Source organism: Brassica napus, chromosome A2, assembly GCF_020379485.1.
Source record: "Brassica napus cultivar Da-Ae chromosome A2, Da-Ae, whole genome shotgun sequence".
Classification (NCBI taxonomy): domain Eukaryota; kingdom Viridiplantae; phylum Streptophyta; class Magnoliopsida; order Brassicales; family Brassicaceae; genus Brassica; species Brassica napus.
The window spans coordinates 22,896,259-23,039,936 of NC_063435.1; the positions used below are offsets into that span (position 1 = coordinate 22,896,259).

The 143,678-nt window shown below is 34.7% G+C and overlaps 12 protein-coding genes, 1 long non-coding RNA gene and 1 other non-coding gene across 19 annotated transcripts in view; 7 read left to right on the top strand and 7 right to left on the bottom strand.

Annotated features, from left to right (window-relative positions):
• Window positions 1–9,755: 9,755 nt before the first annotated feature.
• LOC106388749 (uncharacterized protein At1g66480-like) lies at window positions 9,756–11,286 on the top strand. The gene is made up of 3 exons (XM_013828892.3): window positions 9,756–10,109; window positions 10,199–10,633; window positions 10,992–11,286. The coding sequence occupies exons 1-3, from the start codon at window positions 9,795–9,797 to the stop codon at window positions 11,043–11,045; spliced, it is 804 nt and encodes a 267-aa protein (XP_013684346.2). The 5' UTR covers window positions 9,756–9,794; the 3' UTR covers window positions 11,046–11,286.
• LOC106388738 (nicotinate-nucleotide pyrophosphorylase [carboxylating], chloroplastic) lies at window positions 11,052–13,231 on the bottom strand. Its single transcript, XM_013828884.3, has 7 exons — window positions 13,075–13,231; window positions 12,851–12,999; window positions 12,633–12,766; window positions 12,405–12,551; window positions 11,819–12,055; window positions 11,555–11,731; window positions 11,052–11,459 (listed from the first exon to the last, which is right to left on the bottom strand). Exons 1-7 carry the CDS (start codon window positions 13,125–13,127, stop codon window positions 11,295–11,297), a joined length of 1,062 nt encoding a protein of 353 aa, XP_013684338.1. The 5' UTR covers window positions 13,128–13,231; the 3' UTR covers window positions 11,052–11,294.
• A 4-nt stretch (window positions 13,232–13,235) lies between these two features.
• LOC111216237 lies at window positions 13,236–21,980 on the top strand. Its single transcript, XM_048758857.1, has one exon. The coding sequence runs from the start codon at window positions 14,512–14,514 to the stop codon at window positions 14,755–14,757; it is 246 nt and encodes an 81-aa protein (XP_048614814.1). The 5' UTR covers window positions 13,236–14,511; the 3' UTR covers window positions 14,758–21,980.
• Window positions 21,981–22,852: 872 nt separating this feature from the next.
• On the top strand, window positions 22,853–23,834 carry BNAA02G26950D. Of its 2 annotated transcripts, none has more exons than XM_013828903.3 (2): window positions 22,853–23,069; window positions 23,445–23,834. In XM_013828903.3, exons 1-2 carry the CDS (start codon window positions 22,950–22,952, stop codon window positions 23,772–23,774), a joined length of 450 nt encoding a protein of 149 aa, XP_013684357.1. In that variant the 5' UTR covers window positions 22,853–22,949; the 3' UTR covers window positions 23,775–23,834. The 2 variants fall into 2 exon arrangements, with proteins under 2 accessions (XP_013684357.1, XP_013684366.1); XM_013828912.3 differs by having other exon boundaries at window positions 22,891–23,069; window positions 23,469–23,834.
• An 11,411-nt stretch (window positions 23,835–35,245) lies between these two features.
• On the top strand, window positions 35,246–35,352 carry LOC125589472. The gene has a single exon (XR_007325664.1). It is a non-coding gene; the product is annotated as a small nucleolar RNA R71 (small nucleolar RNA).
• Window positions 35,353–49,821: 14,469 nt separating this feature from the next.
• On the bottom strand, window positions 49,822–52,952 carry LOC106388774 (auxin efflux carrier component 4). The gene is made up of 6 exons (XM_013828923.3): window positions 51,722–52,952; window positions 51,381–51,642; window positions 51,185–51,270; window positions 50,589–50,746; window positions 50,382–50,458; window positions 49,822–50,281 (listed from the first exon to the last, which is right to left on the bottom strand). The coding sequence occupies exons 1-6, from the start codon at window positions 52,869–52,871 to the stop codon at window positions 50,215–50,217; spliced, it is 1,800 nt and encodes a 599-aa protein (XP_013684377.1). The 5' UTR covers window positions 52,872–52,952; the 3' UTR covers window positions 49,822–50,214.
• Window positions 52,953–58,687: 5,735 nt separating this feature from the next.
• Window positions 58,688–59,985, bottom strand: LOC106417925. The gene is made up of 4 exons (XR_001283538.3): window positions 59,600–59,985; window positions 59,473–59,505; window positions 59,041–59,136; window positions 58,688–58,926 (listed from the first exon to the last, which is right to left on the bottom strand). It is a non-coding gene; the product is annotated as an uncharacterized LOC106417925 (long non-coding RNA).
• Window positions 59,986–68,952: 8,967 nt separating this feature from the next.
• On the bottom strand, window positions 68,953–71,514 carry LOC106417940 (homeobox-leucine zipper protein ATHB-17). 2 transcript variants are annotated; one of them, XM_013858651.3, is made up of 4 exons: window positions 71,351–71,514; window positions 70,886–71,073; window positions 70,710–70,789; window positions 68,953–69,368 (listed from the first exon to the last, which is right to left on the bottom strand). In XM_013858651.3, the coding sequence occupies exons 1-4, from the start codon at window positions 71,427–71,429 to the stop codon at window positions 69,119–69,121; spliced, it is 597 nt and encodes a 198-aa protein (XP_013714105.1). In that variant the 5' UTR covers window positions 71,430–71,514; the 3' UTR covers window positions 68,953–69,118. The 2 variants fall into 2 exon arrangements, with proteins under 2 accessions (XP_013714105.1, XP_013714110.1); XM_013858656.3 differs by having other exon boundaries at window positions 70,886–71,067; window positions 71,351–71,513.
• A 16,071-nt stretch (window positions 71,515–87,585) lies between these two features.
• On the bottom strand, window positions 87,586–90,762 carry LOC106388805 (mitogen-activated protein kinase 17). Its single transcript, XM_013828958.3, has 9 exons — window positions 90,509–90,762; window positions 89,875–90,301; window positions 89,653–89,780; window positions 89,127–89,186; window positions 88,899–89,048; window positions 88,596–88,751; window positions 88,385–88,522; window positions 88,109–88,296; window positions 87,586–88,018 (listed from the first exon to the last, which is right to left on the bottom strand). Exons 2-9 carry the CDS (start codon window positions 90,278–90,280, stop codon window positions 87,778–87,780), a joined length of 1,467 nt encoding a protein of 488 aa, XP_013684412.1. The 5' UTR covers window positions 90,281–90,301; window positions 90,509–90,762; the 3' UTR covers window positions 87,586–87,777.
• A 10,356-nt stretch (window positions 90,763–101,118) lies between these two features.
• BNAA02G26900D lies at window positions 101,119–107,848 on the top strand. 4 transcript variants are annotated; one of them, XM_013828977.3, is made up of 26 exons: window positions 101,119–101,499; window positions 101,571–101,683; window positions 101,773–101,899; window positions 101,982–102,077; window positions 102,874–102,942; window positions 103,023–103,157; window positions 103,233–103,301; window positions 103,392–103,435; window positions 103,530–103,689; window positions 103,998–104,165; window positions 104,314–104,398; window positions 104,500–104,733; window positions 104,838–104,935; window positions 105,061–105,103; window positions 105,201–105,358; window positions 105,461–105,571; window positions 105,700–105,768; window positions 105,862–106,005; window positions 106,174–106,248; window positions 106,327–106,503; window positions 106,595–106,680; window positions 106,785–106,839; window positions 106,933–107,058; window positions 107,135–107,248; window positions 107,347–107,466; window positions 107,565–107,848. In XM_013828977.3, exons 1-26 carry the CDS (start codon window positions 101,380–101,382, stop codon window positions 107,628–107,630), a joined length of 2,862 nt encoding a protein of 953 aa, XP_013684431.1. In that variant the 5' UTR covers window positions 101,119–101,379; the 3' UTR covers window positions 107,631–107,848. The 4 variants fall into 4 exon arrangements, with proteins under 4 accessions (XP_013684431.1, XP_013684446.1, XP_013684438.1 ...); XM_013828992.3 differs by having other exon boundaries at window positions 101,120–101,499; window positions 104,844–104,935; XM_013828984.3 differs by having other exon boundaries at window positions 101,120–101,499; window positions 104,001–104,165.
• Window positions 107,849–107,880: 32 nt separating this feature from the next.
• LOC106388843 (SEC12-like protein 2) lies at window positions 107,881–110,301 on the bottom strand. The gene is made up of 10 exons (XM_013829013.3): window positions 109,977–110,301; window positions 109,810–109,904; window positions 109,508–109,658; window positions 109,324–109,415; window positions 109,143–109,239; window positions 108,973–109,048; window positions 108,756–108,876; window positions 108,537–108,653; window positions 108,367–108,434; window positions 107,881–108,218 (listed from the first exon to the last, which is right to left on the bottom strand). The coding sequence occupies exons 1-10, from the start codon at window positions 110,253–110,255 to the stop codon at window positions 108,112–108,114; spliced, it is 1,203 nt and encodes a 400-aa protein (XP_013684467.1). The 5' UTR covers window positions 110,256–110,301; the 3' UTR covers window positions 107,881–108,111.
• A 13,329-nt stretch (window positions 110,302–123,630) lies between these two features.
• BNAA02G26850D (protein ESMERALDA 1) lies at window positions 123,631–127,384 on the top strand. The gene is made up of 10 exons (XM_013829024.3): window positions 123,631–124,295; window positions 124,550–124,619; window positions 124,744–124,811; window positions 124,905–124,993; window positions 125,088–125,285; window positions 125,381–125,585; window positions 125,671–125,838; window positions 126,017–126,184; window positions 126,266–126,456; window positions 126,548–127,384. The coding sequence occupies exons 1-10, from the start codon at window positions 123,918–123,920 to the stop codon at window positions 126,717–126,719; spliced, it is 1,707 nt and encodes a 568-aa protein (XP_013684478.1). The 5' UTR covers window positions 123,631–123,917; the 3' UTR covers window positions 126,720–127,384.
• A 1,154-nt stretch (window positions 127,385–128,538) lies between these two features.
• Window positions 128,539–129,719, bottom strand: LOC106408169. Its single transcript, XM_013848989.1, has 6 exons — window positions 129,582–129,719; window positions 129,239–129,503; window positions 129,051–129,144; window positions 128,828–128,952; window positions 128,664–128,751; window positions 128,539–128,560 (listed from the first exon to the last, which is right to left on the bottom strand). The coding sequence occupies exons 1-6, from the start codon at window positions 129,717–129,719 to the stop codon at window positions 128,539–128,541; spliced, it is 732 nt and encodes a 243-aa protein (XP_013704443.1).
• An 11,917-nt stretch (window positions 129,720–141,636) lies between these two features.
• Window positions 141,637–143,678, top strand: part of LOC106388861 (phytanoyl-CoA dioxygenase) — a 2,399-nt gene continuing 357 nt past the window's right edge. Inside the window, exons 1-8 of the mRNA XM_013829036.3 lie at window positions 141,637–141,897; window positions 141,985–142,106; window positions 142,220–142,280; window positions 142,647–142,715; window positions 142,814–142,932; window positions 143,128–143,275; window positions 143,359–143,503; window positions 143,599–143,678. The exon at window positions 143,599–143,678 is cut by the window's right edge and continues 7 nt beyond it. Coding sequence (XP_013684490.2) covers window positions 141,843–141,897; window positions 141,985–142,106; window positions 142,220–142,280; window positions 142,647–142,715; window positions 142,814–142,932; window positions 143,128–143,275; window positions 143,359–143,503; window positions 143,599–143,678 — 799 coding nt within the window. The 5' untranslated portion in view covers window positions 141,637–141,842. The remainder of the gene's footprint in view (window positions 141,898–141,984; window positions 142,107–142,219; window positions 142,281–142,646; window positions 142,716–142,813; window positions 142,933–143,127; window positions 143,276–143,358; window positions 143,504–143,598) is intronic.

A 143,678-nucleotide genomic window follows, 5' to 3' on the forward strand; every position in this document is an offset into this window, starting at 1 on the left:
AGACAATAGAAGTGATTGGTTGAGCTTTATCTTCATACTTTAGTTTTATTTATTTTTAAATCACTAAACTTTACCGATCATGTCGTAATTTTAAAAACCTCCATCAAGTTTTTATTAATTTTTACCAATCATGCTTTAGATTTATTTTTAAAGCTATAACAAAAAAATAAAGCAAATTTTTTTCTTATGTATTTTAGACAAAAAACCTACATTTTCTTTTTATAGGCTGTATAATCTGTAAAATGAAAAAACTATCTATAATATCAAATAAATTATATAATCATAATAATTTTTTTATAAATATTTTATTTTTGGTGTTTTTAAATTATTAAAATATTTAATTAACATAAATATTATTTACATATCACATTTTAAATAACAATAAACTTTGATAATTTATAAAAAAACATATTAATATAAATTATTTTAATTGATAAAAAGAATAATTTTACCTATACATCACATAATTTACATATTTTATTTTAAAATATCTACAGCCCATAGTTTACAACTACAACAAATTCAACTACAGTAAAAATCTCTACAAAAAAAGTCTACAGTAACAACTTTACAGCTATAACCGATTTATCTACATCTAAACATTTACAACTAAATTTTTAAAGCAACAGTCGAACCAATCATCACCAATAAAATATATATATATAATAAAATATATTTATTCATTTCTTTTCTGAATGGTGTATATCGGGACAGAACAATACAGCCGGTACACCGGAGAAACTTCGGTCCTAGGTTACATTCTTACGGGTGATTTAAGCTAGGCTAAAAATCATCAATATATTTGGTCCACAAGAGTTGAAGAGTTGGACCGCATAATGTTTACGAAGACCGTTTTTTTTTTCAACCTAAGATCCATTTCCCAAAAGTTAAAACACTAACAATTAATTATTATTTTCTTTTACTAAGATAAGATCTGCGCCTAGTGCATGGTGAATTTATAGGAAAATTATTTAAAAAATATCGTATGAAAAATTAAAATGTATATTCTTGATCAAATAAATATTTTTGGCCCTTAAACAATTTTTTAAAAAATCTTTTTTGTTAATCATGTAATTTATTTACTGAAATATTTTAGGTCAAAAAATCACTTATCGCATAAAAACATAACGTTTTGGCCAAGAATCTCAAGTCTCCTATTTGGTTACAATTAAACTATGTCAGCTCGGTTTTATATCATGATTTAACAATTTAAAAGTTAATTATGGTTATGAGAAATTTACGTTCATGTGTCAATCCTATCTATCTGTAATATTTTTCTCATTTTCGTGTCGTTTTTTTCATTTTGGTTATTGTTCGACACAAATATTGATTTTTGAGTTTATTTTCATTTTGTTATTTTGTTTTGGCCTGAAATTTAGAAAATATTTAAGATTTAAAATTATTGAAGAGATACATACTTAAGTTAAGATCCGCGTCTTGAGCATTTTATATTTATTACTTATTTTATGTTTTCTACATATTATGAAATAATAAAATAATAATTATATATTAAATAACTAAGAAATCATTTATTATTATGTAATAAATTGGCGTGCACATATAAATCAAACAACCGCTCTTGTTTATTCACAATTATTATAGGGTAAATAAATCAAAACAATCAATATTATCTATTGTATATGATATATAATTAAATTTAAATGATATTAACATAGATATATAGTATACTTTTAATATGGATATTTATTAAATGAGGTTTCTACTCATATGATTTTATGATTATTTGCATATTTGTGTAACAAACTTTTATGCGGACGATTTTTTTTATGTGGAATGTTTAGTGGTTTCAATACTTTATAATTACTTTAAAAAAACAATGAAGATTTAAAAATTAAAATATTAACTTTTCAATATATGTTCAACACATATATCAAATTATAAGTATGTATTTTCATCTGATGTATAGTTTAATTCAAACAATATGATATATATATTTTTAACATAAACACCTATTAAAATAAAATTATTTATTCATATGATTTTATAATAATTGTATCTTATTATAGAAAAAAATTAAACCTTGATAACAAAAGTTTATGTTAGACTTTTAACAGTTTTAGTAATTTATACTCGTTTTGAAAAATTCAAAATACAACATATACAAAAGAAAATCTAAATTTTTATTATATGATTAATGTAATTGTGTAATTTATTTTAATAATAAATAATTAAACAAAAATGATAGAAAGTATACATATTGTTAGTTAATCTTTATTATTTAAAATCATTAGTTGTCATATATATCTTGATCACATTAGGTAATTTTGTATGTTTTATTTAAGGAAATAATATATAATAATTTCAATTTTATAAATGAATGATTTATAATAGACATGCTATATAATATAAACATTCCCTAGCAATTTAATTTTGGACTAACAAAATTCTCAATTGATTCCCAAGCCACCACGTAAGCAAAATTAGCATTCCAATTATGTGACAACTCAACAAGATATTTTGTTAAGTATTACAAACTTAAGGTTACATCTTTTCAAATGTTCCTCAATTAATATATAGGGAATTCCTAGGAAAAATACCGCATGAAGAATATATCATTAGGCTGATTGGCTGGCTTGTAGTTTTAAAGCATGTATTGTAAATTTAGTTTGTAGAATTTTTTGCTGTAAATGTATTCGCTAAATTTTTAAAAAAAATTATATAGAAAAAATAAAGATACTATGAATATATTTCTAGCAGCCATATTTTTTTTTCTACAGTACAAAACTATTGTTTTAGTAAATAAAAGGTTTATAGTTATTTTTAGTTTTTTAGCTGTACTTTTTAAAATTGACTTGAAGTACGATTGATAATTTTTAAAATTGTAGATAAAAGTTAAAGCTAAAAAAAAAAATCTACAGCCAACCAATCAGTTCCATTAAGAGTTTTAAACCTTAATTAGTAATTATATATTTTTAGTTTGGAAGATATTATTTAATATTCTTATCTATGTTTGATGTTTCCATATACTTCTAACGTCTTAAAACATCTCCAACCTAACTCTATATTTTACTCTAAAATAGAGTGTGAAATAAAGTAATGAACAAAAAATAATGTGTATCCTCTTGATATAAACATGTGTCTTGCGAGTTAGTAGTATAATCTGAGGTAGTTTCACGCAAGTAGATTATAAATAACATAATTATTTCGTTGAATAGTTGTACGATTTAACAGAATGGAGATTTTTAAATTAAAATAAGTCATGACTAATCCTAAAATTCTATCAACCTAGTCAATGGGGTTTGTCCCCATGTATACTATATTACTTCAATAGAAAAACGGACTTCTTGTACACGTATCTACAGTCTTCATATATAATTTTATCTATATGACACAAGTATCCTATAGTATTTTTCAAACTGATATAGAACACTTCATAAATATACATCTTTAGTCCTGAAAGACTTTCCCAACCACGTTTTGTTAACCCCGAATATGTTAAGCACAACGGTGGTCGAACTAAACCACATGAAGTAACTTTTCTTTAATGACTAAGTTTTGATGGGTATAAAAAAAGGTTTTAATGGGTATAATGACTACAATCGAAAGATCATACAATTTTGAATAATAATAAAATGTGTTGAAAATAATTCACTTCTATCGGACAAATCAGTGTAGATTGAGATAACTTTGTTGGGGTCAAACTTTGCATGCTGCTTTTATACTTATATACTCTGGTATTTACATAATATTTACACCCAACTCTCAAGAACATGATTTATAAAACATAAATTTATATTCTCACCTAAACAAAAAACATCAATAATGTTGAAAACATTTGATCACTTGCAGAAGCGAGTGAGTTTCATGACGGAAAGAGGAGGAAATGAGATCACCATTGCTTGAAGTTGAACCATTAAAAACATATATGTATATGCATAGACTGTTTCATCCATGTCTTCCCAACGTTTCTGCATTTCGTTGTACATAAAGAGCAAATAAATTTGAGAGAGAGAGAGAGCTCATGAATATATTCATCACTGTCTTGCTAAAATTTATATTATTTATTATTCCTATTGTTTTAATAAGATGTTTTACACATATTAAGAAAACATATATATTTTTGATCACCAATGCATTATTTTTTGTAACTAGTCATTTCTCATAAGTTCTAACTTTTAACCAATAAAATTTTAATATATAATTATAGTTTTGAATTTTACAATTTATCATTAATTAATATGTTGAAAATGTAAAAACAATGTATTTTTTTTGAAATATTTTTTTCTAGAACATGGATTTTTCTTAGAATGAATGGAGTACAAAAGAAAAAAAAAACGGTTTGTTACTTGTAGTCGAATTCATCACTGTCTCTCTTCTCATTTATTGACTTTTATTTCTTGGGAAAAGAAAAGTAAGGATACTAGGATGAAGAATTTTCTTGTTTAGATATTTCTTAAGATATTTTAAAATTGGCAACCGGACTTAGAAATTGAATATTATTTAACTTTCCAGCTACGATTGTTTTGTTTGTTAACCTAGTAATTTTCTGAATCTATAGAGTTATTCAGACTAATCTCAAAAAATGATGTAATTCACAAATAAGTTTTTTTGAAAATATTCAAATGTATTGTAAATAATAAGTTTCTATCTCCGTAGCAGTGGCGAAGCCAGGGCTTAGGGTGTGGGGCACGTGCACCCACGATTATATTAAAATCCGAAATTTTATAAGGTAAAACATCAAATTTTGTTTGCTCTTATGTTAATAAAAAGCTTGTGCACCCTTGATTTCCCGGATTCGATGCTTTTTTATTTCATTTTTTATTTTTTTTACTACCAACAGTGCACCCATTACTTCAATGGTCTGGTTTCGCCCCTGCTTCGTAGTAACATGATAACAATAGTGGAATACTTTCAAACAGATTTGGTTTTTATTAATATCAGTAGAGCATGTAATTTATAACGTTTCCTCCCAAGCTTATGCTAGCTGTCTAATTTGAATCACGGCGTACGTTTTGTATAATCCAGAAGCCAATTACTAATTAATAAATTATGTGCAATATATAGCACTGTATTTATAAATGATATCTAAGTCATTAAATTTCATACGAATAAATTATATATACCGATGAACCACGTATTTGTGGTCGGATGGTCAAGACGTTCTGTGGATCTCTAAGAGATCCGATTTGGAATCTGCACCACACCAAATTTCCAGCTTTCACATTCTCTCTTCGAAAAATGGTTTACCATTTTTTTATATATACCGATACCCTATACAGTGATGTGCCTACACTTTTGGAGGCCTAAGCTAATTTTCAAAACCATGTTTTTTAACAAAAAAAATTATATAAATAACTGAAATTGTAAATACACTAATTAGTGTATTTAAAATTTCAGTTATAAATATGTCTATTAAAAAGGAATCTATTAAGAAGAACCAAACTAAAATGCAATATTGTGATGTTTAAATTCAACTACATGTAATTACTGCATGTGTTGGAATACATGGGGTCCCAAATGTTGATGAAAAATGTGGAGGCCGGAGGCTGTTTCCTTTTCTTTGTATAGTGGTAAGTGGTAAGCACGGCTCTGGACCTATATTGACCCGCAGCAGCAACATTCGATTATGTATTCGTTATAAGTGGACGATGTAGGCAACTTCGCATGAAATGCAATGCGCTTGTAACTTACAAAATATAAAAGGCACATACTTGATTGCACGCATCTATCACACTTAAACATGATTACGTTACGTGCTTGCTAACTTACCTGCATGGTTCTTTGAACATTTCTTATCTCTTGACTTGTAAACTTGTAAACATGTAAACATCATTTAATTAATAGCAAACACGAGTATCATTACTATATATATAGTAACCGCAAGTTCAGGGTAATCTGTTAATTTTGCTATAGTGGAACCTATAAACTTCAGAAGTAAAGTTTCAAGATCCATGTTGCCGGCTGACTTTTTTTTGTTTTAGGCTTTTAGCATAGTAATGTAGGGGTTGGCAACTTGATTTAATCGTGATTAATGATTTGTGGATATATGGATATATTGTGTCAGCTGTTACGTCATTAAAATGAGTTTTCCGTATTGCGAAGCAGACCAACTTGGACTTTTCCCACATTAGTCGATAACTTGCAATTAGGTCCACTGCATTTATATAGTTTTCATCTTTTAGCTATTTTGTTAGTGGGCCGTAGTTAAGAAATTAGACAGGAGTGACCCTAGTATAAGTGTGTTTAAAGATGTACGGCTAGAAGGCAGGGATAGGTCATTTCCTTAATCATACACCTTTTGCTTCCGTGATCAACGTAAAGTATCAATCGAGTAAATAATTAAAAGCAAAATACAATGATTATTGCTAATAATCAACCCTTAACCTTACTAACCCATGTGCATGTGCACATCAAGAGTGTCGTGCGAAGGTTTAGTAGGGTCTGAGGCGAATATAAAAATGGACCCTTCTTATAATGTTTTTTATTAGAGCATAATATATATTTAAAAAAACATTAAGAAGAAAAATAATAATTTAAAAAACTAAGACAAATTTTTCTTCCCTCTTTTTCAATAATTTTTTTAACTAAATTTTCATAATCTAGATTTCTAACTTATTCTTATCTATAATTATAATTACTAAATTATTTAACATTTCTTGTGATATGGTTGATCGCATATAAAATTTTACGAATTTCCACTTGAAAAAACATTTTTCAGCAGTGGCTAACTGGAATCGTCAATAATATTTAATAAGAAATATATGAGTCTAGATAACACTCTTCCCTTTCTTTCAAAAAAATTCAGAACTTCAAGAGGTCTCTTGTAATCTTATGGCAACGTTCCTTTTAGAACCATCAGTTCAAAATACAAACCATTCCCAATAACATCAGAATAATTTACATACTTTAAAGCTGCTTGAAGATTGGTACAAGATGCCATCAAATTATCTTCACTTGCTGATTTTAGTTTATCAAATAAATGGCAAACTTAAACCACTCTACTACTAATTATTTTTTGAAATTTGAAGTCCTAAAAAAGCCATATATTTTGGGGGTCCTAGGCAAAAGTCTTTTTGAATACATTGAAAGCACGGCTCTGTACATCAACCAAATCAAATCATCAATATATTATATATATTGGTCCACAAGAGTTGAAGAGTTGGACCGCATAATGTAGTCAAGTTCAAAATTGTCTACAAAGTCCTGTTTTTTTCAACATAAAAATCCATTTCCCCAAAAGTACACTCGGACGAATAATTATTCTTTCTTTTTCAGAATAATTTATTTTTTAGAAAAAAGTTATTTCAGAAGATACATTTTAAAAATTTTAGTATATTTTTATTTTGTAATAATTGTAAATTATAAACTTCTAAATATTAAATGTGTTTATTGAATCTTGATTAGTCAAAAATTGTGAAAATAGTTAATTACAAAAATAATGTGTAATCAAAAATTAAAATAAAATTTTAGTATGTGTAAAAACATTAAAGCATACTCTTTCTATATTGTTATATGACGTTTTGGAGTTAGATATACAGTTTAATAAAGAATTTAGTTTTATACGTTTTACAGCCAAAATCATAAACTATATAACAAATCACATTTCAACAATAAAAAATATCTGTAGAATATAAAAAATTATATTACAGAAAAACTAAGGCTTTTTAGTAATTAAACGCCTCAACTAAAGATGAATCGTAAAAAAAACCCTTAACTAAAATTTATGTGAAATAAACCCTCGACTTTAATTCTGTTAACATATGTTACCCTCCGTCTAAAAAACTGTGACGGAGGGTGACATACGTTAATGATTTATAAGTTGAAAGTTTATAATGTTAAAAACTTAGTTGAGAGATTTTTTTACGATTCAAAAATAGTTAGAAGGGTTTTATCACTAAAAGTCATTAAATGTTTTAAAATATTTATTATCATTTATAAATTAATTTAGATTGATATAAGCCCTTAAAATAATTTATAAATTTTAATACATTACTTTATAACCGATTTATAAAGCTTCATAAATTTTTTAATACTTTTACATATGATTAATACGGTTTCACAATGATTTTATAATTTATGCTACTTGTTAGGATAAAATAATCTAACATTATTCGTAATACTATTGAAACATAAAGTAATACAACAAATCAAGAACAATATATCAAATGTATTATTGATTAAGAAAAGAAACATATAACGTATTTATTCAGAAATCAATGAGAATAAAAATAATCATGCATTATTTTTGGGGGATAGGGGGAAAGTATGAACCGGAGGACGGAAATCATGAAAATAGGAAAAAGTGCATCATACTCTAAATAGAAAGATGGACTTCATGGATGAATTATCCTCGACATTACTTAAGACTTAATATAACTTAGAAACTCTAAATTATTTGATATTTGACAATGACGATATAAATACACAAATTTTTTTTATATCACTATTTCCAAATATCAAATAATTTAATATTTTGAAGTTATAATAAGTTGTAAATAGTGTTGAAAATTATTAATTTTGGATGTATAAATTAATTTTATAATATATTAAAATTTATAAATTAGTTTTAAAGGCTTATAAGTCAACCTAAAAAAATATATAAATGATAATAAATATTTTAATAACATTTAATAACTTTTAATGATAAAACCCCTCAACTATTTTTGAATCGTAAAAAAACCACTCAACTAAATTTTCAACATTATAAACCCTCAATTTATAAACCGTTAACATATGTCATCCTCCGTCACGGTTTTTTAGACGGAGGGTAACATATGTTAACATAATTAAAGTTGAAGGTTTATTTCACATGATTTTTAGTTGATGGTTTTTTGTACGATTCATCTTTAGTTGAGGGTTTAATTACTAAAAACCCAAAAACTAATAATTTTACATTGAAAAACAAAAATGAGATGTAATTTGAAAAAAAAAAACTCAATACGTCATCTATTAAAAATAGAAAGAATATTATTTTTTGAATTGTCTCGTAGAAAAATATTATCCCATGATTATTACTAAAATATAAGACCTTAATTAATAATTTACATTTTTCTAGTTTGGAAAAAAAGTATCCAATATTTTGTTTCATGTCTTCGAGATATCTGTATACTTCAACGTCTTATGATCTCTGTATACTTCAACATGTTGAACCAAAAATAACAAGTTTAGGAACAATTTGGTTTTTTTTTTATAATGTTTTATTTGATTCATGTACTATTTTGTCTGGCTAACTAAGTTGATCACAGAGAGTAGTTTCATTAATTTCTAAAGAAATCTCAATATATATAAAACCATAAAATATTAATAAATAAAAATAGTATATATACGAATGAATTTTAAACGAAGACTCATAAAATATGAAATATTATGAAAACATATTATCATTTTAAAGTTATTTTGATTTTTAGTTATAAATTTTAATTATAAAACTTAATGATACTAAAATATTTATAAAACCTCATTCACAATATGCAATGGAGATGTTGTTAGTTCCCACAAGATTTCATCAACGTCAACTTATGGACACAAATACAAAATCGAGTAAGAAAATGCCTTCTCTCTTTGATATAAACATGTATTTCACGAGTTATAGTACTATAATCCCTGGTAGTTACAGGCGTTTCACCCCAGTACAATATACTAATACAATTATTTAGTTAAATAGTTGAACAAATTTAACAGAACTGAATATTTCAATTAGAAATAATAAGCTAACGTGATTTAACAACAAAACCTAAAATTCTATAGATATAGTCAAAGGTTTTGTTCCCATGTAAACTGTATTATTGCAATTAAAAAACTGGACTCCTTGTACACGTATCTACAATCTTCACATGAGCACATGTCTTGGCAACCCCATGTCATTTATAACCACAACGACACCACCCTCTACTCACCGCCATCAACTGAAACAAAAATATAATCTAAAAGACCCAATCTTCTTCTTTTTTTCTTGTCCGAGAAAACAATCAAAGATGGGTAACAGTTTAGGCGGCAAGAAAACGACCAAAGTCATGAAAATAGACGGCGAGACTTTTAAACTGAAAACTCCAGTGACGGCGGAGGAAGTCTTGAAAGACTTTCCCGGCCACGTTTTGCTAGAGTGCGAATCCGTCAAGCACTACGGTGCTCGAGCCAAACCACTTGAGGTAACTTTTCTTCAAATGACTACGTTTTGATAGATAGAATAGAAAGATCATACAAAAAACTAAGGCATTTGAGTTTTGTCGGTGTGCAGATGAAGCAGATGTTGGAGGCGAAGCGGCTGTACTTCGTGGTGGAGCCGGTGAAGGAATGTCCACCGAGAAGGGTAAGATCGGGAATACACATGAGTGCCAAGGAGAGGCTTGAGAACCTCATGCTTGCAAGGAGATCATCTTCCGATCTCTCCATACTCAAACCGGCGGGAGAATGGTCGAAGACGGAGGAGAAAGAAGGAGGAGCGGTGAGGGTGAAGCTGAGGATTCCAAAGGCGGAGCTGGAAAGACTCGTTAAGGAAGGTGCCACAGAGGCTGAGGCCACTCAGAAGATTGCTGCTCTCTATATGGCTAAACACAGCCGTAGCGAAGCAACTCAGAACACGCCACAACGTCGTGAGGATGGAGGAGACGAGCCTACCGCCGCCATAGATACAGCCACAGCCGCCGCCACGAGAGGAGTCAAGTCTCGTCTGGTGAGTAATATTGTTTCTTTTTTTTTACATAGTAAAATAGTCAAAAATATACTGTTAATTAAAATCGTCACTTTTAGAAAATGGATAACAGTTTTGAAAACAAAAATATAATCTAAATGTGTTGAAAATAATTTACTTTTTATCGGACAAATCGGAGTAGATTGAGATAACTTTGTTGGAGTCAAACTTTGCATGCCTCTTTTACACTTAGAAATGTTATTATACTCGATGTTATTTAGTATTTACATAATATTTACACTCAACACTGAAGAACATAAGTTTTAAACACATGAATTTTTATTCTTAAACAAAAAAAAACATTGCTTAATAATAATGTTAAAAACATTTTGATATGCAGAAACGAGTGAGTTTCATGGCGGAAAAAGGAGGAAACGAGATCACCGTTGCTTGAAGTTGATGAACCACTAAAACAATATATGTATATGCTTAGACTGCTTCTCAACGTTTCTGCATTTCGTTGTACATAAAGAGCAGAGAGTTTCGAGAGAGAGAGCTAATTAGTAATTCATCCATGTCTCCGCTATGTAGCTAGAGTTTATAGTATTATTTATTACAAAAGAAACAACGGTTTATTGTTTGTAGTCAGATTCATCACTGTCTCTCTTCTCATTTATTGATACTCGCTTTCTCTATAACACTTCTAGGCTCGTTTTGTCCTTCTTCCGACCTCAAGAGCCAACTCTGTATCAATCTTCAGTGAGATATCCAACGCTTTAACCGAATGAGTCAGAGCTCCACTGCTAATGAATGTAACTCCACTTTGTCCAATCTTGTGTACTGTCTCAATTGTAACGTTGCCTGAAGCCTGCATCATGAGATTAGACTTTTTTTCATTAAAAGCCCGCATCATGACATCTTTCTTTCTATCTATCTAACACACACACACACACACACACGTACCTCTGTCTCGACTCTCCCATTGATTAGCTCAACCGCATCTTTAAGCATGGTGACATCAACGTCTCCATTCTCTAACGGTACTACCATATTGTCCAGCATTATTCTCGACACCCTAGTCTTGGACCCACTCACATACTCCAACACTTCCCTCACTTCCTCAAGCGTCCGTGTCTCCACCTTCAAGAAGATATATAGATAGCGTTTAGAATTTGTTTCACCTTAAAACTTTCAGAAGCTAAGCATTTGAAAGGTTTTAAAATTCACCTCAACATCCATTTCGAGATTCTTTAGCGTTAGATACTCGTCAACAGATCTAATAGCGTTTATTATACCTCCTGCAGCTGAGATATGGTTATCTTTTATCATCACCATGTCAAATAGTCCCATCCTATGATTCTTCCCTCCACCAATCAGCACCGCCCATTTGTCTACCAATCGCAAACCAGGAGCAGTTTTTCTTGTCTCCAGTATACGTGCAGGGTATGCCGCATCCGCCATTAACTGCACCAAACAAACTCATCAACTCCCTCACTACAAGCTCATCGCCAACCTCCCCAAAATTAACAAAGAATCAAACAAACTATATTTCACACTAAAATAGAGTAACTCTATTATAGAGCTGAATTTGCTCAAATGGTTCACTATAATAGAGTTACTCTATTTTAGTGTGAAATATAGAGTAAATTTTTGTGTACCATTGGATATGGTCTAACCAATAAGATGAACCGTAGAATCTTCTTACTAATCCAATAAACTTCTTACTGATCATCACTACGTTTATGTGAAAGTAACCACAACAACGATCACTTGACAATACTTGAGAAACTATAGTGGTGAAAAGCAAAAAAACCTTGGTAAGGGTGGCGATACCGCTCATCCTCTGCATAAAGTTGAGCACAACTCGTTCAGCAACAACAATCTTATGAGCATTCCCTGTTACTTTCCCAAACTTTAACCCTTTATGAACATAATCTCCATCCTTCCGCATCCACTCCACCTGAGAGATGATTCAACAAATCACTAAACATCACTCAACCAAACCAAACCAAAACAAAGATACATACAAACAGATCCAAACCTTCAAAGAAGGATCAACTTGCTCAAAGATCATCTCAGCAAGAGCAATTCCAGCAACAATCCCATCTTCCTTAGCTAAGAAACAAGCTTCCACCTCCATATCAAACGGTATCGTAGCCATACACGTTACATCTCCTACACTCAAAATCAAATCCATAGAACCCATCAAATAAAAATCGAAACTTTATGATACTACTTAAAGAAGTGATGAGAGAGAACCTGTGTCACCAGCATCTTCAGCTAGAGCTAGTTCGATGACTGCTTTCAAATCGTAAGTAGGGTGTGAAGGAGGCTTTATCGCCATGGACCCGTGAGAGACTCCTCCTCCGGCCGTTTGAGTCGCAGAAGCAGACATTTTCAAGACGCTCCTGAAACAACGGTTGACGAGAATTGAGATTTAAACCGAAAGAAACAGACTGAGACTGAGTTTTGTCGGATTAAACCTTTGTTGAATAGCGTAGAATTGAGGCGACAGCAACCGGGAGACAGAGATCATTGTAATGACTCTCTCTCTCTCAAGTCTGTTTCTTGGTCCTTCCTGGTGGCAATTCTGTTAATACAAGGGGATGAATGATAATCTTTAGGAATAAGAATACTGGTTGAACAGAAAAACAATTGGGCTTTTATCGGTACTCATGCCAAGCCCATTTTAATTAGGCTGAAATATTTTGAAGGAAATTATTATTGAAACGATAATATTTTAAAGTTTGCAAACATGTGTTAATGTTTTTTTTGTTTTTGCAAACAACATTTGTTAATATTTCTGAAACTGTATGAATTTTTTTTTAAATGCATAGTATCTATTAAAGAAAAGAGGTCCTCTATGATGATGATTTATAAAAGTCTGAAGGTAAACCAATATCTTGTAGATAAAAAAAAAAGAAAAGAAAACCGAAAACGAAGTTAGATCAGATTTGGCTCTTGTCCTAAACTTGTTATTTTTGGTTCAACATGTTTTTCTTGCCTAAAGTCTATATATGATATGAATTCAATAATCTATCTCTTAAGAGTTTTCTGAACAGTCAATAAATTAGATATGCCAGACCGACCAACTTAATTCTTGTACATGCATGCAAATACCAAGTAGCCACGTTTTTTTTTTTTAAATTATGGATGTACCTCTTTTATAATTTAAGCTAATATATTTCCACCTAAGTATTTCATGTAACTTCTATATTTCTAAGCCCTTTCTCAAAAAAAAAAAAACTTCTATATTTCGTATTAGATATACCTCTTTTATAATTCAAGTTAATATATTTCCACCTAATTAAGTATTTCATGTAATTTCTACATTTATTATTGTTGTATTACTTTTCAATTGACTGCTAGTAGATTCATATTATATACTATCTGTCAAAATTGAAAACTAGAGAAACACAATTTATGGTGTCAAAATTGGAAAAAAAAATATTGATGGCATGACATAAAATACTAGCCTCGGTATATATGTTTATATAAATTGTGTGTGTGCTCAGATTTTAAATAAAATAAATTGTTCTAAATAGGCTGCTAAAGTGAAGAAAATACACCAAAATTCAACATGAAACATAAGGCATGAAACAACTAACAAGTAAGGAATAAGTCAACCGTTAAAGAAGCAACCTCTCTACTTCGTTTCATTTGAAAAAAAATCAATAATATCAAGCAACATTCAGATTAAACCGTTGTCTCCCCCCTCTCCGTATGTTATATATATAGATATGTATATGTTGTTCCATCATAGCTATATTCTATCAATTCCATAATTTTCCTCTTAACTCAAAATATCTAATAGCTAACTCAACGTTCCTATAACCAACCACCAACCCAACCATTCTATTTAGATTTATTATTCCACGTTTCTATATATCTGAGCCACAAGACCGAGGTTTTGTATCATCATGAGGATCATGTGGAAGTTCATTATGGTGATGTGTTTTATTGCTTTATTCGGATCAAGAGGAAGCTCTGCGGCGAGGCTGGCGATATGGATGATGGATAAAGAAGATGTAGGAAGAGGGTTTGCTTTGCAAAACAAGCTCCAACGAGGTCCAGTTCCTCCTTCACAACCTTCCCAATGCCACCACAGACTCAGCCCTCTTTCTCGTTCGGAGGTTTATTATCCACAATATGTTACATGTCCTTGACCATCCCTCTTTCATTGACCATGATCAGCCATATTTTTATTCTTTCTATCTTTCGTTTGTATCCGTATAAATTTGATCCGACTCTTTCAAAATCGAAAGAGTCGAATATAAAATATGTTTTGGACATAAATTGATCAATTTTGTGTTGTAGAATTATCGACTTGATATCATTGACGACTAACTAATTAATAGAGATGCAATCAAAAATGTAATCTCTGTTTTGGCCTCATACGATAACGTGGCATTGAAAATGAAAGAATTCAACATTAGCAATATATATTATGTTCATGCGCTTGGAGACTATAGATATTTGGTCGTTATATGACACTATGTGCGTCAGAATATTCTACCGTTAATGATGAAAGTATAATTGACGTAAAAATCTAATGTGATGAAATTGCAAAAAGAATAGTCTATCCATGTTGCTAATCTAATCTCATTGTATTCTTGTTTATTGCGTCAGTCTAATCATTATTTTTCATTGATTATTATATATAATGGAAATTTTTAATGTTTTCATTTTTAATTTGGCAACGGATTTTTGTTATACACATCAACCATAAATATTAGTATCAACAAAGTGTGAAAACGTACGTATGACTTCCAAATAGGTGTGTAAAAGTACGTTAGAAAGCATACGTATGTTGCATGCACGTTACTAAACTCCGTTAAAATGACGACTTATCGTGTCTCATCAATATGTACACTGAAAACTTTCCTTAAAATTTGAGTGTTTTGTTGAAATGATACATCCCTCTCACCTGACCGGCTGACCGCAACACCAAGAACTTATTTTTCAGCATGAAAAATAAAACAAAAACAGTGGGAAAGTAATAAAAAGAAGCGGGTGAAATTCAAAGGTAACTAGGTAAGGTGTTTGACTAATTGAGTACTGCCTTAGTTATTGTGGGTTAAAAACTTGCTTTGTTTGGGCGACTGCATTATTATTATAATCGTGTATACACACATAAATAGTGACAATGTTAACAATGTCTAGGTGCAACATTGATGAGGGTGCCTGCAGCAGTTTCTGCAGTGAGTGCATGTTAATTTTTGTTCTTTTGACACATTTCTTCGAAATAAACTTAGGTTCACCACACCTCTTATCACCAATCAAATTACCACCTAGATAAAAAATGTAATAATAATAATAATAACATCAATTTTAACAACGTTAACGTCGCGCTAAAACCTAAACTCTAAATTCTAAATTCTAAACCCTAAATTTAAACTCTAAAACCTAAATCTAAATCTTATACCCTAAACCCAAACCTTAGATTCTAAATCCTAAACCCAAACTCTAGACTCTACAACCAAACACTATACCCTAAACTCAAACACTGGATCCTAAACTCAAATAGTAAACCCTATACCCTAAAGGTTTCAGTTATTGTTGATGTTGTTCCTTTAGGGTTTTAAGTTTTGGGTTTAGAGTCTAGGATTTGGGTTTAAGTCTAGGGTTTAGGGTTTAGGATTTACGGTTTGAGTTTAGGGTATAGGATTTGGGTTTAGGGTCTAGAGTTTGGGTTTAGGATTTAGGGTATGTGATTTGGGTTTAGGGGTTAGGGGATATGGTTTAGATATAGGGTTTAAGATTTAAAATTTAGGATTTAGGATTTGTTAGTAGTGTTACCGACGCATCATTAAAATTGGTGTCATTTTTTTTATTATTTTAATTTTTTTAAAAAAGTTTAACATTCTTATTATTAATCTATGTGGCATTTTGATTGGTGATAAAAAGTGTGGTAAATTTAAAGGTTTGGGGTGAATCTAAGTTTTATTACATTTCTTTTCTTTTCTGCAATCATTTACTTGGGTAACAAACACATACCCAAACTGATCGGCATAAGACTTTTCTAAACCTATTATACTAACCATTGAGTTTGTTAAAATCATATTCCCTCCATTTTATAATATATGATATTTTAGAAGATTTTATGTGTTCTAAATATTAGATGTTATGAATTCTAACAATGCAATGTAGTTGGGCTTTCATGCTGATTCAAATGAATCTTCTTTTTCGCGAAGTGAAATCTTTGCATGCTAGGTAAGATTATAGGATAGTAAGTTACAAAATTATGTTTCGATATGACATGTATTTCCATTACTATGAAATTCATAAATGACATAGTTAATCGAAAGGTTAACCTGTGGAAATAAAGAATCATGATATATATGTTTGGAATAGATTCCCTTTTTAAAGAGTTGAAAAAGAAATATATTGTTGAATCAATTATACTTTAACAGACATTTTAGTGAATGGTGAATCAGTTTTAATTTATAAGCCACATCGTGGTGGTCTAGTGGTATCCACTAGAAGAGAATTTGCCCTATTGGTTCAGACCATAGATCGAACTTCCCTCGAACTCGAGATTATTAGCCCCGCATATGGCCACTGGCGGATTTACATGAGAGAATTGCCAGCTCTCTTGGATCGCATCAGCGGAGGTGTTATTTGTGGCTAATCAGAACCCTGTATGGTGTCTGGATACATGGGTCATCAAAAAAAATTAATTTATGTTTTTAATGATAATTTTACAGAAATTAATTATACTAGTCTTTATGATTTATGCATAACATCTTACATGATAAAACATCTAATACTATAAAGTTGAGTTTTTTCTTTACATAGGGGCGAAAGAGGAGACATGGTATCTGAAAAATTAAAAGCTAACTCTATTTCTGGTCGTCACTTTCCTTGGCTCCAAATTTAGCTGTCGATTTAATTTGTATGTGTTTCTGTTGAAACCAAAAATGTCCATATGTCTTTAGATATTCTACCCTACAGACTCCGCCACTCTCATCAACACTTCGCGTCGTCGCTGTTCTTCGTCTGTTTAGCTCACCGGCGAAAGAAAATCTTGAGCCGTAACGGACTCAGGCTGAGTCCAAGTGTCGTATTAACGCAAGCATTTTCAATAGCTCTCCACTCCTACCAGGCTACCACGACTTATCATTGAACGCATTTCCCATTAATTCCTTGATGTGGATCTCCTACTATAAAAAGGTATATTATATCATGTGAACTTCATCAGTTCGAGCTTCTCAATCCTAACCTTTCAAAAAATTTCAGCACAAAAATGGCTAACTTCAACAATATGTATGCAAACGTCAGACTCGGGAGCTATATGTATGGATGCTAAACCATATCCATCAGTGTCACCAAAGTACTACCAACTGCCTATTCTCAAGGATAGCCAACATAAGCTCTACGAGGTATACTTTTTAATTATTATTTTTATTTGCGTTTGAAGTCCGCAAAAGGTTCTACGAACCGGTTAATCACATATTATAGGCTGTTTGAGATGTTGCAATGAGCATGTTGAACAAAAGGTTCTAAGGTACTATGTTGCAGTTTTTGTGTTCTCAGTAAAATGCATCTACCTAACATTTAATATCAAATGTTTGGAAAGGGAGAGGGTGTGAGGCTGATATATGTGTATGATTTTCTTAATAATTATAATATCACATGTTGCTTTCTTGGTTTGCAGACAAATAAGCTCTCGAGCTTGAGAAACTAACCAATGAGGAGATCACAGATGGTCCTTCACCACTATCTCTTGCTTGACAGGCAAGGAAGTGAAAAGGGCACCGCAAAAACTTCAAATCCCTTGGTCAAAGGCTTTGTGCATGATAACGATGATGAAATGAAAATCACAAAGGTCTTGAAGAATAAAAGGGGAGGTAACCCTCTATTCCGCGAAATTCATATGTCGCGGTTGGATCAACTGGGGATGACCTACACGCCATGGATGAGCCATTGCCAAGGGCTAACAAGAAGAGTGGTCAGGTCAGTTATCATGATCAAGCCCAGCTTCATGAGCTTCAAGTGTTTGCAGGGGAAGAAACACGTAGAACCCAACACTCTTCACAACTGTTCTCCACTTCTCTCTTACATATTTATATCTTTCTTTCTTTTTAACTTTCCTTGTTGTTTATAGTTAAAATATCCATTCATTGTTCTTTCGTGATTGAAACTTGTAAGATATGTTTAGTTCATTGTTTTTAACTTTCCTTGTTGTTTAGTTAAAATCGTTTTATATATGAATAATTTGATATTTTTATAAAAAATATATTAGTCTTTTGTTATTTAATGTAGGTTATGAACTCAGAGTAATTGAATTTAATATTTTTACATGTGAAATATTTCTAAGATATAAAATCACAAAGATTATAATAACAAATTTAAAATAATAATATTTGTGATGTATAAATTACGCCTAATGTATGAACTAATTTAGAATACACGTGAGTTTGGCAGCAAATCAGCTAAATTTCATAGTCTCTCATTGATTTTTATCCCATACAACTTCACAATATTACTGATAACTAAAAAACTGATAATCCTCTATATACTAAAACACAAGTCACTCTTAAGTTTTGCTACATCACTTAAGAAATAAAAATAATTTAAAATAAGAAAACAAAAAATAAATAGAAAACAAAAAGATATACGTTGCACATTAACAAAAATCAAAAATGTATTTTCACTCCACTTCCCTACGGTTTTCTTTCCCATTTCCACACCTCCACGATCCAACAGTTTCCAGATAACTAAATTTCATTATTTATATTCTCTTCCTCTTATGTGCTTTAAAAAGTTAAATCTCTTCTCTGATTCAGTAATATACATACTTGATGTGGGCATGCAACGCTTTGTCTGCAAGATAAGTTATTAGTTCATTTTTTTTGTTCTATTTTAATCTCTTTGGATCTCACTCTTTCCTCTACTTCTAATATGACTTTTTTTCTACCTCCGTCAAGCCTCGATCGGTGACATGCAATGTTTTTTTTTCTGGAAAACTGAATATTGTTTTTCTTTTCAAACCCAAAAATCCACGACCAAGGTATGACCCATTTTTGTCAGTTATGAGATTTTGCACCCATTAGAAAATTACTCTAACTTTGTCTCTGCTTCCAGATTGATATTTATCTATGTTTTCTGGTAAAAACAAAATAAGTCATGATGATGACACTTATACTATCATCTTTTCGTAGTTTATGCTGAAAGGCTGCTTGAATAGCAAATATATATTTTTGGTTTATTTATCAAATGGTCCAATGAACATATTTTAGAATTGAAAATTCATAATTGCTATTTAACACTCAGTCTGCTCTAATAAAATTGGAATCTGGTTAAATATTTGCAGTCTGATCAGGGTGGGAGCGGAAATGAATTTCCAAAATATGATTTAATGTATACGGGTTGTGTATCTATAAAGCATGTTTTACAACACATAAGATAGTTTCTTTATATTTAATCATAATTATCATGGAAATTGTTGTAGGAGAAACATAACCAGAGCTAAAAAAACTTGCAACCAATATAATTTAAATATATTTTCTTTAAAAACAAATAAACCAGATAAAATGTTCTTAACAAATTAGTCAGTAAAAAAAAAGAATGTTATTATCATTCTAACTGAACTCAAGTATATATGCTGTCTACAAATTTGCAATACATTTGGATATTATCATGAATCCATCAATAAATTTTGTTACAAAACATACTGTTTTAATTGTTTTAAAAACATACTATTTTAACATAACAAACTAATCATCTTCTTTTCCCGTACGCAGTACGGGTATAATACTAGTAAATATATATAACTCTATCAAAATCATTTATTTACACTGTAAATTACATAACCGTCCAAATTAACTTTCTATTGTAAATTATAAAATAAATGTATAGAGTTATAAAAACAAACATCCTTGCATAGCACGGGATCAATACTAGTATATAAAGATTTTTGAAATAGCCGAGAAGCTTAAAATTTTTTTTCTAAACACGGTCAGAAATGAATTGAGATTCTTTTTAATAAAAACATTCCACAAAACATAATTATGCCCCATACAGTGGCGGAGCTAGCATACAATGAGGGTGGTCATATGATCCACATGAACTTTTGCAAAAACAAATTTTCCTTGTATTTTGTAAAGAAAAAAATGTTGAAATTAGATTAATGACCCTTATAAAATATGTGTTATCAAATTGACCCATGTAAATAGATTTACTGCCTCCGCCACTAGCCCCATATATAGTTTATATTTCGCAATGGAGGACTGTTGCTCATAATAACCACATATTCAATATAGACATGACAACATATAATGTTCTAAAAACCCAGATAACTATAATAAATAAAAAGATTGATACAAAACACGCCATAAGATATTTAAATATTGAAAACAATCGTTAAACGTGAATCGTGAATTAGTCAAACAGAACGACAATTATACCCAAATCATGAGTACTTTAAAGACCAAAACTATCCAGCTACTCAAGTATCAGGGAGTTTTACGGCCCGTTTGTTTCTCCATCTGGATGAATCATTTGGATAAAGATGAGAGTTTTGTTTATTTATGCACTAAAAGTGTAACTCATTCAAATGGATCATCCGGATGACTTTTGGAAATTTATGCTTAATTTTTAAATTCATTCAGTTGAACCAATTTGGATCATTTGAATGGAGATGGTTCATTCAAAATGGTATAATGTCTATTATGGCCCTAATGTAATTCACAAATTACAAACCTAAACATAATATCATTTTTGTCACATACGAAAACTGACAAAACTACAAAAACATGTTTTCCCGCAAAAACCTAAAAATTATTTTTTCACGCCAAAACCCCAAAAACGCAATTTCCCGCGAAAATTGCAAAAGCCACGTTTTCCCGCCAAAATTGCAAATACGTATTTTCCGCCAAAACAAAAAAAAACATGTTTTCCCGTCAAAACCGAAAAATCTCGTTTTTCCGCCAAAACCAAAAAAATCTCATTTTTCCGCCAAACCAAAAAATCTCGTTTTCCCGTCAAAACCGCAAAAACGCGTTTTTCCGTCAAACCCGCAAAAAACGCGTTTTCCGCCAAAAACGTATTTTTCCGCCAAAACCGCAAAAACACATTTTTCCGCCAAAACCGCAAAAGCGTGTTTTTCCGTCAAACCCGCAAAAAACGTGTTTTTGGGCCAAAATCGCAAAAACGTGTTTTCCCGCCAAAACCGCAAAAACGCGTTTTCCCGCCAATAACGAAAGATCTTGTTTTCTCGTCAAAATTGAAATATTTTGTTTTCCCGCGAAAATAGCAAAAACGTGTTTCCCTCCAAAACCGCAAAAAACGCGTTTTTCCGTCAAAAACGTGTTTTTGGGCCAAAACCGCAAAACTTGTTTTCTTGCCACCGAAAATTTGTATTTTCCCGCCAAAACCGAAAAATCTTGTTTTCCCGCCAGAACTGAACCGAAAAATGTGTTTTCTCGCTAAAACCGAAAAATCTTTTTTTCTCCCACCCAAACCGCAAAAAGAAAATCGTTAATTTTGAAATAATTCTAATGTAAATATATTAAACTAAATAATTAAATGTAAAATAGTTAAAATTAATATCAAATATATGATTAAACCAACATAAGGGTATTTTGATAATTTGTTTACTAAACTCATTTGAATGGAAATGAAAATAAAGAAACAAACATAAGATCTACTTAGATGATTCATCTAGATGAGTCATGTGGATAGACAAACAAACAATCACAAAAATCTAAATGGATCATCTGAATAGATCATACAAATGATTCATTTGGATGGAGATGACAAATAGTAAAACAAAGAGCCCTTAACCAAACCATTTAGTCTACTGTAAAATCATCCTACACACTACATGCAAAATGAGTACAATATTCCCGCGCGAAGTGTATACCGACTATCAGGATGAAATATTTTTGATCAATTAGCAATCAGTCAAATGTGTACGCGCTTGATGAAACCGAGGCGCGAACTATCTTTTTCTATCACTTCTCTTTACACACCATCCATTTTTTCTTAGAGGTCTCACACAGAGGCTAAAGCAGTAAGTCACACAAGTTTAGGAAGGTAGGATCTTTTAGACGATCATCAAAATGGATAAACTTGAAGTTAATTAGCAAAATATAAATTCCCTTGGTACACAAGTAACACAACAATAAAGTTATTAGAGCTTAATAATATCTACACGCCAACGAAGAAGGAGAAGATGAGTCTTGTTGCTGCTACTGGGAGTTCTGGGGAGAGAGAGTCTTTCAAAGCCCATTAATCTACAAACGTTTAGGCCCAACACTTCCACCACCTCAACAATTAAAAAAACAATAATTAATTTTATATTCAACTTTCACATTTCAGATTATCGACGCCACTGATTTGCCGGAGAAGACAGATGGCGAGATCGTGCTCAATATGGTCACCTGTTTTGATCTCACTTTCTTCGATGACCGGAGAATCAGCTAAAGTTGCCCGGCGACGGGTGATTTTAGCCACAAGTGTAGATTCTCCTCAGGTTCGTACATCTTCTCCAATAATAGATCGAATTAGGTTTTCAATTTTGTTTCTGGAGAAAGATGTGTGCTCTCTATGTGAATGAATCCGAGGCTGTTGAGCAATTAGGGATTGTTTGATCAGGGAGGGACGATGATGGTTCCCAAAAACTCGTCCGGTTATCTCAGTGGCAGATCTTTAGAAAAACAAAATTAACCGGGATATGAGATAACCGGGACATGAAAATTTTAAACTAATTATTTAATAAAGTAGTGATCCATTTCATCATGAACTATGTCCGCCACTGTGGATGAATCTTTTTAACACTTCAACATCAGATGTATTAGCGTTCTTAGTTTGTGCAGAGGTCTCAAGAATCTTTTGCTAATTTTGGTAGCCTTTACTTGAAGCAAACATTAAGGAACCGCAGAAGCTTCAAGTTCTTGATTCCAAAGATGTTTCGAGGAGAAACACGTTGCTGTATCTAACGGCTGGAGTTCTTGGTGGGGTTAACTTGCTCCATGGTGAAGCAGCAGAAGCTCGAGTAGGGAGAAAGGAGAACAGGAGAAAAGCTCTAGAGAAGCTGAGAGGGAAAGCGAAAGAGTCTGAGCCCAAGTCAGGAGATGAGAAGAAGAAAGAGTTAGACACTGAAATATTTCCTCTTCTTCCTCCACCTCTCCAACCACAAGCCCTTGGACCTCTTGTTGAAGCAAACTTGTTGCCATAAAAGCTTTCTCTTGTTACTTTACACAATGTGAGAATCAAAGTAGATTCCATTTCATCATCATCATCATCCAACGAAATGACACAACATAATGGTCTGTCATTCTGTGTTAGGTCTTCTATTACAAATCAAAAAGTGAAGAAATATGTAACCAAGAAAGACTTGAAAATCCGAATGTTCTCTAAATGCCGCGTATAATAACTATCGGGCCAAATCATGGATTTTTCTGCTAGCATATAATAACTAAACATTAGCCCATTATACCAAGGTGTCGGATTTGGAGGCCAATATGGCCTTTTTTATATTTCAAAACATTAAGACTACAGAACTTTGATGCATTTTAAAAATCCAATACCAAATCATGCCTTATGTACAGTAGTATACTATGTCTGTGGCAAGTCTCAACGTCCGGACCACTTTAGCATGAACACATTAGGGATATCCGGAGAAGTCCAACTATTTGTGATATGCTCCATTCTAGTCGAATGATCGTTTTTATTATTTGATTCGATCCGAAACTTTTAAGAAATCCGGATATCTGAAAGTCTTCTAAATATTTATGAACTAGGTGATACATGCGCCCTGCGCGGAGTGAGTGATCTAAAATTAATTTTCATATACTAAATCTATAAATTGTGCATGTATATAATTTGTAAACTTGTTTTCTTTTGATTTTAAAGATTGTTTAAGTGGTTATCTGTAAATTATAAACATTTGAAGGTAACAAAGATATAATAGTGTGCAATAACTTATATTAATTTATTATAAATTTAAGACAAAACATAAAATAAGAAAAAGAATTATTACGATCATAATAAATTATGATTAAAATATTATAAAAAACATAAGCAAAGAAAAGTAAAAGTACTAACGATCCCAAATTATAAAGAAATAAATTAAAATCTGAAAAAACCAAAATGCCGTAAGAAGGATCTTCAAAACTCCTTATTTGCAATTCTATACCAAGAAGAAACTGAAAATTAGTTTAGCAAACTAAACATAACTACTAACCAAATTCACAAAATAAACTCATGGGATATACCTTTTTTTGAACTCATTGATTTTTGGAACATCTTTGAGTTCAAAAATGATTTTGAAAAACCCATCGATGTTGGTGACATGCTTCAGACGACATTAAAAAAGAAAAAAGTTCAGCAATATATGAAAGGAATATCAATTCCATAAATTTGTTTATTCTCAATTAGTACAATATATTACCTAGTTTGTTTGAAAGTTCTTTGTTTCTGAGATTTTTTTTGGTTGAAAAAGAGGTAGCTATGAGTTTAATATGAGTCGATGTTTTATATGTAGCCATATATTTATAGTATTAGACAAATAAAACTACACGGAATAAGTAAATGGAAAGTGTATAAGGTGATTGAGAAATTAATCATTTGTTACCGTATCAGGCATATACGAAGATTTAAGTTTCCTATAAATTTGAATTTCAGTCAATTAAATTCAATCTTGTGACTGTAATATGTATTCAAGCTTTTGAAAATAAATCATATATGCGGATATTAAATAGAGTGAACATATAAGGAAAAATCATATTTAAAATAACAGAAGTTGTTTCCAAAAATTAATCAGGAATATGAATACAAATCAGACATTATTTTGATTGGTTTGTGAGCATAAATGGGATTGATCACGCATATTAACTACACGCAATCTCGCTTTTAGAAATCGGTAAGTACTATATTTTCGAACATAATATGGGGAAAAATATTCAATATGATATTTGACCAAATAGTAAGTGTATCAGTTTTCATATTTGAAATTATACGATATCCCATTTAGAACGTAGGTTTTATGGCGTCATGATACACTAAAAATGAATCTTTGCTACTGTCAAGTTAACAGTGGTAATTATAGTATTTGAGATTCAATCCAGAGGACCAGTTTACTCTTTACTCTTATGAGTTCAATGTCAAGCTGAGAAACAAGTGGGTTTTGAGAATTAATTGCGACAAAAGTAACAAGAATGCCTAGGTAATTTGAATTCAATTTAAATGAAGCTGGCTTAGGGTCAATAATCGGATGTTACTTGCAGAACTGAACAACTATTCAAGTGCGATGAAATGCGATCTAGAACTCAGATCACTCAGCTGGAACAACTCACTATCGTGATCTTGATCCCTATGCGAGTCGGTCTTGAATCCTAAGCTCTCGCTTGGAACAAGACGCGAAAGCAAGCTTTAGATGCGAGATCTGATTAGTTCACTTAATACCCTAATATCTACTCTCGCTGATTAGGGATACTAAGCTCATTCAATATATGTCGACTTATCTCCTAACGGTTAGCTAGAGGATTAAATCATAGATCCGACATTAAGTGATCAGTTCAATGCAGGCAGTAAGATCAATATGAATGAAGATAGTTGAGATCACTTATTTGTGTTCAGTTCATGCGGCTAACACCCTACAACCCTAAGCAAGCTTTGCCTACTACTCAATCATTAAGCAGGATGACACAAACAAGATTTCTGAATAATACTGCATATAGAATAAGTAAAAAGACAAAGGGTTCAGGGAAATCTTCTCGTGAGAATGAGAGATGGAGCCTTCTCCCTTACAAGTTGCGTAGAATCCAAAAAACAATTTAGGTTTCCTTGTAAAAACTAATGTAATCTTAAGAAAACGATAGCCTCCCCTTTTTATAGGGGGGCGCTGGTGATAGGGGAATAAGAGAAAGAGAAAGTCGAAAACTAGGGCAAACTCCAGAATAGGAAGTTTCCTTAACGATCGGGAACAGTCTAATGCTTGATCTCTTCTGGAGCAACCCTTGGGTTGTTCTAAATGACTGTTCCATGTTGAATCCTTCAAAACAGCATCTGACTTCCTGAAACTCTCTCCTTTACTCTTTCACCTGTTCCCAACCTGGAATGATGTAAATTAAACACGAATTAGGACTGAAAATGAGCTCAAAGTGCACATGTATTGGTATTAAAAACACCACATATCAATTCCCCCAGACTTAGATCCTTGTTTGTCCTCGAACAAGACCAAGCCTCAAGAGCAGGGAGAAAGGTTTGAAGGAGCGGGAACTCGCTTTGTCTAAATAACCATGCCCTTACCACACATCTCTGAACCATACAAGCTGTAGAATCAGATCGCACACCCTTACCAGAACACCCCACGATTGCTGTTCGAAGATCAGCTCCGTACTCTATATCTCATACCTGAAAAGGTTGCACTATCGAGACAAAACTCCCTTAAGGATCATTTAAGAACAGCGTGAGCTTCTCATTACAAGCACTATTCAGGGTAGACGGGTTGATAAGGAATAGGCTGTTTTACGGTGGAGTTGAGTGTTTGGTGGTTACCGTGTTTGAGTGCATGCAGGATATCGCGCAAAATAGCAAGAGAGGACGGATCTGTTGAAGCCCACAACCCTTACTCATCTCTGCCTCACGGATTAGGTTGTTCTACAATGTGGATCAATCGTGCCACTGTTCTCCAGCTCTTGACTTCTTTTCATTCCTCCAAAATCTGCACCCACTTCTTGCTCACCCTTTTCCAGCAGCATGCATCTCGAATCTTCCCTCTCCATCATAAATAAATTAAAGCATTTTTTTTTTTTTTTTTTTTTTTTTTGAATAGAGATGGAGAGAGTTATCGGGACGAATGATTTGCAGCCGCTGGGGGTTTATCCTCTGTTTCTCACGGGGTGCCATTGTTCCATGCGCTTTCGACTGTTCCTCTCTTTAAGGATTGATCTTGTCGACTGTTCTCATGCGCTTTTGACTGTTCCTTTCTTTTGGGATTGATCTCGTCGACTGCTCTGAGTGTCAGGCGTTAACGAGTAAGGGGTTGTGTCAATCCTATCCTCTCCGGCCTTTTTGCACATATCTGCACATATGACTTTGAAAAACAGAGTGCATGAGGGTGAAAATAAAGGCTTAGGTAGAAGGTTGGAACTAGCTAAAAATGAGCTAGCCGCTCAGGATCAGCAAGATTGGTAAAAAGAATAAGAAGTCCTGAGCGTTGGTCTCGTTTCCCTGATCTAGTGCCCATAACAAGAAGAATTTCAGTCAAGATTAGGTTCAAGTTAGGAGGAGTTGAGTCTACCCAGTGTAACCTGATCGGATGAGAGCTTCTGGAGAGTCAAATGAGATGGGTCGAAGGGTGTTCCAGGTCCAAGTATGGGCTCTTTCATCACTGCTAAGGTCACTGGATAAGAATGTTAGAGCACGAGGTGGTTAAAAGAATATATCACAAGGTCCTCATTCCCACAAGAGTTTTAACTGACTCGATCCTAAACTGACTCGATAAAACATCCAAATGACGCAAGGACTGACTCAAAAACAAAGAAATAGAGTTTCAGCACACAGTGCTTCCCCCAGACTTAATCGACACCATCCCTGGTGGAAATGAAACTGAGGTCAGCCAAAAAGCAACACAGCATAAAACATTAAAAATAAAAATAACAAGTTCAGATGGATAGAACAATGGATAGAGGATAGTCCTTGCGGACTCAGTCGGACTCGCCGCTCTCGGCTGGGTCAAGGGATCGCCTGTTGCGCGAGCGATGAACCTCTTCTGAAGAAGGACCAGTTCCCATGGGTTCCTTGCCGGGACGGTGAGATCTTGGTGGGCGATCTGTCGTGGACTGGCGCTGGTCGCTCCCTCCAATGCATCCCCCAGTGATGAGGTGGAGTATCCTCCGCATGAGGCTGTTGTTCTTTCGCTGCGAGTCCACCATCCAGCGTCTGTAAGCGTGATCATCGGTTACATCAGCGAGCTCTCCGAGGTCGTACGATGGGTCGGCTTCAGGGGTGACGTCCTCAACATCATCCATGTTTTCATCAGGGACCGCAGCACGTGGATCAGTGCAAAGGAGCTCGGGGGGAGGAAGAAACCGTATGTTCTCAAACACACTGAACCTGGTGATCTCGGGGTGAGGCAGTTTGGTGAATAGTTGAGTACCGGCTTTATCGAAAAAGCTGTAGGTCTCTTCATCTCGCATGATGTGGCACGCCATTAGGTACCTGATGTCGAGGTACTGGACCTCCTTGTTGACGCTGTATTTGGTGAGATCAATGCCGAAATGCTTGAAAAGCGGTGTGAGCAGGCTGCCGCTCCTGTCTTTCTTCTTCGAGCCGTGCATAAGGCACTGTCGCCGCTCGCATATCATGGTGATGAAGTTGAAACCGGGATTCGTCTTAACCCTTTGAATGGGAATTCCGGAACCAGAGGCGCGAATTTCATCCTCAATACCAGTGTACAGGGTTTGCAGCTCCCCGTTGGTGACCTTCGATGTCAGTTCCTTGGCGAACAGGAGGTTCGAGATGATCTTCGCGATGACACGAAGCGCGGGGTTCCGAATCTGCGACTGGTAGACCTTCCCTGCTGTGAAGTTCCCATTTGCAATGCAGTCCCAAAAGGCGTTAGAGGGAGAGAACTTTTTCGCCACCGCTACCCCCTTCGGTTCAGCGGCCATCTCATAGATTTCATTGAGCTTGTCGAGGGACAAGCGACAGTACTCTCCATCCGCCATGAAAGAGAACGAGCAGTTGGCGTAGGAGGGTGCGTCGGAATCCTCGTAGGTGATCGTGGCCGTGGCGAGCATCTGGCGAACAAGGTCTGGATAGAGCTCGTGCGATGTGTAGCACAGAGGAGCAATCCCGATGGCGTGCAGCGTTTCGAATACATCCTCGTCGATCCCAAGATCAGCCAAAGTTTCTGTGTGGCAGAAACGAGTGGGTAGCATGTCAACACGGAGGAGGGCGTTGTAACGAGCTGCTGTCCCCTTATCCCACCCCTCGCAATTGAAGTCCAGGAGCAATGGGCTGTCGAGATCAATCAGTTCACCCTCTTGCTCGCGGGGCCATGGGTAGGAGGCGGACGTTTGTTGCTGCACTTGCGGGGGTGGCGTGCTGCACGTGGCTCTCGTTCGCTTGGCGGATTGCTTAGTTCTTGCCATCGAGGTTGTTGCGATTTGGTTGGGATTGTCGGGTCTCTTACCTGTGGAAACTGGTGAAGTGATCTGCAAAAACAGAGAGAACTCGAGATTCCAAACGAATGAGAAGCAAAACCACTTAAAACGGTTGAGAATCAAATATTTGGTGGTTTGTTTAGAGGAAATCGCAAGTGGGGGATCAGTGTACGGCGGACTGAAAGGGAAAGTGAAGGGTGAAGCCTTAAATAGGCAAAACCCTAACTGTCCCGAAATTATCCTCTTTATATTTTTTTTTTTTTTATTTTTTTTTTTTTTTTTTTGGTCGGAACACTTACCTGGAACAGTCGATGGGTTGTTCTAGCAGAAGAACAGTCCGCTGGTTGTTCTGAGTGAAGAGTCCGATTTTCTTTTTCTGCAAAATAAATTAGAAAAGGAAAAGAACAGACTATGTAGACAATGTATGTACTGACCAGTGGGTTGCCTCCCACCAAGCGCTTGTTTAAAGTCATTAGCTCGACTTGGATCAATCGATCAGGCTGATGGGGGCTCGCTTAGGGGAATCTCTTCTCCCTCTGCGATAGTGGAGTCAGCAAGGTAGTGCTTGACGCGCTGTCCATTCACTACAAACTCGTCCCCTTTTCTGTCTAATAGCACAACTGCTCCGTAGGGTCGAACTTCCTTAACAGTGAAAGGCCCGGACCATCTAGACTTCAACTTCCCTGGGAACAGTCTCAGCCTTGAATTGAAAAGCAAGACCTTATCGTTGGGTTCGAATTGTCTGGCAATGATCCTCTTGTCATGGTAGGCCTTGGTTTTCTCTTTGTAGATTTTGGAGCTTTCATAGGCGAGGTGCCTTATCTCCTCCAGTTCATGAATCTGGATCATGCGTCTCTCGGTCGCTGGCTTGATGTCAAAATTCAGTAGCTTGACTGCCCATGCGGCCTTGTATTCAAGCTCGACGGGGAGGTGACATGCTTTACCATACACAAGGTGGTAGGGGGTCGTTCCTAGCGGCGTCTTGTAGGCTGTTCTGTAGGCCCATAGCGCATCGTCCAGCTTAAGCGACCAGTCCTTTCGTGAAGTGTTGACAGTTTTCTGCAGGATGCTTTTGATTTCCCTGTTGGACACCTCAACTTGTCCGCTCGTCTGTGGATGGTAAGCGGTTGCCACTTTGTGGTTCACTCCATTCTTCCTTAAAAGGCCCTGAAATGCCTTGTTGATGAAGTGTGTTCCACCATCGCTGATTACGACCCTAGGCACTCCGAACCTTGGGAATATGATTGAGCTGAACATCTTAGTCGCCACTTTTGCATCGTTCGTAGGGCTTGCTACTGCTTCTACCCACTTAGACACGTAGTCAACGGCGACAAGGATGTACTCGTTCTTGAAGGACGCAGGGAATGGTCCCATGAAATCGACTCCCCAACAGTCGAATACCTCAACCTCTAGAATGTAATTCTGAGGCATCTCATTCCTTTTGCTGATGTTCCCAAGTCGCTGGCATGCATCGCATCTGGCTACGTAGGCTTGAGCATCCCTGAACATAGTCGGCCACCAGAATCCTGCTTGGAGGACTTTAGAAACCGTTTTGAATGCAGCAAAATGACCTGCGTAAGATGAACCATGGCAGTGGTGCAGAATTCCTGGGATATCTGCCTCTGGAACACACCTTCTGAACAAACCATCCTTGCCTTGTCTGTACAAGAACGGTTCATCCCAAACATAACGCCTAGCTTCTCTCAGGAATTTCCTCTTATCGTTTCCTGTGAACTTAAGTGGTGGCTTTTCAGCAGCTAGATAGTTAGCAATCTCAGCAAACCATGGGAGGTGAGGATATTGCTTTTGGATCAAGGCGACAGGATGTCTCGAGATATGAGAACAATCGGGCGCCTTCCTCGGAGGTTGTTTCGCGATGCTGGAGCAGTCTGATGCGGTTCTTATAGATTGTTCCGCGTAACACAGACCAATCGCGTTGACGTGTTCAACTGGGTGTTCCTCATCAAGAGTTGTGTCGTCCTCAATCTTCATTCTGGATAGATGGTCAGCGACCCCATTCTCGACACCTCTCTTGTCTTTTATCTCTAGATCAAATTCTTGGAGAAGAAGAATCCACCTTAACAACCTCGGTTTCGCATCTTTCTTGGTGAGCAGGTACTTAAGAGCAGCATGGTCTGTGTGCACAATCACTTTAGATCCCACTAGGTAGGACCTAAATTTTTCGAAAGCAAAAACAATAGCCAGAAGCTCTTTCTCAGTTGTAGCGTATCTGCACTGAGCTTCATCCATAGTTTTGCTAGCGTAATAGATCACATGAAGTTTCTTGTCCTTACGCTGCCCAAGTACTGCTCCAACTGCGAAATCGCTTGCATCAGTCATGATTTCAAAGGGTAGGTCCCAGTCTGGTGGCTGCACAACGGGTGCGCTGACTAGAGCTCCCTTGATGGTGTGGAAAGCAGCTAGACACTCACTGTCGAAATCAAATTTGATCTCCTTACAGAGCAGTCTGGTGAGTGGTCTTGCTATCCTCGAGAAATCCTGGATAAACCGTCGGTAAAACCCAGCGTGACCCAAGAAACTCCTGATGGCCTTCACGTTTGCTGGTGGTTGCAAACTCATCATCACTTCGATCTTTGCTTTATCCACCTCAATTCCTTTCTCGGAGATCTTGTGCCCTAGAACAATCCCGTCTGTGACCATGAAGTGGCATTTCTCCCAGTTGAGTACGAGGTGTTTCTCCTCACACCTTTTAAGAACCCTGCACAAGTTTGACAAACAGACATTAAAGGAGCTTCCATAGACGCTGAAATCGTCCATGAAAACTTCCATAATGTCTTCAATCAGGTCAGTAAAGATCGACATCATGCAGCGCTGGAACGTTGCTGGCGCATTGCACAAGCCGAATGGCATTCTCCTGTAAGCGTACGTTCCGTAGGGACATGTGAACGTCGTCTTCTCCTGATCGTCTGGATGGATGGGAATCTGAAAGAAACCTGAATAACCATCTAAAAAGCAGTAATATGGGTGGTTAGCCAATCTCTCAAGCATTTGATCAATAAAAGGGAGTGGGAAGTGATCCTTTCTAGTTGCTGCATTTAATTTCCTGAAATCTATGCACATGCGATGTCCTGTGACTGTCCTAGTAGGGATCAATTCATTCTTTTCATTTGTGATAACAGTGATCCCACCTTTCTTAGGTACAACATGAACAGGACTGACCCATTTACTATCAGAAATCGCATAGATCACACCTGCTTCAAGAAGTTTCATTATCTCTTTCTTAACGACATCTTTTAGATTCGGGTTTAACCTCCTCTGATGTTCAACAGAAGTCATTGATTCATCTTCCAAGTGGATTCTATGCATGCATAAATCAGGCGAAATACCAGGGATGTCAGCTAGCGAATATCCTAATGCCTTACGATATTTTCTAAGCTCGCATAAAAGCAATGCAGTTTCCACATTATTCAGCTCAGCATTCACAATGACAGGATATGTGGAATTCGGACCTAAGAAAGCGTACCTGAGCCCTTTGGGAAGGGGTTTTAGCTCAACTTTGGGAGCCTTGAGCTCGCTCCAGGGATCCTCTGGTTGGTCCGGTTTAGGGGTCGCTCCAGATGGAGTGGTCTCGCGCCTGTTGATATCCTCCCCCAGACTTAGACTTGCTACCATTCTCCCCATACTCCTTGCGGAGTCAAGCATCTTGGCATATCCATCTGCATCAATGTTCACCATACTCTGCTCGGCTTCAGCACGCACCAGTGCAAGTTCCAGTGGGTCTTCGGTAAGAATCTCCTCGATCATTCCTTCTTGTGGTTGGAGCGGATCAACCCCTTCATTGACCTCAAAGGTTTGTCCATCCAACATCGGCTTCTTTAGCAACTCATCCATTTCGAATTGCATAACTATGTCCCCAAGATTCAGATCAATCTTTCCCTGTCGCACATCAATGATAGCTCCGACAGTACATAAGAATGGTCTTCCCAAGATGAGGGGGTCCTTAGACTCTTCTTCCAATTCCAGAACAACGAAGTCTGCTGGAACAGTGGTGTTCCCTACTTTCACTTGGAGATCCTCTAGAATACCAACAGGAGATTTGACTGATCTGTCTGCGAAAACCAAGGACATCTTAGTTGGTTTGAAGTGCGTGTATCCGAGTCGTAAAGCGACAGAGTAGGGCATTAGATTCACGCTAGACCCAAGATCCACCAAGGAGCAGGCGAAAACTGTCTTCCCAATCTGAATAGAGAGGACAAATTTGCCGGGATCTCCTCGTTTTTTTATTTGCCTGTTCTGAAGCACTGCGCTGCATTCCTTGGAAACTGTCATGAACTCGCTCTCGTCTGATATTTTCCCTGAGATCAACCCCTTCATAAAGCTACGCATGGAGGGCATCATCTGAATCGCATCCATCAGGGGAAGTCGGACGGTTAGATCTTCCAGCATCTTCCTGCATTTTATTTCCTCCTTGTCCTTACGAGTGACCTTCGCTGGAACAGGGTAAGGGACTTTTGGAATGTATTCGCGAGGAGGAACAGCCTCTGGAATCGGGCGCACTGCTTCAGCCGGTTGTTCTGAGCGTGGCGAGGCTGTTTCGACTACCGGCTCTGTATTCCCCTCATCTGCTTGGTCGGCTAGCGGTTGCTCTGACTCTTTCTGCTTGCCTTTCTCAGCCGCGGTGAACCTTCTCCTTTCTGGCTCGGAAAGTTGCTTCCCGCTTCTTAGCTGAACCGCATTGCACTCCTTGGGGTTTTTGTCTGTTTTACCAGGTAGAGTACCTTGCTGTCTCTTGACACTCTCGGCAGTCTGAGCTATCTGAATGTCCATCTGTCTCATATGGCTTGCGACATTATCATATTTGGTGCTCAGGTCTCCGAACATATGGTTCATCCTAGTATTGATCTCAGTGGTGACCTGGTTCAGCGCTTTCCCTTGGAGCTGTTGTCCTTGGAGGAGTTGCTGCAGCATGGTTTTAGTTTCATCTTGCGGAACAGCGACAGGGGTGGAGGTAGCGACTTGAGTGTTCTGGTGGTTCTGTATTTGAGGCTGATTGCTCTGCGGTTGGCTTAGAACATATGTTCGGGGCTGATAGTTCTTCTGATATCCCGAATACTGGCCCTGGTTGTTCTGCGCCGGATCAACTTGTTTGTCCTGCTTAGGCCAGAAGAGTTGTGGATTGTTCCTTACGTTAGGGTTTGGGTGATAATTCTTCAGCTGCCACCCTTGTCCATTTACGTAACTCACTTCCTGCTGATCGTCTCCTGCCTGCTCAGCTTCAAACGCCTTATCCCCCGCATTTTTCTCAGGAGTTGCTTCTTCCATTATGAAAACCTGGCTCTGGTTTCCTTTCAGCAGTTGGTCCATCTTCGCCGCTATATCGTCTATGCTGTTCACACTTTTAGAGCGATCATGCTCTTTGTTCTTGTTGAGTGAACTAGAAGCCATGTTCTCAATCAGCGCGAATGCACCAGGAGTGGTCTGAGTCATGAAATCTCCGTTACTAGAGGAATCAAGGGTGTTCCGGTACTCATAGCTCACTCCATCGTAGAACACCTCCAATATGTAATCGTCATCAAACCCGTGGTGTGGACATTCCCTCTGGTACTCTTTATACCTCTCCCAAGCTTCATAAAAGGGTTCATCAGATTTCTGCTTGAAGTTGGAGATTCTATGCCTTAGAGCCGCGGTTTTGGATTTTGTGTAGAAGTGGCTCAGGAATGCTGATCGAACCTGGTCCCATGAGGTTAGAGAACCGGTTGGGAGAGATTGCAGCCAACGTGCGGCTTTCCCTTCGAGAGAAAATGGGAACAGCGTGCACTTGACGTAATCCGGTGGCACTCCATTTGAGCGAGAGAAATTGCAGATCCTCTCAAAGGCCTCTATGTGGTCCATTGGTATGTCTGAAGTGAGGCCACTGAATGTGCTCTTCTGTACCAGACCAATCAGAGCAGGTTTGATCTCATAATCCTGTCGAGTACAGGGTGGAGGGTTGATGGGAGAGCGGTTAGTAGCAAAATTCCTCGGAAGGTTTCGCTCCCCAATAAGAGCACCACGCTCCTCTCGCGCAGCGTTCTCGGCTGCTTGCTCTTGTGCAGCTTGTTGCTGATTCTGGATGGTTTGCTGCATCTGCTGCATCTGCTGTTGCTGATTCTGCATTTGTTGTTGAATGAGTGCCAATGCAGCAGTGAGGTCATCCATATTGCCATGATCACCCATGTTGGTGTCGGTTGTTCTTGGCTGTTGACGGTTCTGTCTTTCTAATCTTGCGAGTTCTTCGTTAGTCAGCTGATGTAGTGGTCCTTGTGCGTTGCTCCGAGTATGTCTACTGGTCATGCACTTGGATCATCTGTTCCAACAAAGAAGTAAAGCAAGTTAGATATCTCAGGCTAAATATTAAACCGAAAAATAAAGGTAAAAGCTTAGTCCCCGTCGCAACGGCGCCAAAACTTGATACACTAAAAATGAATCCTTGCTACTGTCAAGTTAACAGTGGTAATTATAGTATTTGAGATTCAATCCAGAGGACCAGTTTACTCTTTACTCTTATGAGTTCAATGTCAAGCTGAGAAACAAGTGGGTTTTGAGAATTAATTGCGACAAAAGTAACAAGAATGCCTAGGTAATTTGAATTCAATTTAAATGAAGCTGGCTTAGGGTCAATAATCGGATGTTACTTGCAGAACTGAACAACTATTCAAGTGCGATGAAATGCGATCTAGAACTCAGATCACTCAGCTGGAACAACTCACTATCGTGATCTTGATCCCTATGCGAGTCGGTCTTGAATCCTAAGCTCTCGCTTGGAACAAGACGCGAAAGCAAGCTTTAGATGCGAGATCTGATTAGTTCACTTAATACCCTAATATCTACTCTCGCTGATTAGGGATACTAAGCTCATTCAATATATGTCGACTTATCTCCTAACGGTTAGCTAGAGGATTAAATCATAGATCCGACATTAAGTGATCAGTTCAATGCAGGCAGTAAGATCAATATGAATGAAGATAGTTGAGATCACTTATTTGTGTTCAGTTCATGCGGCTAACACCCTACAACCCTAAGCAAGCTTTGCCTACTACTCAATCATTAAGCAGGATGACACAAACAAGATTTCTGAATAATACTGCATATAAAATAAGTAAAAAGACAAAGGGTTCAGGGAAATCTTCTCGTGAGAATGAGAGATGGAGCCTTCTCCCTTACAAGTTGCGTAGAATCCAAAAAACAATTTAGGTTTCCTTGTAAAAACTAATGTAATCTTAAGAAAACGATAGCCTCCCCTTTTTATAGGGGGGCGCTGGTGATAGGGGAATAAGAGAAAGAGAAAGTCGAAAACTAGGGCAAACTCCAGAATAGGAAGTTTCCTTAACGATCGGGAACAGTCTAATGCTTGATCTCTTCTCGAGCAACCCTTGGGTTGTTCTAAATGACTGTTCCATGTTGAATCCTTCAAAACAGCATCTGACTTCCTGAAACTCTCTCCTTTACTCTTTCACCTGTTCCCAACCTGGAATGATGTAAATTAAACACGAATTAGGACTGAAAATGAGCTCAAAGTGCACATGTATTGGTATTAAAAACACCACATATCACGTCACTTTAGATATTTCAAATCCAAGGCAAAATGAAACATAACTATAATAAAGCCAAACCATATACCAATTGAAATCGGTTTAGTGTCAAACATTAGAATATCAATACTCAAATAAAGATTATGAATTGATTAGAATATTAATTCCCATCAATTTTGCCATGTTTTCAAATAATTATTTTATTCACGTTTCGTTATATAAGAAACAAATATTATGATTATATTCTGTTATTCAATCAATCATGACTCAACTAATAATCAATCAAATATTTCAACTCCACAAAACAATAAAAAAAAGAATAGGGTGAATACAATGATATTATGACTATTATTGAAAAGAAATGTGACGTTGACAAAAATGTTGCCTTTTACAAAAGAGTTAATATTGCATTATAATTAACGTTGACAAAAATGTTCATAAAACGTTTGATTATAATACGTGTTCCTAAAATAAGCATAAAATTGTTCATAAAATTATTCTCGTTTCATTATAAAGAAATTTGATATTAGTTTAAAAATGTTCATAAAATGTTGCATAAAAAGGTTTATAAAATGTTGATTCGGTTTCAAAAATATTCATAAAATGTTGCATTATAATACGATTTGATATTAGTTTAAAAATGTTCATAAAATGTTGCATTATAATTAACGTAAACAAAAATGTTCATAAAACGATTTGATAGATGTCGAACTTATTTTGTTGCTTTTTACAAAAGAGTTAATATTCTGCCTGTCATAAATTCCCGTTTTTTTTTCAAATCGGATTGTAATCATATAGTATAATGTATATGACCAATGGCATTTGTTTGTAATTATTCTAGTTCACAAAGGATTTGTTTAAAAAGTTAGTGAGAGTGCATGAGGTGATGACACATAGAAAATGACACTCATGTAATAAACACATGAGGCCAAGGGTTATTTCTATGAATGTTCCTCCTTTAATAAGAAAGGGATTATCCGATTCAGTAATTGACTCGTTAGTATTCGGTAATTATTAATAAAAAAATTATTTATATTAAAATTGAATAACCATATATTATTCTTTGCAACATACCATCAAAATATTTTTCCAAGCTAAAATAAATCAATGTCACTTATCGTAACATCATAGTAAAATAATATGATTAAATTAATAAATTAACATCTTAACGTAAATTATGAAACAAAAATCAAATAATTCAATATTATTGAGTCCAATATAAAACTTATGTAAGCATTTGTGTCAACACAAAAATCATATTGGTATAAAATAGCTCAAAATTGAAAAACTTTAAGACTTCAAGAAAAGACCAAATTTACACTATAAAATATGTAAACTTACAGATCAAAACGAATAACATTTTTATATTTGCTTTGTTCTTAAAATTTATGAATAACTAGATTTTTTGGATTAAATCGAAATGAATAAGATCAATCAAATTTAACGGATAATACATACAGCTCTACATTTTATGGATACCCCAATAAGTAAATACAAATATTATAGTACTTCCTCTGTTCGGTTTTAAATGACGTTTTACAACTTTTCACACAAATTTAGGTAAATATCAGAATACATATTCTAGCCTCTTATCACATTAATTTATCAAATTTACTTCATACGACAGCTCATAATAAGAAGGGTAAAACAAGTCACATTTGGTCAAGTTTTGTCTAAAATTCTGGAAACGACAATTATATAAAAATAAAATAAAGTTTGTAAAACGTCAATTATAAAAGAACAGAAGGAGTAATAAAAATGTAATATGTCATTATTTTTTGTTAGATTTTAATTTAATCTTTATTACTTTTAACACTGGTTTGATTAAGATTCGAAAGACAATCAGTACACAAAGGCAACACGTCAGCTTTTTTACTTCTCAAAATAATACTCCCTCCGTATCACTTTAAGTGATGTTTAAAAAAAAAAAATTTGTTTCAAAATAATTGATGTTTTCACTATTTTAGACAGAATTTAACATTTAATTTTTTTGACCAATTACAAAATACTATATTTTTTCTTATTGGTTATTCTTGTTTCATTTAATCATATTTTTATGTAATCAATGTAAATTGTATAGAAATTTGTAATATCTTAATTCATGTGCAATAATCTTAAAACTCAGTTATATTGATACAGAGGGAGTAATGTTGATTGATATTTTTCAAAGTTTCAAGACACAACATCCACTAGTTACAAACAGATAAATTGCATCAAATTTTAAATTCAGACATAATAATATTCCATGCATTAATGATTTGGCCACTAAAACACTAAAGCTTTTAGTAGTATTTGGTTTCTTGTTGTTTGTATACACACGCATGGCTGCGTTATCCATGAGAAATTAAAGTGGTGAAATGATAGATATGTGAGATGTGAATCTTATGCATGTTATGTAGTTTGGAACGTTGCATCTAAATGTAAGGAGAACGACCCTACAACCGGACCAGTGTTCGTGGTTCCTCCAACATTGCCCATCACCTTTCTCTCTCACTAGCCCCATTAATTAAGACTGTCTATTTTATTCGATTTTTGTTTTTGTATGTGTGGTGCTGCTTTCTCATTTTGTTTCCACTTTATTCAATCCCTTAATTCCAAACAAATATTCAATCCCTTAATTCCAAGCATGTTTCACTCAGTATTACATTACAAGAAAGCATACAACACAACACAGAGAAGAATACATGCAAAGAAATCAATTTATATATTTACTTGATTTGTATTCTTAACCTTCTAAATTACACGTGTAATCTGAACTCTTACAATAACGGCAAGAACAATGGCCAAGCCGTCTATCTTTGATGGTCGACTTTTTGTCGTTTTGTTCATCGAAAGGATATTAGTGTCCTTTCGTTTTTTTACCTTTTGTTATGAAAATAATTTAATTAATCAATTGTTTACGATAAACTTGCTGTTTATAATTACATAAAAATTGGATATATTTACTCCACTAAAACTTCGAAAACAGAGTTTGAGATACTAAAATTAAGAAATCAAATCAATATAAGTATTACATAACAATGAAAGGATTAAAAATTAAAAAATGATTAATTAACAATCCATGAATTACAAAGTAGTTTTATAAATTATGTTATTGAGTTTTGAACTTTCATAATTTACTCAAACATATTCACAGACGTATTAATTTTATATCCATTTAATATTCGGATCACATCGGTTTGTGAAAATCGTCCAGTATCAATATTTATATGCACGATAAAAAACAAATTACAATATTTTGCATCGTGCTAGTCTAATAAAAGAGAAAATAATTAACAAATCATGTCTAGAAGATTTGAGAAAATGGCAAGAACAAAACTTCACATGAATTTAAATACTCATTTAGATTGAAGGCCACTTGAGCATAGCATATAACAAAAATGCCTTTCCAAAACAAGCAAACGTACATTTTATTAAAACCAAACAACCACTTGTATAGTCTTTGTACAAGAAATCCATTTACTGGATTTTACGAGGGCCATACTGTAGTTTGCATACACTCGTCGAGACTCTAATAGTTTTTTTTTTTTTGGGTAAAAGAGACTCTAATAGTTTCTATCTATTAGTAACACATTCTTACATATAAAGTTATAAACTAACTAGTAGATGAGAGGAGATTATAAATAGATTAATAATAAAATGTTGTGAATAAGTACAAAGAAGAACGTAAGAACACATAGAGAAAAAATGTGAATGAAGCAAATACTCATTCTACGATTCTTATATTGATAATGTGAATGCACAATTTACAATTTTTATCATCCGTGTTAGAACATCTCAAAGCCATTGCTATTTTCACTTCTATAATAATATTTAGAGGTAAAATTGCACCAATCCATCTCTATTTCTTCCTCTATAATAGAGATCTATTTTTTTTCTCTATTTATAAAGGAAGAAATAGCATTTCTCTATTTTTTACTCTATATTTTAGAGATTGCTATTTTAAGGGAATACATTGGAGCATATCTCACCTCTATTATAAAGTTTCCCTATTTTAGAAGTAAAAATAGCAAAATACATTAGAGATAGTTATACAGTCTCAAAACTTGATATAATCTTTCTTTCAGAATTTTTTTTCTGTTAGAAAAACGTTTTTTATCAATATACAAATCGATTAAAAATAAACTTTTTATCTAATAAAAATACTTTTCCTAATTTTAAAAGCTAAACCGTATCAACTCGATGACGAGTCAATCTTCCTTGCGTCTACGATGGTCACATTCACCTATGATGACCATATTCATCTACGATGTCCGGTTCAACAAATGTGGTTTTTTTACTAGTACAATTAAATTTCAGTAATTTCTAGAATTAACACAAAGATAAAGATACAAAAATGCTAATTTCAAAGTGGATGCGTAACTGAATTTTTTTTTTTGATAAAAAAAGGTTAAATCCAGATCTATAAAAATACAGAATTAATCCTTGGGTGAAAGGTGCAACTTACGGATGTATCTTCTCTCGGGTATTCAAATGGACAGTAAACATGGACTTATATCCGTGTGGCCACATGTAGAACTAATAATTTCGCACTGGAGAAGAATCGATTTCTAACTTGGATCAACAGGACAACTCCTCCTCTAGTGGAAACCAGTAGACCACCACGATGTGGTTTGAAGTTGTTTAGTTTATTTAGCTTTGAACGGATTAAAAATCTTTTTAGTGATACTACCGATAATATGTGTGGGAATATGATAAACTCAACATTTTGACTGTTGATTAGTTCCACGAAAATGTTGATCTTAGTTAGTGATACAATCGGTATGCGAGTAAAACTGTGGTCCACATTGGTATATTTTGATGCTCGGATCTTGATGTGAGAATTCACACACGTTCTTTCTCATAAAAATTTGAAATATACGTTTAACGAGTTCAGAACTTTTAGATAAAGAAAGATATCGATCGAGGTATGTGACGTAAACGAGAAAAATAAAAAGCTTTAGTTGCAAAAAAGGGTTCATATATAATATATATTAATCAATTATTTTATTTCCAAAAAGGTTTAGTCGCAAGAAATAAAAGAGATACTTTTGTCGTTAAGTGAATTGCTTCGTCGCTTTCGGAAGAAGAATGCATGTTGGTCGATCTTAGATATGCATTCATTGAATTTCCTTCATATCCACTCTCCATTATTCAGTTTTGATTTAGTTTTGGAATATTTGCTTCCTTTTCCAAATAATATTCTGATGCCTAGTTATTTGAACAATATTGTGCAAATATATTAACGTTACTAGTGATCAATCACATACGAAAATCAGAAATACTGAGATTTACACTACCTTGATTGTTTCACATAACATTACACTTGGTATTTTCCAAAAACATGTTCTGCATTATATTTGGGAGAAAGCAAAGAAATAGAGTTGTTTTATGTTTTCTTTTTAAAAAAAAAAAAAATATATATATTAGAAATCAACCCGAGAACCGGAAATTCAAGTTTCGGTTACAAGCTCGAATTGAAAAAAAACTCCCAAGTTAATCTATTACATTCTAATTTCATCCACCCACTAAATCCAGCACGTTTCACTAGTCCGATTTTTGAAATCCTTAAGCTTCCAAGTTTTGTTTAATGCGTATTTGTATGCTCTGATGAGTATAAACTTAAGAGTACTACGCCAACTTTTAAAAGTTTAGATGTTCTTTTTTTTTGTCTCTATCTGTATATATAGTTTAGAGTCATGATATTACTTTTGGGTTCGGATATTTGATCTTTGGATTATAAGGCCGTTAGATATGTGGAGTATTGTCACATTAGGCGTTGGGCCGCTAACGGGCCTAGAATAAAAACGCAATGAGACCGCACGGCCCAAGTTTATAGATAACGGGAGAAGGTAAGGTTGTTACGCCTAACGGCCATAACAACTTGTTCATCGTCTATCTCGAAACAGAGGAGAGAAGGGAGAGAGAACAGAGAGCAGAGTTACATAGATCGAGAGAAGAGAGATAAGGGAGAGAGTACGAGAGCGGAAGGAGAAACTGATTAAGAACAGAGAGATCCAGTAGTGATCACAGCTCTTGCGATCGAGGCGTTTAGTCACTCTCGTAATCTTCTCCGAAGAGTTCTCGGTACATTCTTTTGTAGTACCTGCACATAAACAAGATCAGGTGAGATCTTGAGCTGTTGTATCACCATTGATCAATAGTGAAGTGCATGAGAGTTTTGTTCTCTCCCCAGTCAGTAGGAAACGAAGACTGGGTAAACAATTGCTTGTGTTGTTTGCGTTGATTCGATTAACAGGTTCATCACTAGTTAAGGTCAAGGTTGAATTGATAATCAACTAGGTGAACTGGATCAAGATCGAAATCGAACCTAGTCTGATACCTTAACAAGTGGTATTAGAGCCAGGTTCTCTGGTAAAGAGAACTAGGTTCACGCAGCGGTGAAGCTGTGATTCAAGCGAAGGTTAGTTGCTGTGGGATTTGGTGTGTGTGGGAAGTGTGATTGTTTGCAGAGGCTATCATGGAATCGGTCCACGGGAAGTTTGAGATGGAGAAGTTTGATGGATCTGGTGACTTCGGTATGTGGAAGTTTAAGATGCAAATGCAGCTGGAGCTGCAAGGGCTGGGACACATCTTGACTGAAGCAGCTAGTTCTATGAAAGTAGAAACTACAGATGATAGTGACGATGTCACTGATAAGGAAGTTAAAGTAGATCCTCTGGCTAAAGAAAAGGATACTCGAGCCAGAAACCTTATCTGCTCAAGCCTCACCAACATGGTACTAAGAAAAGTAATGAGAGAAGCAACCGTCATGGGGCTTTGGAGAGCACTTGAAGCAGATTATCAGACAAAGACCTTGCCTAACAGGATCTACTTGAAGCAAAGTTTTGCGAGCTACAGGATGATTGAAAGTAAAAGCATTGAAGAGAATCTCGATGTTTTCTTGAAACTGGTGGATGATCTTGCGAGCCTAAACATTCAAGTCTCTGACGAAGATCAAGCCATACAGATTCTGACTAGTCTGCCACCACAGTATGACTCTCTTGTTCACACTCTAAAGTATGGGAATGGCAAAGAAACATTGACGATAAAAGAAGTTACTACGTCAGCTTATGCAAAGGAAGCAGAGCTAAAAGAGAAAGGCTTGTTAAAACGCTCCAAGACTGATGCAGAAGGACTTGTAGTTTCCAGAGGAAGAACCGACAAGAGATCAGGAAAAGCTGGGAGGTTTAGATCGAAAAGCAAAGATTTTAGATCAAAGTCTAAAGGCAAAGGCCAACAGAAGACTAGAGAGTGTTGGATCTGTGGCAAAGAAGGTCATTTCAAAAGAGAATGCCCTGAGAGAAAAGATCAGAGATCTCAGAATGCGGCAAATGTGGCTCAGGACAAAGAGTATCCTATGGTTCTAACTGCAAGTGTCCATGACACTAAGTCTGAGTGGATTTTAGACTCGGGATGCACATTTCACATCACACCGAATCGAGAAGTATTATTTGACTTTGTAGAAGAAAATGGAGGCAGAGTGTTAATGGGTAACAATACGTTCAGTGAAGTTCATGGGTATGGAAAGCTGAAGATTGTAAACCCAGACAAGTCTACGGTGATTCTAACTGAAGTTAGGTACATGCCTACCATGGGGCGAAACCTCATATCTTACGGCCAGCTTGAGAAGTGTGGCTGTACTTATAGGGGAGAAGGCTTTAAAGTCGTGTTCTTTAAAGATGGAAAACGAGTTCTTTCAGGGAGCTACAAAGACGGACTCTATTATCTTGATGGTACAGTTGATAAGGCTGAAGCTAATGTAGCAAGAACCGAAGAGAATCTGACAAATCTTTGGCACTCAAGATTGGGACATATGAGCTTAAAGAATATGAATTTTCTGGTGAAGAATGGGTATTTGAAAGAGAAGGAGGTTCACACATTGAATTTCTGTGAGAACTGTGTTCTTGGAAAAACTCATAAGTTACCCTTCCCTACAGCTAAACACGCTACAACAGAGACGCTTGCTTATGTTCATAGTGATCTGTGGGGTTCAGTGTCTAATACAGAAAGCTTATTAGGTTGTAAGTACTTCCTAACGTTGATAGATGATTTCTCAAAGAAATTTTGGATCAGGTTCTTAAGGACCAAGGATGAAACATATGAGAACATTTCTGAATGGAAGAAGCTTGTTGAGACTCAGACAGAAAAGAAAGTTAAGTGTTTACGCACAGACAATGGTCTGGAGTTCTGCAACAACCTGATGGATACTATGTGTAAGGAAGCTGGAATCAAGAGACATCGAACGTGCGCTTACACTCCACAGCAAAATGGAGTAGCAGAAAGAATGAACAGGACGATAGCAGATAAGATTCGTTGTATGCTAGCAGAATCAGGGCTTGAGAAGAAGTTTTGGGCAGAAGCAGCTGCTACAGCAGTCTACTTGATAAACCGTACTCCTAGTGCTTCAATTGAATTTAAAATTCCCGAAGAAGTGTGGTCTGGAGTTAAAGTGGAGTTTAGTCATCTCAAGAGGTTTGGTTGCGTGGCTTACGTTCATACTGTACAAGATAAGATGAGTCCAAGAGCGTTGAAAGGCATTTTCATGGGATACCCTCAAGGCACGAAAGGATATCGTGTGTGGTTAATAGAGGAGGGAAAATCTACAATCAGTAGAAATGTTGTGTTTGATGAGAAAACACTGTATAAAGAATATAAAGGAAAAGGAGAGGCGAGCGACCCCAAGGCAAGAAAAGTTACGTTTAAAGCTGATTTGATTCAAGGTCCTACTCAGAAAAGTTCTACCTTTGAAGTGGGATCATCTTCAGAATCAGGAAACACCGGTGAAGGTGGAGTTACTTCAGGTCAGAGAAGAAACTCAGATTCAGATGAAAGTGAAGATGAATCAGAAGGTCAGGAGGAATCTCTAGATGACTATCTACTTGCAAGAGACCGTGTAAGAAGACAGACTAAGCCTCCAGCTATGTTTGAGAGTGGAGACTTCGTGGCTTATGCGTTAACATGCGCTTATGACATTATAACAAATGAGCCTAAGTCATTAGCTGAAGCGAAACAAAGCAAAGACTGGGATAAGTGGAATGCTTCTATGAAAGAAGAAAAGGCTTCTTTAGACAAGAATCACACTTGGGATATCGTTGACAGACCTCTTAGACAAAGAGTCATTGGGTGCAAGTGGATTCACAAACTAAAGGAAGGTATTCCAGGGGTTGAAGATCCTAGATACAAGTCTAGATTGGTTGCGAAAGGTTTCACTCAGGTAGAAGGGGTTGACTACAATGAGATTTTTGCGCCTGTGGTCAAGCATGTGTCTATAAGGATCGTCCTATCCTATGTGGTAAACGTTGATGCTGAGCTAGAGAAAATGGATGTCAAAACGGCATTTCTCCATGGAAACCTAGATGAAACAATCTACATGGAACAACCAGAAGGGTTTATTAAGAAGGGGGATGAAGGAAAAGTGTGCCTTCTAAGAAAGTCCCTATACGGGTTAAAGCAATCTCCCAGACAGTGGAACTTAAGGTTTGACTCGTTCATCAAGACGCTTGGGTTTATAAGGTGTGTTAAAGACCATTGCGTGTACATGAAGAAGTTGAAAACAGGAGATTGCATCTATCTACTGTTATACGTGGATGATATGTTGATTGCTGCAAAGAACATGAAGGACATTCAGGTTTTGAAGAAGAGTTTGAGCACTGAATTTGAAATGAAAGATCTTGGAGCAGCTTCAAGGATTCTTGGAATGGATATTGTAAGGGACAGAGAGAAGGGACTACTGAAACTGACACAGAATAGATACATTGGTCAAGTGCTTAAAACGTTCGGAATGGAGTTCTGCAAGCCGGTGATCACTCCCACAAACTCTCAGTTTAAACTGAAGAGTTTAACAGATAAGGAGTGGCTTATTGAGTCGAAGACTATGGATTTTGTTCCCTATGCGAGTGCAGTTGGGAGTCTAATGTATGCTATGGTTGGTTCTAAGCCTGATCTTGCTTTCGCAGTTGGTTTAGTCAGCAGGTTTATGTCCAAACCAAGCAGAGAGCATTGGGAAGCCGTGAAGTGGATACTAAGATATCTACAAGGAGCTAAAGATGTTTGTCTAACATTTAAAAGGGCAGGGAGTTTTGATGTTGAAGGCTTCTGTGATTCGGATTACTCTACTGATCTCGATAAGCGAAGATCAGTCACTGGTTACGTGTTTAAAGTGGGTGGCAACACTGTGAGTTGGAGATCTACGCTACAGCATGTAGTGGCTTTGTCAACTACAGAGGCTGAGTATATGGCTCTGTCAGAGGCTACAAAGGAGGGTTTGTGGTTAAGGGAATTCTGCGATGAGTTAGGATTTGATTCAGAGTTTTTCAACCTACATTGTGATTCTCAAAGTGCAATTTGCCTAGCTAAAAACCCGGTTCATCATGATCGAACTAAACACATTGCCAGGAAAATTCACTTTATCAGAGATATCATTGAGATGGGTCTAGTAAAGGTCCTAAAGATTCACACTAGTCTAAATCCTGCAGATATGTTGACAAAGACGTTACCTGGAAGTGCGTTCGAGAAGTGCCTCGAAACGCTGGGGGTCGTTGCCTGAGCGACTCGAAATGTACTCTGAGATGGCACTGTTGTTTGGTCATCTCAACAAGGTGGAGTACATGTTACAACAGAAGGCAAACTTTGTTAGTGGTTTGTTTTCGGTCAAACAACGGAGTTAACTAACGGGAAAGTTTTAAAGGGAATACTGAGGTACTTACGCAGGAGTTGCGGGTTTGTCGCCGAAGACATTCAGGTGCTGGTTAACTGTAAAAGGTAGTTCAGTTGGTGTTTCTGAGACTAAAGATATGTACTTGAAGTGTCAGAGGCTTACAGTATTCGAGATTTGACAGTCTTCGTGGTTGAAGATCAGCTGGCTCAGTTGGAGTTGAAGTCGGTTCAGGCTCAGGGTCTTGTGGTATTGGAACAGGAACAGAGTCGGGGATTTTGAAGTCAGCTGGGAGAGTAAGCGTTGGAGAGCTTACGAGTTCAGGGTTGTAAAACAGAGGGTCAGGACTGTTTACAGGTTCCACGAGGATGTGGAAAGGGTCTTCTTTGGTTTTGGGGTAGCTGTTTGAACCTGATTGACTGGATTGAGAATTCTCGGTCATGGCTAGGTTTTGGTCTCGGCGTAGTGAGGGTTGCGTTACGGCGGAGGAATGGTGTTGTGCCCTAATCGACAAAGGTGGAGATTTGTGGAGTATTGTCACATTAGGCGTTGGGCCGCTAACGGGCCTAGAATAAAAACGCAATGAGACCGCACGGCCCAAGTTTATAGATAACGGGAGAAGGTAAGGTTGTTACGCCTAACGGCCATAACAACTTGTTCATCGTCTATCTCGAAACAGAGGAGATAAGGGAGAGAGAACATAGAGCAGAGTTACAGAGATCGAGAGAAGAGAGATAAGGGAGAGAGTACGAGAGCGGAAGGAGAAACTGATCAAGAACAGAGAGATCCAGTAGTGATCACAGCTCTTGCGATCGAGGCGCTTCTCCGGTTCATTCTACGCGTCTTCGTCATCGGAGGTGTCGGAGGTTGATAGCGAGTCATCTCCATCGTAGTCACTCTCGTAATCTTCTCCGAAGAGTTCTCGGTACATTCTTTTGTAGTACCTGCACATAAACAAGATCAGGTGAGATCTTGAGCTGTTGTATCACCATTGATCAATAGTGAAGTGCATGAGAGTTTTGTTCTCTCCCCAGTCAGTAGGAAACGAAGACTGGGTAAACAATTGCTTGTGTTGTTTGCGTTGATTCGATTAACAGGTTCATCACTAGTTAAGGTCAAGGTTGAATTGATAATCAACTAGGTGAACTGGATCAAGATCGAAATCGAACCTAGTCTGATACCTTAACAAGATAGACCATTTGTTGGTTTTCCGCAGGTGCCACACAGCTTATAACGTTGATGCAACTACCATCCCTAAAACACGCCAGATGAACCGTGTTTGATGAGTCAGGGCAATTATAACACAGGTACCGTATTGGAAAGTGCTTAGATTGTGTCACATGTGCATTAGCCTTCCGCTAGGTGTTGTGGAACGTTAGCTGCTCCTATCAATGTTGGCTTGCTGGCTTTCCGGGTAAGATTGACGCGAAAGTTAGTCACTGGTGAAGTTGATACCTACGTGCACGTGCCATTATATGACTAATCAAATAAATTTCTTTTCATCACTGCACAATCATCAAAAAAAAAACTTGCAGAATGGGTTACGGGTGGAGCATATATATTTCAAGTCTTTTGCTAAACCTGAAAGTGGGTGGGTAGACCGAAGCAACGAGCCAGCGTAAGTCGACGATCGCCGGGAGGTTACAATTCTTCAAAAATATCAACAGTTTCTCTCGCAAAGCAATGTTTATTGTAAGAAATTCAAATGCATAACTAATTAATATAAATCACTACCACGACGGTCGTACATATGTATATTGTATATTATTCAAGACTATAACTCCTTTTTTAACATAATTTACTATCTAATTTTAATTTTGTTGTCATTACAAGTTTACAACTCACGCAAGACATCATCACCAAACACATCAGTTGATTATAAGTCTTAAGTAAGCTAGTTTTAGGTAAATGCATAACAGTGATATCATATAAATGAAGGATTGATAAAAGGTGCAAACACTCGGTTAATAAAAGGTATACACACGGGTGTATAATAGTGCATTACATTTGCTTAACGAAAATCTACAAATAATTAACAAAAAGAAAAACAGAAAACAAATAACGAAGATCGATGCAAGATAGGGTTTTTGGCGTGTAATGAAGACAAGATCCTTAATCCCTGCAATCTTGTTCACTAAATCCTAAGTACTTTTGTTGTGTTCCACAAATATTGGAAACAAAACCAAAACCAAAAGCATATCTTCTTCTTGTTCACTACTTTCCACTCTTTCCCACGAAATCAAAGCCTTTGTTTAGTTCCTGGTTTCTGATGAACAAAATAACCAATCTCCGAGGCGTTCTCAAAAGCCAGTTGAAGTTGAAGGCATAGGAAGCGATTCAAAGGCCAAGAAAGATATAGTACACCAAAGTTATTGGTAAGGCTATTAGCATTCCAAAAATAACCCTGCATCCATTTCACCACCACAACATGTGTTATTTTGGGTCCTCTATATGTAACATATTTGACCAAAAATTAATATAAAGGAATAGGTTTTGGAACTTACGCAGTGCTGAGAATCGTGGGATGCACATTGTACTCTTTTGCAAACACAAACGGAACTATTCCTTGAGGTAACGCAGCCTATATATACTCAACATCATCACCATGATTTAGGGGAAAAAAAAATATCATCGCCATGATGTATCATATTATAAACCTTAAACATATCATGGATCATACAACTGAACAACAACAAAATCTTTGTTTATACCTGAACGATGGCTATACGGAGGAGGTCGCCGTGTAGCCCAATGATGAGCGAAGCAACAGCCATGATGGCAGGTCCGGTTAGAAACCTGACGGCCATGGCGAACGTAGCGACTGAATTCCCACAAGCAATGATTTTGGGTTGAAGGGCCATGAACAAACCTTAATCATTACACCCAAAAAGTAAATCAATCAAAGGAATAAAAGAGATTGACAGCAGAAGCTAGGTCAGCTTCTTGGTGAGCCCACAAATAAGTACACAAACAGTGATTACCAAAAAAAAAGAGTACACAAACAGCCACTAGCTCGGTGTGGGGACCGGACCCACCAACATGTCTGTGTCACAAAGATCAGAGGGTCCGGACTCTCTTTTGGTAAATGCGTTGTACAGTTCATATACATATGACTTTTACCAATTACAAGCTGGACAAATCAACTAATTAAAATGCCCAGACCCACCATTTGCATTTAATGACACTTTACAGATAAGATAGGAAGCAACTGGACTCAAAGCTATGTTTAAAATCTTAAGATTACATCATTAAAGCTTGATCTGCATAATCATTTTCCTTTAAGAAAAGATGAAACAAGTTTTATTACCTAAGCTGAACATAGCCATTCCAAGACCAGCATCTGAGAGTATGGAGATAGATTGTTGTAGTATTTTGGGCATAGCCACATGCCACCTGCTTCCATAAAAACCCATACCCAATTAGTCCATATCACAATTATTCCATATCTAAAATATTTACTTCCTTATCCACAATCAGTTTGAGAAAAAAATGATTGGACTGACCGGTAAGCAACAAGAGCCCAGATGAGACCGATAAGACTCGAGTAAGTGTTTGGGTTTCTGATGAGCTTTCGCCACACCATTATCAGAATGAGACGCGTCACCACACTTGCCGGTGGCATATGAGTTCCCTTCCCACGGCCACCGCCAGCATCTCCACCGGCTGCCTCTAGCTCAGCCGTGGAATTGGACCCCACCTTGTTCAGCCCTGCCGTTGCTTTCTCTATCTCTCTTTGAACCTCCCCAGCGTCCATATCATCACCACCTGTCAAAACCAGAACCATGGTTAAAACACACAAAAATTATAATTGAACAGTTGAACTCAGTTTGGTATTAATCCAAACCTCTAACATCACTCTTCCGAGGTGGATCAGACACAACCATCCGGATCTCCTTTGCGCCTTGTTCAGATTGCTCAGCTGCCACGTGTTCCGGCGAAGCGCTGGAGCTCCAGACAAACATGTGAAGCTCCTTAGCGTCATGGCTCCCTTTAGTTTCCAGCTCTTGGTTTTCTTTAGTGATCTTGTTCGGTTTAGTTGAACCCGCCGTACCGGAAGAAAACTCCGGGTTGGGAGCCGGGTACGACCCGGCTGGTCCTGGAACAGAACTGTTAGGGTAAAACCCGTACTTCACGGCGTTGTTCTCTTCGAAGTTGGACGGTCGTGGAGTCGGGCCACGGGAAGACTGAACGGAGTACATATCCGCCGGACCAAAATTAGACAGCCTCCCGCCGGGAAACCCCATCACCGAGTAAAAATCAGAGTGGTTAAAATTCGAACCTCTCGGAGTCGAACTCATACTATAAATCTCAGCTCCGGTAAGATTCGAAGGCCGAGGCGTCATCATCAACGACCGCCTCGACGCGTTCGACTTCCTCACCGTCACATGAAGCTTCCCGTCGTTACCGATCTCAGCATCCGTCTCAAGAAAATCATGCCCGTCTAGAGAAACCACGTCGGACTCCACCTTAAAGGAGACAATAGAGGCACCCGTCTCCGGGAACTGCTCCATGATCAGGAGCTTCGCGCCACGGTACTCGAAGAGGAAGAGAAGGAGAGTGTACCAAATGATACACTGAAGCACAACGACCTGGACCATGAGAGATCCCGCTTCGACTCCGTACATGGCGATCAAGAGAGGGATCCCCATGACGAGAGTGTTGGGAAGCGTGCTGAGAGAGAAGATGGTGATCATCCACTCCAAGCTTCCTTTCTTCGTCAGGCTCGCCCATAGGCCAAGCAAGACGAGCATGATGACCTTCTGAAGCGTGTCGGCGGCGATGAAGCGGAGGTTCATGGCGTATGGGTTGTTGGTGGAGATGAAGTGGAAGGAGAGGAGAGGCACGGCGAAGATGGCCACGAAGCGGTTGATGCCGGAGCACTGGTCTGGGGAGAATATTTTCCACCACCGGACGGAACCGTAGGCTAGTATCATGGCGACGTAAAGCGGAACAACCGCCGTGAGGACGGTGTACAAGTCGTGCCACGTAATCATTTTTCCGGTGAGTAGGTTGGTTTTAGTGAGAAATAAACCGTTATAGAAGAAGAAAGTACTAGTTTTAGAAGAAGGGAGGCCCTCTTATATAGACGTATAGAGAGGCTAGTGATAGTGTCATCACTCATCATCAGCGCACGATTACGTTTTAAGTGTAATTAATTTATTAATTGTTTATTAGTAGTTTATTAGTTAAATGGCTGTGTAGTTTAAGTGGGGACACGTGGTAAAACGCAAGTGGGTGAGTTTCTGGCGGGACGTGGACAGTTTTTATTGAATAGACGTGTTATGACTGCTTTCGTTAGCATTTGATTACGAGCCATCATACATAAAAAGGTGGTGAAGTTTCCAAACTTTTAAAAGTTGCGAGAAAAAACTTGTCGAATATTTATTGTTTTCTTGACAAATAGCTATCACGAAACACGAATAATACTGTGTTTCAGTATCTTTGTAAGTCGTTTTCCTTTTTGTAAATATAAATTAATTTTAGATTCCAAATAAATTAAAACGTGTATTCGTTGTTACACAACAGCGACAAAAAATTACAAGAAGGAGAAACTTAGTTAGGTCAAAAGTACTGTTGGATCGTTGAATTAAAAACACAAACTTATTCACTTGCGATGACATTGCTGTTTTTCTTCTTATTTCCAAATCGTAGAACTGAGACTTCACCCCCCCCCCCCCCCCCAAAAAAAAAATTTTCAAATTCTTTGTAAGTACTCAACCCAAAATTTAAGCTATTTTCCCTATTAAACTTCATATATTAGTCTTCTGTTTATATTTATACATGATTTGCCCCCCATTAAAAAATACTACATCCGCCCCTGACTGTTCCCGGAAGTGATATAGAAAATAGTCTTAAGAGGTTAATAAATCTACAATTATACTATTTATTAGAGGTAGGCTAGTGGCTAAACGAGAGGTTGGTTTTGTTGCGTTTCTGATTTGAACTCTGATGAAAATGATGTTTTGGGCATGTCAAAAATTATCAGCAAAAACTGGTCTTTGGCCAGGAGGGATCAGAAATCAAACCGAACCCCCTTTCTCTTGAGTCTTGACCATTAAATGATATTCTGAAAAAAATGTTGAAAACGATGATCATATGTTAAAAGTTTTACTTCTATTAAAATCTGTGATTTAAATGATCTTGCTAAGATAACAAAAAAAAAAATCGCAATGATTAAGAATTAATATTTTCACTATATCATTTTCAGAGCTCAAATTTGTATTATTCAAACCGCACAAGAGAGACCTCAATTATACCCAACCCAACAACATAGATATCTTATCCTTATTTTATTTTCTAGACGAATATATAGAGTTTGAACTTTGACCTAATATACTTGTTACGACCCAATCATGGGACGCTGCAAATTGTTTAAGATAGTATTTGAGGAGGCATAGTTTGTTAACGACATATTTTCTAACACACACCTACTCACATGGTGCAACCGAAGAAACGAGAGCACGAGTCACATCACCAATCATCCATTATGTTGGTTCTTCACATTATATAACTAAATTACATTAAATTAAAATACAAACTAAGTCTATAATATCACGATTACTATTACAAAACTAGATTATATATCGTTGGATCGAAACGTATCGAGAGTTTGGCGTACCGACAACATCAATGTCTTTTTGGTTTGCGATATAATAACATTTACATATACATGTTCTGATGTTCGTTATGCAATATTTCACCATTTATCAAAACGTATGGTACATATTATGATCTGGATTCTGGACCCACCAAAAAAAAAAGATCACAGCTGTAATTTTCTCAAAAGAGCTAATGCGTCCTTAAGCAGATGTTGATGGATTCTGTTAACCAGTAATAGTGGTCCACGTGTCTTAATCAAATAGTAAAGACACTATAATTATACCACGTGACACGCACATGGTACAGTTCCATGCATGCCTTTCCACCTCGCGCCGGGTCGTCCCCGTCGCTACCAAACCAAGGGCTCAAAAAGTTTTTGTATACAGGTCCCAAATTTTATTTTAAAAGACTATATTTTGGTACTTTTTGGGGGCTAGCATTATAATGTGAACTTCGCATTGGCACATGAAATAGCGATGTTCTTTATATATTTCAAGTGTGGATTATCCGGTTAGTCTTTTAATGGTTTACTATGTTTAAAACTCTCGTATGACCATTGATATTTTTGTAACATTCCGAATTGTGATATATGGAAATCAGTGCCAGTTCTGCATGTGTGCGAGCGGTACATTTGCACCGAGTCTACTTTTTCTGTAGGTTTTTTCTTTTGTAATTTAGGATCTTAATTTTTTGATTATTTGTGAAACATGGCCCAATTTACATATTCATATATATAGCCTTGCATTTGATAAAGAAAATTTAATTATGCATAGGGTCCAAAAAGTTATTGGGCCGGACTTGATGAAAATGCTTAATATATAGAACTGATTTGGTTAACTATGTCACTAAAGTTGACTTACATTTTCTTCATACATTTGTTTAGAACTTCAGGGTTAAACATGTTTGAGCTGGGGTAGTAAAATGATAGATGACCTATCGGAAAGTGATTTGTGATACCATGCGAGTGAGACTAAATCACGAGAAAAAGTTAGATGATAATTGTAGGGTCAATAAACAATGATTTTAAATTTTGGAAAAATTAACACACTGTCCGTCAGACGGGATGGGCCCCACGGATTTAATCTCAATTCCCGAAGAAATTAAAAGTGGTAGTGGGGAGAATAAATAACATAAAAACAATTCCTCCTGATGCGCCTCGGATCATAGACCCAGGCCCGGATGATGCGACCATGGCTGAACCAGATGATTCGTCAACAAAGAACAAACCATGATGGATTAATGGTGAGCATACTGATCTAAAACCAGCTGGTGAGACTGAGGACGAGCTGAAACAGAGTGTGGACGAGCTGGAACCAGCTGAAGAGAGTATGCATGAGCTGAAACCAGCTGAAGTGAGAGTAGATGATCTGGATGAGCTGAGTGAGCTAAGTGACACTACGTTGGAGCTGGATGAGCTAAGTTACACTACTTTGGAGCTGAGTGAGCTAAGTAACACTGAAGATGGAACTAGTTTAGCTGATGGGCGAAATTGATCTTGTTCAGCCCAAGGAAAAGTTCATAAAAAGTGCAATACGGGTTTGTTTTTTGCCAAATTCGACCAGCCCTTTTTTCAGTCCATTTCAAACCCATTCTTATCAAGAAATGTCTGAACAGAGTCAACAAAGAAGTCCTGGTCGTGGGTTGCATTGATTTCTTCAAAGTCAAGTCAAAAATTCAACATCTCGGTTCTACAAAAGTCTTTAATCTTAGTCTTTGTTTGTGTTTTCTAAGTTTCTAGTTTTCTACAATTTCCTTATGTCTTTCTTTGACCATTTCTGCTATAAATATGTAATCTCATTCCTTGAATAAGACAATGATTTTTCTCTTTTATTTTGTGAGTTTGTCTCCTTTGTTCTTTTTTTTTAACACTGAAGAAATTCAATAACAGAGCCAGTAAATGGCAACGTATAGGAGTACACAAGCAACAAACGAAAAACAACTAGGTACCAGTAGGTACTAATCCAGCAAAAATTCAAAAGCAGAAAAAAGATCAACCACATAAGTGATTTCTTGAGATGCAAGAATCCCCTAGCAGCCGCACTTATAGCTAAATCACATAGCTTGTGCTTCGGAGAGAATGGTATGTGAGAGCCAACTTGGGCCTCCAGTAGCAACATACGATTATGTGCGTAAGTCAGCAGTGACGCTTACCGCGATAGCAGTAGACACTCTGTTCCTTGACTTTTGAACATGCAAGAGAGACCAAGAGTCTAGTCTAGAAAGGAGGAGCATGGTGTTCTCTATTAGGGATTGTAACTCTGGAAAGCGGTGAGGCTCAAGGAGAGATTCTCTTAACTCAATGGAAGAGGCTTCAAGGATCACGTTGTTAAGTCTCATGTTAACCATGCTTTCTACCGCCCAATGTAGAGACCTTAAGTCCGCCTCTCTCCTTGACATAGAGCCTACAAAAGCACGTCTACTGTGATTCCTAGCCACCCTGCTCCACTCAGACCAGACATGTGATCCTAAGCTGATTCAATATTGCATTTCAGGAAGTCTTGAGGCTCGGTCTTTCCCAATGATGGCGCGTCGGTGGGGGCTGAGCAGGAGTTTGGACAGGATTGCTTGAATCACCGTTCACTTGGAACCATATGTTAGCTTCTTCCACTGACTTAGTAACACATGATAATGGCGAGGTCCTACTGTTCTCAAACACAAGTTCATTCCATGATTTTCATAAATTCCAGAGAATCCAAGGAAAGGTCTTGAAGTTACCTAACTCGGAGTTCCTCTTCTTTGTGCAGCAACCAGGTAGTGCAAGTTCAAGAACGTAGAGTCAGGCGATAAGCCACCTCTTGGCGGAGGTATTTGAGCTAACTTCCAAGCCTTAACCGCAGCAGGGCAGGTAAAGAATCTCCTTTGTTCTTTGTAGAACACTTCTTGTTTCTTGGTGAGGTTATCTCCAAGTAAACATTTTCTATTTCGTTGGACCTGTGTGTCATATCAAGCAACGTTTAGAAACCCTTCTTTTGTTAGATTTGTACGTCATATCAAGCAACAACTGAAATTTGGTAGTATCAAGAGACTTTCCGCCCCTCTTGTGTCACCATTCAATCTATCAGTTCTCCCTTTTGACAAATCATATCCTTTTAGTCTGGCTGAATGATCCTTTTCCTATCACCTCTTCCGCTAATTTTCCGTTAATTTTGTATCTTTTGATGTTTTAGTTAGGTTTGTGTGCATAAATTAAACTGTTTAATATAAAAAAAATTTAGTCATTTTCTCGAAAAAAAAAAGAAAATTATAAACATTACATAAAAGCTGAAAATATCATGTAATAACAAAAAATTCTAAAGAATCACGTATCTATCTATCTATCTATATAAAGTAGAACGTGCTCTCTTCTTCAGCAAAAAAAAAGTCACGGTTTCGTTTGCAGATTAGTTCGAATGGGCCATAAAAAGCTTTCGTAATATATGTGGCCTCACATATCATAAGTATTATTTAGCCCACTAACACCCATTTGTCTTTTTTTTTTTCTGGCTTAATATCTATCACTGACGCCATCTCATCTCCCCTGATTCTCACCACCGTTTCGGAGCCGTTTGTGGAAGTGTAACGCTTCTGTTTAACTTTAAAACCATGTGATTAAGATTCACCATTAAGTTCCCCAGTCCACCTCTCTCCCACTATGCCCAATTCAATTTTCAATTCACGTAAACGATAAATTTTGATCTTATAAAAAGGGATGATGTCCTCTCCAAATCTCATTGCTTCCCCCAAATCATGTATATTTCTTCTTTACTAGCATAACCTGCAACAATGGTGACTACCATCTTCAAATATCAACCGGCCGGGTTCTTGGCAGCCCGATGTCACGCTTCTCCTTCGTTTTCCGGAGGCACCGATTTTATACTAAAAAGAAGGGAGCTAATTGGTTGACAACCTCCTCAATGATTAAAAGTTCGATTTTCCGGAGGCACCGATTCCCTCGCCTTCCTTTTCCAATTTAAACTGCCATCACCGATTATGTTCACCATCATATAGTTAATTAGATTGAGTGTTTTTTTTTTTTGGTTATTTAGAAGGTTTCAAAAATCATCGATCAATGTTTCGTTTTTCTCATTTTTGTAACTACTTTATGATTATCCCAAAAACCCATTTAAGGGTTCTTATTTTTTTGAATAATATTTTTAAATAGTAAAAATGAGTTAAGAGACAATATTAAAAAAAATCCAAACATTTTTATGCTCCATTGTAAGACTCTTAATTAAAGGTTTTAAAAACAAAATTCTTAAACATTTTAATTGCATGAATGTACCAGTTTTAATTGCATGAATGAAATATGATTCACAAAAAAGAAAATATCATGATGTTTCTGAATCATGAAATAACATAACAAATGTTTCTTTCTAATGAAACCGATAAACCAAGCAACCCTTTGGTCATGAGAGCTTTGATTACGTTACACCTAGGCACAATCCTCTTCCCCATGCTGTATCCAAGTAGCTGAGGAAACAAAGCCACAGCCTTTAGTGGCCAATTCATCTGATTCACATCAAACTCAATCTTCTCCTTCACCAACCTCAATCAATACATCAAGATGAAACATCAAAGACGTACCCTTTTCTTAAGTAAGCTTTGGCCAATGCAGGATCCAACTCAATAGCTTTCTTTGTATCTGACACAACTTCTGCTCATCATCACGAACTTGTGACACTACCAAAAGAGATTTCAGACAGAAGGACATTATTTTGAAAATCAATATTCAAAAATCTAAACTTTACTCCGCCTTCAAGGAGAGCTCAGAGAAACAGAGCACAAGAAAGAAAACTCAAACAAAAAAAAAAGCAAAGACTTTCAAGGAAATCAATCCCACAAACAAAAAACAAAACTTTACTCCTTTATTGCTCATAATTCAGAGAAACTATCAAAACCCCTAATGCATCATTCAACACTCAGCAAAACAGAGCCAACAAAGACAATTCAAACACACACACTATAAAAATAGTGACTTTCATCAATCCCACAAACAAATCTCTGAAGGGCACTCACCTGGATTGCAAAGTCGGTAAAACTCCTGAACATCTGCCGAATAAAAGGCAAATCAAAAAGTTGAGATTTTTAACGACAATGAAAGAAGAAGAAAAAACAAAACGAAGAGCGAGTGACCAAATATTACCAGTGGTTAGAGCCTTAATCATGCCATTCCTACGACCCTTAAAATCCCTAAAAACCTCCTCCACCGTGTGTGGTTGTACGCGGCACCACCACCGTCGCCACCTCCTCCGTCTATAATCTAACACACAGAAGAGTTATATTTGACTTGCCCTGAAGAATTGGGGAGGAATCGTCGCCATCGAGTATTGTCTGAGAGATTTTGGAGAATGGTCGACGAGAGGGAGAGAGAAAGAGATGAACGCTCTTTAGCCAACACGTGTCTCAAAAGACCGTCCCTATGTAACTCTTAATTAAGCAACGTTTCTTCTTATTTAACCTAACTTTTTTTAATTGCTATTAATACTAAGAGACGGGAGTTGCATACCCCGTTAATGATGATCTTAGGTGAAAATTAGAAACGAAGGATATTGGAGACCATAATTAATATAGAATCTGCATCTCTATAATGTAATCTTTTTTCTATAAATTATCGAACTTTCCTGGGTTATGGAAAGTAAGTTTGATGGAAGACATACTTCATATGTGTGATCTAAACAAGAAGTAACTTATGTTCATAAGTTAGATCTAAACAAGAACAAGTTGCTGAGGGGAAAGTGATTTTGATGTTATCAACATGAAAAACATTTAGTGATAAAGTTAGTGAACCACTGGCTGGCTGGGCTTTTGTATTCTTATTGTAAACAAGTTTTTTTTAACACAATTGTAAACAAGCTTGAAACTAAAAATCAAAAGCAGATATGGAATCAGAAAGGTGAGCAACGAACTGATAGTGACGTCTCCGTCAAGTCCTAGAAACATCATGTCCATTTCTTTCTTCTTTTTTTGGACAAAGCATCATGTCCATTTCATTTTTAGATCTTTTGACATATGTAAAAGGCTTTGGAGGAGGTATTTTTGTTCCTACATGTATTGATGTTGTAACCTTTTATAAGGATTTCAAGCCTTTTGAAATTTATTTTTAAAACAGTTCCATTAAAATAATTATGTCGATTAAGAAATGTAGCCAATCTCAACAAAACTGTGTCTCAATTTCTTACAACAAACCAAGTTAAAGGACTTTGACCAAAATAGAAGAGCAACCACATACTGACATACATAAAAAAAAGAGCAACCACATAAATAACGATTTACGGATAGTAGAAAATCAAAATTTTGAAGATAAAAACAAATATTACTAAAATCTCTAAAGAATTCTGATGTAAATCAAAATTTTGAAGATAAAAACAAATATTAATAAAATCTCGAAAGAATTCTGATGTTATGCAAAAGAGAATATAGAGACAATAACTAGACGAAATATTTACGAGGTAAGCTTTTTAATCACTTCATGGAATTATAGTTACAGGGCTACGGGCTGAAAACTATATAAGAATACAAAAAATATATATCTAAAACTGAAATCACATGTTTCTACTACAAATATGTTAGATAATTTGTATTCATGATTTGAACAAGAACCTTCAGTTTTTATTGTCAGAACTAAACTGAAATTCTTTCTGATAAAGCAATTCTATTTAGTAATACTCTGACACATAAATTTAATCTCACAATGGAACCTCAAGACAATTTAGCAAAAAGGCAAAAAAAACTTCAAGACAATGATCGTTAAGTTAAAAAATCGCTCATTCATAAAAGAACTCAACGATGACAAACTTAATGCACATATGACCACATATTACATTTCAAATCAACATAATTCTAAATGGAAGATAGATACAAATTAAAAATAAAAATATTCAAAATCAATGTTCTAAAAATCGTTAGACGGTAACTAAGCAGTTTATAAAGGACTAACGATTAGGCGGATTATTCGAGGCCTAGGCGAGGCCTAGACATTAACAAATTATTGATTTATTTTATATATTTTATACATTATATGACATATTTTAGTTTTTAAGTTTAATTATAAAATTATTGTGATGAATTATCAAAATTAGATATACAAAGCATAAGAAAGTAGACAAATTTGTAGATTTGAAATAATATTATTGCTTCATTTAACATATAAAGACAAATTTAGATCGATTTTAACCAATTTTAATCTATTTAGAACAGTTTAAAGTCTAATTTGAATCATATAAATCGGTATAAATTGGATTTTAAGAAAATCGTTTTGGATAAGACCGAGTTGTCGCCTAGGCGCTGGCTAGGTCGATTTTTAGAACCTAATTCAAAACAGTTGTTATATGAGCACATATTACATTTAATGCACATATGACACATATTACATTTCAAATCATCATAATTCTAAATGGAAGATATAAACTAAAAAGAAAAATATTCAAAACAGTTGTTATATGCAAATTAGTCAAAATGAAGGAACATAATACCCTAGCCATCAGACACCCTAAACACGAGATCCGACATAGCTATAAATGATCTCCCAACATATTTTTATACCTACAAATTAACAAAAAAAATTACATTCACGAAAATAATCATTTTAAACAAAACAAATTAACCCCTATTTACATTCACGAAATTAAGCTCTACAATTTTTTTTCATAAACAGTAAAATTTTACAGAAAATCATAACCAGTTAACCCCTGTTATTTAATACATAGACAACCCTCGAACAAATGACCTCATAAATAATAAACGTCCTGTAACAGCAATAAATATTAACAATCTGTTTCAAAATTATACATAATGAATCTCTAGAATTAGTTCTCCTTTAAATTATTTACTCACCCGTCTGTAGATACTATTTGGTACTTAAATAAAATAAAATTTCAAAATTCTTTCTATATATTGTCTACATGATACTTAAAAGTATAAGCATCTGAATAAAATATCAAGCATTATTAATCCGAAAAGATCAATATTTTCGGATGATATCTTTGATGGTGAGGATGTACCTTGTTTATGATCGGATTTGCTGACACTAACAAATGTTTTGCATCTACAAAATAAATAATTTGAATTTCTAGAGAAAAAAATCAAACAAAACAATATATTTTTTGATAATCATGGTATGATCTCAAAGGTTTTCTAGGTTCAATAACTAATCACCACGACACCTATAAAATTTACGTTTTCTTACCACTTAAAGTGTTCCAGGTGACCGGATTCGAACTCAGGTGGCGGTACTCAGAGAATCCAGGTGGCGGTACTCAGAGAACAAAATATTAAATTTGTTTTTTTTTAAATATAATAGACATGTTTGATAATTTCACCAATATATTGTCACCAAGGTGTTGATAGTATGATTAGTTTCTTTGTGTTTCACGTTCATATTATTGTGGTACGAAGTATTACTTTTAAATTCAGAATTTTAAAATATGGATTTCAAAAACCTGAGAGAGTATGAATATAAGATCCAAAATTTCGAGTAATACAAAATGTTTGATAATCTATTTACGTATGAGATAAACTTAATTTTTCCATACACTAGTAAAAAACTCAAATAGGAATGACAAATAATCATGGCTATAGGAAAATTTTCGTAGCTATATGGGGGTTTTGCTACGAAAGACGTTTATGTTTTTGTAGCTATACGATCGTAGCCATTTTCGCATCGTAGCAAAATCGTAGCAAATTGATACGACGTTGCTACGAAAAGAAACGTGGCAACTTGCTACGTTTTGTTACGAAAAGAAACGTGGCAATTTGCTACGTTTTGCTACGTTATAAATCGTGGCATCTTACTACGTTTTGAGACGACCGTTTCGTGGCAAATTTACTACACGATGTTGCTACGTCCTTTTCGTGGTAACTTACCACAACTTTGCTACGATAATTTCGTCGCATATTGCAACAAAATGGAAACAAATTTTTCATTTCATTTGTTTCCTTTTGGTCCGATTTTCCTGGGTTTTCGTTTTGATTATGAACAATTTAAAAAAGAAGCTAGAACAGAAAAGGAATTTATATTACATTAGCTTCCTAAAAGTTCAAAAGATCCACAAAACATTCAAAAGATAAACATTCAAACATTCAAAAGGTTCAAAACATGAAACCATAATACATAAACAGCCACATCTAAACCTACAATCCAAGTTCATTACACAACCTATCTAAAGCAGAATTGTTAGTGGTGATGAGATGTTGAGGTTGTGCATCACCTGGATCTTGAGGCTGATCGTGAGGTGGAGTTGGATCTTGACCGTGACCTTTAGGTTGAGCTTGACCTTGAGGTGGAGCTGCAGAATGAGAGGGAGAGTGATGCTGAGACTGACTTGCTTGTGCAGCAGAAGCTTGAGGCTAAATAAGTTGCAGAATCATGTTGAGAGTTAATTGAGTTCTAGCTGTGCCTTCATCAAAGTCAGTCTTCAAAGCATGAACATCAAACTTGATTTCCTGTGTGAGAGTCTCCAGGCGAGAAACCCGCATCTCCATGTTTATCTCTCGCTTGAGTGCAGCAGGGACAGACTCAGAAGGACGCTTGTTCTTGCACTGAAGATTGCCAAGACCATATATGGTGCCCGTGTCTGTCCACGCTGAAAAATACAAACGCAAGACATCATTACCACAGAGAACAATCAGTCATAAATATACAGTGACAATCAGTCATAAAAATACAGTGATTGTTATAAATTCAATACTAAGAGTGGAGAAACATTAAGCTAAAAACAGTAAGAAGGAACAAAGACAATGAGCAGGAGAGATTATTACCTTGATGTATTCTTTGTTTAGGAGAAGGCGCTTTGAAGTTCTTGTGGCAGCCGTTGAGTCAGTTTGGCTATCTCCAAGAGGAGATCCATCTTGTAGCATCTCTTTAACCGCTTGCTCAACCTCCAGAACCAGTGCCTCTGCTCGTTCGTCGAGGAAGGTCCCATCTTTACGGCAGTGAGTCTTCCTCACAAGATCAGGATATGAAACTGGTCCCTCCATACCTTCCTCAACAACCTACAACAAAGGGAAGAAGAGAATAAATGTAAGTAAAAAGAGATGGTAAGTTGACCATGTTATACGCAATATTTGCAAAGGTGTGTGGTCCTGCACCATGGACGTGCATCTTCAGCCTTGGAAGAGCAGCAAAACGAGATTCAGCTGCTGATTGGCTCTTGGCTTTTGCTTCAGCTGTGGACCAATTCGCAAGGATCGTTTCCCAGTCAGTCGCACTGATGTAACTTGGCTGCTTGTTCTTTTGTCTTTTTTGGCTGATGCGTCTGCATATAGTCACTCGAGTCTGAAGCTTCCATTTGAAGTAGCTTTCTTCATGAAATTGGTCTTCCCAGTAGTATTGTTGCTACAAAAGAAGAGAAGTAATTAGAAGCAAAATATTAAGGAGTAATTAATAATGGAAATGGGAATGGGAATTGAAGTTTCCGATCACTTACAATGAATGAGTGCCACCAACTTGTTCTCTTCTCCACTGGAACCTTTAACCAGCTTTGCCACGGCCCCCTGAAGTTTCCCTGCCATGTTGCTCTTATAAACTCATGGACTTCAGGATCAACTCCGATCCTGCAAAGACAATGCATAAAACATCCGATAAGAACATGTAACAACACCCATTTACTACAACAGTATACCTAACACTTAGCTACTAAGTTCATTAACTACATGGTAAATGATATCACTTACCACAATGCTCCATTGATCTTATCAGGATGGAGGTGTGACTGATTAATTCGGGTTGGAGCACGTAGCAGAGCCTCTTCTGTTCTCGTCGCATAGGTTGGAGGAGGAGGAGGAGGAGCCGCATATGAAGTTGAAGAGCCGACCACTCCAGGAGGTCTTGTTGGTTGAGAAGAAGCAGGAGTCCTACCATGAGGCATTGAAGCGGCTCTCAATTAGGGTCTCACGTTTCTGACATCTGCAGAAAGAGAAACAAAAGAAGCGTTAAGATTGAAAAACACAAAACCCTAAATTGAAACCGAAATGAAAACACAAAATCAAACCCCTACTCGAAACCAACAGCAACACCGAACCCCAAATCGAAACTCTAATCAAAACCCAAATTGAATCAAATACTATGTATGTGAGGATTCCACTTGCATTTGGATTTCAGAGCTAAGTTTCAGTTCATTTCCTCGAGAAGAGACTTCAAAACTTTTCCCCTTAGCTTGTGACTTTGAGCTTTACCCAAACTCTTTAATCCATGAATAAAGTTTCACATTTTATTTAGGCAAGCGAGATGAGTGAGTTAGCTTAGATAGGCAAAACATTGAAGTATAAACGGCCTTCTGTTTATATGCGCAACCATTACATGGCCAATATCACCGTTCGGAAACTAACTTCAAGGGGCATATTATAGTTCAAATATCTACGAACCAATATTTATGGACCATATCACTGTAACGTAATTTTGTGAAAGCACCGTGGCTTAGTGGTCAAGGTTTAAAGGCTTCTACACCCATGTGTGGGGTTCGAATCCCAGACAACGCAATTTCTACAGAAAAAAGCTTGGGTTTCAATTCCCGGAGAAGGCGAATTATGCAGAAAATTAAAAAAAAATGCTTACAAGAAATCTTCAGCATGGCGCAAAGAGTATCGTCAGGAATGGATCTCATAGAGATACTCAGAATGATGCAGTCAGACGTGAATCCTCGGCTGTAATATTGTATATATAATTTTCTCATTATTTGTAATAACATAATTAACCAGACAAAAAACAAATTGAACATTAATGCACCTATATTGAGGTATTCGAATTAGTGCATTTCAACTTAGCCCAACTAAGTCAGAATTGGCCTTTTACTATATATATCATCCCCTTTTCTTTATCAACCTATATCATCCCCTTAATCGGCCGAATTAGGAAGTTAAAATTTTAAATACATAAGTATAAAATTTGTATTATCTTTCTGAGACAAAAAAGTTATTTAGTTTCATGATTCTAAATTTAACATTTTAAGATAAAATAAACAGCCAACAGATCCATATAAGAAACCTAATATATTTATCATGATTTACTGATAAGTATTTCTAAGTTGAACTAGATCTTGATCTGCGCAATCGCGCGGGTGTTTGATTTCATTTTTATATACGTAAAAAAAATTGCATCGTTAATGGTAAATATTTTTAACATTAACCATATTTTGAAACGTTTATAGATTTTTCAAACAAAATAATGTTATAGTCAACATGCATGGTCTTCTTCTTCCTTTACTTCTTCAACTATTTTTGTAAATAACTTCATGATTTAAAATCATATATTTGTTTGCTATTACTCCATAAAGCGTCGTAGTATATATTTTAAATTATTTTTCACAAAAAAATGTATATCACAACATAAAGTTGTACTTTTTATTCATAAATTTAGATCGAAAACTAAACTATGCAGTTATAACACAAACGTATATCACAAAATAATGCTGCACCTTCTATTTATAAATTAAATTTTAATAAAATATTTTGATATAAATTTCAATTATCCTAATTAAAATAGTATAGGGGTGGGTCATAATTATTTCTAATTCCAAAATTTTAGCACCCCTTAAAAAAAAATAAAATAAATTTTATAAATTAGCAAAATATATAAAATATTTGGGATTATAATTTCTATTAGAATAAATTTGCTAAATAAAATTGTTCCACACTGTTATTATTTATTCTTAGAGCTTGACATGTTACCATCTGAATATTTTTTTTAACTTAAATTCTTTTTTGTACTAAATGGTATGATATATATTTTATAATTTAAATGTATTACATAATTGATCATATAACATTTATAAAACATTACAATTTTATTTAGTACTTTGAATAGTTATATTTTTTATTTTAATATTCTATTATATCACATTGTATCATATAAGCAAATAGAATATTTATAATGAACTGGACTTATATATATGAAAACATTATACCAATAATTTATCAATAGTTTATTTTATATTTTATTTATATATTATATAAATTGATTATGATGTGTGATTTTTTACTTTATAGTTTATTACTAATGAATAGAAACATATTTAATATGTTAATACAAAATCTATTGGGAAATCTATCTTGGTTAAGATTCAATTTAAAAAATCTATTATTCAAATTAGGAAAGACAATAGATGATTAAATATATTATTTAAATTAGAAAAAGATAATCAAATTTAAATATAGGTTCAATAAATATGTCATTGGCATTCTAGTGTAAATAAATGGTAAAATTAAGGGACATTTATATTTTGTACTTCTTTTTTAATAATATGGATAGATTACAAATGAAAATGATATGGCAATACAATTATTAACCTCCACAAAATTCGTTGTCAAAAAAAAAACCTCCACAAAATTAACGTGGGCTATAAGATTGTGATCTTAATTTAAACTAGATTTTGACCCGCACATCCGTGCGGATGTATTTTCTTTAACAAATATGATGCTATTTGCTTTTTATATTACTATTTAGGGTTGGGCAAAAAACTCGAACTCGAAGAATCGAACCGATCACAATCTGAATAAGTAGTACTAAATCCGAACCGGAATTGATTAAATATCTGAATTATTCAAAAATTTAGAATTTGAAGAACTGAAACCTAATCCGATCTGAACCGAAATATTTTGGGTATCCAAAAATATGTAAATAATTATTAATTCTCTATCCAAATATTTAAACTAAACCTATTTAAATTGGTTATCTAATTCCGAATCAAATACTCAAAGATCTGAACTGGATATGAAATCTCAAAAAGACCTGAAAACGAACCCGAACGCCCACCCTTAATCACTATTATATAAATATCATATATGTGTCATCATAGGTTACAAAATATGTGTTATCATATAATTAATCGTATTTTATATGTACCATCAAATAAGTTTTCTTATAATTAATAATATTTTATACATATAAATAATCACATATATTATTTTATACATATTGTGATCTTAATTTAAATGATTTGTGTTTGTCTTAACTAAATTTTGTCCCGGGAGGAACTAATTAATATACCAGTTTTCAATTGGAGTTCTTAATCCGGTTTAGCATTGGATATATTGGACGGTAAAATAAAGTTTCGGATTATTTATCAATATGTTTATATTTACTGATTTTAAATATAGATTGGGTTGATTTCTGCAATTATTTATCAATATGGTTGTATTTACTGGTTTGTATGATTCGATAACACATAATAGTTGATTTATAAATTACTGGATGTTGAGCTACCAGATAGTATTACAGAGTCAGTTTGAATCTGTAAAGTCGATCACAAAAAGAAAAATTTGAACCAATTCTTATGATAACAGATTAATTGCAACGGAGTCAACCACATTTGTCGTGGTCAAGTTTTAAAGTAATTTACTTTTATTTAAAATAAAAAATATCAACTCAATGGCAAAGACTGGTAAATATTAAGGAATAGATTAGATGTTATCGTAAGGATTTTTTTGGTTAAGAATGTTCTGGTACGGGCTTGAAAATATTGACTTCTAAAACGTTATATTATTATATTTCCAATCCAAAAATAAGGAAATTAGATTTTTTGATTAAAATAAAAATATTTACAAGGATTTGTTGTGCGCGCATAGAATATAATCCATAAGAAATATTTACACGCAATCATGTGATAATTTGTGTCCTTGGCAGACCCTCGTTAATTAACTTCTAAACCATAAGCAATAAATATGTAAATCAATGTTCACGCTCTTTCAGGGGAAGCGCTTTCTTGGCCGGAGCCGCCATGGAGGGACTCGCTGCAGTGGTTACTCGCTCGCAGCGAGGACACATAGTGAGGCTCGAGGTGGAGGTCACCGTGGATGGGGCCACCTTCATGGCTCTAAGCTCTTCTACTTCTCTGTGGAGCCTGTGGTTTTGCTCGGTTAAAGAACCAAACCACCTTTTAAGATACTCGCATTCCATCTCAGTTTGTTTTAATTTGCTCCTAAACAAAACAAAGCCAAAATAGTACGGTACGAGTTAATTATTTGTTTATGCACATAGATTAAACTGAAAACAAGGATTAAATATGCTTGTCGACGATGCAAATATATATATATATATATTAAAAGTATATATAACATAGAAATTAAAAACGCATGAAGGGCCAAATGAGTTATGAGTCAAAGGGCATTGATGAGAAAATAAGTACACGAGGCAGCACAGAAGGAAGAAAACACATTGATTGATATACTGTATTTATTAACAAATAATGATATAAATTGAAAGAACAAAGAGGCTATAAAATAAGTATTTGTAACAAAAGTGTGGCTATGATTATAGTTATATTTTGGGAAACCGTCATAATAGTTATACCACCAGTATTGAAACTCTTCTTATTTATTGCACCATAGATACCTTTCACATCTGTTCACAATTATTGAGATATCTAAATTTAATAGTAATTTATTTATATTAAAATAGGTAACATTTTCCTTTTTAAGAATGAAAATTTATATATTGATCAAGACTCTATATGTTATACACCTGAACAAATGAGATTCATGCAGAAACTGAAGAACTATACGCTACCAATAAAATATGTAATAAGATTAGTGTGAAACGTTGAGACCTTGACACAATGACACGTGAATATATAGGTAGGTATATGTTCTTATGTATACACGTATATATTGACATACACGAGCCAAAATGTTTCAAACATTACTTACCCCAAGTTACATCACACACTAAAAAAACGTGTTAATGGATCTGATATCATTACTGGCGGCTTCGAAATGCCGTCGTCACTTGTGAAAATAACCATGCAACAACATACTTATACGTGATGGGACATATATAACTACTTCCACATTAATATAGTTTTTTTATCAATGTGTGTTTGATTGAGTGGCTGTTAACTTTTTTGTGTAAATGGTTTGACTTGGAGAAGTTCAGGTAAATTGAAATTTTGTATATGTTGGTGTAGCAAGTTGTCATTCATGTATACTACTTTTCGAGGACTTAAGAAAGACCTCGAAGGAAAGCATTATAAATAAATATTTGATAGAGGAATGAGATATATGTATGAAAAAGACAACATTAACTTTTTATTATATAAGGGTACGACTTGTATGTTAACGGGGTAGGTCGAATCCGATTCAGATTTCGTTTTTTTTTTGTTTGCTTTATATATATATTCCGTCAACGTTTAACGCTTATGTAATACTCCTATCTCAGACTAATCATCGAGCACTCGCTTATTGTATTAACATTATTATAGTCAGATATTTTTATTCACCAATGATGTAAAAAGGTAAAAAAATAAATGAAAAAGAAACCGTACCTTGCTCTACGGTTTTGGAACCAAACTTCAATTTGTCTTGGCCGTAGCATCAAATGCTTTGCAAGTGCTTCCTTTTGTTTCTACATTTTACACAAAAAAAAAATAGAGAAACATAAGTATAAAACAGTTATTGTTGAAGAAAACTATTGATATTATTGGTAGAGAATAATAATTACGGGATTAAGGGTATGATTCTGTCTGAAACTATCTTCAAGAAGACGAGATTGTTCTCTTGTTAGACGGAGTTTCTTTCGCGGAGGAGCAGAGCCACCGTGGCTGAGTTCTTCATCGTCTTCAGACGACGGCAATCGATTCATGTCTAGCTTTAGCTGCTCCCTTCCTCCGCCACTTCCTTCATCTGAAACTTATTTTGCGTGTAACATTAATAATAACGACAAACGATATCTCAGGATCAAAGAAGTAAGACGATGATGACATAATTATTATCTTTTTAATTATAAAAACATGGCGATGTAAAACTAGTTACGCATACACGAGATCTTGTTTTTATTATGAATTAATAAAAATAGATCATCAACCAGAAGAATCTGAACACAAGAGCTCATATAGTAGTTAATTACTTATGATCATATTATTTACATAGTATGTTAGATTATGTATAAGTTGTATTTATGGCTTACCGGAAGGAGGAGAGGAAGAAAAGCCTGGAACGGAGATAGTAAGATCCAAGTTTGAAGAGTTTTCTGGTAAAATAGCCATTAATTTATCTAGGGTTCTTCAAGGGGAAGAAAGAAGAAAAGGTAAAGTTAGAGAGGGAGACTAATAATAAAGAGACAAACTTGAAGCTGGCGATGCCTTTATATTTATATTCACATTCACATACACAAACATAATTATATATGTATGTAGATGTGTATATGCGCACGCACGCATGCGTAATCCATATCATAGAGTACTAGTATATGCTAATGCGTACGTATATTATTGCCGCATGTACATAAATAGTAGTTTTATCATTATAGGATAAGCAATGTACATGTAAGGAGAATATAATAAGATGCCTAATGTATATGTGTCCACTAAACCAATTTTATATTATTAGTATTAAACTGTATTAACGTATGCAACATTTAAGTAGTTTTAATTTGAAAAAATGTTTATAAATAAAAATTTAATTTAGTCATCGATTAATAAATACAAGAGCGCGGGGCTTTTGACTGATGTTCGCCGGTCAAAGGCAGATGAGAAGAGTATAAGTGGCACGTGTCGAACAGTAAATCGATGGCGGAGTAAATGCTGACTCCGTGTGTGAGACTAACCAGCAGGTTTTCTGTTTGTTTATGTTAGTATTAATTAATTAGCATTTACTATTATCCCCTCTTTGTTTTTTTTTTGAGAACGTACCTCCTCTCTTTTATTGTTCTTTTAAATAAAACAAATTGCTGTTTCTATTTTTTAAATCAAACATTTGACGTCTGTTTCTTATAAAAAAACTAAGTTTTTTCCCCCTGAGGAACCTGAGCCGGCTCAAATTTTAGCTTTGTGAAAATGATTGAGACCCTGAACACTTCTTACTCTATACGCATTATCTCGCATATTATTTAGTATTTATTTGCTTTACTTTTTGTTTCATTTTATACATATGCAGATGATGACGTTTGTTATTTTAAAAGAGAGTGAAAACATAACTGGTTTGAAAATTATTGAAATAGAAACGTCTATTTAATAATCATAACTACTACATTAATTTGGGTTTGTTGATTTTCTTTGTACCGATTATAGACGAGGCATTTAATAAAAGATAAGAAAGTAAGATGTTTCCAGATTCAATAATAGTACTAGTTTATATAATTGTGGTCAATGTCCATCGACTAACCATGAACGTTTCACTACTCGATTACAAAGATACTTTCAAGTTTTGTTTGTTTTCTCAAAAACTAAGACTAAAATAACGCCTAGTTAAAAACACTTTTTGTTTTGTATGCATGCCTTCTCAATAATTCAAATGCATTTTATTATATTTCAATACAAATTATGATTTTGCAATAAATTATTACAAATCTGGTAATTTATATGTATGTGTAAAGCATGTAATTTATAATGATGTGGTGCATTCTAGGTCACCTGCATGAGTTATATATTTGTTTCTGCATATAATAATCCACTGGATTTAATCACACTCATTTCTTCAACTAGTACTGCTTAATTATTTGGTTGTATCCAATTTTATATTAGTATATCCAGATATCGTGATTATGACAATCATATAGTATCTGCCTATACATATTTCATGTTCTAAAAGGATATTAGTAAGAGAATTTGTAATAAAAGTAATAATTGGAAAATAGCAACCCTTTATTATTATTATTTAAAAATACTGTGAACAACAATATATATGGATGTGATTGTATAGTCATTAAAGAGTAAACGTTCATTCTAAATTTTACTTTACTCTAATTTTCACTTATTCTCACCCATTTATTCTAGTAACTATTCTCTTTATTTGAGCAACACTGAAATTTTTCATTAAGACGATTAGAGAGTAGTCAGAGCATCTCCAATCCATTGCTTTTTTCATCTTTATAATAGCATTTAGAGGTGAAATTGCTCCAACCCACCTCTATTTCTTCTTCTATAATAGAGATTTCTATTTTTTCCTCTATTTATAGAGGAAGAAATAGCATTCCTCTATTTTTTACTCTATATTTTAGAGATTGCTATTTTAGGGGAATACATTGGAGCATATCTCACCTCTATTATAGAGTTCCCCTATTTTAGAGGTGAAAATAGCAAAATACATTGGAGATGGTCTTAGGTCCGAGCTAAATAGATCGAAAGACAAGCGTTTACAAGTCCATCAGCTAAGTCATTACATGAGCCTAGAGTAAAACCAAAATAACACGAAAGACATGCAGATATAGAAGAGAGAGATAAATCGTCGATGTTGGTGAGAATTCCATAGAGCTCCGTCAATCGCCGGCGAGAAGATATTGCTATAACAAGCACTTGAAAATCTGTTTGGGTACATATGTGAAGGAGGTTGACAGGAGCTGTGTGGAGCAGGACTTCTAGGATGGCTAGGGATTCTCCCATACATGGTGATTAGACAAACTTTTGGAAGCTTGATCCTCGATGCAATTCTGTCGATATGTTATCAGTGAAAATCCAGGCTAACGCAACAACTCTTCGTCCAATTTTCATGAGTCATCGGTGTTACATAAAGTTTCCGATGGAGAAAGAGTGGTCATGATGAGGACAAGGAGATTTACGTGTCAATACATGTCTATCTGGTTGAGCAGACTACAATTCTTTAGGGGCCAGTCCCGCTTTTAAAAAAGTCTCTACCGGTGATTGAAAAGGGCGATTCTAGTTAGTATTACAATTTTACCCTTGATTTAGGGTACGAATGTTACAAATCGCACTGCAATACATTTAATAGTAACAAAAATATCTACATATACTTATGTATCTAATACTTAGCGTAAAATAATTTACTTCATTTTATTTTCTATTATATTTTTTTTTTCAGCTCTTTTCTATTTTTTACTCTATATTACTCTCAATAATACCAATCAAACCCTATATATTTCCCTATCATGTTGATCTATTAAGATATAATCATTATATGTGTTAATCTTGTGTTTACGTTACATATTACGAACAATTCTTCAAAATGTATGTTAACTATTACTTAAATATTTTATTATTTAAATATAATAAAATATATCAATGATATTTCTCTATCATTAAATGATATTCTTTAATATAATATTTTATATTTTACTATAAAAATTGCAAAGTGTTTTATGATTAAATAAAGAAGTTTTGAAAAAATAATATAAAATTTGAAGTCAACTACAAACATAACATTTTTTTCTTCTATATATTGACATTTTCTCTCTATACAATCATTAACTTTTCCAAATATATAAAAATATCATTATTGTTTATTTTTCAAAAATTGCCAAAAACGAGAGTTACCCTAACAATTTCTTCTTATTTTCAACAATGTCACACTCATTAATTTCTCAAACCATAATGAACAACCAATTTTAAACTCTTAAAGCTTAGATATTGAACTTTAGTATCTTTTTTTTCACTTCACCAATAAAACTTCATTACCTCTCATTTTCTCCCACTTTCATCTAAAACCTATCATAATTTTCATTCCTAAAATCACAACTTTCATATTTTGATATAAGGCCATTAGTTATTTATTTATTTTTATTTTCGAAATATGATGAGTTTACTCAAACATCTTTATCACTTATTTACGAAAAATGTTATTGTCGTCAATTTCGCCGACCCTCATTAACAACCAAAAGCAAACTCTACTATGAATTGATTTATAATTATTACATTCTCATTTCTTACATATATAAATCATTGATCTTGCATATCCTCTTTCATTTCATCATTTAATTCAAAATTTTGAAATTCAAGATTATATATTCATTAAAGATACTCAAGTTTACTGATTTTGGTTAATAGCGAGTGGATATCTTTCATTAACAAGTTATGGGGGCTTGGAGAATCTAATCACGAACTCTCACTGGATCTAGGTATAATATTCAAAAAAATTCAGTTTTTTTTTTTGCGTAGAAGACTTTCCGAGAAATTTTCCAAAAAGTGAGAATTAATAGTTTTGTAATTGACTAAATTTTCAAGAAAGATGACTTTTTCATAGAAGACTTTTGGAGAGATCTGATGTGAATAGACTTCTGGAGAGGTTTCCTTACTCTCATAGGAAGTCTGAAGTGTCGCACAAAGTCTTATAAAGTCAGTCTTCAAGTGAAAGTAAGAAGACTCAATAGACTTCTCCAAAAGCCTTCTATGAAAATGTCAAAAAAAATTCAAAATTTTAGTCAACGGCAAAACTAACTTCACTTTTTGTAGATTTTTCGGAAAGACTACTCAAATAATTTTAGGTTACAAAGAAGTCTTCTACGGAAAACTAAAAAAATTGTAAATTGCAAAACTAACCTATGCATTGACCAGAAGACTTTCCGAGAAGTTTTCGACACTAAACATATCTGATTTTTTGAATATCATATTTAAATCCAGTGAGGGTTTGTGCTTAACTTCTCCAAACACCCATAAATTCTTAATAACAAATACCCACTCATTATTGTACAAAAATCCTCAAAGAGTAACTTTAATGAAAATACAATCTTGAAATAAAATTTTGAGCTTTATTGATGGTATGAAATAGGATATGCAAGATAAATGATTTATATATGTAAGAAATTAGATTCGAAGAAGTATAGATTGATTTCTAAAATATTTTGAGCTTGGCTTTGGTTTTTAATGATTGTTGGTGATCTTGAAGACAAATAATTTTTTTTTGTAAATAAGTGATGACAATAATAATGTTTGAGTAAAATCATTTTATTTCAAAATAAAAATAAATAAGTAATAGTAGCATTTTCGTAAATTAGTTAAGCTCTTAGGGTGAATAAGGAGAAACTAATTTAAAATAAAAAAATCGGAGTTAGTTTTGTGTTTGAAAGAAGCCCTTAATTTTAAAATTCAAAAATAAAAAGTTGGTAATATTCTATATAAAATTACATAATTTTAAAATAATTAATTATTATCTTTCGTCGTAATGGATTATAAATTAGTAAGTGATATATTATACAAAACTTAAAATGGAAAACATATTTTATACTTTTACATATTCAAAAACTAATATTTGAAAATATCACGAAAATAATTTTACCGTTTTGAAGTGTAGATCAGAATTTAGCTCATAAGTTACAAATGATATCTTGACAATAAGGTATCAGTTATATATTTCCATACAAAATTGATGACGACATTTGAACGGCCTATAACACATATATTTGAAACAAAGCTTCTCGATTAAAATATATCAATACTATTAAAACAGAAACATGACCTATTGATATAGATATAGTCCAACTATTTTAATACAATTATTAAAACTTCTTATTAATCATTTAAGATAAATATTATACAAAGAAAAACATATATATGACTAAAAAGACAAATATAAAAATTAAATTTCAACAAAAATGTAAAACAAAAAAAATACTCGCCCTTTTAAGGACGGATCAAAATCTAGTATTCTATTAAAACATGAACATGACCTATTGATATAGGTGTGGTCCAACTATTTTAATACAATTATTAAAATCTTTTATTAATCATTTAAGAGAAACATTATACAAAAAAATACAAATATTACTAAAAACATAAATATAAAAGTTAAATTTTTTAAAAAAATGTAAAACAAAAGAAATACCCACCCTTTTAAGGGCGGGTCAGAATCTAGTATATATTATTAATACATCAGCAATTTATGGGATTAAATATGGATTAGCATAAGAAACAAAAATAAACTGGTATCGCTTTATATTATATTGTGTAAAGAAAAACTGGTTATCTTTGTTGGTGCATGCTGATTTGCGTTCATTACGATTCAGAAATAAATAAAAACATTAAAGTCAAATTGTTAATATCAGACCGGATTTGGGTAGTCACTAGTCACCACCACCATATTCTTTGTGCGGTTGATCGCACACAAAAACTACAATCATTCTGTAGTTCCTTTGTTGAAGTATTTCTGTAAACATTAACATGATCTATAAAATACTAATATTGGAAAATGGTTAACGGCTTTAAACACAATAGTAAAGTTGGTTAACCTATCATGCCATGTTTTTCTTTCAAAATCGTAGTGACCCCTGGCCACTCTCTTCCACCAAGATCCAAGGGTTGTACAAATGAATTTGTGTGGATGTTAAAGCTTCAATTATTACTGTCATGGAAGGAGCATATCCCCAATTTGAACAAACAGCTTTTGTAGCTTCCGATGAGCAAATCATTCGTCTCGGGACGTACACAGATTATATCTTCCGACATCACTATCTTCTAAAGTCAAAAAAGTTTTTGTCTTGTCTCATAATCATTTTCTTCTACTCCTTTGGATCCAAAACCCATTCTATTTTACTTTTTTTGCTACTCATAATAAGGTTTCAATTTCAGTTCGCACATAATAGACAATCATCTGTAACATTAATTTAAAAATACATTAGAGAAAGGGCAATTGTCAATAATAGCACCTTTGAAGTTTATGTCTCAAAAATAGCACTAGAAAGAGAAAGTCACAAAAATGACATTCATTAAAGGGTAAAATATCCCTAATACCCTTGGTTTAAAATTAAATAAACAAACAAAAATAAATAAAATAAAAATAAAAAAAATGAAAAAAAGATTTTTTTTTATAGTTTCAGATTATATGTTTTCAGATTCGAAATTTTTATAATTTTTTTTTCTCGAAATTTTTTTTTTTTTTTTTTTCAAATTTTCTTTTTATAATTTAAAAATACTTTTTGAAACTTTTTTAAAAATTTTTATTTTTTATTTTAGTATTTTTTTTTTATAAAATTTTAAACCCTAATTCCAAAACCCCACCCCTTAACTCTAAACCCTAAGGTTTGGATTAATTAATCCAAGGGGTATAAGTGTATATTTACCTCTTTAATGAAACCTATTTTTGTGACTTTGAACCTTGAGTGCTACTTTGGGAACATAAACTTGGTTTGGTGCTATCCTAGTCTTTTTCTCTTAGAGAAATAAAGGATTGTGTTATTATTTACTGTAAGGATTAAAAAGCCGGGATAGTTATGTGTGAAAGAGAGCTTTTGGTCTTGTAGTGTTTTAATATATAAGATGAGAATTGTCTTATCATGATTGTCTTTATCAACCCCCACTTCCCATGCTAATTTCTCATAAAATGGAAAATACCAAATGTAAAATCCCATAATTCATACCGATTTTTACACCAAATTATAGCTCATAACACAAAAACAAATGTGAATATAGATATGTGGATCCATCTTTAACTCAAAACGATGATCTCTTGATGTTTCGTTTCTCAAAACATGTCTGATATTCTTTAATAACGATCCATTCAATCCATAGATCTAGCTGTAGAGAAGCTAAGCTATAATCATACGATGGACAGATTTGCTAGTGACAAGAAGACGCAGCATGATGAAGGACACCGATTCGCGCACAACAAATGTCCATTGGAAGTGAAACAACTTCACAACACTTCAAGTTTCAATGTGGAAGGGAAGGTCTTTTTGTTTGCTGCAAAAGACAAGGAGGAGACAAGGAGGTTAGTGGGACCCACTCTTTGATGATTGGGTAGGAAACATTTTGAGGGCCACCACTTGTCTCATTGTCCCTCCCCGTGAATCTTCTCATTGGTTGGCTACATCAGAAAAACTCCTGTGGGGTCCCATCACCATTCATTTTACCACTTTCTATATTAATTCACACTCCACAAAACTCTCGTATAAACTAGTTAGTAGTGTATAAAGCAACCACTAGTTTATACTTTTATAGATCCCATTAGTTTCAAGTCACATTCAAGTGATACCACAAAGCTCTCCAAGTATCCTTCTTTTAGAATGCAAAAATTAAAGTTAGATGATATCAATGGTTGATCCATATTTTTTAACTGGTGTCAATGCATAGATAAAAAATATTAATATTAAAATGTTTTATAAATATAATAAAGATCTACAAAATTATTCTACGATCTTTCATATTTTAAAATCTTATAATTTTGTACCACAGTTTCATTTGTAAATTTTAAAATACATCTTTTTGATAAAATAATTTAAACATTCATTCAAAAATTGATTCTGATCCAGTTGATCTATTTTCACGATCTTCATGTTGAAAAGCATATCTCACTTAGTATATAGAGTTTAGATTAAAAATATTTCAGTGATACTCTATTTTTCACTCTATAATAGAGTAAAAATGAGTAATATATATAGTGTAAGTTGTTGTTTTTTTGCTCATTCTATTTTTTACTCTAAAATAAAGTACTATTGCAGTATATCACAATTCTATTATAGAGTTACTCTATTTTAGAGTGAAAAATAAGATGAACTATTGGATATGGTCTTAGTAGTCACATGTAAAATTAGAATATTTTATGACTACCTTGATTCTTTGATTTTCATGATACTCTAATATTATTTTCCGGTCAGCAGGATCCAATGGTAAATCATCTAAATCAGTTAAATCAATTTGAGAAGAAAATAAAGCTTTTCTTTTCAAATTGTTCAAAAAATTTCTCCATAAGTATGTCGGCAACCAAAAAGTAAGAAAAATGTTTAAATATATACAGCAGGAAAAACAAATTAGATAATCTCACAAGACACTAAAATTCAGAAAATTACGTACGAAGAATATTGTATCAAAAGAATATTCAAAGCTTTTTATAACGTTGAGAAAGACTGTTACTCTTGACAAAAAAAAAAAAGAGAGAAAGACTCCTACCAAAATAAGATGGAACTAGATAGGAATCACTAAACGCATTAATTTATAAATATATATAGACTTACAAGTACTAGTGGAGACAGAGAAAAAAGTCTGTTACTCCCTCTGTTTCATTTAATAAGTGTTTTTCTATTATTTTTTTGTTACATAAAAAGTGCTAATTTACAATTTTAATGTAAATAATATTAATTTTCAGTTGAAAATTAATTGCAAACTACATTAGTTTTACAAATAATTTTATTCAAGTGGTCAGAAAAATGTAATTAATAACAACTTACATATATTTTTGCTACTTTCTTAGTTTATGTGAATACTGTCAAAGTGACATTTATTCAGAAACATAGTAAATATTTAATATTTTGATAAGCTGCCAAGATGACGAAATTTTGGAAATGAGAAGATCTCAATTCTTTCGATGTCAAAAAAAAAAGACGATCTCAATTCTATTTAAAAGCTATTTGGGCTTTAAGTTTGATGTATAGTTAGTTAAGCATGTTTTCTATATATATATATATATTTTTTTTTTGTGCAAAAGAACTATTGCTTATTTATGCTGGACAATCTAGTGGATTTTTAATATTTTATCCATACAAAATGATTAGACTTTAATTAATAGGGTGTCAACAATTAAAATTAAGAGGGTTCAGTTTTATTTTTTATTAGTGGTTTGGTTCACGCGAGATATTTGTTAATTGTATGCCACAATGTTTTAAATTTAAGTACTTACTAGATTTTGATCCGCGCTTTCAAAGCGCGGATTTATTTTCTTTTTTTCATTCAATTGACAAATATTTAGTAAATATCATATTTTATATATTTGTGTTTTATTTTATAAAAGACTTAGACTTTTTATCTTTATTTATCGTGTTTCATTTTAAATGACTATTTATGTTAAAAAATTAAACTTTATTTTTTTAATAAATTAAGTTGGTATAATTCTGATGAATTAATTTTATTATGTGGTTAACATTTTTAATAAAAAAATTATATACTTTTTAATAAAGATTTATACTTTTCAATGAAAAAAAATAATTTTTTTTATTAATGCTTAAATTATATTGAGAAAAAAAAAATTAAGAATGGCTGAAAAAAAAATATTTGAACTTGGACTCAATGACCCAAAGGAAAAAAAAAGTAAGAATTGGATCTAATTTCTTAATCGGCCCAAATGGCCCAAGAGAGATCTGATGTGGACAGTGGGCTGGATCTGGAAAAAATGACCCAATATAAATGTGTTATTAATATTATTTGATTGCTATTAATAAAACATGCAATGTTAGTAAAGAAATTGCAGGTTAAGGTAAAAAATACAATATAATCATGCTTTAATAGTATAGATATTGTAAATTAATATTTGCATGTATGATTTACCAAATTCTGTTTCAAATATTTTAATTCTTTTGAGATTATTTCCACTGATGTCAAAGAGGGTACTGTGAGGTGCACAAGTAATTTATGCTTTTAAAATTTAGTTATATTTATTTACTAATATGTAAATAGTTTTGTTTTTTTTTTCTTGTTTCGTAGTTTTTTGCCCAGTTTTAATTTAACATTTCAATTTTTTTTATTATTTTGTAAGCAAATAATATTATTTTAGTGTATTCTGTTTAGTGACAAAAAAAATTTTATGTTTAAAAATAGGTTTAATTTTAATGAAACCAGAAAATACTCAACTAACAGTAAATGCATAATCAAATCGTTTAACTTAACTAATGTGTAATTAGGGATGACTTAATTTTTTGTATTCTAATATTTTCTTTAATTTCATTTCAAAACTTAATAATATTTTTAAATTTTAGTTTTTTTGCATGAAAATATGTTTTTTTTACTAAAGGCTTATGAAAATATGATCTTACAATAATGTTTGTAATTCTTATAGGTTCACCTATTTGTTAGTGTTTTTACTTTAAGGATTAGAATTATGAAATCTAGAAAATGTTTATATAAACATTCCAAGACAAAATTTATTTTATTGTAACATATATTTCAAAAAGCTAATTTTATATAATTCTTTCAATACTTCAAAAAATACATAATATGTTTTCCAGATTTATTTGTATGTTATGTTTAATTCATTTTTTGAATCATCAATTTATTTTGTGGTAAATTCAGTTTAAAACCTTCATATATTTTATTTGAATATTTTTATTTAGTGTGTTTTAATTTAAATAATTTTAAGAGAATTCCATAGTAGAATCATATTCTTTAAATGTTGATGGAAAAAGTCAGTTTTCCGAACAGAATTTTAAAACATTTGTTTTTAAAAAAAATTCTCCTCGTTGATGTTTTCTCTATTTTATTAATTTGTATCAAACAACTAATGTTCAAAAGGCTCATGTTTCTATCATTTCAATCACTTCAATCACTATGTCAAAATATATATGAAAATAGGAATGATAACATTTCCGGGAAAATGATCATTTACTTATTTTATTTAATGTGTCATTTTATTCGGTGATATTTTATAAAAATCATATTTATCTAGCAATGTAAGAATTTTATTTCTTTTACGACTGTTTTTAATTTAGAAATTACATCTTTGGTGTACAATAACAATTATCATTATATATAAACCTAGGACCAAATCTTAGTTATCTCATAATTCTTTGTCTTCTTACTCAGTAATCAATATCATGTTTTGAAGCATTACTACATGATATTGATTACTATCTAAATTGTTTTGAAACACTATCTAATAGTTTGATGCTTGGGGGTGATGGGATCATGGGAAGGTATTATAATAGTTTGATGCTTGGGACTCTGCCAGGTTGATTTCAATGAGTTATATTTGGTGTTCGGTGCTTAGGGCATCTCCAACCCCACCCCTTATTTTACTCCAAAATTGAGAAAATAGATTGGGAAATGGAGTAATGAACAAAAAATAAATGGATTACTCCATTTATAGAGTAATGCTTTTATTTTTTGTTCATCACTCCATTTCTCACTCCATTTTTTTCCATTTTGGATTAAAATATGGAGTGGGGTTGGAGATGCTCTTATCATGATCATTTCACATAATCAAACGTGTCATATTAAGCGCTGGTTTGTTTTAGCTCCAAATTTGTCAAAATTAAGAAGTTGTGACTATATCAATTTGACCAATCAGATGTATATTGATCGTAAAGATAGCACTCGAAGTTGGTAAGGTGTAATTTTTAATCCTAAATTGTGTTAATAAGGATTTAGAACTTAGGGGACTCTATATATCAAAGATTGGAATAATGTTTTATAAATTGTTAGCGTTATAATTTACTGTATTATGTACGACAACCATAAACTTTAAGAGTAATCCGTTTGTTTCCTTTCGCGTTGACGTCTACAGTTTTGCCCGAGGGAATGGTTAAATAAACAAATGTAAGTCTGCCGTTTAAAAACTGTAGAACAGATGCATGTTTGGTGGTTTGAAGTTTCTATAATAACACGTCCTACGACAGTCAGAGGTTTGAAGCTAGAACTAACATTTATTTGTAAAAACGTTCCTTAAGTCCAAAATTAAGGAAAAATTAAGTAACAAACCATAACAAACGATTACTAATAAGAAAAGGTGGTCTCTTACAACATTTTCGAATTAAAATAAATATATTATATGTTTGAATGGCATAAGCTACATGGGAACAACATCTAAAGACTTTTTTTTTGCTAAAATTTGGTGCATTATATTTAAAAGTGGCAAGAGTTATTTTACAAAGAACTCTAGTAAGAGCCAAAACATTCTCAAACATTAATCCCATGTTAGAAATCTGATAGCTAAAAGTGCCGTAACTTGAAGATAGCCTTGAAAGGCTTAATGAGATTGTCTTGGAAGGCAACGAAGAGAAGCCCAACCACTACAAGAAAATACAATATTAACAACGGCCAAATTCGTAGTAACTTCCTCGTAAAAGAAGTTTTACGAAAAATTAGCGAGGAAACACATTTCGTCGTTATTTTTTCGTCGTAACGCATATTTCCTCGCCAATTCGTCGTAAAAACGAAGAACAGTATTCGTCGTAAAAACCACATAAACTTTCCACGTAAGGAGGACGCTACATTTCCTCGTAAATACCTCGCAAGCATTTCTTCGTAAATTACACGTAAATCTTTCCATGTCAAATACTCGTTAAACTTTCCTCGCAGTGTTGACGTAAACATTTTGCTCGTTACTTCCTCGTAACTTTTCGACGTAAAGTAGTCGTAATTTAACTACGAATTTATTTCGATTTTGATATTTTCAGAACTAAAAAAATATAATAAAAATTATTTAATTTTTTTAATAAAAATCTAATTTAAAAATAAAAATAAAAACAAAAATATTTTATCCATAAATAAGTTTTGAATATAATACATTCAACAAAAAGTAAAAAAAAAAGAACTAAGAGTCGTTCATTGCCCGGTATAATTCTCACTCCTTCTCTCTACATCCGCGTCGGTATGTGTGTCGGATGATGACTCGCCTGGAATGGGATTTTTTCGTCGCATGTTCCTCAACAAGGATTCCAGTTCCGGATTTGTGGCCGCTATAACGTCCAAGAAGCCCTCGACTCCACCCACACGAGCAGTGAACGCAGTTCGCGTCGAGTCCAACTCGTTACGCAGCTGAGTGACTTCATCTTCCCGTCTCTAAACATAAGACGATGTCGCTCTCGGAACATCGTTGACGGAATCAATCCTCAACGTACGTCGACCCTTTTTCTTAGGGACAACCTTAAAAACAAAAAAAAAATTATTACTAAGAAGTTAAAGTTAAATTAAATGAATAATAAAAAATTTAAAATTTCAAAAAGGTTGCCTCCTCGTAAATTTTATCCACTTCAAGTATGAATAAGGTGACGGGTAATCCGTCAGTGGACTGGTCCAACCAGATTTTAAATCTAAATTCTAGCATGTGGGAGAAAGGCAGATCAAGTAGATCAAAAGTTGGACTAGTCCAACCAGATTTTTAATTTAAATTTTATATTAAATTAAGTAATTATATATATAAGTATAGCTACAAATTATTGTGATGCAATGTTATCATTGTTAGAATCTAAAATGATATCAAAATAAAATAAAATGATATAAAATATGACAAAATCAATTTATTTAAATGGTTATTAGAAAACATATGAAATTTTTATGATTTTTATAAAATTACAATTTTGAACTTAATTAAAAACCAGCTTTTAATATCGAACCATATCATGATTTTAGCATGTCTGACCAGTTTTTGATTGGATTTACCGGTATAACTCAAATCCGGTTCTTAACACAACCAGAAACAAGTCAAAAAAATGAGTCACAATCTGACCAGTTTGATCTACCGTTCCACCGCTCTGGTCTGATTTTCAAAACATTATTTACAGTTTATAATGATAAAAGCAATTTAAAAATATATTATATATTTAAATAATAAAAATAACAATAATATACATAATATACAAATACAATACGTAAATAACAATAAATATTTCACTAAAGTTATGTTACTAAATTTTTAAAATTAAAAAATGAAAATATTAGTAATTAACCAAATATTTCGATTTTCCATTAACAAAAAATCTCATTGTCTACTTATCTCTTTTTATATGATATGTGAATTTTTAATTATGTAAATGTATAATTTTGTAGTTTAAATATGGTTAGTATTAAATATAAAAGATTATGGAAAATTATTAAATATATTAATAATTGGTAATAAAATCATTTATTGGTCAAAAAAAAAGTGGGAGAACATCACCAAATAGTGGTGGATAGAACTGTATGTAGGGGATTTGTTTTTTTTCAAAAAATGACCAAAAATTCTGAACTGCTTGCAGTTTTCCTACCAAATAAATTTTTAAAACAAAAAATGGTGAATTGATGATTCAAGTGCAATTCTCCTGCAACAGCATTTCTCATACCTCTCATTCATAACCATAATCTAATGGATCTCTTACAAGAATTAAAAATACTATTTAATTATGAATTGTAATGAATTTTTTATATATTATTTTTCCACTAAAATTTGGACACGTGGACTGTGTTTTCTTTAAACTCCTAGAAACGATTCTTTACAAGGAAGCGTCTCTTGCTTCTCTCTATCATAATTACCTTTTCTCTCTCTTTATTTTTTGTTTTTATGTCAATATTTTATTCAACTTAAGAGGCTTGTTAACATACTCTCACTGCGGATGCTTTTGGTATTGATAAACTCCCACCACGGCTCTTAAGATTAAGAAAATTAAAAATAACCAGAAAGAAAAAAGAAAAAAGAACAATTTCTCGTGGGAGAACACAAAAAAGAGCAGCTCTTTCACATGCCGTAATATCAATGGTTTTTACTAATATTACGATACACATGTCATGCTATTAATAATCTCTATTTTTTTTTAACACTGGTTATATTTTCTGAGATCATCAATTGGTGTTCTCACCGTTAATGACGTTCTAATGGTTTAACTTTTTGGAAATAAATAAAAACAATGAGAGACATAACTTATTTCTTCCACTAATGAAGTTCTTACCGTCAAATCTCTAGCCTAGCGACTGGGAACTCGGGAAGTGCCCAGACTATTTCTTCCAAGAAAATCACGCAGAAGAAGGCCTATGTTTGCCAAGTAGAGCCCATCCCATGACTTCGCCAAAAACGTTTTAGGCTACTGGCAGTTTGAATACATGGAACATGTGAGTTTCTACCTGATGAACTAGAATGGAAACAGTCTACGTACTTGAGTCGGATAAATATCATCCTATATAAGGCTAAGCAAGTGACCTCGGAATTGGGGTGGCTGGCATTGCGAGAACATGAGGAGCCATATTGAGATCAGCTTTGGAAGTATCATCAGAGTTAGATGAGACGGTTTTCAATAATACAGATACCCCATATAATTGCAGCAGTCACGCAACAATAAACTTATACCAATTATATGCTTGAACCGACCATATGATATATCAACTAGAATTTGATTTGGGTATACTACCTATCTCCCAACCCAAGCAAGGCATAAACAAAAGTTTAGGGAAGCAAAGGACCAAACCACCTGGTAAGGACAAAAGGGTCACCAGGTCTATGTTTCGTTTCTCTTGTATACTATTGAGAAATGGTTGCCATGTTCAAGAGTGATTGCAGGGAACCTCTTACACGCAGATTCAAGCCCTTGCTTAAAACAAATACATCATCAGCATTACTATACTCTACCAAAGCTTCAACCTAAGAAATTGAACACACAAACAACAGGTGCCATGACACATGGTTGCAGCAAGGATAGTCACTGCCGCCACAAGATTTCTTGCATGAATAAACCTGAGGTTATGAAGATAACAACCCTTAAAAGTCTCTTAAATAGGTTATGAATATAATATTTTAATAACATACATAAAATTATGAAATTCATACAATATACTCTTTCAGTTTCACTAGGTTATATGTTTAAAAAAATTATTTCATAAAAATAGATTTTTTGTATTTTCTATAAAAAAAATGTAATTTTTAAAAAAATTAATTGACTTTAATGAATTACTATTGATTAAAAATTATTAAAATTAAAAATTACAAAAAAAATATTTATTATAATAATTTAATGTGTTTTCTTAATATGTGTAAAAACACTAAAAATTCTATAAATGGAAGGAGTATAAAAAAAGAAGCATAACATAGTTCTAAAAGGATGAGATATTATGAATTCAAGTTCCAAGAGAAACCATTACACACAACATGACACCAGAGCAATATCAATGAATAAGAGAGCGAGAGAGAGAACGGTCAAGTGAAAACTCATACAATACGCACAACAATCAATGGTTTGCTGCTAAACAACTTGAAAATCATTTTTTATTTGTTTGTTGACTAAGAGACTGCAGAGGAGACGCCGATACATCTGGAAGCACAGATACTATCACTCCTCACTAGACAAGCAGACCGTTTTACCGGAGTTGCTGCTGCTGCTTTGTCTACTTGTGTTGTCTTCTGTGATGATAACCCAGTATCCTTGTTTGGAGTCTGTGGAGGTGTAAACACCACTGAGGACGAAGACGGTTGGGCGTGAACCGAATCAGCACCTTCGTCCTCTGATGAACACACCCGTTCTCTGCAACACCAACACCGAACCTGGTTATAGTCTGATCCGCTAAAACTCATGTCTGGTTCTGTCTCAAGAAGTAGTAACTAACTAACTAACCTGGGGAGTGAAGTGTACTTTCTCTGGACTGGTGGGGAGTTACGTTCCTCTTCATCTTCCTTGTGATCTTCGAGCCTGGCAAACTCTTGTTTGAACTGATCAACTCCGCTTGGGTATAGAAAATGAGAGTTGGTGTTCTCTTCTCCTTGCAGATACTCTTGCAGCATCTGTGGATGGTACTCTAAAATCTATTTTTATATCCAAAAATAGAAACAAATCAGTTCAAGACATTCCCTAGAAACTCAAACCACATTTCTTAGAGAGACTTTTACTTACCTCTCTATACATGAGCTCCCTCACATCATCCCTAGTCAACTTCCTCCTTTCAAACTCAAACTCAAGCTTCGAGATAGGTTGCCTCGAAGGTTCGTAGTCTACATTTGCCAATCCTTGAAAATATGGATCAGCTAATGCCTAAAGAAGGAAGCAAAACAAAAGCATCAAGAATCATGAACATGAAGCTGAGTTTCAGTTTTGTTACTCTAACCTCCTCAGCAGAGGGACGGTCCTTTGGATCAAAAGCAACTAAACGCTGAAGCAACTTCAGCGCCACAGGATCGATATTTGGGAACTTATGGGTGAAAGGAACAGGATCCTTTCTCCTCATGTTACTCAAATACTTTCTAGCCTTCTCATTCCGAATCTACATTTTCCATCATAAACAGAGAGCCTCATGACACACAAAACTTTAAGAAACTTGCATCTCAATAAAAAGATAGCAAGTTTATTCTGGTGAGAGAAGCCTCTGTATTGCGATTTAGCTTCCAGGAAATATAAAGACAAAACAAACCCTGGAGAGAGTCACTGGCGAGGGAGTTCCAAGCAGATCCGTGACGAGTTCTAGCTGATGCACAACGTTTTTGCCAGGGAACAAGGGCTTTCCGGTTAGCATCTCTGCAAATATGCAGCCAACGCTCCACATGTCAATCGCTGGTGTGTACTGCACAAACATAACAACTCCGTAAGCTCACACATCTTAACGCCTGAGGCCTAAGATAGAAAGGAAACTAGAATTTACGTTGGAGTAGAAGGAACCACATAGCTCTGGAGCACGGTACCATCTTGTAGCAACGTAGTCCTTGCAAAAGAACATTACACGAATTGGTTACTTAGCAGAAGTACAAGCAGTGACTAAGCATTTTGTAGAGGATTAGCTGCATTATTCGTAGCTACTTATTAATTTACTTTATATATTTTACATTTATATAAGATATTTTAGTTTTTGAATCTAACTATAAAATTATTTTGATAAATTATAAAAATTAAATATACAAAGCAAAAGAAATTATACAAATTTAAACTAATTTAGAACGGTTTAAATTGATTTAGAATGGCTTAAACCAATTTAAGTCGCATAAACCCAATTTTAAAAAAAATTGTTTCGGATATGACCAATTTGCAGCCTAAACCGATTTTAAGAACCACAACTTAATCCATTTGAAATCAAGACATACCTCTTTGTTACAGAACAATCACAACTCTCTGCATACTACAGTAACTTGGTGAATCGAGAACTATAAGAGAGATGGATATAGATAACATACAGTCCAGAAAACGGCAGAAGGAGAATCAGTGAAGGAGACACGAGCGAGTCCTAAATCACAAATCTTGATTTTGCAATCAGCATTAGCGAGGATGTTCTTAGGCTTCAGATCTCTATGGAAAACATGAGCTACACACACAAACAAACAAGGAGCCAAGAGATGATAAGAACACCGTGATGGACACAAATCACAAGAGCTATAAAGGGGACCAAGAAACCTTACCTGAGTGCATGAATTTTAAGCCACGAAGAAGTTGGTACAAGAAGAATTGATGATGCTGAGGAGTGAGGTCATCATTTACCTTTAAGACATGGTGAAGATCTGACTCCATCAACTCAAACACTACATATATATCTTTGAACTCCTTCCGACAAGGAGGCAGCATTATATGTTTGATCTCCACGATGTCCGGATGTTTCAGAAGCCTCAGAAGCTTGATCTCCCTGAGTATCCGAATCGCATCCGAGACGTGTTCAAAGACATTAGTCATCTTCTTGATGGCTACTTTGCCACCAGTGTGGGGACATTCAGCAGATGCAACAACTCCGTAGCTTCCTTTTCCGACAACTTCTTGGATCTGATATTGGCTTGCTTCACCATACTCGGTGAAAAACTCTTTCTCCAACATGATGTTGATGATTTCTTCTCACTGTTTTGAACAAGATTTAATCATTAAGACAAAGAACCAAAACACAGAAGGTTGGTGTCGGCTAAATGTATAGATCTTTGTTCACCAAATGTGTCTGATCCAATTTACATACTCAGAAACATCCGATCTATTGCTCTATCGACAAGGAAGAACCCTAAATTAAAAATTAAAAGAGGAAAAATAAAGAAAAAAGCAAAAAAGACATACCTTTTGATTAATCGATGGAACAAGGAGAAGCTGCAACGAAGGTTGATGAATGTCTGAGATTCAGAGAAGGGGCACACGCGATTATATATATAAATAAATTATATGAATCGAACAGCTCAATGTTGGTTTCGTAATTACTTTATTTTTAACACACATTTTAAATACCGACAATTTAATACCTTTTTAAACTATTTTGTTATGAACGCGTTTTTATTATTAAAAAAAGTTATAAAAAGACAAAACAAAATCCTGAAAGTGATTTTTTCTTTTGCTGCCTGACAGAGAATATATGGAGGATTACAGAAAAGAAAACTCATAAACAAGCTGAAGTCACTGTACAAAAGGTAAAAACAATTAAATAAAAATAGGAGGAAAAAGTTTATAAAAATGTGAGCCCATACCTTATCTTATCTTTGATTCCCAAATTTCACGGAATAATTCAATAGTAATGAGTGTTACAAAAAAAAAAAAAAAAAAAAAATTCAATAGTAATGGAAGAAACATATGAGAGAGAGGAGATAAGATGCTGAGTCATGGAAGACACGGCTCGTCGCCGATCTGTCTTTCTTTTTTTTTTTCATTATTTAATTTCATCTGACCCGCAACGACGACGTTTATAGCGATTAAAAAAAGTCGTGAGGAAGTCTCTCCCTTGTACAGCGGTTCCCAGTTTTCCCACCATCGTTGACCATCCTTGAACTGGTGTCGTTTCAAGACGGTGCTTGACAAGTTGACATGGAACAAAGCGAGGTCGTTTTTGTATTGCTTACCTTTGTCTCTTGATTACCCTAATGGGCCAGTAATCCATAATTGGGGTTTTTATTATAGTCAACTTTATAGACTTGGATAGTTTATTTATTTATTATTAGCCTAACTCTTAAAAATAATGAAATAGAATTCTTGTAGTTCAAATAACGACTGGAAGTTGATAGGGAAAAATTCAATGACATGATTAATTATTTTCTAACCTATTTAAAATAAAGTTGACTAAAAGGCAAAAATGTGCATATTTAAAAGATGACCTATATAAACAATATTTTTCGAGCCACATAAAAGTTATAGAATAATGCTCGTTGTTACCCTGTTATTTTCTTATTATTTAGGAGATTAACTATATTGTACAAAAAGTCAATTCATAGTTATTTTCGCAAGTGGCAAGCTTTCTTAATCAAATAATCAATGAATGAAAGCCTATCTGCCCTTTCTTACGCCATACAATATAATTACAAAAGCAAGTTACATAAACCAAGTTGACCTCACTTGACAATGACGATTTATGAAAGAGCAGCTGTCTTAAAGACTTCCTAATCTATACTATACTAAAAGCCAAATATATTCACCATTTAGCATGTCCACGTAGGACTAAAAATTAAGGCCAATCAGATTGTTTCATCTCTCCACATCACCACCGCACGTTTGGATCATAGAAGATAATTTTCGTTTAGTTTTTGGGCTTTTGTTTTAATCTGACCAAGCCCAGTTGAGACTAGGGATTTATTCTATTTTGCATTATTGAAAGTTTTTTTTTTCTTTGTTGAATGTGGGAAATCAAACGCCATAGTTCTTCACAACTCACCGATTCCGGCTGATGTCTATGTAACGCCTTCATTTATGTCACTTAATCAAAGCATCTATACTATAAGTTATTTTCAATCCAATCAAAATGTTGACATCAATTATTGTCCACAAATGATGATTTAATAAAATACATAATAATTTATTTACTTAATTATTTTTGGGAAATTATCATAAATAGCACATTTATAGTACCACTTTTCAGGTTTACACTAACCACTTTTACCCTAAGAATGAAGTGGAATAACATGAAATTAATAATATTTGATCATTAATCTCCCAATTTTTTTAAAAAAATATTAGGGCAAAATAACAACCCAAAAATGAGATACATTGCATGGAGTACGAGTTCGAAAACTTGAGTGTTACTCATCCGTTTTACAAGCAAGTAAAGCTATAATATTATGCCATCCAAACAATATAAACAATTAATAAGATCATCATCAAGCTACAATTAATTAAAAAATTATAAGAAGAAATTAATTAAAAATTATAAAAAGAAATAAGATCATCATCAAGCTAAAATTAATTAAAAATTATAAGAAGAAATTTATCCGGGCGTAGCCCGGACAAAGACCCTAGTTTGACAGAAGAGGATGTACTGAACATAACAAGGACATCAAATCATATACATTCATAAAGTTTTATTTATTTAAGTTGACATAAAGTTTTTAAGCATTTATCCAGATGACATAAGTTATACAGATGTCTTGAAGACATTTGATATTTGGGGAATTAATGGTCAGAGACCACAGTTATTGAGGCATCCATGTACTGTATTCGACAATACGCTGACGTTGAAAAACGGTATACTTAAAGGAGGAGTAACTAATGAACAAAATAATTGTGAGTGTGAATGTGAGTAGGGTTGAGCCTACATGTATTCGGATTGATTCCCGGTAGGATCCCAACGGATTCGGATCTCTCATGTTCATGTAAATGAATTTTATACCTATATATAGGTACCGATTGTACTTTGGTTCAGATACAATCGATTCCAGTTCGGTGCCGCATAACCATTTAATATTTGTAGCATATATATAGTTAAGGATGAAAGAGTTTTTAAGGTATGAAAGAGTTCACATGCAAGTTGAAATGGTACAATGATAATGTGGTGGTTGCCTATTCAACCCAAATTCGAATTGCATCAGTGTCAATTTTAAAATCGTTTAATATCGGAATCTCTTGTATTTTAATTTTCAAGAGTCTGAATGTAAGTTGAAGTGATCTAGCGGTAACATGGTTACTTATTCACCTACTTCCTCCATATCACTTTAAGTGTGTTTAAAAAGAAAAAAATTGTTTCATTTTAAGTGATGTTTTCAAGTTTCCAAGTTTCCAAGTAGAAAGTAAATGCAGTTTTATGTTTTTGACTATTTGTATTGTGTAGTATGATTTTTAATCGGTTGAATTATCTGTACTTATTATTGTTTTTATACAAACGAAAAAAATTGAATGAAATCTTGTACTCTCTCCGTTCCACAAAGATATATTTTTTAGTATTTTCACACATATTAAGAAAACATATAACTACCATAATAAATATATTTTTTTCTGTAATTTTCAATAACTTTTAACCAATAGTAATTCAATAAAGTCAATTAATTTTTTTGAAGTTTACAATTTTTTCATAGAAAACACAAAAAGTACAGCTTTGTGAAACAAATTTTTTTTCTAAAAATTCTATCATTAAAAAACGGAGGGAATAATTCCTTAATCGATGTACAAAAATCTTAAAACCAACTTATTTTGATACATAGGGACTATTAAACTCGAGTTTTAGTAGCAATGGTGTCATTTTACTAATATTGTGAGTCCCGGTCCGTGATAATTGGTCCGGTTTTAGTGTCTAGTCCTAAATGCGAGGTGTCGACGGAGGGCTTCTATTCTTAAAAAGAAGTTTATGGAAGGCTTGGTAACGTCTTAGTACGTAAACGTAATAAAATATTGTCATATTTTACGGGTTCAGACATAAAATATTGGGTTGTGGATATCTAGCTGGGTGTTTCGCTTGGTTGGTGGGACAATGACATCATTTTTCAGCTTGTAGGTGAACCTGAACGAGGCTGACTTCGACAAACATACCAATTCACCACCAATAACATGGCCTCGAGGCCAAAAAGAGAGATACTCAAATGGGTTCATACCCAGGGCCGGGCCTGAATAGAAGCCCATCAAGCATGTGCTTGGGGCCTGACAAAAATATATATATTTTAGGGGCCAAGTATAATCATAAAAAGCATGTAGCTCTATTGGTAACATTGTTATATTTGTGGGAATGGACCCGAGTTCAAGTCTTCTCAGCCACAACTTTTAATATTTTTACTGTTTTTAGAAACAAAAAGGCCAAAAATATCCTTTTGCTTGTGGACCAATATTTTTCAGGCCCGGTCCTGTCCATACTTTCGTCGTTCACCACATAAGATCCACCTAAACTTATAATCTCAAAACGTCCCTACAAAAACACAAAAGAATCTTTAGTTTTTCAGGTTTTAAAGCCTCGTATGTTAAAGAAGGCGCTGTTGTAGAGGGTTGATATAACAGAAGAAATTAATTTTGTTTGGGTAAAAAACTGAAGAAATTGTTTCTGTGCATCAATTTGAGATTTATAACGTTTAAAATAATGATAGACTCATTAAATGTTAAATATATTGGTCCCTTAAATGTATTATCATTGTTAAAGAGTTAACGTATTACAACTCATTTTACTTATTTTTAATACTTCATATGCACAAAATAAAATTAAGTATTACGGCTGACACAAATCACCAAGACCAGATAGGCAACATCGATTATAAAATGACGAAAGTGATTAGGTTTTCTCCTCTCAATTTGTTTACTATTGACTCTCCATAAGTGATTTCATTTTTTACCTCTATAAAAGTGTGCTTTCGTTCTCGTTCTATTTCACTGATATGAGTTTTATTTCTTTTTATTTTTTTCGGTGAATTCAGTGAATTATATAAGTGTCAATTTAAAAAGATGAACATCTGTAAAAATTAGTTTCACTACAGATACATATCTAATAATCAAATTTTTGAAAAAATCATCGGCAAATTCTATTCATAGGTTAGTGTTCAAATCTAATATATAAAGCTGTTATATAATGTAAGTACATACCCGAAATATAAATGTATGCCTAGTATATATTCACCAATTCGGTGTAAAAATCATCTAATTCTAGAACAATAAAAACAATTACTTATTTTATTAACCTATTGAGGTTTATTTACTTCATAGTTTACCGATAAAAATATATTATACTTTACCATTCTAGTATATGTAAACTATGTATAAACTAAGAACTGTTTGATTTATCAAATGATAAACCAGAAAATTTATAATAAATAGTTCAAATATCTCATTCTTACAATGTTAATAGCTAGATAGGGTATTAGAGAGAAAAGATATTAGACGAATGATCAAATCTCTCATTCTTCGAATAAACTCAAATAGAGGTGATAGGATACTTGTCATGATATTTAATTAAAAGGTTATTAAGAATAAAAATCAAGACTAAATTATTTAATCCGAATAAAATATATATATATAGTGCTTCCAATATTAAAAATCACTTCAATTTGAAGAAGTATATTTCTCGGATTGTCAGGATCAAATAACATATTAGAAATCACCTATTTAAAAAATAACTAGATGATAAACCCCGCATATGCGCGGGTGAGTTTTTTATACTAGAGTTTATTTATTAAATGGTTTTAACATTTTGCAACACTAAAATCTTTATCGATTGTAAAATGATGAATACAAGTGTTGGTCTCTTAAATGTATCATCGTTGTTGAAGAGTTAATGTATTACAGTTCATTTTTTTAAGACTTCATATGCACGAAAGGAAATTAAGTTTTGCGGCTGAAAAAAATCACAAAAACCAGATAGGCAACATCGATTATAAAATGACGAAAGATGATTAGGTCTTCTGCTCTCGATTTGTTTACTATTGACTCTCCACAAGTGACTTCATTTTCTAGCCTTATAAATATATGCTTTTATTCTCATTTCTATTTCACTGATATGAATTTTGTTTTTTTAACCCTTTTTATGAATTCAATGAATTACATAAGTGTCAATTTAAAAAGATGGAGATCTGTAAAAATTAGTTTCACTCCATATACATATCTAAGAATCAGATTTTTTTAAGAAAATCACCAGCAAACTCTATTCACATTTTAGTATTCAAATCTAATAAATCAAGCTGTTATAGAATATAAGTGCATACTTGGAATATAAATGTTTGTCCAGTATATATTCATTGTTCGGTCTGAAAATCATTTAATTCTAGAACAACAAAATATTACTTATTTTATTAACCTGCGCTTTTGAGATTTAGTTACTTCAAAATATACCAATAAAAAAATATAATAATTAACCATTCTATTATATGTAAACTATGTATAAACTAAGAAATGTTTGATTTATTAAATGATAAATCAGAAAACATGTTATAAATAGTTCAAATCTCTCAATCTTCCAATAAAAATAGCTAGATAGGGTATTAAGTAGAAACAAATATTAGACGAATGATCAAATCTCTCATTCTTAGAACAAACTCAAAAAGTGGTGATTGGAAACTTGTCATGACATATCATTAAAAGATTTTTAGGAATAAAAACCAAGACTAAATTATTTTATCTGAATGAAATAATATATATATATGTATAATATATATATATATATATATATATAGTACTTCCAATATTAAAATCACTGCGATTTGAAAAAAAAATATTTCTAGGATTGTCAGGATTAAATAACATATTAAAACCACATATTAAGAAATAATTTCTATACATAAATGTGTATACATTAGAGTAAACACATAAATCAAAACCAATACCGTTTGTTTAATTAAAAATCATGTTTTGGTAAATAAATAAAAAAAATATTCATTTTATTTACATTATATGGTATATAATTAAACTTTAGTGATATTGGCATAGATATATATATATATATAGTATTTTTTAATATAAATATTTATTATTTTCATTTCCTACTCATATGATTTTATTAACATTTGTATATTTGCTGTAACAAAAATTTTAAACCGTTAATCACAAAACTTTTACTGTGATATTATTCAATACAAATTTCAAAATTAATAATAAAATCTCAATAATTTTCAGTAAAATTTTTGAATTTAATATATTTTATATAGTATATTACTTAATTTAAATGATATATATATATATAATATGAATACTTATTAATGAGACTTCATATTCGTACGATTTATGATCATTTGTATCTTGTTTGAACAAAAAATTGTTAAACCATTAATCACAAAATTTTCGATGTGAGACTTTTACCATTTTTAGTAATTTATAGTCATTTAAAAAAAAATTCAAAATATAACATATGAGAAACAATCTCAATTTTTTATTATATGCTTAATGCAATTGTTTAATTTTTTAATAATATAATAATATAATTTTTTTTTTAAAAAAGAGGGTACAAAAATTGTTATCAATTATGTATTATTTATAATTATTAATTGACATATATATGTTAATTATATTAATTAATTCCATAGTTCTTATTTAAGGAAATAATTAAGAATATTTTTGTGTATACCACTAATCAATTTGATAGTTAGTTTAATAAAATAGATAATATATATTTATGTGGACTAACTTATTTTTCTAAGGATTTTATGAATCATCCTAGTGGTGAAATGTGGCTACAAAGACATGTTGTAATGCTCTATAATTAATATATAGGGGACTTGTATACGTTAAAGTATATACCTTAGAGTAAGCACACAAATCAAAACCAATATATTTTGTTTATTTACAATCATGTTTTTGCTAAATAAATCAAAACAATCATTTTATTTACTTTATATAGTATATAATTAAATTTTAATGATATTGACATAGATATATATAGTATATTTTAGCAAAAATATTTTTTTATTGACACTTTCTATTCATATGATTTTATTAACATTTATATATTTGATGTAACAAAAATTTAAACTGTTAATCACAAATTTTAATGTGAGATTTTTCAATACAAATTTGAAAATTAAAATATTAAGATCTCAATAAATCATCAAACATTTTCAAAAAACATGTTATAATCTTCCTTGATTAATATATAGAGGATTGAACCAAATGATCTATGAAAATAAGATTTTTAATTAATTTGGAGAGTAAAATATCTATACATATTAATCAGTTAAATTTTGGAGGTTAAAAACTAATGTCTCTTGCATGCTAATGATTAACCCCGACAATGTAAAAAGAATTCCAAGTATTTGCTGTAAAAAAATAAAAATTCGAAACAATATTATGCGAGAAAATAAAGAGAAATAGATACGGACATTTTGAAACAATTTCATGATTGACAAAACAAAATCATTAGACCATCGTTATTGAGGATCTATCAACTAGATAGATTTGACATGAATCTCTAAACTTATAAGAAACTCATATTAAAACATTATTATTTTTGATTAAATACATTAGTTGAGAAACGTTTGATCCAGATGACCTGACCTTAGATTGAAAAGAGTTTACGAAACTTCACTTCTCCTCCTCACTAATGGCATGAGATGCAAAAGCGAATCCAGCTGAAGTGTTCATCCACTCGCCTAATTTAATCAACCGAGTTACAAGATTTCTCATAATCAGAATTTATGTCAACTATTCTGTACATCTCTAATCCAACTCTATTTTCATCTATATGTTTTTAAATAAAAAACACCATTATATATATATGTGAATTTGTTTAGTATATATTTTTATAATAGAAACTTTCTATTTTTAAAAAAATATAAATATATAAAAAATGTTATTTTGAGACGAAAACAGTATTTCTATATTTTTCGTCTGAATATATAATCTGACATTGGAACAAAATCATTTCTACAATAAAAATATATATTTTTAAAAAAATATAATAGTAGTTGTACACATTGGAGATGCTCACAGATTCTAATGACCAAGACTGGTACTTATCTAAACACAGATAATATCACACATAAATTAGCACAATCTAACTAAAACATACAATCATCTATAGCTCGTAGCATCTAAACATGTGACCTACGAATAATATGCTCATGCTCGGAGATAAAATTGTACATGTTTTCTTGCTGTGCATATTCAACACCGTTTAAGAATGAGAACCAATTGTTGTCTCCTAAAAGCTAGGCCGGAGATTATTATCCGGGATCCAGATTCGATCTAAGATCCGTTCCGGATCCTCTCCAAAAATAGGATATCTGGAGTGTCCAGATCCGAATCCAAATAATAAAATCTTGGATCCGTCAAAACTAAATCCGGATATCTTAATTTTTAGATTCGGATATCCGGATCGATATTTTTAAAATATATTAAATCTTTAAATTTCATTGATATTTATATTTGATATATTATTATTTATACATAATTTAGTCTTATAATATTATATTTTAATTTTTAAAATATTACACACACACACACATATATATATCTTAAATTAATATTTGATTTAAGTATTATTTAATAATTTATAAAAAAATTATTTTTTAATTATTTTTACGGTTCCGAATATCTTCGGGTAATGTAATATCTAGACGGATATCCAGAAGCCACGAATCCAGATTCAGATATTAAATTAACGAATTCGACGGATTCATATCCGGATCCGGATACCCTAGATTTCTCGATATCCGGATCCGTTCCACGCCTACTAAAAGCAACATAAAACACAAATTTAATTTTTTTGCTACTATCTAGCAATTTTTTTTCTTAACTAGCTATCAATAGTTAGATTTATACTGTCGAAGTATTCGACAAAATACCTATTTTTACGTAATATATTTGACATATAATATCAATTTTCGTTTAATATACTTATTTATGTTCTTTAATAAATGATTTAAGAGGTGTATTGGTTTATATATTTTGATTGATTTAGAAATTCATATAGTATTTACAAATCTAAGTAAAATATACAGATTTTCAAATTTTTTCGGATTAGTATTTACAAATCCGGAGGTTTTTCCTCGGATTTGAATCTTTGTATTTTTAACAAAAAAAATCTATACAAATCCATTCAAATACATTATAAAATCAATTACATTCATAAATCATATGATTGAAAAGCACTTGATTTATATTAGAATTTATAAATCATAAAACCAATAACACTTGATGTAGTTTAGATTTTCCAATACAAATTTTAAAATAATAGATACAATAACACTATATTTAGTTTAGATTTTCAAATCTATTAAAATATTCACCAACCAATAACTTCAGCTTAAACTTAAGTTATAGCATCTTACTTTAAAACCAAAACTTAAATTTAAATATAAATATACGAATAGTAGTTATCTGGGATCCGGATTCGATCTACCTCCAAATATACGATATCTGGAGTGTCCGGATTCGAATCAGAATAGTAAAATCTTAGATCCGTCAAAACCAAATCCGGATATCTTAATTTTTTGATCTGGATATCCGGATCGGTATTTTTAAAATATATTAAATCTTTAAATTTCATTGATATTTATATTTGATATATTAATATTAATACATAAATTAGTCTTATAATATTATATTTTAATTTTTAAAATATTATACGCATATATATATAAATATTAAATTAATATTTGAATTAAGTATTATTTAGTAATTTATAAAAAATATTTTTTAATTATTTTTACGGATCCAGATATCTTCGGGTAATGTAATATCTAGACGGATATCCGGAATCCACAAATCCGGATTCAGATATTAAATTAACGAATCCGACGGATCTTACTTTAAAACCAAAACTTAAATATAAATATACGAATAGTAGTAAAAATTTATTAAAACAAATAAAACATTTATCTAATTAAAACTAAAAATAATAGATAGAGGTTTGTATTTAATTTAATCAATAAATAGTTATTTACAGAGTATATAATTTCCTTTCGTCAACCATCTAAAAACCAGACAAAATGAAATATTTAATTTTGAAAATAATAAAACCTACATTAAATTCAGTTATAATTTTTCTGGGGGCACTCGAGTCCTCGTAGAGTCGAAGCCCAGACGGGGAAGGAAGAACAAAGCGGGAGACTTCATGCTTGCAAGCAAAGTGTTCCTCAAAAACACAAAAGCAAAGGATAAAAACCAACAAAATTAATAAACAAATAAATAAATAAATAAATAAAAAAAGCAAAAGAGAAGTTGAATTCATTCTGATTTTTTGTTTTTCCCTTTTAATTGTTTACCGTTTACTCGATCTCACCCCCTTTCGATCCGACTCGACTCTCTTCCTCGATTGCTCCGATCATCGCCCTATGGACGACGAGGTTGTTCAGCGAGTCTTCCAAGAGGGAGGACGCGATTTCTTCCAGCAGCAGCCTTCTACTTCATCCTCATCCTCTTCTTCGATTCTCCAATCTCTTCCTCTTCATGTGGTACGCTTCGATTCTTCAATCTCCTCCTAGTTTTCGAATAGTCATCGGAGGTTGATAACTGCTTTTGTTAGGCCTTCGATCATGGCTATTACCTGTTGGTTAAGTCGATTCAAGAACTCAGAGAGAAGAAGGACGGCATTGTTACGGTTGGTATAGGTGGACCTAGCGGCTCCGGTAAAACTAGGTAGCGATCCTCTTTAGGTTGGAAGGTGTTATATAGTAGTAGTCAAGCTTGATTTCAGTTTTATTTTTGTGTGTGTGTGTGTATGAAAGCTTGGCAGAGAAAGTTGCATCTGTGATTGGATGTCCTGTGATTGCCATGGAGGATTACCGTGACAGTGTGGACGATGGAAATGAATTGGAAACGTTAGATTTTGATGCGTTAGTTCAGAATCTGGAGGTATTTTGATTCTTAACTTTGATTAAAACTCTGTAGATTGACTTAGGTTGAGTAATTTTTCTCTTACTGACACTGTGAATAGGATTTGATCAAAGGGAAAGATACTCTTGTTCCGGTGTTTGATTTCCAGCAGAAGAGGCGTGTTGACACGAAGATGGTGAAGGCATCATCTGGAGTGGTAAGTCAGAAAATGTTATTTTTGGGTATGGACCCTGTGTTTTAAAAGGCGATCGCCTTTTGCGCCAAGGCGCAAGGCGCACCGGGGCGATGGTCCTAAGGCCTCAGTCCTCTAAGGCGAGCCCTAGTTCCTCAAGGCGCTCGCCATGGTGCGCCATTGGCTTAAATATAAGCGCCTTTGAACCCCTTAAGGCGCGCCTTGTAGTTTCCTAAAACACTACTTTGACGGAACCCTTAAAACATCTTGGAACTCTATCACTACTCTGTCGACCATTTAAATATCCTTAAAACATAATGCTTAGATCTTCAGAGTTACAGGTTTTGTTGGATTTGAGCAATTGAATTTAGTTTTCTAGTTTCAAGTTCTTTGTTTTGGTGTTTTGGGGTTTATATATGTGTACATAGCTGACTATATTAGTGTGCATGACTAACTCGTTGCTGACTATATTAGTGTGTATAAATAAGACAGTTTGGTATAGCTGACTGTACTAGTTTTATATACGAGTCTACTCTATAACTATCTTTTGTACGTAACCATAGAAATAGTTACACGTCTATAGCTAACACATACACTTCTAACCTAAGAACATCTATCAATGCATATCTAAGTTCCTCTAAAGCTGTATATAACTAAACCACGTTTGAATGCATCCTAACCATAAGGCGAGCGCCTTGGAGCGCCATGGCGCAAGGCGCATGGCTCCAACCTCCTCGCCTTAGAGCGCCATGCGCCATTTAAAACACAGGGTATGGTTTAGGTATGGCTGTTATGTTCTTTTGGCTGTGGTTTATTGTAGGTTATTGTTGATGGGACGTATGCCCTTCATGCTAGATTGCGCTCCTTGTTGGATATTCGGGTTGCAGTGGTAAGATTCTCACATTCACTGATATGCTAAACTATAAGGAAATGAGCATATTCTTTTTCTTTACTCTCTCTGTTGATTAGGTTGGTGGCGTTCACTTTAGCCTCCTCTCTAAAGTCCGTTATGATATTGGGGATTCGTGTTCGCTTGATTATCTTATCGACAGCATCTTCCCATTGTTTAGAAAGCATATTGAGCCAGACCTTCATCATGCGCAGGTTGTTTTTTCTTCTTCTTTTCCTTCTCTTTATGTGTTCAGAAGTTTGACTTATTTGTTTGTTGCGAGTGTGCAGATCAGAATCAACAACAGTTTTGTTTCATCATTTCGGGAAGCCATATACAAACTGAAATGCAAAAGTGAGGTCTGTAGTTTCTTTCGATTGCTAAATTTTCCAGCTTCACTCTAGATTTATATAATAATGTCAACCACTTAACTACAGTTCATGTAACAGATAGTAACTTCTTTTGCTCAAGGAAGTGAAGTCCAGAAGGATAAGTAAGAAGGATTCTTCTAGCATGTAGGAATGGTTTAAGCTTTTTACTGGATCTTCATATGCATGCTAACATGGTTTCCCTGGTGCTACTTTCAGTTTTATTGAGATGTACCTCAGACCGCCTTCTGCAAACGAAGAGGCGCGTATAAATGACTGGATAAAAGTTCGTCAAGCTGGTATACGGTACTATCTCTCGCTTGGGGACCAAAGAATTGTCGACAAGCATTTCATCATCCGGCCGAAAGCTGAGTTTGAGGTAAGTTAATACATGCAACTACTGTGTTTGGTGTTTCCTTCTTTCTAATTCTATAAATCACTATGGAAAAGTTATGTTTAGCTCTTATTCTTGGTGGAAAGGATAACAGTAGGGATTGAGTGATGTAGAATTACGATGTTTATGGTTTCTGGTACAGTATTTTCCTAGGTTTTGTTAATTTCTGATAGTCTCTCCTTAAAAGCATGGCTATATTTAAGGAATCTGGTTCTGATAGCAAGCTTGAACATATCCTTTTCAAAGATACTCCTCGCAACTTTTCTCTATGTGACTTGGTTGCTATTGTCTAGCAGGTTGGACGGATGACACTTGGAGGGTTGCTAGCTTTAGGCTACAATGTTGTAGTGAGTTATAAGCGAGCTTCAACTGCTGTGAGCTATGGTAATTTATCCCTGTCACGTGAAACGATTGATACTCTTGGAGAGACTTTTCTGGTACTGAGAGGGACAGATAGGAAGGTAATAACCGTCTATTCTTTCTTAAAACAATACATCAATCTTCAATGCAGAAAAGTTCTTAGAAAGCATTATTGTCACTAGCAATTGAATCTCGCTTTTCATCAGTCTCCATTTTGCTATATATGTTTAATAGATGTTTCCCATGTAGAGTGTGGGAGCTGAAGCTCTGAGAATGGGTATTAGTGGGCCCTGGATCACCAAATCATACCTGGAATTGATCCTTGAAAGTAAAGGTCAGTGAATATCGATAAAGCATGCTTGTTCCACTATGTTTCATTTCTTATGTTTTTCAGTGTAACATAATATTAATTCTGCAAGCTAACCCTTGTTGTAGGTGTCCCACGCTTGAATACACCTCCACTTTTGCAGCAGTCTCCTGTAACCGTTAACCAGGAGAAGCAAATTGTTGCACCAAAACCGATCCGAACTACCCCAAACATTGTCACCCGCCTTGAGGATTTATCGCAGCCTTGGACCCGATCTCCGACCAAATCTCAAATGGAACCAATGGTTGCAACTTGGCATTTCACCTCTTTTGATGCACCTCATTCAGTAAGCTCTGGTGTAGGTATGTTCGTCTTTCTTTTAAGATGGATATTAGTGTTGTGTCTTATATAATGTGTACCAGTAGCATTATCGTTGCATTTATGCTTAGACTTTCTCATCAAGCAGCCACAGATTCCTCTTTCAGGGAAAATATACGACTTGTTCCTATGCCTGATTCATACGACTTGGACAGAGGGTTGCTTCTTTCCGTTCAAGCAATACAGGTAAGAGATAGGAGGAATCTCTATCTTTTAAGTAGAATAGCTGCTTCCTCTTGCAGATATTATTTCCACCGCAAAGACTGCGCTCTTTCTAGTAAGGGCTGTTTTGCTTGTGATTATTGTTTCAGGCGCTGTTGGAAAATAAAGGACCACCTGTTATTGTGGGAATAGGTAACATTTCTTGTTCGCTGTTTATATCGTTTTACTTTTAAGGTTGAGCCGAAAATCTATTTCTTACACTATGTTTGTCACAATGCTTTCATTGAAGGCGGTCCTAGTGGGTCTGGTAAGACTAGCTTGGCTCATAAAATGGCAAATATAGTTGGATGTGAAGTGGTTTCCCTTGAAAGTTACTTCAAGTCTGAGCAAGTCAAAGATTTCAAGCATGATGACTTTAGTTCCCTTGACCTGCCTTTGCTCTCAAAGGTAACGCTTTGGTTTGGGAATATTAAAGTATAAGGTAATATCCTCGTTAGCGTTTGGGTTAGTTTTATTGGATTTAAAAATCTCTCTCTACTTCATTTGCAGAACATTGCTGACATAACGAACAGTCGAAGAACAAAATTGCCTGTATTTGACCTGGAGACTGGTACCAGATGTGGCTTTAAGGAACTTGAAGTTTCTGAAGAGTGTGGTGTGGTTAGTGATCCTACTCTTCTCATATGATATTTTGATCATGTGATATTTTCTCTTTCAAAATGGTTGTTACCTTTGTTTTCATTTCAACCGTAGTTATTAGATTATTTTGACATATCATTGCTGTTTAGATCATCTTCGAGGGGGTTTATGCGCTGCATCCAGAAATCAGACAATCTTTGGACCTTTGGGTTGCTGTTGTAAGATTCTTTTCTGCTTCATTGTTCCTTTTCTTCCATTCGTCTTGTTTTCTTATCAAGAACCGAGTAATTTTCTTACGATACATGAAACAGGTGGGAGGTGTTCATTCACATCTTATTTCCAGAGTCCAAAGGGATAAGAGCCGAGTCGGGTGTTTCATGTCTCAAAATGAAATAATGATGACCGTATTTCCAATGTTCCAGCAACATATTGAGCCACACCTAGTGCATGCACACGTGAGTACACTTGAGACTCTAGATTTCACCTACCTAAATTGTGCTCTACTCTTTGTTTGTAGTCTTTTTTTTTTTGTGATTGCGATTAGCTTATGAAAAGAAAAAGAAAACACTCTCGGTTCTATAGAAGTGATGATCTCTGCCTCCTTACATTTCCCAATAATGCAGGTCAAGATTCGAAATGATTTTGATCCAGTTTTCTCTCCCGAGAGCTCTTTGTTTGTTTTGAAAAGCAATAAACAGGTAAGGGATAAATATAACACATTCTGAGTTTGCATAGACCTAGCTTACTCACTCACGACTCGTCATGTCATTGATAAGGTTCCATATCAGGATATTCTCAGTATCCTTGATTCCACAAAATTCTGCAGCTCCGTTCAGAATTTTATCGATATATATTTCAGGCTATCTGGGCTTCCCGCCAATGGGCAGCTGTCAGATAGTGACTGCATACGCGTTAGAATCTGCGAGGGCAGGTTTGCTGTGCTTATACGTGAGGTATGCTATTAATCTCTAGTTTCATGATTATGTTTTGTTCATCAGTGAGTTTATTAATTATGTCTCATGACTCTCTTTTACTATGTGACAGCCAATTAGGGAAGGGAACTTCATCGTCCAGCCCAAAGTAGATTTTGACATTAGCGTAAGTACTGTGGCTGGTCTTCTTAATCTCGGGTGAGCAAGACATCAAACAAGTGTTTTATATCAGTCATCCTCAATAGTTTTTCTGTTATCACATTCCATGAGATGATCTATATATGCTCTATTTTTCGTTTCAGGTATCAAGCAGTGGCGTATATCGAAGCCTCTGCCTTTATTTACCAAGACGGAAAGGTAAGTATCTTGTTTGAAAGTGCGAAACAAGCTTTTGGAGATGAATATGGTCCAAATAAGTCACCCTCTCTTAATTGTTTTTGGCTATTGAAGATTCTGATTGAGGTTGATCATCTCCAAGATGTGCCAAGTCCATACATACAGATCAAAGGCGTAAACAAAAAAGCTGTGACTGCTGCTGGTTCAGCTCTCAAACTGGATGGTTCATACACAACAAAGGTTCCATTTCTTTCTTCATTTACTTGCATGTTACGCATAATTAGTCTCTTATTCCCTCTTGTTTTCTTGAATGAAGAGTTACCTTCAAATAGTTTTGGAAAGACTACCACCAGTTCAGAGAAGTTCAAGTGGAATCCATACACAACAAGCAGCGCGGTTGCAAGAACTTGTGGAATTCATACAGTCTCAGGTAATCAAATAGTCTCTGCTTTATCTCCTCTCCTCTCCTCCCATTATTCTGGGTTCTCTGTCTCTAAAATGGGGTTCTTCTCATTGCCATTTTTGAAGGGAAGTAGTAACAGTGCGTCGGAAGCGTCACCAAGAAGAGATGGTTCTTCCATAGACAACGTTTTGGACGATATGCAGTCAAGAATAAAACGACTCGAACGTTGGCACACCATCAATACGGTATGGCATCAAAAGTTAATCGTGTTTAAAAGACTAAATACAATCTTTTTGGTTTATTAAATGTATGATTAGAAGTAACACATATGGTGGAAACACAGGTACTATGGACATTCTTGATGTCTGCGCTCGTTGGTTATTCTCTCTACCAAAGGAAGCGCCAGTAATCTTAAATCCGTTCTTATTTAATTTGCTTTTTCCAATAATCTAATCACAGAAAAAAGAAGAAAGGTTACATGCTAACCTGTGTGAATTGTCAATATATATACAAGCTCCCACTTTTATTTTATTTTTCTCTTTGTGGTTTATTCAGTCTTCGAACATTGTAATAATTATTGTTATGCTATTAAATCAAAGAAAAAAGATGGAAGTTTTTTCCCCAAAAGTAATGTTTGCTTAATGTTTAAGATCAGTGAGAAACATAAAAGAGCCTTGTTGACGGATATGATATCGTAGTTTACTGCTTACAATGATAGTTTACATTATTTGGATGTATAAAAGCATTCAAGTTTCTCTTAAAGGTGAAGAAAAAGAACTCCTTCGAATTTTCTCACAACACAAACGCAAAAAAGCTATGGCTGAAAAAAAAAGAGTGCATATGATATGTTGGGGTTCAAGCCATTCGGATGTATCGTCTTGTGGGGTCACTTAGAGGCTATTTTCTTTACCTATGATCCCCTTTGCCATCAAGAAATAATAGGAAACCACGTATAGCAACACGCACAACAACAACATCACCAGCCAGTTTACTCCCTCTGCAATTTCATTCACAAACACAAAGCGTTAGGTTTCTAGAAATATCTTTATAACTTAGTCTGTGAATTGTATTCTTGGTACAGTTTTGGTTAAGTTTGGGTAAAGTAGTACGATGGAGAGAAGAAGATTAATCATAAATATACTTACGTTTTTCAGCCGTTTTTTCAATGACAGTTAGCTTTGCCCTTGAGTCAAAAGATACTGACACTAAGCACCTGCAAGACCAAGTCCAGATAGTGAGTTCATTTCTTCAGCATGATCATTGAATCCGTAGCTGTGCAGTGAAAGATAGATACTTAGTGAGTATAGAAAGACACCTTGAATCAGGGGAGAAAGTCAGTGCGGTGACCAAACCGAGATGAGCTTTCTTGACCAATTGGTGAGTCTTCATTTTAGTTGAATCAATTATCAAAACATCTCCTTCCATGTTTCCACTGGCATTAAAGAGAAAAGTTATGACAACCACAACTAGAATAAGTATTAGTATTAGTTCTATCGGTTTGGTCACAACAGTGCGTAGAAAAGATAAGACTTACAGTGCAAGAAGCTTCCCATCAGCTGACACATTAAAGGCGGATATAGAGTAGTTTTTCATAAGCTTTGAACGTCTTCTTTTCCATGTTGCTGTATCCCATGTTATTACACTCCCACCACGTTCTACGCAACAAAACAGATCAGTTGTGATCGCTAGCTCTGACATATAAAAATGTATCAAGGATCATATGTTCTTGCACTGTCAGGATGTAAGTTTACCAGTGTTTGCAGCAATGTAAAGAACTTCATTGCCTGCATTGTCGACGGAGAATCTGCAGTAGGCAAACATCTCATCCTGCATACAATATAAAACTCATTACATTTGATACAAATAATGTTGGAAGTTTGTACACAAAGTTAAGAGATACAAATAGCAAAACCCCACTCACCTTCTCTTTTGATAGACTGGCAATGGCAGCAGAAGCCTTTACGTCCCAAACCCGACAAAGTGGACCTCCAAGCGATACAAGAAACTTACCACTTTCACTGCAAAACGAAAAAATATCAGAAGCAGGCAACTTGTTCTACAATTATTGTTCGAGTGGCCTTATCTGATAGTAGAAAGCACACCTGAAAGTTAAGTTTTTCACTGATGCATGTGCCTTAGACTCATCAAGTATCGTTTTCATACTAGGCCATTCAAAAATCCTCAAAGTCCCATCCTGTACTGCACCAAAACAAAAATTGCATAAGAACCACTAACGTCTCTTCCCTCCGTTACATAAAAAGAGACAGAATCTAAGAGCTTTCCTACCTCCCCACCAGCAGCAAGCACAGACCCTTCCTGACTAAACGCCAAAGCTAACTGTTGTCCAACGTCTTTCAACTCCTTAATCACTTCCTCTCCCTCTTCACCACCCTGATCACCCTCTCTTGGACTCATAATGTTCTCCCAATCAAACCGTCTGTATATCAACAAGTACAATCACATCTCTTGAGACTTCCCTCTACTAACCAAACCATAAATGACACATGCTTTCCAAACTCATCACCCAGATTCTAATAGCAAAACCTAATAAAGTTCCAAGCTTTAACATTGGATATGAGATGACTCACTTGCAACTGTTAGGCAATGCGCAAACAAGACCACCTCCACGAGGATGAACAGCCATCCTGTAAGGTAGATCAGTACCAAGCACAATCCTACCAAGCTGCAACAAATGATCCTTAAGTATACAAATTTGTTGAAAAATGTATAGATCTGATACACATGCATTACTTACAGGTTGTTCAGAGAGAGATTTGGTGTCGAGATCAACACGACAGATTACGATGACATTCTTGATCCCGCTTCTTCCCTCTCCACCTCCTCCGGCCAGAACGATGCAGCTCCGGGAGGTCGACGACGACGAAGACTCGTCGCCGCCGTCTTCGGAATTGTCCTGATCCTTGTCGATTTTCGATCTGACGGTTTCTTCAGGGATCCAGTCGGCGGCGTAGATCGGGAAGCCGTAGGTCTGCGTATTCGACAGTTGATTGCTCTCTGTGGTTTGATTCGCCATTTCTCTTCTCGAGCTCAATGCGAAGTCTTCTTGTCTGATTCGTAGACACGAGAGTTACATACAGAAAGGAACTTTAGTGGGCCAGGCCCATTATAGCATTTAACAGACCCGGTTCACGGGACAGAGACGGGTAATTATTATCGGACTCGGTTAAAGATGGCGCTACAGAGAATGTATGTAACTTTGACTCCAGAAAAAAAAAAACATTTGTAACTTTCTTATTTCTGATATACATATGTGCGGAAGAAATTAAAATAATTTAATATGTATATGTTTTAAAATCCATTTAATTTTTCATCATTTATAAACAAATTTTCCTATAGTTAATTTTACTTCAACCAAAGCAATAGATGTTAATAAACAGAATAAGTAGAATTAAAGGAATGATAATTAATGGAATGAAATTAGTATTTTTTTTTTTAGTATTGATTAGTTTCAAACCATAAAAATGTAAAGTTCAAACAACCGGTAACCAAGAATCTTCATTCACGAGGGAGAAAATGTGATGTGAAATGTCAAATATGTGGTGCAGAGGAAGAATCTATTAATCATGTTCTGTTCGAGTGTCCATTAGCACTACAAACGTGGGCTTTATCTAATATTCCTTCATGCCCAGGTGTCTTTCCCACCCCGTCACTTTTCACAAATATGGACTATCTTTTCTGGCGGTTACCTAAGGAACCAGATTTGAATTATTTTCCATGGATATTGTGGTATATTTGGAAGAATAGAAACGCTAAAGTTTTTAAGAATCAGATAAAAACCCCTTTTGATATTCTTCGAATGGCGAAAATAGAAGGTGTTTTGTGGGCTGAAGCCCAGACAAAAGAACCTATAAACCGTGAATCTCTACATATTGCAGAGACCCATTTTCCACGTGGAGTTAACAAGTGTTATATAGATGGAGCATGGAAGGAACATGATCTTTATACAGGGCAGGGATGGGTCTACAGAAAAGATGGATCAAATGATACTATGATGGGTGCAATGTCTATTCGCAGGAGTCTATCACCTTTACATGCTGAATGTGAAGCGTTGATATGGGCGATGGAGTGCATGAAGACCCTACAAATCTCAGAGGTGGTGTTTGCAACAGACTGTTCTCAATTGGTGAAGATGGTGTCTACACCGACAGAATGGCCGGCGTTCACTACACACATGGAGGAGTTTCTGCGATGTAAGGAATTCTTTCTCAACTTTACTATCCAGCATATACCAAGGGCGCAAAATACTCTGGCGGACAAGCTGGCACGAGGTGCTAGAACTTCGCCATCTGCTATGGTTTATGTTGACTCAGTTCCTCCGAGGTGGCTCTCGGATCAGAAATCTTCTTAGTTTCTTAGCCTTTTGTCGTAAAAAAAAAAAAAACAACCAGTTAAAAAAAAGCTAAATAAATCTTTTTAAAAAATCACCATTACGTGACATAAAGAGCTCAAAAGAGCATATAGATAGAATCCGCCAAAGATTGAGACAGTATCAACCAAAATACTGGTTTTTGAACTAAATCTCAAGGCGTAAGCTGTACTGACTAGCCTCTTCATTGAGTAGTTGTTACAGCCAAAGAGAACATGACGACCCAAGGAGGACTATGATCTCTTCTTGTCGATTCTGATCTATTTTGCAAGTGAGAGTAATATGACGTGTACAAAATATCATCAAAAGCATGAACAAATGGGTACATAAAGATGACATGGCTATGTCGCATGTTTGCCAACGATATGGAAGATCCAAAATCAGGGACTAAATTGTTAAAACAAAAGCTCATATCCTTGAAACTGGCTCCTCTTTTATCCACAGTAGCGGTTTGAGAAGAACTTAGATTTTGGGGATCCGTCTCTATAAGATAAGTTCCCACCAATTCTGACATATGATAGCCTAACATTGATCATTAACTTATTAAAGAAAAAAATGAAACAACCTGCCATCGAAACGTCGAGGAGGTTAAGCAAATCAACAAAACACAAAAAGCCGTCGCTCCACAAGGATCCTAAACTTACGACAAAACTGTAACTCCACAAGGAGCCAACAACTCTCAGAAAATCATCGGATCTGCTCGTCAGATATCAGATCTGACCCAAGAAAAACCAAACTCAACTCACCACAACCACAAAACACAAAACACAGACAAAGAATACAAGCGGGTAGCAGAAATGAACATGAGAAAAATGGAGAAGAAGAAACGGTCGCCTCTCCGCAGAAAACACTAGTGTATATGATTAGCATTAAAATAATGAAGGGATGAAACACTTAATTGAACTCATCTTACAAGAAGATGATAGGTAGATGGTCTTCTACCTCTTTGTATCCGAATTATTCTCTACTAAGAAATTGGAGCTTGAGTAGAGAATAGAGAGAAGTATACCTTATGAGTTATGAGAATGGAATTAAAATCTATACTATTATTTGAGAAGTGAATTTTCTTACATGTCATACTCTCCATGATTTTAGGATAAATCATTAATTTAATTATTATTATCTAAATTTTATTTTAATATATATATCATGATATTTAAAATAATTAATAAACATTAACTTATTCAACTGATATATACTATTATTTTTGAAAATATATTTTAATATATACACTTATTATTATGATACTTAGGTTATAAGTGAATTTGCTTACTTGTTATATTCTTCATAATTTTAGGTAATTTTGTTTATTTGTCATGCTTTCCATAATCTTAATAAATAATTCTAATGATTTAGCTGATAATTTATTTAGAATCATAGTTAAATTTATATTATATTTACTTTACTAATATTATTATATATATGTTAATATTATATTTGGTTTAGTCATATAAAATCATCTCTATTTTAATATATATATCACATAAGATAGAATGAATCATCTATTTTTTAAGATAATTTTTTTGGACAGTCAAAATCACTATTAATTTCCGAAAAGAGTTGCCAAAGATTTCTAAAATATTAATAATATTATTTGCGAATGAATTTTTTTGCTCTCGAGTTTAAATGTTAGAGCGTTTAAAATATTTATTACCTTTAATAAATGATTTAATTTATTAATATATATAATTACCCATAGTTAAAAAAAAATCATTAGTTTGATATCAATCATTATCTAAAAAGATTCTATATAATGTTATCCAAGAATATTTTACACTATAATTTTTTTAAAATAAATATAAATCCATGTATATTACGTAGTAAAATTTATTTTATTAAAAGAAAAAAAAGTTATCATATATAAAAATTGTAATAATTAATTAATTATCAAATATTTCAAAAGCATGAAAATAATTTATTTTAATGGTTTTGAATTGATAATAAATCTATTAATTTTTTTTGTAAAATTATTAAGCCAACAAGTGCGGGCAAAACATCTAGTTCTATTTATCCTATAACTATTTTAACATGGAATGATTTTCAAATGAATTTTGTTTTATTTTGGAATGACAAGGAATAATATGAAATGAGATGGAATACTCATTTCTTCTTGTGGAATGAGAAGGAATTAAGCATTCATAAAGTTTTTATTTCAAAAAATGCATTCGAGTTGTCCCCTTAATAATGAGTGGTCCATCGAAAATTATTTTTGAAATTATACAGAAAAAATATAAAACATAGAAAAAGTTTACGTAGTGATTGAAAAGTTCATAAACAAGTTTTCTAAAATTTCCATAATAAATGCAGTGACGATTTTTTCAAACCCATAAATTGAAAGAAAAGATGTGAAAAATCTAGATGATGGTATGTGAAAATTCAAACAATAGTACTGGGTTTATTGGTTATATGATCCGTATATTAGATTTTTTTTTTGAATTAATGCTAAATTGATTTAAAAACACCTGTTTTACAGAAAAAAAAACTAGCATAATGAACTAAATGAGTCTCATCTTGTGACAAGCCACAATTGAAACATTCATCATACTTCCCATCCCCCATATGTCGAATTGTAGAGATTCGGTTTCGCACTACCTTGTCAATTTCCTCTTTTAATACTTGAAGAGCTCTCCGGTACTTTGCCATGTCGTCTTCCATTTTTTTTCCTTTTATATTGTTGTGTATAGCCAACCAAAACACATATCTTGTGAAGAATTTATGCATTGTTTGTTGACTTGTATATTAGATTATGTCTTTTCAACAATATCCCAAACTCTTTGTGACAACCCGCCCCGTGGGAACTATCTGCCCCTTGGGCCCCAGGCTCACAGCGCTGCAGCGCACCGCCCCAACTCCTCCCTTATGAGTTCTCACTAACTCCATAATTAGGTTGTTGGTGGGCCTCGAACCCAGGACCTCACCCTTTATAGCATTCCCACATGACAAACTGTCACCAATTGATCTGCAGTTCAATTGGTGACAGCTTATCCTGTGGGAATGCTGTTAAAGGGTGAGGTCCTGGGTTCAAGGCCCACCAACAACCTAATTATAGAGTTAGTGAGAACTCATAAGGGAGGGGTTGGGGTCGGTGCGCTGCAGCGCTGTTACCAATTGATTGTAACGGCCCGGTTCCTGGCCCATAAATTTTTCTAAGAATATGAGCTTCTCTACGGCCCATTTGGCAAAGACCAAGGGTTTTTCTTTCCCCTTTCCTATAAAAAGGAGATGCAGCCTCCCTTTTTGTCTCATTCAGAAACTGAAGCGAAGCTCTGCAGAGAATTCCCGGAGACCAGAAACCCTAGCCGTCGAGCTCTCTCCCCTTCTCTCTTGCGCCGCCTCTCTCTCTTCTCTCACTCTCTCCCGCGCGTCGCTCTCTCTCTCTCCTCGCCATCACTCTCTCTCTCCTCGCCGCCGCACTCTCTTTCTCTCCTCGCCGGCGCCGTGTGGTGGTGGTGGTGACCAGAGCTCAACCTTCTCTCATCCTTGTATCCAGATCCAGATCTAGACTAAGGTGGAGTGTCTTGAACCCAACTTTTTCTCATGATTCTGTATACTCCTTTATGTTGGAGTTAGGTTTGATTAGACCATGTTTGAGAGCTATGATGATAGAACATGATTATTACTAGGTTGATAGATGAATGGATCATGATGCATAAGAACACTCATACTGTAAATGGGACTTAATGAACTAAATTGAGTTGTTGTGGTGATGATTGATTGGTAATTGATACTTGTATAATTAGCTTGTGTAGTCCCATAGTTTGATTGTAAATGAAAGCTACGAAGGTTAGTAAGAAATGAATGCTAAGGTAATAGATGACTATTGATTGATAGTGATACTGTAAGTGAAACCTGAGTGTGATGTGTATTGTGTGTGACACCGATAACGGGTGACGTCTAGTGAATAAGTTCAAGTACGAGTCTAAGTGAAAAGGAAAGTGAATGAGAATGAGAATGGATAAGTGAAAGTGATAAGGATGTGAAAGGATAAGTGAAAGTATAAAAGAATAATGTTAAGGTAAGCATGGGTGGGGAAAGCATATAAAGTCTAAGGAAAGTATGTGTGGCAGTAGTTCACGCTAGGTATCCATAGGAGATGTGGCGAATCCACAAGAATATGGAAGCACCCATAGGAGATATGGCGAATCCACAAGAATATGGGGTAGAAGCCTAGTGGGAGCTACCCACTGTGATAAGAAAGGAGTGCCAACCGCGAGAGGCGGGATATAAAAACGTGCATTGTAGAGTTCTTAGTTCATGGTTGGGTAAGGGGTGTTAAGGATGTCATAGGATCGAGTCGGTCTGGTAAGATGAGTCGGCTAAGTCTAGGGTTTAACGCGTGTGGCAATGAGTGAGATCATTGTATTGATTGATCACTAGGTTGCTATAAATGTATGGAATTGAATGTGGAATTATTGATGACGTTATGAAATGATAAAATACATTACCTGATTGTAGTGGCTAGTCAGTCCTAGTTCCCGCATAGAGTAGTATAGAGTGTCATGCGGGCAGGCTGGTCTAGAACCACTTCACTGAGTAACTTGTTGCTCACTCCTCCATTTCCATTTCCCTGTGCGCAGGACTGTAAGTAGAAGTATATGGATGTGGGTGTGACGGTATTTCAAAGAAGGTTATGCGCCGTCGACTCTCGGGACCAGTAACGGGACACGTAGGGTTGTCTAAATGAGTAGACATGTGTCCATAACGCCCCTTCGATAACTCCGGTGGGACGCCGGGGGATCGGGCCGTTACAATTGGTATCAGAGCGGGTTAAGATCCCTTAGTTCTGTCCTAAGGAATCAGCATTTCCGACGTTTTCAAAAAAAAAAAAAAAAAAAAGAAAACTCTTTTTCGGAAAAAAAAAAATATTTTGATTGCGAATATTACTAAGTATTTTCGGATTGTGAAAAGATTATTTGAAAATCCCACTATATCCATACTTCTATTATGGTTCTGATTGAAATTTCATTGCAGGATGTTTTCGCTTGACCACTATGAGTGGAGGATGCCGCGTATGCACTACGGACGGAGGAACACCAGGGAGTATGCCCGTAGGCGTCACCGTGACATGGAGGGTAACTTGGTGCTACCCATGTTCCCGGATCCTGAAGAGCAGTACATGGAGTTTCCATTCAGGTACCCGAACAAGCAGACTGTGAGGCGTAAAGTGTTGATGCCACATTTCCAGAGGATGGCTATGGAGGAACGCATACTACAGGGCAATGCGAGGTTCCAGCTTGCAACCGAAGAGGAGCCCCCGAGGAAGCGTGGCCGTCCATGCAAGCCGCCAAGTGCAGCGGGGGGACCCCCAAAGGTGTTCACCGGGAAGTGCCAGTGTGGAGTGCTGATCAAGAATGCTTTGGAGGACCGATCAGTCGCTGGATACACCGAGGACTTCATCAATCAAGCCAAGCTGTGCAAGCCAAAGAATGCAGAGACATGGTGCTTATGGTATAAGAACGGGCTTCGCAAGGAAATCTAGGCGCAGTTAAGGGGTGTTTTGGAGCCCCTGGAGTTCGCGCTAGTGAGGCGGATGGCAGGTTTCGCCATGGAGGCAGATGAGAAGATTGCAGCCAATGTGGCCGCTCTCTCGAGCATGGAAGGAGGGAACCCGGGTAGGGACGCCAAAGGCCAGGAGGTGCCGGTCGGGGAACTCGCTAAGGGAAAGCGGGGACGTCCGCGGAAACCTCCTACAGTGACATGTGATTGTGATGTACTGGTCCAGATGGTTCAGAAGCCGCGCAAGGTGAGAGATTACCTGGAGGAGTTCTTGGATACGGCAAGAGGTGCCAACCGAAGCCAGCAGAGGAGTGGTGTCATCTGTTTAGGGCTGGGCTACATAGAGATATTCGTGAAGAGCTCGTGGGGGTTCTGGAGCCTCTGGAATTTGCACTGGTGAGAAGAATAGCCAACCAAGCACTGCATGCAGAGGAGTGGTTGGCGGAAGGTGAGGCGGAGGCCGAGTATGATCGCGTCGCGGAGGGCGATGAAGACCTTGGATCCGAGACCCGTTGTGCCTCGCCATGTCAATGTGGCTAGACGAGATCATAGGGACAATTAGTAGGAGTAGGACATGTGTTTCGCTATTGGTTTTATTTCATTTATTGGTTATTGGAGTTGGTGTTCTTTTCATTCTTTACGGCATTCTGTGTTTTGTGCAGATGCGCCGAGTTTTCTTTTTACAAACTATTGTGGTCCTACTCCTTTTAAGATTCCAGTAGAGTTATCATGCCTTGTATGTCTCCCTTGATTGTTGTGTGAATGTGTGAGTCCATTTCGGTAACGAACGATTAGTCCGAAAGATGGGGGCCTTTGGAATTCGGGGACGAATTCCGATTAACGGGGGAGGATTGTAACGGTCCGGTTCCTGGTCCATAAATTTTCCTAAGAATATGGGCTTCTCTACGGACCATTTGGCAAAGACCTAGGGTTTTTCTTTCCCCTTTTCCTATAAAAAAGAGATGCAGCCTCCCTTTTTGCCTCATTCAGAAACTGAAGCGAAGCTCTGCAGAGAATTCCCGGAGACCAGAAACCCTAGCCGTCGAGCTCTCTCCCCTTCTCTCTTGCGCCGCCTCTCTCTCTTCTCTCTCTCTCTCTCCCGCGCGTTGCTCTCTCTCTCCTCGCCGTCACTCTCTCTCTCCTCGCCGCCGCACTCTTTCTCTCTCCTCGCCGACGCCGTGTGGTGGTGGTGGTGACCAGATCTCAACCTTCTCTCATCCTTGTATCCAGATCCAGATCTAGACTAAGGTGGAGTGTCTTGAACCCAATTTTTTCTCATGATTCTGTATACTCCATTATGTTGGATTTAGGTTTGATTAGACCATGTTTGAGAGCTATGATGATAGAACATGATTATTACTAGGTTGATAGATGAATGGATCATGATGCATAAGAACACTTATACTGTAAATGGGACTTAATGAACTGAATTGAGTTGTTGTGGTGATGATTGATTGGTAATTGATACTTGTATGATTGGCTTGTGTAGTCCCATAGTTTGATTGTAAATGAAAGCTACGAAGGTTAGTAAGAAATGAATGCTAAGGTAATGATGACTATTGATTGATAGTGATACTGTAAGTGAAACCTGAGTGTGATGTGGTATTGTGTGTGACACAATACGATAGTTGACGGTCTAGTGAATAAGTTCAAGTAACTATCTAAGTGAAAAGGAAAGTGAATGAGAATGAGAAGGATAAGTGAAAGTGATAAGGATGTGAAAGGATAGTGAAAGTATAAAAGAATAAGTTAAGGTAAGCGTGGGTGGGGAAAGCATATAAAAGTCTAAGGAAAGTATGTTGGCAGTAGTTCACGCTAGGTATCCCTAGGAGATGTGGCGAATCCACAGAAGTATGGAAGCACCCATAGGAGATGGGCGAATCCACAGAATATGGGGTATAAGCCTAGTGGGAGCACCCCACTGATAAGAAACGAGTGCCAACCGCATAGTGTGGGATATAAAAACGTGCAATTCTTAGCCATGTCGGGTAAGGAGGTTTAAAGGGTGTCATAAGATCGAGTCGGTCTGTTAAGTCATGAGTCGGTTTAATGTCCGGGTTTAACCGTGTGGCAATGAGTGAGATCATTGTAGATTGACACTAGTGCTATACCTGTATGAGAATGTATAATTATTGATGACTTAGATGAAATGATAAAATCCCTGCCATATGATTGTAGTCCTTTCCTCATAATAGTCCATAGGTCATCGGAGTAACTCCCTGAATGCTGTTTCCACAGAGCATTTAGTATAATTCTAAGGTGCTGTGTCTATCTTCTAAGCTATGCGGTCGATTTCAGTAACGGTGTCGCACCTGAAGTGATAGCTGACCCGTATGAATGGTACCAATTGTCATGCCTAATCATCCAGAAAACGGCTGTGAGTGTAATCATGCTCCATTAGTTGGTTTTGTGCTTCGATTTTAGTCTAATGGTCATGGATTATGTGTGAGTTGTGGATTAGTGGAAGACTTTAATGAACGAACGAGTGTTGGGGATATGTCTTTGAGGTTTTATGAGGCATTTGCATGAATATGAAAGTTCAAGAAGTTTAGTCAAGATGATTGCATTAATTCAGATCTTGTTAATTTTCTGTAAGTGAGGGTGCGAGTGCTAAGGAATTGTTGAAAGATATTGACACTTGTATTCGTTCCCGTTTTAAATGATAAGGATAATCGGTGTGTTGGGTTGGTTTGTGATGGCTTGCGCAACTCAAAGTATTTGAACTATAGGTTGCTCGTAGTTCCAAGGCTAGAATCAGCTTGAATTTAGGAGATGTTCAAACCAGACATATGTCTGTGCAGCCTACCATTTTATGCTCGTAGTGCCTTTATCATTCCTCTCCCTCATGTGCACCCCCCGCATGTCATATAAAAAGCGCATTGTTCGTTTCATGGTCGCGCACAGATCCACCGGTGTATCGCTTTTCTTACTTTATTCTGTGAGAGAGTACATGAGGTGGATGTGGAGAATGTGGAGTACGGTGTTATGTCACAAATTGAAGGTATATCCCAAGCACCGGTAGGTCATGAGGGCAGCGGTTAGCACATGGTCGTGAGCATCCAATCGGGACTAGTAACGGGACGTGAGATCCCCCTGGACTAAAGGGAGTAGGGTTGTCTAAATGAGTAGACACGTGTCTATAACGCCCCTTCGATAACTCCGATGGGACGCCGGGGGATCGGGCCGTTACACTTTTGATCCATCAGAAACAACCCCAAGTTTTAGAAATATTATAAATGTGTGTTGGTTGTACATTGGTACATCTGTTCCCGGATGAAGACATCCTTGGTACATTGCACGGGTGATGAAAAGGCTGAGTGGGTTTCTTGTTGGCGTTTGTGTTCTTGTGGAAGAATATTTTTTCTGATAAATGTGGTTTAAAGATTCAAACCTTTTGTTACTTCTCATCATTGTCTTCATTTGAAGTTTGGCTTTATGACTTGTCTTTAATCTATTGTCTAATCGTTCTTGTGGCCATCAAAGTACAAATATATGGCGGACAATGAGGATTCGTGTCCTTGTCTTGTATTTAGTGCATATATTAGCTATAAAAAACTCCACACACGGCCGTTTCCTAAACGCTAAAACTGATTGAAATAAAACATGATAAATTGGAACATCGTCGAGTAACTTGTAAACTACGACCAAAGATACGAGACCCAACTTGCGGTGTCACTAGCTGTTAATGACCTATAGACACTGAACACGCGGGCTTGTGGTTAGAATATTGACGTGCCACGTCATATTTTTCAATTGAAAATCTCATTAAAATATTAGAAAATGGCATAAACTAAATTTGGAATCTTTTCATATTTCCTGCACACAAAAATGTCGCTGTTGCCAACCTCTCTCCCTCCATCTCAGTTGCACATGTGCAACAGAGCCACACGCTAGTATTTTCTAGTACTCAACATCACATAATCACATTATTAATTAATTCGCTCATATATTCAAAACCATGATAACTGTAGTTTTTATTGTTACTTTTAAATATACATACTGAAAAATTTATTCTTCGAGGTATTTAAAATTGCAACTTTTGTATAGTTTTCTGGTGATTATGTCATCCCCAAGTGGAGATCTAAACTAACTCACAAGTCAACTATTATAATCGGTAGAATTTAAAATTGTTTTGCTCATAAAATATACGAATTTTGTTGTGGCTACATTGTATTAATAAGCAATCATGCTTGGAAAATTATAATATTGTCATCAAAATAATTACACCATATATGACTCCAATTCCTTGCCAAAGCACGTGCCATTTAGGGATGAAATATTAGGTCAACAAAGTATGGGATCAACATTGCTTGTCGTGTTAGCCTTGCCTTCTGAGTTGTTTAGTTTTGAATTAAATACTTTTACTACTGTTTCATTACACTACAGGTTTTTAATACAGATGCTTTTGTTTTCATGGCTAAGCAAGCATATAGGTCTTTTCGACTAAAAGGTATACTTTTTATCTTTGTAAATATATTTGTTTTCAGTGATATATTATGTTATGTTGATAATCTCACACCAAAAATATAAGAATACTAGGTGTTTTGCCCGCACATGCGGACATGATTGTTTTACTAATAATTAGTAATATATGTATTGATGACAAAAGAAGTAATAAATGTATTATGATTTAAACATCATGATAACTTATTCTTTATATTCTTAATCATTTTAGTTCTCTTCAATTTTTATTTCGATCTACGTCTTTAACACAAAGGAAAGCTATAAAACTATGAGACTATAAGAGCATAATTATATATCAAATATTCCACACAATGTAAAGTAAGAATGTGAACTTTTGGTCTCTCATAATCTACTTTGTATTTTTTAACCATAAACATGAATTAACTTACCAAAAAACATTAAAACACACAAAATCCAAATAACAACAAAATAAATAAAAATTAAATAGAAACTAAAGTTCGATGATAATTTTGAACTTAACAAAAAAACGAATTGAGATAATGACAATATTTCATTGGTTTACTTGATCAATATATACATTGACTTATCTTAATATTTCATAAGTTTACTTTTAATAAATGAAACAATGGATAATGATAGTTTTATTATTAAAGTTAATTTATGGTTAATTATATAATGATAAATCTAATTATTCATTAGAGTTATATTTACTTTTATCTGTTTTAGAAACTAAACCATTAAAGACATGTTCATAACATGATTACATAGGCAATTCTCTAAATTTAATATCAAAGCATATTTTTTTATAGATTAAACAATAATAAAACATACACGTGAAATAACTACTGAAGTAATTCAGAATACTTAATTCATAGTTCTCAATTCCATGTAACAAAACCGATTTGCTCCTATTATTTCAGGCTAAAAAAAAGAAGAAAAACATAGAACTCCAACTATAAAAAACAAATATCAAAAGTACATAAATATAGATGTCAAAAACTATAATCGAGACAACTTGGAATGAATGAGAAAATTGAAACTATAGAGTTTAAAACATCTTACATCATATGAAAATAAGAATTGGTCCTAACTTTTTTAAACTAATTATAATTGTAATTCCAATTAGAAAGTTTGAAATAGTTATGTTATTTAAATTAATAAATTAATTATTTAAGCTAAAAACTAATAAAAATCTTGTGAAAGTTAAAATAATTATAATCATAATTCCAATTAGAAATTTCAAAATATTTAAATTAATAAATTAATTAGAAATCGAAATATTTATATTATTTAAATAATAAATTGATGATTTAATCTAAAAACTAATAAGAATATGAAAAAGAAACGAAATTAACTAAAATCATGAAAAATATGACAAATCAGCAAAATTACTTCATAAATAATAGTATAGATCATTGAGTAAACAAAAAAAAAAACAAATGTCAGGATATCCTGCGGATTATTCTAGATATTGTCGTCATTCATATATATTTTTGTTTTAAAGGGGATAATTTTAATTTATAATTGTAGATTAACAAAACTTTATTTGTACAATAAAGCATATTACTAATATACGAATTTATATATTTTATTGTATTTTCCATAACCCAAAAGTGAAAAAAGAAATGTGTTGAAGTCTTCTTGGATGTTTTTCCATATCTTGTACGAATAATCAAAAGTAGAAAGAACACAACGCACAACATCCTAAAGACTGAATAAATTATTCTTATTAAAAAAAACGAATTACTTTTCAGTATATAATAAAATAAGGGAACCTAGATAAAATACTAAAATTATTCCTTAAAAGTATTTTATATACATCTTACAACAATAAAATATATTACTTGACTAAATGTTTACTAATCTTTATGTATTTAAATTATATTATAATTATATTCATAAAAATTAATACATTTCATTAATAATTATTTAAATTAATGATTTTTTTATAAGATATCTTCACAGTGGGACTCAGAACAAATAGAATCGTTAGACATGCATCATTCATTTATCAATTATTTATTTTAATAGAAATAAATCAGTATTAAAAGCATTTAAATGGAGTTTCCAGTTCTATAAAAAAATGTTCATAATAAATTTTGAAATCTAAGGGAAAAAAAAGAAAGACAGAAAGGAAGAGAAGGAAAGGAGAGGGTACGCATGTGACTGATCACGCCTCCCTCCACCTCAAAAGACACTCTCTCTCTCTCTCTCTCTCTCCCGGCGATTCTCTTCAAATCTCTCAACCGCGCTCCTCCGCCGTGGCGAGAGAGACAAAACACATCCACCGCATCTCTATGACTCAATCACACAATCTCTTAACCACATAGGCGAGAGAGAGAGAGAGACAACATTAAAGAAGAATCGAGATCCAATCCCTTCCCTCAAATGCTCGCGAAGAACCATCGGCTGCCTGGAAGCGGCCACACCACTCCATCCCCTCCCGGCTCCCCCCGCCGCTCTCCTCGGTACCGTCACTCCCGTTCAAAACCCTCCGCTCGGTTCCCCGCCGCCGTCCAGCCGAGCCGGACCCTCGCGCATCGCGTCTCGTGGATCATCCTATCGGCTCTCCTCCGGCGCCAGGGAGTCTTCCTCTTCGCGCCTCTGATATACATCTCGTGTATGCTGCTGTACATGGGCACCGTCTCCTTCGACGTTGGCCCCATCATTAGGCATCGATCTCCTCCCGGATCTGTTTACAAAAGCCCCCAGCTTTACGCCAAGCTTAGGCATGATATGGACGCTGATAACTCCTCCGCTGATGCGGTTAGCCTTTTTTTTTGGTTGTTAACTTGTAAAGGCTGTTCCTTTATTGACTCTAGCTCGAATGTACATTGAGAGAAGGACTATTAGCTCAGATCTTAGCAAGTTAATTGTAACTACTACTGTAGGATTAGAATGTTACTTTGGTTCTGTGGCTGTTTTGCGAGCGTGTTATATGGTTTGAGAATTGTAATGTTGATTGGTTTGCTACAATCTCTTTCACGTGTCATCATCAATGTTACTCTATTTCATATCAGATATCAACCATTTGGAAACATTCGTATAAAGGTGGGGAGTGGAAGCCCTACGTCAACAAGTCCACTGGAGGTACTCTATTGCATGCATTACTTGTCACATTGATTAAAGTGTTCCGTGCATTCTACAAAGTTAATTGGATCATAATTTGATTTAAGTAAACATTGGCTTCTTCTTCTTTTTTTGTTAATTGTAGCGTTGCCAGAGTCAAATGGTTATATATATGTTGAAGCAAACGGAGGCTTGAATCAGCAACGGACATCGGTAGGTTTGTTGATCTTTTCATGATTCAATGCATTTCTCTCGATTTTGCTTATGTCAAATATGTTGACTTTGTCTCTACTATGTTATGCTTAGATATGCAATGCGGTTGCTGTGGCAGGATATCTCAACGCAACTCTAGTAATTCCCAACTTTCACTTTCACAGCATATGGAGAGATCCAAGGTTTATATACATTTGCTTTATTTTAAAAAATCTTGTCTGGGCATTGTTCATTCAAGCAAAGGCGTCTTTTTAACATAGTTTTTTTTTTTTGCAGTAAATTTGGGGACATTTACGATGAAGAGTTCTTTGTCAATACCTTAGCAAACGATGTACGGGTGGTTGACACGATTCCTGAATATCTAATGGAGCGGTATGACTTTAACATGACAAATGTCTACAACTTCAGAGTTAAAGCATGGTCACCTATTCAATATTATCGAGACTCGATCTTGCCGAAGCTACTTGAGGAGAAGTAAGTTACAACTTTGCACATACTAGAGTTGGTTTACGCATTGTTCTTAATAGGACAGTTTGTCAATGAAAATTGGTATCTTTTAAATGGCACAGGGTTATACGAATATCCCCATTTGCAAATAGACTTTCGTTTGATGCTCCTCAACCTGTCCAGAGACTTAGATGTTTGGCGAATTACGAAGCCCTGAGGTTCTCGGAACCTATACTGACACTAGGGGAAACACTGGTGAAGAGAATGAAAGAGCAGAGTGCAAACCACGGAGGAAAGTACGTATCTGTACATCTGCGCTTTGAAGAGGTTTGTTCCATGTGAAGAAGAGACACTTTTGTCTTTATTATGGGATGGAGAAAGAGATATAATAAGCTATTTATTCATGTTGCAGGACATGGTAGCGTTCTCCTGTTGTGTATTTGATGGTGGCAACCAAGAAAAGCAAGATATGGTTGCAGCAAGAGAGCGAGGATGGAAAGGAAAATTTACAAAACCAGGCCGTGTTATTAGACCTGGTGCTATCAGGCAAAATGGGAAATGCCCTTTAACTCCTTTAGAGGTACTCATCAGTTCCTTTGATTCTGGACACTGCTACTATCTACAATATATTTGCATTCTCAGATCTTTAAAAGTTAATCATCAATCAGAATAGCTCCACCAAACCCTTGTGAGCAACAATGTGACTTGTTCTCTTTAGTTGTTTCTGTTTGGTTTATACTTTTCTTGTAACCTTTCAGGTAGGCTTAATGCTAAGAGGAATGGGTTTCAACAAAAGCACATATATTTTCCTTGCATCTGGTCAGATATATAACGCTAACAGAACTATGGCCCCGCTACTAGAGATGTTCCCTAATCTACAAACTAAGGAGATGATTGCATCAGAGGAGGAGCTTGCTCCATACAAGGTCTGCTTCTTTTCCCTCTGTTTGCTCCATTGTACAGTTCGTATCTTAAATCATTTTTTCTGGCTTGGAATCTGTGTTTAGAACTTCTCTTCAAGAATGGCTGCCATAGATTACACAGTCTGTCTCCACAGCGAAGTGTTTGTGACCACACAAGGTGGAAACTTTCCTCACTTCCTCATGGGCCACCGGAGATATTTGTACGGAGGACACTCCAAAACTATTAGACCGGACAAGCGAAAGTTAGCAATACTCTTTGACAATCCCAACATCGGGTACTCACTTCTACTCCTTGACAAGTTCCAAGTTTAAAACGTTCTAGATAAATGATATTTGTACGCTGTTATGTGTTTTGTTGCCTGGCAGATGGAGGAGTTTTAAACGTCATATGCTAAACATGAGGTCTCATAGTGACTCAAAGGGGTTTGAGCTAAAAAGACCTAATGACTCCATTTACACATTCCCTTGTCCTGACTGTATGTCACGTAAGAACAGAACAACGACCCCAGATTCTAAACCACCACCCCCTGCCACCTGAAAACACACAAACGCACTCGCTTCATTGCCGGCCAAAAGGCTGTGTTCATTCCTTTGTAATTCTAATTCTTTCATATCAGAGTGGATCTTGACGACTTTGGGGCCTCTCTCGAGAGTTTTAGGGAGACAGCGTTTGGAGGGGTCGCAAAATTGTCTATTTATATCCGGGGAAGGGTCTCACCAGAGGAGGAGTAGTAGCCACAAACATTGTTTGATACGTTTTGACACATTGAAGCTGATGCATCTAACATGGGAAGAAATTGAGGGTTTAGTTCAAATCCTTGACTGCTGCTGGTGGTCAAAGAGTAGGACAGCGTTTGGATGTTCACTTCTTCTTTTTGTTTGGGTTTATTTTGCGGTTTGAAGCGTTTGCGTTTTGTACATTTATGTAAACGCAGACGTTAGAGTCGACTTTTGTGTTAGGAGATATGTAGAGACTGACTAACAGGGGGGAGAGAAGAAGCTGCCCGAAAAGTTTTGTACATTGGTTTGGTTTAGAGGCGATGATGGTGTCTCTTTTGGTTTTGGTTTATTTAAATTCTTTCTTGTAGTAGGGTCTTTTAATTGTGTTTCACATCATATTCTTCTGATTCTTTCGGAGGTGGTAGAATGTTATGTTTGTTTCAGCAAACAACTCTCTCAATATTGATTTGATTCTTTCATTTATTTGCCTCTTTGTGCCATGCCATCTCTATAGTTTAATATATTATTTAACTTAAAAGACTATTGAGTTGTTACAGCTAACTGATCTGTGAAGCTAATATGTAATGTATACACTATATTAACAAACTAGGTAGTAACCCGCGCCTTGTGCGGGATGAGATATTTAATTTAATCATGTTTAAATTATATATATGCGTGAGTTAGTATATAAGATTAAACCATACTTATCGGTGTTGAATGTATTATTAGTTTATTGTGTGAAAATATTATAATTTGGCTTCTGGAATATTGAAAAGATAAACTAAGTTGGCCCAACATAAGTGGGTTTTGGCGTTTTATGTTTAATTGTTCCCAGTGGGCTGCGTTTAACTTCAGTCACATTGGTTTGGATTTTATGTTTCTTTTTGAAATAATTTTGCTCAACTTAAGAGTTAAAACGAAAAAGAAATACGACTAAAGGTGGATAAAGTTTACGGAGCGAACGAAATCGATCCGCTTTACTTTTTGTCCCGATTTCGATTCAACTCATAAACAAAGCTAAACAGAGTCAAGTCGTTTGTTGACTTACTTTCCTTTCTCTGAATTAAAATCTCCTTCAAACAGATCTTCGATTTATGTATTTGGGCAGACCGTCTTCGCGAACGAACTGTTATACCGGATTTACTCCAAACAAAGGCGATTCATTTAATTGAAGGTGCAAACCCAGAAATAAACTGTTCAGATCTTAGGTATGCTGATCTATTTATTCTTCAAATATTATAGATTAAATTGATTTTCCAAGTTTTTTTATGTGCTTAATTAGATTCAGATTGCCCTAGGAACTCATCAAGTGCATGCACGGTAGTCTCTTGAAAAGAAGGAGATTCATCAAAATTGTTTTTGGACATCGGGAATTCAATAATTGAAGGTAAGAGTAGATTCAAGTATAATATAAGGATTGTAACACTTGAAAAAAAAACACAGTTGCAGAGTATAGCAATTGAAGGTTCTTTAATCTTCTAAAACATATACGTTGTAATATAAAAAAATCCAAACCTAAAACCTTTATATAATAAAATCCAAAACTAAAATCTTAATATAAAAAAACCCATACTAAAAGCAGACATAGAACTTCCATAAGATAGTAAATCAAAGTCTTCAGCTCTCTTGCTTTAGACTCAAAGTGTAGTGAATGGAATCCTGAAAAATTGGAATTAACATTACCAATGAAAACTGTTTTTAAACCCTGTATACATAATATTCACATATAAAATAAAGGTTTCCTCAATAATATTAAACTTACATTGATTGAAAGTAATTTATTTCAGGAATTTCAGGATCAAATAAAATATCCGAACAGCCTTCAATGTTTGTAAGACATCTGAATCGACCTATAAAACGCAACAACTCAGTTTAGCTAAGAAAGTAAATAATTATTTTCATCTAATTAGTCTAAATATAACTTACCATTACCCCACTCAATTCTCCATAGCTTTAGTACACAGACGACAACATTTGCAGTTGTAGAAGACCAGTATTCATATAACTTCTCAGCAAGATCTCCATAAACAACACACTTAACTTGCGTGAAACTGCAAAGAATTTACAAAATTAAGTTATCTAATCTGAATTGCTGTAAACAGATAACATTAAAATCTATAGCTCACACTCAATATTTATTACGGAGAACCGAATGCGGGGTTGAAATCCTTGATTAAACTGGTTTGCTTGCGCTACGGAGAAATCTTGGATATCACCTACTTCAACCAAAGCTCCACATAGGCCTACATTGTACATATGAAAAAAAAATAAACATAAGGAAACCATACTATAATGTTAATGATAAGAAAACTTGTCTTAAATGAAGGATAGAATTACCAATACAGAACTTAGGATGGGATAGACCACGGAGGAGGGTTTTGTAACTCGCACAAAAGAGAAAGTTACACTCGGTGATAGGCTGAATCTTCGTTACCACCGAGTCATGAGTGAGGTTGATATGGTATTTGCTCCTTGTTGTTCGAATCAATCCAGAAGCATGAATTAGTTTAAAATCTAAGATTTCAAACCAATCACCTTCGTCAAGATTGATTTCATACGGCAATACCACACCCCAAGGCAAAGTTGTTTCAATCATTGAACCCTATTAAAATACGTTAAACAATACATCAGAACATTGTATGATAAAACAATAAAATTAATTAGTAAATAGAGTACTTACTTTTTCATCTCCAAAAACCATACATGTATTGGGTCGAATTGAACCAAAAGGTGACATCCATGTTCTGACTATCTTCACACGAATTGCAGGCTGCTTTTTGCCTGGAACCAAGGCGGTCAAACATGCGTAGGTCAACATCTAGAAGCAAAGGTAAGCTGTTTTGTTCTTTGCTATTGTATGAGTTAAAGAATTAGTTTGAAAGACCTAATATACTACCGAGGCTACCATATATTGATATAATTGACTTGGGACCCAAATTTCATTAATATAAACATGCATAACAATATAGACACACTATATATTATACCTTCCTATAGTAAGAATACATATACTCTTTCTGTATATGTATCTATGAAGTATATATGCTAAGATCTTCTCATTACTGTATTTACTTTGCGGCACTTAGGTGACAATGATTTGAAAAATTAATTCCAATATTATTAATGATTATCTTATGCATATTATAGGAAAGACCAATTATGAGAAGATCTAAGGCATATAAGAATATTTATGATAACAAATAAGGATGGATAAGTAAGAATAAGGCAAAAAATATCATTGCATACATAATCTGCATTAACTGTTATGATTACTTAGTTTCAGTGATCTTTTTTTTTTCGGGAAATGGCAAGCAAAATTGCAGTATTTTCTTAATGGACCTCTACAAATTGAAGCCCACATGTTAGAACACCGCAAGCCATTCGGTCTGCCCGTCGACATAAGGTTAGTATGAAGAGAAATGAAAATTCTGAATAATCCAATAAATAGGTTTGTCTGATAGAATCTGATTATAAAAAAAAATAGATATTCTCGTAGCCAATGTTTGAACTGAATAAGAAAAGTTGCTAGCATGTGTAGACTTGGCCATGTATTGTAGTTCTGGTGCTTTAGGTATACATTGTCATTTCTTGCAAATTGTGTGTTTTGATATGTCGACAATGTCCTGAAAAGATTAAATGAGATTGCAAAATTAGACACATATACAAATCATCTGTGTAATATAATAGTTGTAATACAAAATATATAACCGATTAAGAGATTCAGCAGAAAAATTATATCTATACACTTACATTTATGAGATGATCATAGCTTCATTACAGCGCATCCTTATCAAAACAAACTGAAGTAGCTCCACTGGAAAAAAAAATTATAATAGGTTATAACAAAATTCACACTTTATTAGACACGCTTTGTAAAGACTCGCCATCATACGACTGAATTAAAAAATCAAACACATACTCACCTATTCTTCCTTATCTTCAAATAAGTTCTGGAAAATTTCCTTGTAAACCACATTCATAGTTGAACTCTGTGGTTTCCCCTCCTTGTCAGTTATAAGGATCTTTAATCCTTTCCTTGATTTCACACGAGACACAGCCACGTATAACTGTCCATGTGAAAAAACAGGTCTAGGGAGATACAAACCTACCTTCGCAAGTGTTTGACCCTGACTTTTATTTATCGTCATTGCAAATGCCACTTTCAATGGAAATTGCCTACGCCTCATCTTGAAAGGAATCTTGGAATCTGTCGGTGTGATTAGAATCCGATGTAAGAATACCCTTTCACCAACTCTAGTTCCTGTGATAATCTTTGCTTCAATAATGTGAGAAGACAACTGAGTTATCTGCAACCTTGTCCCATTGCACAAACCATCAGTAGAATCAAGATTTCTCATTAACATCACAGGTGTTCCAATCCTCAACCTTAAACAATGATTAGGCAACCCTGAAATTTTAATACTATTGAGAAATTCAGGCGTGAAAACTGAATCATCTTGTGAGTTTGTATCAGCTGGATCAATGCTGTCAGAGCTCAAAAATATTCTTTCATCGCCTACATGGGAAACGTAATACATAACATAAGGGAGCAGAATAATAGATAGACATTTCTTGGTGAGTACAGGCTCGAAAAAACTTAGAACAAAAAAAACTTTTAGGAATACCTGTTGAGTGATCAAGCATATAGTTGTTAATGATGTCAACATCTTCATTTGTTGGACACAATATAGCTCTTTCCTGGAAAAAAATAGGGTCTTTTGAATCTTTGAATGTATTTCCATACACTTCTGAAACAATAGACTCAGTAGGATCATTGCACTCAGTAATAAGAAGATCCTTTGGTATGTCAATCATGATTTCTCCATCATTTGGCTCATTAATTTTCCCATTTCCTAAATCCAATATCCATTTAGAGAACTCTGTAATCTCCTCAACTTCACGACTATCAGGTTCTGAAAACAGCCTCATGTTTTTGGTAAGCTCCAAAACTTTGCAATGCCTCCACAAATACGAAGAGTTCAGAGACGCCATTACTATTTCTGCTCGGTTACCTTTAGGAATTACAGGGAGTATTTGTCTAAAATCACCACCAAAAACAACAACTTTTCCACCAAAAGGTCTTTCATCTGTAGTCTTCATAATGTCACATAGACTCCGATCTAGAGCCTCGAAGCAATGTTTGCTCATCATCGGAGCTTCATCCCAAATAATAAGAGAAGCTCTAGATATTAAGTCAGCTTGATCACTCCCAGGTTGTATCTTGCAAATAGAAAATTCATCAGGATTTATCGGAATGCTGAATCTGGAATGAGCAGTCCTTCCCCCAGGAAGCAATAAAGCGGCAATGCCGCTAGAAGCCACATTAAGCACCACATCTCCCCTAGAACGGATAGCAGCAGACAATATATTCCACAAAAAAGTTTTTCCTGTCCCACCAAATCCATACACAAAAAAACTCCACCTAATGAACTATCGACGGAGCCCATGATCTGATCATACACAGCCCGCTGCTCCTCTGTCAATTGTCCAAACCATTGTCCATGTCTTACGCGCAACTCATCTTGAGGATAGCTAAGTTCTGCTTGTAAGAGCTGATTATCTGATATGAACTGATTGTTATCAATGGGTTGGGGCAATGATTTCCATTTATCCAGGCTACTGTTCTTACTGCGCAAGATCTTGTCAATCATCAAAAGTGTACAATTGAGAATTTGTTCTTCAGTCAATATCAAACCTACACAATTTTAACAAACTTTTTAAAAAAGCTCCCTAACAATCGATGGAAATTCATTACAACCTTAGAAAGAAGAAGACGTTTACTAACCTGGATTTCCCCGCTTTTTTCTCTCAATGTGCAAAACATCTTCTGATAGTATATCTTTGGTTGCTTCCCACACCACTTTGGGCGTTGATAAACTTTCAGATAAAAGCATTTGTGCAAAGAACTTTCGCACATAGGGTCCTGATGCCCAAAAGCTACATTCTTTTATTCCTTCAATATATTCTTGATCATCATCCAACAAACCAAGCTTATAACATGCTTCTTCGAAACTCGGTTGAACGATCCCATCAACTGTTTTGATATCATCATAACACCGAGGACCTCTAATCTTATTTATCAAAACCCTCAGATAATAACGTGGTCCATCACTTGGAGAAACATGCTGTAACCTACCTATTGCAAAACCTTTTTTTCCGTTTTCTCCATTTTTGTTGCTTGTCATCATATATGAATCTTGTTGGCATTTCTGCATAGGTGAGTAATCTAGCTTCAGGGAATTCTTCACAGCAATCAAACCATGCTAAGAACATAGTTTTCGTCACCCTTACGCGAGCCATAACAGTTTCCACTGTATCACCTTCCCTATAGATTACCGGTTGGTCTCCTTCTAGGTGAAATGTTAGCTTCTCAACTGGTGTACTTCGGAAATGTGTATGAAAGGCCAAAATTCTCCAAGTAGACTCGCAAGACGATATGTATCTACGCACCAGTAAAATACAAAAAATAACTTTAGTTTATAAGAACAATAGATAAAGTTTTACGCTAAGCAAAAAGATATATGAACGATATACCTTGCATCAAAATATTTCTTAATTTCATCAACAGTTGGTTCCACTGCTTCCCCATCAGTGTTACCACCTACTGTTTGTCCATCAGCGTTAACACCTGATAATACTCTTGCAGTGTCTACAGACCCTCCAGCAGTGTTTACATGCTCTCCATCATTCCTACTATTCTGTGCTGTTCCTGAACCACTTGATTCCTTATTAACTTTCTGAGTAACCGTTGCTGTGACACAGTCTTGCCCTTTGTGGATGTACTTAAATAAGTACTTAATAGATCGGGACTGGTTACACCACTCAACATTAATGTGCGCATTATAAGCAAGAAGTAGCTTCTTGTTGTAAGGAACTACAAACCTGTTGTCCAACTGAATACCTTGCTTTTCAACAAAACATCCACTTTCTCTTCTCCGATAGATAGGATACCCCTGCGAATCCACTGTAGTCTTCTCCACGGACTTTCTAGGAAAGAACTTGGTACACCGTCCTTCAATCATACAGGGTGAATTCTTGTTACCAACACCACATGGTCCGTGAATCATTGTGTCTCTTACAACCTCATAGAGGCGCGGCTCTTCCTTCTTATCAGGAATTTCAGCTGATATTATCCGATCAATATCATCAGAACATGGAAATTTAGCGGTCGGATCCATGAATAACAAAATATGCGCATGTGGAAGCCCTCGTTTTTGAAACTCTATGGTGTAAACAGCTGCAAAATGATAAGAGATCAAGTATTAATAATTCAGAATGAAATATCAAATACATGTACTGATCGAAATTAGTAACAAAATACTAACCAGAAACTGTTTTTCCGAGCAAATGTTTCTTCGTTAGATCATCCATCAATTTATCAAGTTTAACTTTGAAAAGCCGGCAGCACAACTCTGGTCTGTCTTCAGATCTAAGATTGTATTTTTCAAAATATCGAATCAACTCTGGCCACTTAGGATTACATGTAAATGTAATAAAAAGATCTGGAAAACCAAAGTATTTGCAAATGGACATACAATCCAAATACATCTGATGCATATATCTCGGACCACCGGTGAATGATGAGGGTATGATGATACGGTTTCCTTAGATAGGCAGAGAAGAAAGACCATCATTTGCAGCAGCCACGAATTTACTATAATTCAGTGACCTCAAATTGGACTGATTTTTCCTTATATATCGAAGACGCTGAGTTTCAATCATCGTATAAGCATCAACTAAAAACTGCTGCAGTAAACGCCTCGAAAGCAGAAGTGCCTGTGATCCTTCCTTTCGAATTTGTATTCGATATGCAAAGAATTCCCGCATGCTAATATTTGCTTTCTTATTTTTGGTGATTCCTGTAAAACCATTCTTGATACCTAGACGAAAACCATCCTCTCCGTATGGAAAAATTAGTGGATATTGAAGAGGTAGATAGCAAGGATGCAACTCGTTGATCCTTTTTAGCTTCCCAGAATTTTTTTCCAAGATAATATCCCTTTTATCCATATTAAGCTGAAAATCTCCAACAACCAAAGCAGCCACTTCAGACGATGTAGGCAAATTGTATACTCTGCCATCCTTCTGGCGATCATTTATCAAAACCAATGACACATCCTCACATGCGGATTCATTGTTAAATCTATCCATCGCATTACGGAAGGTCTTCACATGAACATTACAATCCCGTAACATGTTCATAATAGACTCTACCAAATCTGGTCTGATTTTGCTCCTTTCAGAATTACCATTGTTAAGACAATAAAGGCACTCCAAGTTAATTCAAAACAATACGTTGTAGATGTGTCAGAAAACAGTAAACATTTAATGGTAAATTAAAAGCAGTTCCTAGAACACCGAGTGCGATACCTTAACGCTGGCAGCCTATTCTGAACTTCGTTTTCTGTATCATGTATATACAACTGAGAAAATTTGGCAGTGTCACCGGGCTTTGGTTTCACACTTCCGATCAAATGATAATTTTCACCATGTAATTTAAAAATCTTCGGTCCTCTACCTCTGTTGGTAGAATTATCAATTTTGCCACCAAGTGATGTAAAGGAAAACATCATATTAAGTGGTCTAATATTGTCCCGGAAATGCTTACTAATAACATCATCATTGGTTAGCAGTCCCATAAGATATTCCGGGGGTTCCTTGAGCAGAGGAAGCTTGATTTTACCATTAAGACAGCACATTGTAAAGGTGGACTTTTTTGTTTTCCGGGTCTTGCCAATCCTTTCGTTAAACCAAAATAGTGCCCCACATTTTGGACATTCATGTTCAAGGTCCCCATCGTCTTTATACTCTGTTGAAAAAAATCCACAATTGCTTACTCAAGAAATGTGTAACATGTATGTTCAACCCACGTTTATAACAGAAAGATGCCAAAATATGTAATTATACCTTCCTCCTTTTTAGCCGACACAATTGAAGTAGTTGATCTTGGTTTAGCTTTGGTTAGTGAATCACTAAATGCTCGAGCAAAACGCTCAAACACCTGGTTGGTTACTGCTCGGCGCTGTACAATATCGATCTGTTCGTCATCAGTGTCTGTGTCTGACAAAATGTCATCATTGTGATCTTTATCACTGGTATTTTCCCAATTACCTTCTGAGCAATCTGATGATAAAAATGTATAATTGTGAAAACATAAGACATTTAATATCGCGAGAATCACATTTGCCACAAAAAAAAATATAACTCAAGAGACTTCTTTACTGATCGAGTAATGTCTTATAAAATATATATTAAAATATGTACGAATTACAATATCAATATCTGTTAATTACCAGATGAATCTGAGTCCACGCTCGAGATTATAGATTTCCCTGACCAACGGTTTTGACTGCTAGGCTGAGGGGCAGTCCTTTGACTTGAAAATTTGCAGGGAAACTGTCTAGTAGGTCCAGTTAGTGTGGGTTGTGTTGTAGCAACAGTACAATGACTAACAGTCGAAGTGCCACGACTATTGTTTTTAAAGAAGGAAGCTGCCGGTTGCGTTGTGTCTTTAGCAGTAAATTTGAAACCTTCATGTATGTGTTCTTGATGCCTTTGTATCCTCTTCTTAGGCGGATGACCAATACTTGCAGTAGCAACTGTAAGGATACGAATGTACACATATAAAAAATTTCACAAACGTGAATCACAACAAATTCCAACTTAATATTTCATGATTTTATGCACTTACTGTGAGTTTCAATAATAGAGTGATTTTCAGAACTTTCTGATGCAGCTGAGAGTTGAAAAGATGGTTCTATATTCAACTGTTTAGGTTTTGTAGGAGTTGGATTTGTTTCACTAAATTTCCTCTTCTGCCGCAAGATGTTAAACCTTTTTGTTCTTGCATCTCTTAGTTCATTGGATGCCTGATTTGTAATCTCACCCAACATAGCTCTTTTTTCCTCTGGTTGAACCATGTCAACTAAGTTAGTTGAAGATCTTGTGTCTGCAAAATCACGCCAACAAAGATTTCTCATAAAATCACCTGCATATACTGCTATGAAAAAAAAATCTTTATACATATGAGACAAATTACAAAACCTAGTTTCCTTCTTTTAGGTGGACGATTGTCTGTAACATTCTCTTTTCCAGCTTTGTGTTTGTTTCGATTCATCTCTGAAAACTGCTACCGTTCTCTGCACATAGACAATTGAGCGTAGTATCACAATGGTTTGCAGGAAGGAAATAATTTTCTTAATAAAAAAATAATTTAGTATATTATCATTCCTTTTGTGTGAGATATTATTGGATCTAATTCATATATATAATATGGAAATAAACTTTTATCTTTCTTGCACCATAGAGGTTGACATTAATTTAACATTACATAATAGACATTGCATTGATATTTCTATAAATGTGATTTTATATATATAAACTTTCAATTAATTCCGAATAGAGATAATTATCATTGTTTATATGATTCATGATGTGGTGTTTCAGGTTTCCAGTCCACATCCACATCAAAAACACCTGATGTTAATAAAATTCTCAATTTATTTCTATTCATTTTTGTATGTGTTTCATGTGTGTCCTATGTAACAACTCCATTTAAATATACTTATCGCAGGGAGTTATTCTTTGGCGGAAAGGCAATGATGGACAAAATAATTATTGTCCTTCCTTATGCAACTTAAAATCAGGTTAGTTCAAACTTCAACAACACGAATAGTTGTTTACGAAAATATAGTAAACTTGTCGCGAGATGGACAAATAACGAAATATCCGGAAATGTTAAAAGTGAAATCAGAGTTAATGAACGAAAAAAATCATAAAACTGAGGCCTTCTATTAATAATAATTGTAACAACCATATGCTGTAAACAAAAGCTGGAAAAAAAACCGCATTAAGTATAGAAAAAATCATAAAAAGGAAAAACACCAAAACATATAAAAAAAACTGAAGGCCTCTTAACACTTTTCCACGTTATTACTCCTAACCACTTTTCTCACTCTTCTCCTTCTTAACTCGAACAGTGCATGCAGTTTTAGTAACCGAATTCCGATCAAAATCTTCCTCCAAGTTGACAATTGTTGCAACTGTCCTTTTAGCTGGAGTTAGCTCAGACGGATTAACTTCCTCTGATGAACCAGCAGATAACATGAGCGATCCCTGCTTAAAAATTAACCGCGGTTATCTAACTGATAAATGCCAAACTGAATACACGGTATGTAAGATACAGGTCCCACATACCTCGGGTGCTTCTGAAAGGGCAGAGGTTGATGAACCTAAACAAAGCCTTGGTACCTAAAGAAACAAAAAAATATATATAATGAAACACAATTTAATCATTAGATAAGACAATAGTGACAACATTATAAGATTCATGGTCCGTTGAAATACCTTGGGGGACGCCGGCAGATTAAATTCAGAAATCATTTCAAGGTTGGTGACAATCTTCAACACTTTGTAGGTTTCATGCTTGTAGACATAATTTTCTCTTTCAATTTGAATCTTAAAGAGGTATGTCTTACCGACTAAGTTTTGAAGTTCGAGAGGTATAACATCTGGACCATGAATCTACAAAATGTTACAGTCAAAAATATACTGTAAAAATCAGACAATTAATGGATGTAAATAGAAAAATGGATTAAGCTCGACATTAAAAACCTCATCAGTAATAGGTCCAGTAAGCTCAATGCAAGGTTGATGAACCAACTGAAGAGCAAGGTTGTCAAATAAGAGAAACTTTGAATTTCCAGTATTGTCAAGCATAACCAAATGCAACTTGTACCTACATATAAAAAAATGCAGGAGTAAATATAAGGAAAAGAAAAAATCTACAAAAGGAATAAATAGATGTACGACCTTGGGAGAAGTTTAGGGTTGTAACATTTGCATTTGTTGCAATAGTAACTGAACATCAATTCGTTTTCATCTTCTCCATCGTCAAGAGTGTCGTTAGGCACTTGCACAACCTTCTTTGAACACACTTTGCAACTCAAATAGTACCAGCCCATATCAGCATCAATAGCTGCAATTGTGCACATAACAATACACTTCTCCACCTATCATGACAAACATCCAATACTATAGTAAGATGACCATTTTTTTCATAACAAAAGAAAACAAAATCTGGTTTTAAATATATATGTATATACCTGTCTAGATTCGGACAACTCAGCAATGGTCTTCCTGGGGGTGTGAACAAAAAAATCATCCTTGTCCGAAACACCAACAACCTGGCCTACTGGCTTGGACTCCACGATAGCCAAACAAAGTTCATCTTTTGGTAACCTAGCAAAAATAATACAAAAATTTATTAAAAGACATGGTCTGGATTATCACTATAATATATTCATGCTCCCTTTATAACTTACTTAGATTTAAACTCTTCAACCTCAGTCATGTATGGATTCAAACTGACATCTGAAACATTATACGCATTTGAAATGCTACGATCATCTGCACAAAGATGTAGAGAAATTAGTAAATAAGATAGACCATTTACATATACATAGCAGTATACAAAACAAACGACATTAAATATACAGACCTTTCCAAACTTTTATCTTCCCAAATCTCAACACACAAATTAGTGCTTCATCACGATGGGTCTGCATCGCATTACTGACATCAGAAGCAAAGTTTCCCCACAACACAAGTGGGAGACGAACATCCCTACGAAAAATTACAAATGTAATAGTTGAAATGGCAAAATTAGTCAAAACGAAATCATATAAACTCAAAATTGGTGTGTACTTAGCAATATAGGAAAGGGATCATGTTTAGAATAATTGTCTTACTCAAGATCACGTAGTTCCAAAGTAATCTTCTGGGTATCTTTTCCATTAACCGACAACACATCAACATGGCTAACTTCCACTACCTGGCCTATGACATCTGCAGAACGGGAATTTATATTATAGTCTTACAATAATAGCTAGAACAATTCTGTTTTTAAATAATTACTTACCAACCAAATGGTCCGAGTTGAGTGTACCATCAAGAATCTCACGGTAATTAACAGGTTGAAACCCATTAATAGCTCTTGGCAAATCCTCACAGATTTTGACTCGGGTAGTGGCAAGGAAACTGATCTTGTAAGGATGATTTGTTGTTCGGTAGGAACCACATGAGTGATTTAGTGAGAAGTTGACCATCATCTTTGTTTTCCCTTCAGCCAGAAAGGGATCGAACTGGTTAACCAATTCTTTCTTCACAGTAGCATGAATCTTATCACCCTGTATAAATATACACGACATGCAGAATAAGTACAAAATAAATATGGAAATAACAGAACTCACAGAAACGATTAAATAAATTTTAATAAAAACTCACGTTAGCATCAATAAGAACCATCTCTATGGTTAAACCACCAGCAGCAGTAAACTGTTTCCAAAGGCGTATGATCTTTACCCTGATCTTCCACATTGATTTGAAGGGTTTCAGATCAGCAACTGGGTTAAAGCCGGCCATTAGAGAAGACTGAAAGGTGCTAGGAGTATTAGGGTTTTCGAGATGAAGAGGAGTGATGAGAGAAAAGCAAAGAACGGGTCACCTCTTTTATAGTAAAACCTATAGATATTAAGGCGATCTAAATTTCCATATATAAATTAAGTCAAACGCCATATGTAAATTAATCATCTCTATTATTAAGGAAATAATGTATTTTGTATATTGATCTTACCGCATTGTATTAGATGTATCTACCATATTATTTACCCATTTAATGCCATGTAATAATGGAAAATTGAATGCGTTAACTTGGACAATACTCCAAGTAAAATATATGCCATTAATGCAAAACGTGGACAATAAGTCTTATTGAGATCCATGCTTGTCACACGGAGGGAAACTTGCGTTTAAAAAGGAAAAAAATAAATAAAGCATCCGTAGTCTAAGAAGGCTTTTTATATTTATTACTAAAGCCCGATTGTATAAACTATAACATAAAATAATGACTTTAAAAAACGAAAAATGACTATATGACAACGACAATTACTTATAACTGTAAATCACATATCACATATCTTATAGATTGTACGCTAACTATGTTTAAGGTTGAAATCGATAAACTTTTTTGATCAAGACACAGAAATACTAAGAACATATACCATACAAACACGTATTGGTGTAACAAAGCATGCACGATAACAATTGTAAACTTGAAACCGTTATATTATTTTCTAAAGTTGACTTGGTTAGGCAGTTATTACTAATTATTATTTAATATTTAAATAAGGATTGTAATATTCGAGGATGCACGTTAGTTATTGCTTCAGCGTTTTTAATTAGTAATGTTATCGAATGTGTAATAATGGTAAGGAAGGTCCAATGTAACGAAAAATGTATTTTCTCTAGTAACACCTAAGTTTTTTAATTAGAGGCTCTGAGAAGCCTTGTGGAGCTTAAAAATGTTTCTCCTTTAATATATAGGGGATATCAATGAGATAAAAATCGGTTTTTGTGGTTCATAGGCAGCAAATCGGTTGTAAGCAAAATGATCGGTCTAGACGGTGTTGAAGTATTTGCGTAGTCATTAATCCTCTACAAACCAAAAAAATTTAATAGGCTGTTGATTGGGCTAAGAATCTTTTTCAAGACCTTAAGGCTTCTGAACACAACAAGCCCATATAATACCAATCAATAATTTGGAAGCCCGGATAAGCCGAAAAAAAAAAAATTCACGCGTCAATTTAGCGCGTTGAGAAAATCCCCTGAAAGTCTGAAACAGAAAGATAAGTGTCCACGTGGAAGTTGCGTGCTAATATAACGCCAACACAAAGGTTCGGCCACGGAAGGTAGCGCGTGGGGGAAAGATCTCAAGAGTTATTGGAGTTCGAGGCAAACAAAACTTTGTTCTCTTCTGTTCTGTGTTTGGGGTAATTAAAGTCGTCAAAAGAGGAAGAGGATCTGCTTTTAGTATTTTGATTTATTAGAAGAAAAGAAAATAATAGTTCTCATACAAAATCCCCGGAGAAATCTTTACCAAATCATGGGAATCGCAGGAAGTCTAACACCAGATCAGCTCGAGTTCTACAACTCTCAAGGTTTGTCTTACTCTTAACTCTATCTTCTTGTTTTTGTTTGGTTTTGATGATGGGCTTAAGAAGAAGTGAATTGATTTTGTAATAAAGGGTATCTGGTAATCGAATCATTCGCAAGTGAGGATGAGATTGGAGCCTTGAGGAAGAGGATGAATGAGTTGCTGACTCAATCTGATTGCTCCGTCTCTTCTGTTTTCTCCACTAAAAACCAGGTTCTCTTTCTTTCTTTCTTTCTTTTTTGATTCAGTTTTATCATATGTTTTTGTATGATTAATTTGCTGAAACCCTTTTACTTAAATCTGATATTATTATGTTTATTCTGCAGAAGAAGACTACCGATAATTACTTCTTTGAGAGCGCTGAAAAAATCTCCTTCTTCTTTGAAGGTTTGTTTCCTCTCTACTCCTTCAAGCTTTCCTTTCATTTTCTTTGTTTCATATAATCAGAACCATCCCTTGGGTTTTTCCTTTCTTATGGTGTTCTTGGGAATGTTATGTTTTTTATATTTGTGAAGAAATATATGTTGTATGAATTTTAGATACATAAGTTTACAGAATCTGAAAAACACCATTTTCTTGTTCTAAACACTTGAATGAATGAATGAATGTGAATATTAAACTTTCATGAAAGTAATGGCACTTCTTTGGAAACTGCAATCGTCTCTTTTCTTGTGATACTGTCTACTGCTTTTGATATAACATCGCTATTATCTGCTTTCCTACTCTGAACACTTGTTGTGTTCTGAATCTCAGAAAAAGCTTTTGGCGACGATGGGGAATTAAAGCAACCGAAAGAGCTTTCTATAAACAAAGTTGGCCATGGTATCTTTTTTCAACATGTTTACTACAAAATTTTAGTGTTCAGTGGAAATTAAAAAAAAAACATTTTGTAAGTGATAACTAATGTTGTGCTGGTGCAGCACTGCACGAGCTTGACCCGTTGTACAAGGAGTTCACATACTCGTCCAAGGTTTCAAGTTTGGTATCATCCTTAGGTTACAGAAGACCAGTCGTCATGCAGGCTATGTACATTTTCAAGGTAACACTCTTCTTATTCACTTCTTTTGTAGCTGCAAACTTCAACGCTAGGAACTGCGATTCTCATTATAATATGCAAATGTTTCAACATTTGACAAGGCAGATCATAACTTTATATGAATAACTTTGGAGTTATTCTCTTGTAGTTACGTTTAAACTATCCAAACCTATAACATTATGGCAATGATTTTACTAGCAACCTGGCATTGGAGGAGAAGTTGTTCCGCACCAAGATAACTCCTTTGTCTACACGGATCCACCGAGCTGTACTGGTCTCTGGATGGCTTTAGAAGATTCCACAACTGTTAACGGTTGTCTTTGGGCCATACCTGGATCTCACAAGAGTGTGTTTTTTGAACCTCTACTTCTTGTCTTCTCCTTTGTGATCTACATAGTTTGGCTTAGCTTAACTGTCTCTTTGTTTCAGACGGTTTGGTTAGAAGGTTTATTCGTGGTGAAAATGGTGTAACGTTTGATAGGCCATCGCCTTGTTACGACCAGAAAGATTTTGTGCCTATTGAGATGAAAGCAGGCTCATTGATTGCTATTCATGGTGATCTAATCCATCAAAGGTAAACTTTTCATCTTCCAATATGAAGTAACTTGCCCGTTTTGTTTAGACTTGGCTGAGCTCTGAGGAAGAGTTCATGTTCTCTATGGGATGCAGTTTCGAGAATCTATCAGCCAAGTCAAGACATGCCTATAGCTTACATGTAGTTGAATCTGATGGATGCAAATGGGCACCAG

Excerpts from the sequence above, each read along its gene's own strand:
- LOC106388749 (XM_013828892.3), top strand. The coding sequence starts at position 9,795 with ATGAGCACATGTCTTGGCAACCCCATGTCATTTATAACCACAACGACA. Across the intron at positions 10,110-10,198 it reads CTCGAGCCAAACCACTTGAG|ATGAAGCAGATGTTGGAGGC; the intron begins GTAACTTTTCTT and ends GTCGGTGTGCAG. Across the intron at positions 10,634-10,991 it reads GAGGAGTCAAGTCTCGTCTG|AAACGAGTGAGTTTCATGGC; the intron begins GTGAGTAATATT and ends TTTGATATGCAG.
- LOC106388738 (XM_013828884.3), bottom strand. The coding sequence starts at position 13,127 with ATGATCTCTGTCTCCCGGTTGCTGTCGCCTCAATTCTACGCTATTCAA. Across the intron at positions 12,552-12,632 it reads AAGTTGATCCTTCTTTGAAG|GTGGAGTGGATGCGGAAGGA; the intron begins GTTTGGATCTGT and ends ATCATCTCTCAG. Across the intron at positions 11,732-11,818 it reads ATCTCGAAATGGATGTTGAG|GTGGAGACACGGACGCTTGA; the intron begins GTGAATTTTAAA and ends ATCTTCTTGAAG.
- LOC111216237 (XM_048758857.1), top strand. The coding sequence starts at position 14,512 with ATGAGGATCATGTGGAAGTTCATTATGGTGATGTGTTTTATTGCTTTA.
- BNAA02G26950D (XM_013828903.3), top strand. The coding sequence starts at position 22,950 with ATGGCGAGATCGTGCTCAATATGGTCACCTGTTTTGATCTCACTTTCT. Across the intron at positions 23,070-23,444 it reads CAAGTGTAGATTCTCCTCAG|CCTTTACTTGAAGCAAACAT; the intron begins GTTCGTACATCT and ends TAATTTTGGTAG.
- LOC106388774 (XM_013828923.3), bottom strand. The coding sequence starts at position 52,871 with ATGATTACGTGGCACGACTTGTACACCGTCCTCACGGCGGTTGTTCCG. Across the intron at positions 51,643-51,721 it reads TCGGAAGAGTGATGTTAGAG|GTGGTGATGATATGGACGCT; the intron begins GTTTGGATTAAT and ends TGGTTTTGACAG. Across the intron at positions 51,271-51,380 it reads TGGGCTCTTGTTGCTTACCG|GTGGCATGTGGCTATGCCCA; the intron begins GTCAGTCCAATC and ends TTATGGAAGCAG.
- LOC106417940 (XM_013858651.3), bottom strand. The coding sequence starts at position 71,429 with ATGGCTATTTTACCAGAAAACTCTTCAAACTTGGATCTTACTATCTCC. Across the intron at positions 71,074-71,350 it reads TTCTTCCTCTCCTCCTTCCG|TTTCAGATGAAGGAAGTGGC; the intron begins GTAAGCCATAAA and ends ACGCAAAATAAG. Across the intron at positions 70,790-70,885 it reads AGAATCATACCCTTAATCCC|AAACAAAAGGAAGCACTTGC; the intron begins GTAATTATTATT and ends TGTAAAATGTAG.
- LOC106388805 (XM_013828958.3), bottom strand. The coding sequence starts at position 90,280 with ATGTTGGAGAAAGAGTTTTTCACCGAGTATGGTGAAGCAAGCCAATAT. Across the intron at positions 88,523-88,595 it reads ACCGTCCCTCTGCTGAGGAG|GCATTAGCTGATCCATATTT; the intron begins GTTAGAGTAACA and ends TTCCTTCTTTAG. Across the intron at positions 88,019-88,108 it reads AAGTACACTTCACTCCCCAG|AGAACGGGTGTGTTCATCAG; the intron begins GTTAGTTAGTTA and ends TTGGTGTTGCAG.
- BNAA02G26900D (XM_013828977.3), top strand. The coding sequence starts at position 101,380 with ATGGACGACGAGGTTGTTCAGCGAGTCTTCCAAGAGGGAGGACGCGAT. Across the intron at positions 103,158-103,232 it reads CAGACCTTCATCATGCGCAG|ATCAGAATCAACAACAGTTT; the intron begins GTTGTTTTTTCT and ends GCGAGTGTGCAG. Across the intron at positions 104,399-104,499 it reads ATTGATCCTTGAAAGTAAAG|GTGTCCCACGCTTGAATACA; the intron begins GTCAGTGAATAT and ends CCCTTGTTGTAG.
- LOC106388843 (XM_013829013.3), bottom strand. The coding sequence starts at position 110,255 with ATGGCGAATCAAACCACAGAGAGCAATCAACTGTCGAATACGCAGACC. Across the intron at positions 109,659-109,809 it reads GCATTGCCTAACAGTTGCAA|ACGGTTTGATTGGGAGAACA; the intron begins GTGAGTCATCTC and ends GTTGATATACAG. Across the intron at positions 108,219-108,366 it reads TGAAAAAACGGCTGAAAAAC|AGGGAGTAAACTGGCTGGTG; the intron begins GTAAGTATATTT and ends ATGAAATTGCAG.
- BNAA02G26850D (XM_013829024.3), top strand. The coding sequence starts at position 123,918 with ATGCTCGCGAAGAACCATCGGCTGCCTGGAAGCGGCCACACCACTCCA. Across the intron at positions 125,286-125,380 it reads CCGAAGCTACTTGAGGAGAA|GGTTATACGAATATCCCCAT; the intron begins GTAAGTTACAAC and ends TAAATGGCACAG. Across the intron at positions 126,457-126,547 it reads TTTGACAATCCCAACATCGG|ATGGAGGAGTTTTAAACGTC; the intron begins GTACTCACTTCT and ends GTTGCCTGGCAG.
- LOC106408169 (XM_013848989.1), bottom strand. The coding sequence starts at position 129,719 with ATGTTGACCTACGCATGTTTGACCGCCTTGGTTCCAGGCAAAAAGCAG. Across the intron at positions 129,145-129,238 it reads CCATCCTAAGTTCTGTATTG|GCCTATGTGGAGCTTTGGTT; the intron begins GTAATTCTATCC and ends TGTACAATGTAG. Across the intron at positions 128,752-128,827 it reads GAGAATTGAGTGGGGTAATG|GTCGATTCAGATGTCTTACA; the intron begins GTAAGTTATATT and ends TGCGTTTTATAG.